The sequence below is a fragment of the Leiobunum rupestre genome, chromosome 2, assembly GCF_980474605.1.
Source record: "Leiobunum rupestre chromosome 2, qqLeiRupe1.1.hap1, whole genome shotgun sequence".
Lineage (NCBI taxonomy): Eukaryota > Metazoa > Arthropoda > Arachnida > Opiliones > Sclerosomatidae > Leiobunum > Leiobunum rupestre.
In genome coordinates, this window is record NC_143385.1 from 50943089 (window position 1) to 51087267 (window position 144179).

The 144179-nt window shown below is 34.2% G+C and overlaps 2 protein-coding genes across 4 annotated transcripts; both read left to right on the forward strand.

The window, feature by feature from the left end:
• The first annotated feature begins 13517 nt into the window (after nucleotides 1-13517).
• LOC149958304 (uncharacterized) lies at nucleotides 13518-78722 on the forward strand. 3 transcript variants are annotated; one of them, XM_090164922.1, is made up of 2 exons: nucleotides 13518-13732; nucleotides 77181-78722. In XM_090164922.1, the coding sequence occupies exon 2, from the start codon at nucleotides 77192-77194 to the stop codon at nucleotides 77822-77824; it is 633 nt and encodes a 210-aa protein (XP_090021048.1). In that variant the 5' UTR covers nucleotides 13518-13732; nucleotides 77181-77191; the 3' UTR covers nucleotides 77825-78722. The 3 variants fall into 3 exon arrangements, with proteins under 3 accessions (XP_090021048.1, XP_090021046.1, XP_090021049.1); XM_090164920.1 differs by lacking the exon at nucleotides 13518-13732 and adding an exon at nucleotides 40371-40652; XM_090164923.1 differs by lacking the exon at nucleotides 13518-13732 and adding an exon at nucleotides 74225-74275.
• A 51812-nt stretch (nucleotides 78723-130534) lies between these two features.
• LOC149958305 (uncharacterized) lies at nucleotides 130535-136211 on the forward strand. The gene is made up of 3 exons (XM_090164924.1): nucleotides 130535-130699; nucleotides 132595-132878; nucleotides 135955-136211. Exons 1-3 carry the CDS (start codon nucleotides 130689-130691, stop codon nucleotides 136092-136094), a joined length of 435 nt encoding a protein of 144 aa, XP_090021050.1. The 5' UTR covers nucleotides 130535-130688; the 3' UTR covers nucleotides 136095-136211.
• The last annotated feature ends 7968 nt before the right edge of the window (nucleotides 136212-144179 follow it).

Sequence of the window (144179 nt, forward strand, 5' to 3'; positions counted from 1 at the left end):
AAATTGGATCAAGTAAGGATAGATTTTATGAAATTTGAATGCCAATTGGATTGAATTTCGTAAATTGGGATCCAATATATATCACAATTTGATCCAATTTCCTAAGTTGGGATCCAATATAATTCACAATTTGATCCAATTTCCTAAGTTGGGATCCAATATAATTCACAATTTGATCCAATTTCCTAAGTTGGGATCCAATATATATCACAATTTTATACATATTGCGATCCAATGAGATTGGATCAAATTGGGATCCCATGAGATTGGATCAAATTGGGATCCAATGAGATTGGATCAAATTGGGATACAATGAGATTTGGAACCCGACTGGATCCAATGAGATTTGGAACCTGACTGGATATAATGATATTTGGATCCGGTCTTGATCCAATTAAATTTGGATCAGCTCTTAATTCAATGAGAATTGGATCCAGTTGGGATCCAATGAGATTTGGTCCAGTTGGCGTTCAAAGAGATTTGGATCGAGTTGGGATCCAAAGAAATTACAAGTACGGAATCTGGGCGGTAAGCAATACTTTGAAAAAGAGGTAATTTTGGTGGCATGGATTATATTTAAACTAGGAGGACACTTTTCCCTTGACCGTGAGAGTAACTCGCAGTGAAGCAAATTTGACAACTAACCATAGCCAAATGGACGAGAACAACGTCAAACTTTGCGGATAAATTCTTTATATACATAAAAAATCATGCCAAGAAACGGTAAGGTACTATAACGAAAAGCTAATTTTTAGACCAAAAACCTAGGAAACCTACGATATCTGCCGAAAGTCGTCTACTTTGGCCTAATATAAAGATACTAATCAAAAAACGGCACATGCTCCAAGTGCTCAAAACGCGGTAAACGAAAATAAATGAGGTAAATATAACATAAAAATTAACAATTTTAAACAACGAATTATATCCCCACCCAAATCCCTTGTTTTTACTCCTGGTTCCGCTTAGATGGTAGATTAAATAAAACAAAGAAATGTAATTGGCCAGAACCGAGTGACGTCACTGCAACTTTGAGAAGGCTAACTATTAGAGAATCGACTAGAGTGTAGAAGGCAGGGAACATACTTAAAATAAGACGACGCGTAAAGCAAAACCACCCAAACGAGGCTACCTTTTATAGCAATTTGTACTAACCTTGGGTGTTACTGACTAATCCACCAGTTTCAAATCGGCGCGTGGTCCATTGCAAAAATCGTTCTAGTTAAATTCTAATTTCTATGCTGTAGAGTTTTATCAAAATGTTGCCAGTTGTTCGATAAATTTAGCCATTGAAATAAAAATATATTTACTGAGATCGATATTGTTCTGGCGGTCTCGCCAGACATAAAAAGTAGTCATCTATCGCCTTCACCATTGAGTTAGCAATATATACTCTAGATTCTTGAACACTCAATTGATATCCGCTATGGTGTCTCGGTTGGGACCACTTTCTAGAAACACTTACGGCGGCTGTCATTTATCATTATACGGTGCCGTCATCTATTTTAGAAATAATATATTTAAGCCACCGTCTTAAGTTATTCTCAGTGTTTCTAACCGCTGGCGGTAGATGACAACACCGTACAAGATTCCATACACGATTCCAAGAAAGTATCCCGGCGAAATATCAATTGGATCCAAATATGATACAATTTCATTTGATCAAATTAATTTGAATGAAATTTGGATCCAATTCTTAGTCAAAAGATTTTTTCGATCCAAATTTGATACAATTTTATTTGATCAAATTAATTTGGATCCAAATTTGGATCCAATGCTATGGGATCAAACCAATTTTAATCAAACTTGGATCCAGTTCTTAGTTAAAAGATTTTTTTGGATCCAAATTTTATAAAGATTATTTGATCAAGAAATAGTTGATCCTTATTTGATCAAGAAATAGTTGATCCTTATTTGATCAACAAATAGTTGATCCTTATTTGATCAAGAAATAGTTGATCCTTATTTGATCAAGAAATAGTTGATCCTTATTTGATCTATTCAGGATATAGCATGATACAAATTAGATCCAATGTCCAAAATTGGATCAAGTCAATTTCGTAAGGGTTATTTGATCAAACCTATTTGGATAAAACTTGGATCCAATTCTTAGTTAAAAGATTTTTTTGAATCAAAATTTGATACAATTTTATTTGATCAAATTAATTTAGATCCTACTTGGATCCAATTCTTAGTTAAAAGATTTTTTGGATCCAATTTTGATACAATTTTATTTGATCAAATTAATTTAGATCCTACTTGGATCCAATTCTTAGTTAAAAGATTTTTTGATCCAAATTTTATACGATCTTATTTGATCAAATTAATTTGGATCCTACTTGGATCCAATGTTTAGTTAAGATTTGTTTGGATCTAAAATTGATAAAAAAAATTTTTGAACAAATTAATTTGATCAAATTAATTTGGATCCAAATTTTATCTAATGCTATTTGATCAAAACAATTTAGATCAAACTTGGATCCAGTTCCTAGTTAAAAGATTTTTTTGATCCAAATTTGATGCAGTTTTATTTGATAAAATAAATTTCGATCGAACTTGGATTCAATTTTTATTTAAAAGATTTTTTGGTTCTAAATTTGATACAATTTTATTGGATCAAATTAATTTGGATCCAAATTGGGATTCAATGCTATTGGATCCAACCAATTTGATCAAACTTGGATCCAGTTCTTAGTTAAAAGATTTTTTGGATCCAAATTTGATAAAGATGATTTGATCAAGAAATAGTTGATCCTTATTTGATCCCTTCAGGATATAGCTTGATACAAATTGGATCCAATGTCCAAAATTGGATCAAGTCATTTTCGTAAAGGAAGAGCAAAATTTAAACAAGAAAGCCACGTTACTTTTAAAAAAAGAACTATTGCCTTTGCTATTAGAAAAGGTTACCATGGAAACAAAACCTCGTGATCCAGTGGAACGAGTTGAACCATATATTTGACAAAACCAGAAACGCACGAGGGATTCTTCGCGTTTTCGAAATCGGCTTCACTAGTAACCGGTTGCGTTCAGTAACTCTCAACGAAGTATCTGAAAAATTATTTTCGTTGAAACCGTTGCTAACGTGACGTAGGATCTTGTTGAACGCTTTTTACGCTTGTTGTAAATTTTGTAAAATATCATCTGTTGCGGCGTTTGCAGCTAGCCTTACTCCGTGGTGCCAGGGCCGGCAGGTGGTGTTCGGCTTGTGTGGGTAGTTGGCCGGTAGGGGGGAGAGCCTCTCCAGAAAATATAATAGCTTAACAACTATTTTCAGTCGGATCAGTCCATTAACCGAAAGTTCCGAAACCGTTCACCGTTCTTAAACACATTAAAATTATAATAGTATGAAAAATTATAACACAAATCATTACCTGAATCTCTGAAGTTTTAAAATTTGTTAAACAAACTAACCGTTAAATTGTAAAACACGGTCCTCAGTTATTCCCTCAGTTAATAGAATTTGAGATACAAACGATAGCACGACGCGAGACGTAGCTATGTTTTTAAATAAACATTACTCGTAAAAATAATACAATAAATCTAGGAGGTTGACGAAACAGTTCCTTAGAACATGGAAGAAGAAAGCTAAGGAATAGAATTGAGGCGCGCGATTCACACCCCATGCGAGAACTCCGCCACCCCCAGGTGGGAGAATTAGAGGGGTGAAAAAGGGGGTTATCGTGGTAAAATATTTGTGACGTAGGATAGAAATAGAACTGTTTGGCGCCCTCTTTCCATACGAAAAATATATTTTCAAAATTACAGTGATATTAAACACAATACCTTCCCATTTTATAAAATTTATAGCTAAATTAGATTTAAAATCATCAGCAAAAACAGTTAAAATTTTGTCATTGTGGAGATGTTGTGGCTATGAAAATAACGGGTGCAACCGCAACGGCCAAAAATATATTAGTTATCTTGATGGCCGCATCATGGTGCGATGAAGCTAGTTTGCTGTCACGTGTCAATTTTACCTCGATGCGATCCCCATATTTTCAACCCCATTCACCCGTTTGTGGGAGTTGGCATCCAACCGTGGGTAGAACTTCGATACTCAATTCTATTCCTTAGCTTTCTTCTTCCATGCTTAGAAACTATGAATATATGCGTAGTGCGATACTCGAGAAGTCGGTTTCTAAACAAAATTTGACAACTAGAGTACTAAGTTGATGACGCGATTTTTGTCAGGAAGTTGGAACTGACGTATATAATTAACACGTCTAGGCAAGTTTCAAAACGTTTCCCATCAAAACAATTTACCGACGTCATAATAACTTGGCCCCTTAGAGCAGCGCTTCCCAATTTGTTTTGCTATGGAACCCTAAATTATCCACCTAATTCTGGCGGAACCCCAACAAATTTTATTTACTTATCTTAAAAGACTCTCGACAAAAACAAAGATGGCCGCGCTCGAATAATTGGAACCCCTGTGACCCTCCCAGGGTTCCACGGTACACCTTTAAGGAACAGCTGCCTTAGAGACTACTAAACGTCTAGCTTTGTCCGCAAGTGTTGAAGAGTAGTATTTCGTCCATGTATTGGAGATATAAAGCATCTTTAAGTTTTACTATGGTTGACATTCAATTTCGTTTCGTCTGGGATTCCATTATTGTGGTCAAAACCGATAGTTGACACCACAAAAGTGGCGTAGGACGCCACGGCGACGAACAGTCCGCCGACAAAACTCTGATCCACTACGCCACTTCTCAGCAGCGTGAAACGGAAATGGGCCGATCCAATTTTGTGTCTCAAGAAACATTCCCTCGTCTGTTCGTTGTTGGACATCCTCAGTTTGGCGGCTCGGAGGTGACACGCGCGTACCAGAGTCGACGTGCCGTCAGCCATTAACGCCAGAGTCTCCAGCACAACCCAGACGCTCACAATGGGCAAAATCAAACAGATAAACTTCAGCGAAAACAACTCCAAATCCTTGTACAACAGGATTAAAGTGAAGTAGAAAGTCCCAGTTGATTCGATCAACCACAAACAAACCACTGTTCGTAGGGATTCGTTCAAATTCAACACCATCTCAAACAAGTCCGTGTGTTTGGCTATAATTTCACCAATATAACTTTCAACGTCCGCGACCACTAGGGCGAAATTTCCAATTTCTAGCCTTAGCGTCTCCACGGCGAAGATGACCAACGAATGGTAGATGAAGGAGAGCACCGTGAAATGGTTGTACATTATCTGGTCCGACTCGGCGACGACGTACGCGAGCCAATTCTTCTGGTAGAAGTCCGAATCGTAAAAATTGGAGTAGGAGTAATGGGACATAAACTCGTCGTCGAGGAAAGTTTGAATGCAAGAGTAAATCATGGCTACTATGGACGTGACCGCGAATAGCACTTGATAGGTTAACAATAACGCCATACGACTGGCTGGTAATGGGTACAGATTCAACACTTCCATACAGATAGAAAGCAGTCTGCCGTTGAACAAACTGTTGTTAACTAAGTACGCCACCGAGATGAATTTCGTCAAAGTAAACACCTGGTCCAACACGTTAACGCGTTTCTCCAATCGGATGGTCACCGACATACACACGTAAATCGAACATAACGTGTATAAGTTCACCATCAGGAAAATAATTCGAGATTTCCAAGAAAACCTTTTAATTTGAACTCGATCCAGTAATCCTTGGTGCTCCAAACATTTGAACAGAAAAGCTAAACTTTTGCGATAAACATTAGTACCGTTAAAATAAATAATTTTACGTGACATTTTAATTGAATTAACTCTTAACGTAATTAGTATACTAATTTAATTAATAAATAGTAAAATGATAAATTATTATTTGTTAAATTAAACGGATGAAACAGCGAACCGCTTACTTTAAGAGTGTCACTGACCAACTGACCATATCTTTTGGGAAGGAACGAACAGCAGCTTCAGACAATACAGAGATTAAGCCGTTTTATGATCCTGAAACGTCTACTTCGTCTAGGTTTCCATAGTGTCTAACAAACGTTTCGTCAATCTATCTTGGCAGTGTTTAGAAAGCGTCTTCAAGTTCGCGAATACAGCACCGGAGCGCTTTGCTTAATTTCGGATAAATGTTGTCACGAATATTAAAAGGCTTGTTTCTCTTCAGCTGGGACAATGCAAACAGAACGAAATTTCTTTTGTATCAGAATATCACTTGTAATCATTGGGCGTTACCCATTGTTTAGCCATAGTAGCCGATGTTTGATAGCATACGTAACATAATCACTCGTAAGTATGCCATAAAGACGTTTTCTTTAATGAAACGGGATACGAAAAACGCGTCATCCAGCGGAAAATTCCTCGCGCGTTTCTGGATTTGACAATCTGTAGTTTATCTCGTGCCTCGCGATCACGAGATTTGGTTTCAATGGTGATCTTTTCAATTGCGCAAAGATTACAATAATTTTTCAGTTGCAGTTTACTATATAGTTGTATATTCAATGTGAAACAAGGTCTCATTGAAATATTTTCTATGGAAATATTATACAGAGGCATATACTTATTGATGATAATATTACAAATGATGATTGCAAAGTAATATAATATATATAATAATATATAAATCAAACATCGGCGTTTGTAAAAATATGTAGCACCTCGTTTTCGTGCTAGCAAATGCGATCAATTATATTCTGGCATTTCCGGATATAGAGGTATAATATCTCTAATTTAATAGAGGTATTTGTGTGGCAGTAGAGGTGTTTGTGTGGCAGAATAGGTATTTGTGTGACAATAGAGGTATTTGTGTGACAATATATGTAGTTGTGTGACTAGAGGTATTTGTGTGACAGTAGAGGTATTTTTTGTAGTTAGGTATTTTTGTGGTAGTAGAGGTATTTTGGTGGTAGAGGTATTTCTATGGTATTAGAGGTAATTTGGTCTTAGTAGATGTATTTTTTGTAATGTGGTATTTTTGTAGTAGAGGTATTTTGGTAGTAGTAAAGGTATTTTTGTGGTAGTAGAAGTATTTTGGTAGCAGTAAAGGTATTTTTGTAGTAGGTGTTTTTGTAGTAGAGGTATTTTTGTGGTAGAGGTATTCATATGGTATTAGAGGTAATTTGATCTTAGTAGAGGTATTTTAGTAGTAGGTGTTTTTGTAGTAGAGGTATTTTGGGGTAGTAGATGTTTTAGTGAGGAATTTTGGGTAGTAGATGTTTTTAGTGAGGTATTTTGGGGTAGTAGATGTTTTTAGTGAGGTATTTTGGGGTAGTAGATGTTTTAGTGAGGTATTTTTGTAGTAGATGTTTTGTACAAGAGGTATTTTTAGGTAGTAGAGGTATTTTTGTGGTAGAGGTATTTCTATGGTATTAGAGGTAATTTGGTCTTAGTAGAGGTATTTCTATGGTATTAGAGGTAATTTGGTCTTAGTAGAGGTATTTCTATGGTATTAGAGGTAATTTGGTCTTAGTAGAGGTATTTCTATGGTATTAGAGGTAATTTGGTCTTAGTAGAGGTATTTCTATGGTATTAGAGGTAATTTGGTCTTAGTAGAGGTATTTCTATGGTATTAGAGGTAATTTGGTCTTAGTAGAGGTATTTCTATGGTATTAGAGGTAATTTGGTCTTAGTAGAGGTATTTCTATGGTATTAGAGGTAATTTGGTCTTAGTAGAGGTATTTCTATGGTATTAGAGGTAATTTGGTCTTAGTAGAGGTATTTCCATGGTATTAGAGGTAATTTGGTCTTAGTAGAGGTATTTCTATGGTATTAGAGGTAATTTGGTCTTAGTAGAGGTATTTCTATGGTATTAGAGGTAATTTGGTCTTAGTAGAGGTATTTCTATGGTATTAGAGGTAATTTGGTCTTAGTAGAGGTATTTCTATGGTATTAGAGGTAATTTGGTCTTAGTAGAGGTATTTCTATGGTATTAGAGGTAATTTGGTCTTAGTAGAGGTATTTCTATGGTATTAGAGGTAATTTGGTCTTAGTAGAGGTATTTCTATGGTATTAGAGGTAATTTGGTCTTAGTAGAGGTATTTCTATGGTATTAGAGGTAATTTGGTCTTAGTAGAGGTATTTCTATGGTATTAGAGGTAATTTGGTCTTAGTAGAGGTATTTCTATGGTATTAGAGGTAATTTGGTCTTAGTAGAGGTATTTCTATGGTATTAGAGGTAATTTGGTCTTAGTAGAGGTATTTCCATGGTATTAGAGGTAATTTGGTCTTAGTAGAGGTATTTCTATGGTATTAGAGGTAATTTGGTCTTAGTAGAGGTATTTCTATGGTATTAGAGGTAATTTGGTCTTAGTAGAGGTATTTCTATGGTATTAGAGGTAATTTGGTCTTAGTAGAAGTATTTCTATGGTATTAGAGGTAATTTGGTCTTAGTAGAGGTATTTCTATGGTATTAGAGGTAATTTGGTCTTAGTAGAGGTATTTCTATGGTATTAGAGGTAATTTGGTCTTAGTAGAGGTATTTCTATGGTATTAGAGGTAATTTGGTCTTAGTAGAGGTATTTCTATGGTATTAGAGGTAATTTGGTCTTAGTAGAGGTATTTCTATGGTATTAGAGGTAATTTGGTCTTAGTAGAGGTATTTCTATGGTATTAGAGGTAATTTGGTCTTAGTAGAGGTATTTCTATGGTATTAGAGGTAATTTGGTCTTAGTAGAGGTATTTCCATGGTATTAGAGGTAATTTGGTCTTAGTAGAGGTATTTCTATGGTATTAGAGGTAATTTGGTCTTAGTAGAGGTATTTCTATGGTATTAGAGGTAATTTGGTCTTAGTAGAGGTATTTCTATGGTATTAGAGGTAATTTGGTCTTAGTAGAGGTATTTCTATGGTAGTAGAGGTAATTTTGTGGTAGTAGATTAGGAAATAAGAGTAAATGTCCGACCTTCAAAATTCTCATCTCGGAATTAAACTAAAATCTTATAATTTAAAATTACTATCATCAATAAGGCAAGCTCCCTTCAAAACTGAAATCTGTAAAATCAGCAATTTTGACTTTCTGCGTTGCCAGGGGGTGAACTCCCACAAAATATGAGTGATTTTTTTTATTTTTTATAGGTGTTCCTTTCTCTGAACCAAATTCCTGGCTACGCCACTTAAATTTATGTTTTGCGTCGCTTCATTTTACCGTGGCAAACCTTTTACTGAGAAGCCGTTGTAGATGGCACACTTGGCGAGTTATGTTACTTTTGATTATAAGTTTTTATAGATTATTTGAATACAAACGTAGACGGGTTAACACCATTTTTCTTTGTTCTTAAAGTGCACGCCATGTTTACTCTCTTTAGCTAATGGAACTAAGGCTTAAGTAAAAACTCTCACGAAATGCAAACAGTTATCATTTCTTTTTGTTAAAATAATAGAAAACGTTAGGTCAAATTACAAAACCAATACTTAAAAACCAATTCTCTAAATTTATATCATAAGTAACATACTTCAGAAGTACAGCCAACATTTACCCGTCAGAATTAAAATAGGAGTTTATTATCACTTGAGGTACATGACTTATTTGGACGATCACAATTTTTTTAAATGAAATGGAATTGATGAATTTATGATACGCCATATTTGCCATTATTTATGAATATTTAGGTACATTTTTCACTAGTCAACCCTGGCTACAGCCGTCACACTTATGCTTAATTGTGTTACTTATAGTAAAAAGAACTCATTCATTAAATCAACCGTGTAGAGTGTTACAAACATTGTTTGACAGATGCTCTGATACGTGCTGAAAAGAAGTTCATTAGCAATAACATATTACAGAGGTTAAGCATCCGTTCCGAACGTGAACATCGCGGCTTTCACTGTTATCTCCTGACGTATCGTCAAACTAACTTGTCAGTGCCGACAAAGCAGTCCGAATTTGCCTGTAAACCAACTTCGCTCTCATGTCAAAACCTAGTAAACGCCAGTTTTCAATTTTTCGAGTTACTAGTAAATTCCAATATAAATACGTATTGTACTGTGAAAATAATGATATACTACTAACAAGGAGACTACCCGAGGTGTTTATCCCCAATTTTGTTCAAACTCGGGTGGTAAGTAGACCTTCATGTAACTTGAAAATCCCTAAAAGGGTGGACAAGAATGGGATTTAGTTTTGCCATGGCAACCAAAAATGTTTTTCACAACTTAAAAACTGATTACTCGTATTTACCCAATATATGTATATTTACTCATTTTCACCAAAATTGACCTATATTGGTCCAAATGTACCAGATTTAGCCATGATCTGAATTATGTATCAAATTGATGAACCTTTTATAATTTTTGAAAAATATTGTTAGGGGGGACCCTTAAAATCTTCGATTTTCCCATGTTAATTTTCATAGATAAAATCAGTTTTTAAGTTGTGAAAAATGTTTTTGGTTGCCATAGCAAAACGAAAGCCCATTCTTGTCCAACCTTTTAGGGATATTCAAGTTACATGAAGGTCTACTTACCACCCGAGTTTGAACCAAATCGGAGATAACCACCTCAGGTAGTCTCCTTGTAAGAGTCATTTATTTTACGATAAGAAATAATGTAAATCAAGATAAAAAAACTTAAAAACTTGGCGTTTACTATAGGTTCTGTCATGGACAGGCGATTTTAATGTAAATGTTTCTATTTTTTATCCAATATTATTGTGTCTTCTGTACCTTTCATCTGAAACTTATTAATTTGTTTCTCGATAAAACCAAAAGTTGATAATAAGTCAATTTCGATACGTTTTCTTTGTAACATTCTATTGATTGGCTGTGACGTGCGTATTTGACAAGACCGAATAACAGACACTAAAATAGAGTATCAACAGAAGCAGAAGGTATAAATGGCGTGTTTTCCAGAATGGTAACAATAACAGTATTGATAAACGACTCTACTCCCATTAATTATTTCTTCTTGAATTTTTCCATTGTTGAAATATTTTGTACTATATAAAGTATTTTTAATACCTAAAGCCTGCTTTTACGGTTCGAAAACAAGCTCTCCGAAAAAAAACTAATGTCTGTTGTGTAAATATACGGCGTTTTGTAGTTTCCGCCTATTACCAGAAGTAAATGATACCTGAGAAGTAACAAAGTTTATGAAAAATAAACTTTTTTTAAAAAGTTATTTATTAATTACTAAATTATAATACTTTAAATTCTTATTAACATTATATAATTTTTGTAATTTAAATTAACAATTAATTTTAGCAGTAGTTAACACTCTCCGCCATAGATGGCACTATAATACAATTTTAAACTATCCAATCAGGGAAGATAATTTTGTATTTTAAATCTCGACAAAACCGTTCTCCACTAAAAACTGAAAACTTTCAACCAATCGTTGAAAATCAAAATTATGACGTCATGTTGCTATCAGAGCGCCATCTACTAACAAATAACGCCATCACCACGTTACCTCGAATGAATTTTACCCCTTTAAAGTTGTCTCTGCCTCTTAAAAATTGTAAATCGATCTATACAGGGTGTTTCAAGGGGTTAGGAAATTGTTTTTCCCCTTAATGTTCGCGTTTCCCTGCTGCTTGTTGCAGCCTACTTCCAGGGGCTAGTAGGCTACACTTTGAAGCTCTTTGGCGCTTTTGTAACTCATCGTAGGAAAATGTAAAAAAAAACAGGCATACTTCTCAACAAACCCCCTACAACTCCTTCAAATTTTTGCATAACCTTTTGAAACACCCTTTATACTCGCTCGATTCAATACACTCTTTTACGAAGTCGGCCATTTCATTACAGGCCTAATTTAAAATAGTACAGGCAAGGGCGCCTGCACGTGCTCATCAGCTCGAGACGTCGCGTGCACTTGACCGCGTGAAGCGGCCTTGCATGCACTATTTGAAATCAGACATGGCAGCTCTCACAAATAAGGATATAAAAGAGTGTATAGTTGTAACAGGCTTATTCGGTCTCAATGTAAAAATATGGAGCGTTATTTTTTTTAATAATTATTATATGGCCTTGAAAATTCATCGGGGAAGTTCTATATCGGTTTATTAGTTTTAGCGTAAGTGGATAAACATAAGTATGGCACTGAACGAATTCGGTTAATGATAGTTTGTCGTGGAGTGATTGAGAAATAGGAAGTTTCCAAACAGGAAACTCGTCCTTTCCTACTCTTTCTGTTGGCAAAATAGTTGGTTAGTTTGATGGCGAGAAATAAGAGCGTACAAGCGTTTAGGTTTATCGGTTTCTTAGTTTTAGCAAAAGTGACATAATTACCAAAAGTGTGTCAATCGGACCTATTTCTTAATGAATGTTACGAGCGAAATACAAGTTGGGAGGGGAGAGGGAAAGTATGCCTTGGGGAGGGAAGGAAGTTAAAACCCACAAATAACGCCTCGTAGTGAGGAACGGAGGAACTAAGTAGCACTGGTCAAAGTTAGTGTATTTTTTGATTTTTCGTCGTTCTGTGCAGATGCTATCGCCATCTACCTTCGATATAATACCATAGTCTAAAAAATGATCCAGAAAGGCGACAATAAATAGTCTTTGATGTGGTCGATCTCGAGTCGAGCATTCATTAAACCTTTAGCATACGAAAGTACAGGGATTGTCACACTTTTGGTTTTAGCGTAAGTGGATAATAAACATAAGTATGGCACTGAATGAATTCGGTTAATGATAGTCTGTCGTGGAGTGATTGAGAAATAGGAAGTTTCAGAATCAGAATCAGAATTTTATTATAAAACAGGAATCTCGTCCCTTCCTACTCTTTCCGTTGGCAAAATAGTTGGTTAGTTTGATGGCGAGAAATAGGAGCGTACACGCGTTTGGGTTGGAAATTCGAAAAACCTAACTTCTGAAATGGAGCCAGTGTTTATAATAGTTAATTTTATCTTCAGACTCAATAATTTATCATTATTTTCCAAAAGTAAACGTTATTTACACTTTTGAAAGAATTTCAATTTGAAATAGTCCCTGGCTGGTCCGCCGGCAGCATTGCCGGCGGACCGTCGCCGATTTTCCGGGCTTCCTCCAAATACTGTAATGCGAAATATCACAGTAATGATAAATATAACGACCCCTTCTCCTAAAATAATTGCTGGTCGAATATTTTGGCGATATATATATATATATATATATATATATATATATATATATTCTCAAAATTGAAGAGTTGGAAAATAATACGCGAGATAGATAAATAACGCGAGTTTTTAATAACGCGCGCTCGGACGCGAGCTAAAAAAAAGAAATAGCTCTTGATATAAAATACGAGAGGTCACGTGATTACGTTAGATTCATCGTGCAGTGAAAGTTCGAAAGCGCGCGCATATTTTGGTTTTTGTTGAGCTCGCGCGAAAACGCACGAGACCCTCTACACGGAAATATTAGGAAGCGCGCGCTCCAAAAAATAACACATTTTATACATGTATGCGTTTATATTATTTTATAGAAAGAGCTATTGTAACGGTTCCGGATTTGATTTGAAAAGGACTCCATATTTAAGACCGGACAATTTATAAGATCGATTCAACTAATTTTGGCAATAAGAGTCGTGTTTAATTTAACCTTCGAGCGGTATACGTGTGAACTTGAAGATAAAGGCAGCATCCATCTACATTGGCAAATTCGTGATGTCAAAGATATCATCGATTCTATGATTTGAAGCCACACCATCAACGGCTACTTTCAGCACATTGTACGAGATTTACCCTCGTCACCACTACAAATTCTGTGTCCCGCTGTCCCGAATACTTCAACAACGTCGCCCAGATTCTTCCACGGCTCCAACCGGACTCTGCCACTACGATAACGTTTCCGCAGTTCAACTGAACATTTCGTGATGAACTTTGTTAGGTAATGGTTGCAACCAATATTTTATTTTTCATTAATGTCGCGAGCACTGGCCAGTTGCTTAATTTGTTAATATTTAATTTAGTTAAATTAGTATTTAGGTAGTTTTAAGTTAGTTTAAATGTTTGGTTAGGATATTAAGGCTAAATTAAATGGTTTAGTGTTTGGCAATCTAACAACTGGCTGGATACGTTTCATTTAAAATTTCTCCTAGACACCAATTGGGGGATCTTAAAATTCATTTTGCGCGTGAAAATACGCCGCCATGTTAGGGTATAAAAGCAAGTAAATATGCCTGTTATACCTCACAATGTAAAGGTATTGTCACGCGCAAAAACGTAATTTTGAAATCGGGAAATTTATACTGAGGACCCTCGCTAACCCCACCATATAACGTTACGCGAGTAGTCCGGGCGTATTCATTCATATTATCTCCTTTGGTTTTTTTTTAAATTGTAGACGGGTACCTTACGGGCTCGCTTACGTTGATTGTCCCTAGGTTGAGATCTGATCTCCGACACCCGCCCGCGCTGCAATACTAGGAGCAGTTCGCGGAGAGTTGTCAGTCCGTCGGTACGTAATTGTTTACGTTGTCATTGGCAAAACAGACTATCATTAAAAAATTTGCATTGGGTTTACTATCCACTTATGGTTTTAGTGATATCAGCAGCTCTCCTATATTACCCATAATTCCAGTACTGATAAACTCTAAAAGGTCCTAGAGGTGCACTGTACAAATCTCTCACTGAAATTTTAATTTTGGTGATCAATAAGTAATTTTAGTTTAAAACAAATCTCATATTAACCCTTTTCGATTGGACTTTAGTAACTGCGAATAATAGTTCTTTTTATAAACTAACGTGGCCTTCTTGTTGAAAAGTTGCTCTTACGTCACAGTCTCTTACTTTCACAAGCCTACTAGCGCGCGCTACAGTCGCGAGGAATATAGGTTTTTTTAGCGCGCGTGAAAATCGCTCGTGCGAGGAATACACTAATAAAGCTGGGTCTTGTGACGTAAGAGCAACATTTTAACAAGTTGGGCAAGACCACTTTTTATTTTATAAAATCAACTATTCAAATTAAATGTACATTTCGTATTTACTATTCTCCACCACTCTCCCCCTATATTCGGCTTTCCGTTGCTACGCAACTCGTTTTGAAATTTTTAATGTTTAGGCTTAGTTTCTCTTTTCGGATTAATATTCGCAAGCCAGATTTCCTGCACGGTACTGATGAGTTGCAACTGGGACGGAAACGGTCTACCGTTGGAAATTCTGTCTATTTTATTTATTTTTTAATTTAGTTTTTCACTCGAAGATCTATTTGATCCGAGTTTCGCGTTTTTTTTTGTTTGCTCGAAGACCTATCGGTAAGTTTTTAAATTTTCTTCAAATTTGATTAGGGTTTAGCTTTTTTATCCCTTTTTATAATGGACTAATCTACTAATTCGCTAGTTTTATCATCCTTCAAATTAAATGTAGACCAAATCAAACCTCCTGTTTTCAGATTAAATTGAGACAAGAATAAATATAATCTACTTAAATGTAGTCTAAACGAAATATCTATAATCTTCTGACAGCTCTGATGAAGAATTGGAAACTATAGCCTTAGAATATTCTGCACCGAACATAGACCCTAAATTATTAATTATGTAAATGATATGCTTAGGAATTATGAGGATAACGAAGTAAGTAGTTAAGCCTTGTCTTTGTACTTCCGCCGTTTTAACTTTACAGGAAAGTTGATTAAAATTTCCACGCGTGTTCCACTGGAAAATATATCAGTGGCGCTCCAACGCAGATCTATGACGTCAGATACCATTTTAGAGCGCTCTGAGGTCTTACCTGTGGAACGCGCTATCAGAGATAGTGTTCGTACGGGGTCAAAATTAAGTCGGGGTCGGGGTTTTCGCGGTCGGGGTCGGCGTTAAGCCATGGACTGTTAATTAGTCCAGGGTTGAGCTATCCCCAAAAAAAAATAGTTTTTATCAGACCACCGTAAAAGAAAATACTGGCTATTTTATAACTAAAAGAACCAAATAATTTCGTGAAAGAAGGTTTATAGTAAAAACAAATGACCAAATAAATAAGCTCCTCTCCAATTCAAAGTTCAAAGTTCAAACATACATTTCCGAAAATTAACCCCGAAACATAACACCCCGACTTTATTTTCAAGTCCTGCCTCTCAAGATAATGACGAAACTACAGCCAAGCTCTCCTACTCAGGGGTACTATAATTTAACTAGCCCCCCCCCCCGGAGTAGCCGACTAACGTATACCAGAGTAACCTCTTCCCCCTGCTGTACCTGAGACAACATACCACCGATTCCAATTGCACTGGCATCCGTAGTAAAAAAGAATTTACCCTCTAGATCAGGAACCCAAAGTATAGTTGCTTGATCTGTTTCTTCAAGCCCTGGAACGCTCTTTCAGACACAGTTATAAGTCTCGAGTCGAGTACTCAACTCGAGAATCGACAACAAAAATTTTGGGTTTCGATAACGATTTCGTGTTCAGAAAAATCGGGGGGGGGGGCTACTCTGTAAGAAATTGAATGGGAATTCGATCTCGATGCCCTATACCATGTCGAGATCGATTTCGCAAATTTGCATTGATTTATGCTTATTCGAAATCGTTACAGAATATCATTCGTTGAGATTCCGAAGTTCGAAATCTATAGTTTTCGATCGAAAACTGGATTTCGAATATTTACAGCAGTGGTTCCCAAAAGGTGTTCCGCGGCCATCTTTGTTTGTGTCAAGAGTCATTAAAGATAAGTTAAAAAATGAGTTGTGGTTCCGATAGAATTAGGTGGATAATTTAGGGTTCCATAGCAAAAAAAAAAAAAATTGGGAACCGATTACTCGATTCCGTTTTTACCATGACTTCGGCAGTGGCGTCGCTAGGGTGTTTTAGGCGGCGCTTGAGCCACCTGTCAAATTTCTGAAGCGCCACCTAAAATTTCTGAGAAGCGCCACCTAAAATTCAAAATTTTTCCAATTCACTTGTCGAAAAGTTTCTTCGAACTTAAAAATGGGCATCAAAAATTTAATTTTTCATAGTCGGCCTCAATATTTCAACTTTAAAAACCTTTTTGGGAGCTCCCCCCTTCCCCCATATCACTCACTATAGGATGCCCCTGACCAGTGCTAATGGCTTAAGCGCCACCAGTTTTGAAATCCTGGTGACGCCACTGGACTTCGGTGCGCCCTATAGTGAGAGTTAGAACGTGCGCCTGTTTGGCGTTTCCCACGTGTATGCTTCGCACCCACAAGACTATTGGTTGTTCAAAATGTGACGTCAATCACGTCACCCAAAGCTGATATATCAAAACTAAAACTTAAAACCCAAGCTAAGGGTATACAGTTCTTGTTAAGAGTTGGGCTTGTGCTTGTTTACTCTAATTAATATTTGCGCTTGTTTACTCTAATTAATATTTGCGCTTGTTTACTCTAATTAATATTTGCGCTTGTTTACTCTAATTACGATTTGTGCTTGTTTACCCCAATTAATATTTGCGCTTGTTTACTCTAATTACAATTTGCGCTTGTTTACTCTAATTACGATTTGTGCTTGTTTACTCTAATTACGATTTGCGCTTGTTTACTCTAATTACGATTTGCGCTTGTTTACTCTAATTACGATTTGCGCTTGTTTACTCTAATTACGATTTGTGCTTGTTTACTCTAATTACGATTTGTGCTTGTTTACGCTAATTATGATTTGCGCTTGTTTACTCTAATTACGATTTGCGCTTGTTTACTCTAATTACAATTTGCGCTTGTTTACTTTAATTACGATTTGTGCTTGTTTACGCTAATTAAGATGGGCGCTTGTTTACTCTAATTATGATTATAAGTGATAACGTTTAGGTAAGTTTATCTTAGCTATAAGTTCTTTAAAGCTAAATACCCAAAACATTATATTCTCGAAAACGTATAATTATTTTATAAGTTACAATTTTTGGAGTGCCATGTTTTTGTAATGGATTCTATTAAAAGGATATTATCCAAGTTTTAATAAAAATGTTTAATTCATAAAATATGAATAGATTGGAGGGCATGCGTGTTTAGATTTAAATTAAAAGAGATTTGTATTATTAGTGGACTCGAAATAATTTTGAGGACTCGATTGGTGTCTATTTCCGTTTCAGATTCCTTGTTTGAACAGGGCGATTTCTTACTTCCACGGGAAAATTCTGTTCTACAAATCACTTGACGCGCTTTCGAGGGGCTGATCACTCCGCGTAATCGGTGTACAGAGCCGTACCTTTGACTGTACTAATGGGATTACGCGTATAATCTTTGAAGTCCCTGACTTTGGCAGTGCTAATCTAAGCGTAATCCGGTGAACAGACTTTCTAAGAGTGGTTAGCCCATCGCGCGCTTTGCAAGAACCACCACGCTGACCCTTTTTTTAGTTCCACCAACTAAATCTAATTTAGCGGCTATTGAGCACGTACTCTTACATTTACATGAAAAGTTGTTTTTTCCCCTAGAGCAACACTTGCTAAATCTATTGGAATTGATCGATTTACAATATTTAACGGGCAAAGACGACTTTAAAGGGGTAAAATTAATCCGAGGTAACGTAGTGGTGGCGTTATTTGTTAGTAGATGTCGCTCTGATAGCAACATGACGTCATAATTTTGATTTTCAACGATTGGTTGAAAGTTTTCAGTTTTTAGTGGAGAACGGTTTTGTCGAGATTTAAATTACCAAATTCTCTTCCCTGATTGGATAGTTTAAAATTGTATTATAGTGCCATCTATGGCGGAGAGTGTTAACTACTGTTAAAATTAATTGTTAATTTAAATTACAAAAATTATACATTTTTAATAAGAATTTAAAGTACTGTAATTTAGTTATTAATTAATAACTTTTTAAAGAAGTTTATTTTTCATAAACTTTATAGTGTCGCCATCTACCTCAAACATTATTAAATAGGAAGGTACCTCGGGTGGATTTCGCCCCTATATTTTTGCATATTTTCCTGTAGGCAATATGTGAATGCGTCTATTATATCTTCCAACCAAAAATACGTTTACGGTTCGCGGTACGAAAACAAAGTTCGAACTGATTTTTTTGTGGTCTAACGCAGACCGTCCCGATGGTAGTCTGCCTTCTAACATATTACTTGGTACCAGTAGGAAACTAATAATTAGTATAAACACTAGTTAGTATAAGACGGAGAAACGTGCTTTACACATACTACTAGGTTACTGCAGGTGGATAATTTTTTGTGAAACTAAAAGGAGTAAAACCTAAAAGACTGGTTTTTAGGATTTTACCCAAACTGTTTAGCGTCCAAAGAAGGGACATTGACTAATGGATTTATATACCCCGAAGAAGGGGTCGAAATTCAGCTGAGAGAGTTGTATTTATCTCAGAGGGCTTCCTCTCAATTTTTACTACGAAACCTTAGAGGAGAGAAGGGCGCCGGGTTAGAAGTTTCGGAAGCTATGACTGTGAGAGTTTTTGTATTCGACGAAGAGCTAGACGGATACCATAAACCTTTTTCTACCCATGGAACACAGATATCTACTTTCGAAAAATTTGTGAAGTTATTGAATCAATTTGATTTGGATTGGAATGCTTGTTGGAACTTACTGCAAACATTTTTTAACAATATTTTCATAGTAATACTCGTACTGCTCGTTATTGTCATAAATCCAATAGTCTACTCTCAAATAATTGTCAATATTTAACCAGTAAACAAAACAACTATTGTCAAAAATGTGGCTTGCTACGAAGGATTTTGTTGAAACGTGTGAAACGCCAAAAAAGAATGTGGTTTCTCCAAAACAAACAAATCTCAAAATCCTGAGTGTCAAGGAAATCCGAATTAGACATGCAGCTCTAAAATTAAAAATCAAAGCGCTTTACCGAAAAAATAAATCATTACTAAAGAAAATTCAAAGCTCAATTGAACAGGATGGTGTAGAACTAACTATGGAAAAGAATCCATTTGATGATTTGAAAATCCTGGAAAATGTCAAAGATTTTTTTTGCGGGAGCAGTTACGTTGGGCCAACTCCAAAGGCAGTAGACCTAAAAAATGGCACCCTTCTATCATTCATAGGTGCCTATATATTAAAAGTTAATCGGCTAGCACCTACGAAACCTTAAGACAATCGTTTACACTTCCGACACGAAGGACTTTGTACAATTATTCGAAAGATCTCAAAGCGGTTAGCGGATTTAAGAAGGAGACAATACAAGAAATGAGAGATGCTTGCAAATACGACACTCTAACATTGTTAGTGAACATCAGAAATATTTTTCAATCATGCTCGATGAAATGAGCATTAAACAAGATCTCATTTACAAAGTGAGTACTGGAGAGGTTGTAGGCTTAATAAATTCCAATGAAAGTCAAAATCAGATTAAGAAGCTGGTGGAAACTATAGAATCTGACTCGAATAAACATCCAAAATTAGCAACTCATGTTCTGCAACTAATGGTAAGAAGCCTAACTGGAAATTGTAAGTATCAATATGCGTACTTTCCATGTGAAAACATGAAAGCTGACGAGCTTTACAGTATTTTATGGGAAGCGATTGAAAATTTACAGCTCGGACTTGGAGGCTTTAAAATCTTGACTGTTGTTTGCGAACCAAAAATTAATTAAAATCTGTTGTAATGATGATGAGAATCCTACAAATGTTGGCTACAAGACCAGAAATTTATATTCCAATGGAGAGTATATATATTTTATCTCGGATGTGCCACACCTCTTAAAGACTTTGCGAAATGGCCTTGAGTCTATAGGGGGGGGGGGATTAATTTTGTGTTTACTCAATAGTGGTACAAGTAGATGGTTAGCTAGTAGTGCCCGTAAAGGCGGGAGAGAACCGTCGCACTTACAGTTTCAAATAACGCAGACCAGTATCGATTAACTTGAATTTGACGGCACGGAACGAGAGAGCCGAGAGAGCTTTAGCGCCTGCTGCCGTCGGAAGGGGAAAATTCGTAAATTGTCTTCCCTCTTTTTTGTAAAATGTTCAGCGTTAAGGCTCGTCCAATGAAATGTGTACGCAACACTGCGATAGCGTGTTTAAAGACCTGGTGTGGAACTTTCTTATGGTCAGTCTCTCCTGGGGCTAGCTCCTCCTTGGATTAATAATAGTAGTTCCTACCTGGATATATCACTTGAAAAAAAACCTGACCAGCAAATGGCTTTTGCGACCACAGCGCTGCTTCGGCGAAGTTAGCGGAGAATTTCCGAAACTCCCGTAACACGTAGCCTTCTACAAGGCAGAACAAACACTTAGCAAATGAACGCGGAACGCTAGAGTGATATATCCAGATAGGAACTATTATTATTTATCCAAGGTTCCTCTATGGTACCACTACTTCTAGCTCCGCATTATTACTCGTCAGCTGTTAAGTCTCTTTTGGCCAGATTATTGAGGCTTGGCTGGTTTTGCATTTTTCTAGAGCAGGAAAGTAAAACCGAAACTCTAAAACGAAGACCAAATGATTACTAAATACTTCAAATTATTTGGTATTCGAATTACTATTTGGAATTTGATCAGTTAACTGGCCGTGTACTTTCATTGAAAAATATTCGTCGTTTTAAATATTCGATTTGGTATTTGACATGGCTCGAAACAAATATTTGATATTCGATACCAGCCCCACACAATGGTATTTCCATAACCCATAGCTTTATAAATAAGTAAGTAATAATATTTACATTTTACTCCGTTAGGATAGCTGTACAACAAGTAAATTTTCAATCGCGATTTTCGGTTTGTCGGGAGACTACGTGTTCATATCCATTTGAAAAGTACATTAGAAATACAATAAAATCTTCCCTTTTAACGTTATTTCCTCTTTAATGGTCTGAGTTTATATTAGAGCATTGTTAAGTATTTTCTTAAGAATGTGTAAAAATAATAAATATTAGTTTTAGTTCTTTTCACTATACAAAGTTTGCGCAACCTGCCTCTCAGACTGACTTTTCAACCGCATTCAACAGGTACTAGAAGAATGAAGTAAGCTAAAAGGTCAAAACGGATTTCAATAAATTGATTAGGTTTGCATGCTACTAAACATAGTTTAAGAATGTACTTTATTCTACTTCGGGATAACTACTATGTCGAGACTATATGTAGCGTTGCTCCCAATGCACCTCACTCTCTAAGAGCAAGCTCCGGCTGCACTATAAAACCTCGGCCGGTATCTCATTGGCTCCTCAAAACTGAAGCCCTTGAAACGCACGTCGCTGACGTTTTCCCATTCCTCTCTCGTCGGACAGTCTTTCTCGTGGGACAGTCTCTATCGTGAGACAGTCTCTATCGTCGGACAGTCTTTCTCGTCATACAGTCTCTATCGTGAAACAGTCTTTCTCGTGGGACAGTCTCTATCGTGGGACAGTCTTTCTCGTGGGACAGTCTCTATCGTCGGACAGTCTTTCTCGTGGGACAGTCTCTATCGTCGGACAGTCTTTCTCGTCGTACAGTCTCTATCGTCGGACAGTCTTTCTCTTCGTACAGTCTCTATCGTGAGACAGTCTTTCTCGTGAGACAGTCTTTCTCGTGAGACAGTCTCTATCGTGGGACAGTCTTTATCGTGGGACAGTCTCTATCGTGGGACAGTCTCTATCGTCGGACAGTCTTTCTCGTCGTACAGTCTCTATCGTGAAACAGTCTTTCTCGTGGGACAGTCTTTATCGTGTGAGTCTTTCTCGTGGGACAGTCTCTATCGTGAGACAGTCTTTCTCGTCGTACAGTCTCTATCGTGGGACAGTCTCTATCGTGAGACAGTCTTTCTCATCGTACAGTCTCTATCGTGGGACAGTCTCTATCGGCGGACAGTCTTTCTCGTCGTACAGTCTCTATCGTGAAACAGTCTTTCTCGTGAGACAGTCTTTCTCGTCGTACAGTCTCTATCGTGGGACAGTCTCTATCGGCGGACAGTCTTTCTCGTCGTACAGTCTCTATCGTGAAACAGTCTTTCTCGTGGGACAGTCTTTATCGTGTGAGTCTTTCTCGTGGGACAGTCTCTATCGTGAGACAGTCTTTCTCGTCGTACAGTCTCTATCGTGGGACAGTCTCTATCGGCGGACAGTCTTTCTCGTCGTACAGTCTCTATCGTGAAACAGTCTTTCTCGTGGGACAGTCTTTATCGTGTGAGTCTTTCTCGTGGGACAGTCTCTATCGTGAGACAGTCTTTCTCGTCGTACAGTCTCTATCGTGGGACAGTCTCTATCGGCGGACAGTCTTTCTCTTCGTACAGTCTCTATCGTGAGACAGTCTTTCTCGTGGTACAGTCTCTAACGTGGGAAATTTTTCTCGTTAAATATAATTAAAAAATTATCAGTTCAACGTTAACCAGCCGGCGCTTGGAACGGTACTAATGCTGGAAGGAGGAGTCCATGTGAAAACCAGCATGAACATTCTCAAATCGCGCAATGTAACCCGCAGTGAAAGCTGGGTTTTAAATTTCTTCATAAAACTGTTGATGTATCACGGATTATTATGTCGAGTCACTGGAGAAAAGATGAAGCTTCGCGGTTACGTGGTGCTCATTCTCGTCAATTTTTACGTTATTCGCAAAATAGGATCGTCGATATATTTCAGTTTCAGCGAACTACGAAACCTGGAGAAATTTATTCTAGAATTGACTAATGCCTTTCAGTTCCTAAGCGTTGCCTATTTGATCAACGAATCTTTTCGGAATGGAAAAATTATCAAACTTTGTTTGAAAGATCTTAGCGGTGATAGATTGATCCAAAAAGATCAATTGTCTCGTTATAAATATTACCAAATGTCAATAATGGTCGCTTGCTGTGTCGTAACGCTATACAAAACCCTAGAAGTGGTTACGTACGACGTTGAGATCTTGAAACTGCACATAACGCGTTTTCTGTTCAACTTCGAACTGTTAAAAAGGTACGTTGTTCTCGGATACATAGTTGTTGGGTTAAATAAATTTTTCTTCTACTATATAATTTTTATTTTGAGTACTTTAATCGAATCTGTGGTTCTGTTTGCGGTGCAAATTCAACGGCTCAAAGTGTCGAAACTGGCGGATAAATTCATTAACGTTAACAACGACTTAGCGTACATTAGTCAACAGCACACGAAGTTGATGGAAACCGTCCACGAGATGAACTCCACGTTCAAGTATTTGCTTTGCTTCTTCTTATTCAACTGGGCAGGAAATGTATACTTTACAATGTTGTTACTGAAATACTTGACGAAATACGGTTACGGGGTGCTGTTATTTGACTTGTTATATTCTATAAAACTGTCGGCTCCAATCGCGGTTATGTGTTTTATGAACTATTCGAATTCAACGTTGTTACGAGCTTACCATTTGAGATGGGCCCATGGCGCCAGACAGACTTGTCGTAGGCAGTGGACGACTGGAATGTTTCTGCAGAAAAAGATTAGCACTGGCGTTTTACATTTTACCGTGTTAAAGTGCGCCATTTTGAACCAGAGTTTCGTGGGCAGTTTGGTGGCAGCAGTGCTTTCGTACGTTACCTTCGTGTGGTTCAATTTTGAAGACGACGTAACTGAACCAAAGAATTCGTTTTCGACAGCTTATAATTTATCCATTAACTCTAACAGTTAGGATCAAAGAACGTTTCCTTTTCTTAAGTCCATTATTTCCTTCTCCATTAGACTATACCTACCAGTGGCGCCATCTTTTGAGGAAGGTGGCAACCTATTTTTACCTCGCGAACCAACACATCAATATTCTTAGCACGGTCTTTTGAAAAGGGGGAACTGAAGAAACCGCGGGAAATACGTTAGCCAGTGAGAGAAAAACCCATTAACCAGTGTGGAGAAAACTTGAAAGAGTTATAACAAGTGGGTCAAGCGTGCCCTGAATAATAGTTTAACACGAGCGTACCTGGCGAAATATTTGACTTCCGTAAATAGCAATAAATTAGTCAGTCCCCTGTCTGTCGCATTTATTTTTTTTATTCTGAAGGTCATACCTACAATGACCGCAAATTCGAAAAATAAGAACGCCAAAATTGATTCTTTTTATTTAAAATGTCCCAACACGAGACTGGCAGACTATCTATACTGGTCACTCAGGAATCCATACCTTTACTTGGAATGCTTTTTCGGTCGTATCGCGTATGATAAGATCACTCTGACGGCTTTGGCCACGCCTACGAGAGAAAAATCCCCTCTGCGCGCGCTCCCCTCTCACGTTGTTGTTTGTTAAGTTCACATAGTGACGTCAAAAAAACCGTCAGCCACATCGAGACGAAAATCTGCCGCGATAAGCATTCCAAGTAGAGGTATGGATTCCTGAGTAACTATATAACACGCCTCGGTCAGAATTACCAGGTATAAGTAACGCCCCGCAGCCGAAACGGAAATTAAACTAACACAAAAATAGCCCACCGTCAAAAATGTTTTTTCGAAAATCCGCCCAAATTCTATCACATTTTATAGCCAAAACTTCAAGAAATAGAGTGGAAAATTTTATAAAAGCGATAATTTGAGTAAAACCCCAAAAACAAACTTAAAAGCCGGGGCTGGTGGCGTAATCCTGTCATGCGTCTGGGAGGCAGATAATGTGGCGGGCCTTGTGAGGACGACCACCAACGGGTGGTTGTCATACTTCCGCCATGAGTGTTCCGTCCCTATCCCCAAGTTGACGTGTCCTTGACAGATAGCTCACCCCTAAAAATATTTTTAGAAGAAAAAACAAATTATTTTTGAGGGAAAAAAATATTTTTTGAAGAAAAAACAAATTATTTTTGAGGAAAAAAAATATTTTTAGAAGAAAAAAACAATTATTTTTGAAGGAAAAATATTTTAGGAAGAAAATAAATATTTTAGGAAGAAAATAAATATTTTAGGAAGAAAATAAATATTTTAGGAAGAAAATAAATATTTTAGGAAGAAAATAAATATTTTAGGAAGAAAATAAATATTTTAGGAAGAAAATAAATATTTTAGGAAGAAAATAAATATTTTAGGAAGAAAATAAATATTTTAGGAAGAAAATAAATATTTTAGGAAGAAAATAAATATTTTAGGAAGAAAATAAATATTTTAGGAAGAAAATAAATATTTTAGGAAGAAAATAAATATTTTAGGAAGAAAATAAATATTTTAGGAAGAAAATAAATATTTTAGGAAGAAAATAAATATTTTAGGAAGAAAATAAATATTTTAGGAAGAAAATAAATATTTTAGGAAGAAAATAAATATTTTAGGAAGAAAATAAATATTTTAGGAAGAAAATAAATATTTTAGGAAGAAAATAAATATTTTAGGAAGAAAATAAATATTTTAGGAAGAAAATAAATATTTTAGGAAGAAAATAAATATTTTAGGAAGAAAATAAATATTTTAGGAAGAAAATAAATATTTTAGGAAGAAAATAAATATTTTAGGAAGAAAATAAATATTTTAGGAAGAAAATAAATATTTTAGGAAGAAAATAAATATTTTAGGAAGAAAATAAATATTTTAGGAAGAAAATAAATATTTTAGGAAGAAAATAAATATTTTAGGAAGAAAATAAATATTTTAGGAAGAAAATAAATATTTTAGGAAGAAAATAAATATTTTAGGAAGAAAATAAATATTTTAGGAAGAAAATAAATATTTTAGGAAGAAAATAAATATTTTAGGAAGAAAATAAATATTTTAGGAAGAAAATAAATATTTTAGGAAGAAAATAAATATTTTAGGAAGAAAATAAATATTTTAGGAAGAAAATAAATATTTTAGGAAGAAAATAAATATTTTAGGAAGAAAATAAATATTTTAGGAAGAAAATAAATATTTTAGGAAGAAAATAAATATTTTAGGAAGAAAATAAATATTTTAGGAAGAAAATAAATATTTTAGGAAGAAAATAAATATTTTAGGAAGAAAATAAATATTTTAGGAAGAAAATAAATATTTTAGGAAGAAAATAAATATTTTAGGGAGAAAATAAATATTTTAGGAAGAAAATAAATATTTTAGGAAGAAAATAAATATTTTAGGAAGAAAATAAATATTTTAGGGAGAAAATAAATATTTTAGGAAGAAAATAAATATTTTAGGAAGAAAATAAATATTTTAGGAAGAAAATAAATAGTTTTGGAAGAAAATAAATATTTTAGGAAGAAAATAAATATTTTAGGAAGAAAATAAATAGTTTTGGAAGAAAATAAATATTTTAGGAAGAAAATAAATAGTTTTGGAAGAAAATAAATATTTTAGGAAGAAAATAAATAGTTTTGGAAGAAAATAAATATTTTAGGGAGAAAATAAATAAATTTTATTTACTGTCGAATAACCTAATCGAAGACTCGCAAGGCTAAGGTAGTTTACCTTTTTGAAATTTCGAATTCACGTTGCATAAGTTTATTTTCATTAAATACGCTAAGAATAACCCCAGCTACAACTAATTAGATTATTAATTTAATTGTCAGTAATGTTAATCGAAATAATTACGTTCTATAAATAGTAAAACAAGGCCATTTTAAAACTCTTTAGTCATTAGTAGCTTGGCTACCGTGGCTCAAGGTAGGATTCAAATTTATTACATTTTTTATTTTGATGAACCCTCTAAACTACTAACCCTCTGCTGACATCGCCGTATTTTTGAAAAATAAATTGTATTCTTAAAATTACAAAACTGTATTGTTTAAATTTCGAATTACCTAGAAAATTCAATGTCTACCACCTGCACGATTTTACCAACCTTGAATGTCCACAAGCACATTTTCTTCGATAAAGAGGCGCCATTTTAAAATAAGTTCAAACTTCGCGCAATAGATAGCGATATATATATATATATATATATATATATATATATATATATATATATATATATATATATATATATATATATATATATTAGTTAGACGCTTAGCGCCTGCTGCCGTCGGAAAGGAAAAATTCGGAAATTGTCTTCCCCCTTTCCGTGAAACGTTCAGTGTAAGAGGCTCGTCCAATGAAATTAGTACACAACACTGCATTAGCGTGTTTAAAGGCTAGCTGCGTTCTCCTTGTGTTTGTTGCTCCTAGATGGCACCCCGCTCTCCAGTAAAGTCATTAAATTAAATTTAAATTAAAATTTTCCGCCTTCTTTTAATAACCTTGATAAGAGTAAAGGAGCTGACATTGACTACCTTCAGTCTTTTACCGCGAGCTAACTTGGCGAGTGAATAAAAAGTGAAAAATCAACAACTCTTAAGCCCCATTTTCATGCTCGCTGGTAGCGGGTAAAAATCGTCAAAATCCGCTTCAGCTACACACTTTTTCACTTTCCGCGTCGATCTGTTTCAAACAGATATTTTAGCTATATTTTCACGCTTGCGAGTGGCGGAAGCGAATTTTGACGATTTTTATCCGCTACCAGCGAGTAGAGTGAGAAAAGTGTGGGGGGAAATTACTCGCACAATCTAACTCCAAGTTTTGCCCAACTCTGCATGTAGATAGTTTCGGCTTTTTAGGGTACCTCACGCAAAGAATATAAAGCCCCAGGAATGGAAGGTGTAGCTCCGTCTAGTGGAGCTTTTGCGCCTCTCGTTTTTAAAGAGAGACCGGGTTGCTTTAACCGTTTCCGGTTACTCTGATTTGCTTTGCCGGAAGTTTCTATCGCAGCCAAAACGCGCGGCCAATAATATCAATCCTTCCATTCCTGGGGCTTTATATTCGGCCTCACCTCTGTAATGTTCATTGATCAAATTGATTTTCCACTGGTAAGTTATTTAGGATCGTTGTTTATGCACTATGAAGGTGTCATAGTGGTTCCAAGAATTTGTTTGCCATCTTTGTTTGTGTCAAGAGTCTTTTAAGATGAGTAAAAAAATTAGTTGGGGTTCCACCAGAATTAATTGGATAATGTAGGGTTCTAAACCCAAAACAAATTGGGAACCGCTGCACTAGTTTGTTGAGAAAGTGCTGCTTTTGGTTAAAATTCCTTTTAGGTTGCTATAGGGCAGAGTTTAGCAAAGCGCGGAGTGGATAGGTGAAACTATAAAGTAAATTTGGTCTTAATCAACTTGTTAAAATGGGAAAACAAAATCACGTGACTACCTTTTCACAGCCAACTTCGATTCGATAACTTGTGTTCATAGTCGGCCGTGCGACGTTAAAGAAAAATATTATTCCTTCCAAATACTGCAGACAGGTAATTAACTTCCACTTTGCTATTACTAGTTAAGTGTTTTAAATAATAATAATAAATAGATAATCTATCAAAACTTAAACCACCATTAGCAAAATAAAATGAATAATAGTTTGAATTTTTAATGATAGACGGTGCTGCAGTTCTCTACAAAGTCACGTGACTACCATCTTTTCAGCCTCCCTGGACTTTATAGTTTCGCCTATTTGAGCGACTAATTTTTACTAGTGAAGACTGCTGCGTTGTTCCAAAACAGTCCATCAACCTTTCACATTCCAGAGCAATTCTGTCTGATATTTAACGAATATATAAACATCACATTTTTTTGTACGCGTAAGAGGAAAACCTATTTGTCATACAGCTAAATTATCTTAAATATTACCAAAAAACCCTTGGAAATCTAACCTCAAATTAAGCGTTTTGTTCTTCAATATGTTCCTACGAATCTTAGCCGATAAAAATGGATATTTTTCTGGTTTAAATTTAGACTTTCTTTTCAAAGTTAGTCATCTGAATCCAAGCATGAAGTTGAATTGTCTGTTCATAGTTGAATCCCACGTATCGCATTTATTGCTTATGCTCCATATTAAATATAGAATTTTTAAAATGTTATGGTTTAATTGATTTTGATGATTGACAAAGTAATTTCGTAATATCACGCGAGACTAGGTTTTATTGTAGAAAGTGAAGAAAATTTTAAGTCAAGGTTTCGTAAAATGGTTTAATTTAATGTTATCATATGTTTCATGATATCATATTTAATGTTATCATATGTTTCATGATATCATATTTAATGTTATCATATGTTTCATGATATCATATTTAATGTTATCATATGTTTCGTGATATCATAATGTTATCATATGTTTCATGATATCATATTTAATGTTATCATATGTTTCATGATATCATAATGTTATCATATGTTTCATGATATCATAATGTTATCATATGTTTCATGATATCATATTTAATGTTATCATATGTTTCATGATATCATATTTAATGTTATCATATGTTTCATGATATCATATTTAATGTTATCATATGTTTCATGATATCATATTTAATGTTATCATATGTTTCATGATATCATATTTAATGTTATCATATGTTTCATGATATCATATTTAATGTTAACATGTTTCATGGTATCATATTAAATATTATCATGTTTCATTATATCATATTTAATATTATCATGTTTCATGATATCATATTTAATATTATCATGTTTCATGATATCATATTTAATATTATCATATGTTTCATTACATCATATTTAATATTATCATGTTTCATGATATCATATTTAATATTATCATGTTTCATGATATCATATTTAATATTATCATATGTTTCATGATATCATATTTAATAATATCATATGATACAAGGTTTTATTGTATTTTAAAAAGTGAAAATATTTTAAAAGACAGTTAATTTATTTAAATTGTTTCATGATATCATATTTAATATTATAAAATGATATAAGGTTTTATAGTAATTTTGAAAGTGATAAAATCTTAAAGTTTAGTCAAATTGTTTCTTTATAGCCTTTTTAATATTATCACATAGGTTGTATAGTAAGTTTTCAAAGTGAGAAATAATTGTTTATATACTGGATTTTCACCTGCTAAGCAGACGAGTTGTCGTAATAAGCAGACGAAAATTAAGCATCCAATGATTTATCACTTTAAAAAACGAAATTGCCTAGAAGTAATATTTCCGAAAGCCAGGACCTACAAATTACTGTTTATTTGGTGCTTGTTGAAATAATGACAGCTTTTCACCTGAAATCAGAACGTCGTGTTTTTGCTACTCTTTAATATGTCAAAAAAGCTACCTGGTTAAAGGGAAACACTTGTTGCATACTGTACAGGTGAAAAGTTTCCATTTTTTCAACAGTGTGTCAGAATTTATAGCCCGGTGTACCTAGTAACAGAGACCATACCACCGGAGGCCTATCATCATAGTGCCCTACGCCAGCGTCCCCCTAGCCCGGTCAGGTGACAAATCCAGCATGGGTAGCAGAACCCTACTACTGATGGTCGCACCTTTGACGCGAGCCACTCAACCCAGCAGTAGGTGCAGCAATGGGTGGACCAATCCCCACTTCGCACACAGCAGTGGGATTAAGAGTGGATGCTATAGCAACTCCAGCCGACACCCTACCTATGAAGGTAAAGAGTCAAACCCTTTGGAGAGAGCTCCTAAAGGGGAACGACGAGCACACAGCAGACCAAGTAACCCGGCACAGCTGGCACCGAAGATCCCGGTTTGGAGTCCAAAAGGCCGGGAGATGGGTCCGCCGTGCCTCATACGGAGGCCCGCCGCCCCACAGCAGGCTACCCAATCCGCCGAGGCGACCAGTTTGCCCGGACCCTCTCCGTTAGCCTGAACCGAAGTTCAGTATCCAGCCCAAACCTGACCGAAGTCGGAGGTGGAGATAGGACCATTTGATCAGAGCTAACATCTCCCACCATTTTTTCAACAGGCACCAAATTAACAGTAACTTGCAGGTCCTGGCTCTCAGATATATTACTTCTTGGCGGTTTCTTTAAAAATGTTTTATTGAAGGGCCAATAGATTATAAAAACAAATATTATTTTGTAAACATTTTACACTAATTTTGAACATTTTATTTTTTTTTATAATTTTAAGTTTCTTAACTTGATAGACATTAAATCTTATGATTGTATTATAATTAAAGCGTTTCTAAGACAACAAAAAAGAATCATTCATAGTTTAGTTAAAGTGCAAAATAATTTCTAAAAAAGCGGTGTTATCCACGAACGAACAAAAGAAAAAAACAAATCATTTCCTGATCTAACATTAATCTGAAGAATTTACGAGGATAAAGCATTTTTGTTAAGACAAAAAAAAACACACTATCTGATTATTTTTGAAAAATCGACGTTTTCTTTATAATAGATGGAAGATTTATAGTTTTCGGTTCGACAACCCTCTACGAGGGTAATTGGTAATACGCGGGCTTTTGAAATCCAAAATAGTCTTTCTCGTTAACCCTTGTTTTAACGGGGAAGCCATTGTTTGTTTATCCAGGCAGATGATTCAACACTTCCCTATTTATGCGGAGTACGAATGAGACGTCAATTTGTTGAAAAATCTTGGGATTTCGTACAAGAATGGTAAGAATTCCTAACTTCTGACCCTGATTTTTAAATAGAGGTATTGCCAGAATTTACGCGCCACAAAGATTATGTGTTCAGTGGCGAAGCTGATGGTCCACAGGGCCCGCGGCGCGGAGGGTTCCGAGCTTCAGCGGGCCCGGCTCACCATAAAAAAAACGAAAAATGGGCCCCCATTGAGATTTTCGCGAGGGGGGGGGGCTCTGAATTCTCAGCTACGCCACTGTATGTGTTCTATTCTTTTTGAACGTTGACCTTTTTATTTTTAAATATTCGCCTTGGTTTCGGAGTTGGTTGCTGAGACATTAAAGCGCGCATCAGATATATTAATAACAATTAATTGTTTTCTTATATCAAAAATGCATTAATTTATTTATTATTTATAATGTTTCTCACAATTCACCTGACACGGTCTGCTAGTAAGTTCCTCCCCTTAAAGTAAGTGTCAGTTCAACGTGAAAATGCACCTTTTTCCAACAGATGTCGCTAGCGTCGAAATAAAAAGATGATGTTTAAGCTACATTTTGACCCATAAGGTGGGACATAAACGTTCCTCGCGTTGATTGGTTCGTTTGTAATTTTGACGATTACTTAAATTATAATAATTTTTAACAAATTATTTTATATGGTATATATAATTATGGTTAAAGTCCACTAAATAGAATATAAGTTGTCTAATTATAATACTTTACAATGGTTCTCTGACGACGTTATTGTTTCGCTAATTTGAATTTTAGCTTCCTTTGCCATTAATAGATGGCCCCACGCTCTCCAGTAAAAATTGTTTTTCGAAGAATCGGATTAACTCATTGCCATCTATAATAACAAGGGCCTTTTCATAATACAGGTGGCAATGCTATAATGTTCAATCAAATCGGCCCGGTATCTCATTAGTTCAATTCAACTGACGTCTTTTCAATCAGGTGAAGTTTTTTCTTTCCCTTATACCGTTCTACGGGGGGTAAATTAGAACATGGTTCTCAACATTCTCCCTATGTAGAAATAAATACGTTTAGCAAAGCCTCGAGCAAAGCGCTCTCGAAGTTTTAACAACAACTTCGGGAGTACCTCGATGTTCGAATGGAACCATTCTTTAAAATCGGTTAGGCGCGCTATCAGTTTTCCGGCTAACGCTTGTAATCGAATTTTAACAAATTGCACAATTTTTGCTAACCTAGGGTACACGAAGAATTAAAAACGTCGTTTGAACCACACTAAAACATGCGTTATGTATGGGTATGCGTCGTCAAAATACAATTATTTGTTCCTTCGTGTGCCCGGGTGTACAACAAATGAATCTCTTTGTTTGCTCGTACTTATTTCGCCAAATTCTTCTTAATTGTACAAGGCGTATTTCAATTCAAACAAGTATTTACGCTTTTAAACTAGTACTACACGTTACGTCACGAAGTACAACCGTGAAAGTAGAACTTCCAAAATGTTCACGTAGTTGTTCAAACTTCTAGAGTGATCTGCTTAACCCCTCTATTCTTGATTTTATTTAAACTTCAAACTATTGTTTATACTAGGCAGCGTTGCCAGATGTAAAAACTAAAATTGTGGTATGCGAACTAAAAAAGTATTGAATTCTTGGCCAAATTATTTCATTAGCATTATGTAGGCTTGTTTCGAGAATTTCGCGAGTTTTTAAAAATTAAATTTTAATTTTAAAAATCAAACCACCAAAAATTTCCTTTGTCAACGTCTGCCTTTCAATTTAATTTAAACAAAGCCGACTAATAATCTTTTAGGCTGAACATAAGTGCAAAATGAATTATGGAAAATATGGTACGGTCTGTTAAAATTATTGCAAATAGGCGTACCATATGGCACACTGGTGAAATTATGGTACGTTCCAAATTCCTAGCTAGAATTATTGAATTGTACCATAAATATGGTACGTACGCTGATACTAGGTCGATTTGTTTTCGCGACCGATAGCTATCGCTACGCCCTCTTTTGGTTACCGTCGAAAACTGGTTGATAGCCTATTAGCAGCTAGTACCGTAAGAACCTTTGATGGTACGCAATTACGTGTATTATAGGGTTATCGTTTTACGATGCCCAGATTTAAGCATTTTACTCTAATTCGACAATAGCAGATACTAGATCACAGGCGATACCTCGGAAGAGCGTGGCGCCACCTAGACTCGTTTACGTGGAATCGTAACAAGAAATCGTGTTTATTATGTCTTTTTTGTGTTATTTAGACCAATATCAAATTATAAGCTAATTATTTTTTACTCCTTGAGTCGAAAAGTTCATTTAAATATAGTTTAATCGCGTAGGTTTAAATATTGTTCTTTATTTTTAAAGCGGATAAATGAAGAAGATATTTAGATTAGGGTATATAACTTCCAGAAGTACAAATAACACATGTACAATATTACCGGCGTGCGGCGCCGAAAATGTCAAAGACCGTCCATATTGGAAATACTAAACGTTATGTTCTCTTCAACTCGATTCGATTCAATTTAAAGGGCCACTTCTGCGTTGGGGAAAATCTGGGTGAAAATGGAGTAGCCCCCAACCTCGTGATAGCAGATCTGACTCGTCATATTTCCAGCCCAATTTCCGGAGACTGTAGCTTAATCTAGTGAAATTCAGATAGCGGTGTGGCTGTTCATGTTTCAGGTTTTGTCTTGGAATGAAAATTAAGTTTTGGGAAATTCATTATAATCTTATACTTTCTTAAGATCGCTAAATCTCTGGTCAGTTTGGTCAAATAGTATTTTATAAATATATAAGGAAATGTGAGGGTATTCTAGTCTGATTTCGTGATTTTAACAAATAAACATGCAAAAACTAGAGAATACTAGCCTAGCTGATTATTATACTACTTTGTGATTTCGTGATTTATTTAAATGTACGAGCAAAGTAGAGTATTCTAGTTTGAGATTTCGTGATTTAATTAAATGTACGAGCAAAGTAGAGTATTCTAGTTTGAGATTTCGTGATTTAATAAAATGTACGAGCAAAGGTAGAATATTCTAGTGTGTGATTTCGTGATTTAATAAAATGTACGAGCAAAGGAAGAATATTCTAATTTGTGATTTCGTGATTTAATTAAATGTACGAGCAAAGTAGAGTATTCTAGTTTGAGATTTCGTGATTTAATAAAATGTACGAGCAAAGGTAGAATATTCTAGTTTGAGATTTCGTGGTTTAATTAAATGTACGAGCAAAATAGATTTTTCTAGTTTGTGATTTCGTGATTTCATTAAATGTACGAGCAAAGGTAGAATATTCTAGTTTGAGATTTCGTGGTTTAATTAAATGTACGAGCAAAATAGATTTTTCTAGTTTGTGATTTCGTGATTTCATTAAATGTACGAGCAAAGGTAGAATATTCTAGTTTGAGATTTCGTGGTTTAATTAAATGTACGAGCAAAATAGATTTTTCTAGTTTGTGATTTCGTGATTTCATTAAATGTACGGGCAAAGGTAGAATATTCTAGTTTGAGATTTCGTATTTAATTAAATATACGAGCAAAGGTAGAATATTCTAATTTGTGATTTCGTGATTTAATTAAATGTACGGGCAAAGGTAGAATATTCTAATTTGTGATTTCGTATTTAATTAAATATACGAGCAAAGGTAGAATATTCTAATTTGTGATTTCGTGATTTCATTAAATGTACGGGCAAAGGTAGAATATTCTAATTTGTGATTTCGTATTTAATTAAATATACGAGCAAAGGTAGAATATTCTAATTTGTGATTTCGTGATTTAATTAAATGTACGGGCAAAGGTAGAATATTCTAATTTGTGATTTCGTATTTAATTAAATATACGAGCAAAGGTAGAATATTCTAATTTGTGATTTCGTGATTTCATTAAATGTACGGGCAAAGGTAGAATATTCTAATTTGTGATTTCGTATTTAATTAAATATACGAGCAAAGGTAGAATATTCTAATTTGTGATTTCGTATTTAATTAAATATACGAGCAAAGGTAGAATATTCTAATTTGTGATTTCGTGATTTCATTAAATGTACGGGCAAAGGTAGAATATTCTAATTTGTGATTTCGTATTTAATTAAATATACGAGCAAAGGTAGAATATTCTAATTTGTGATTTCGTGATTTAATTAAATGTACGGGCAAAGGTAGAATATTCTAATTTGTGATTTCGTATTTAATTAAATATACGAGCAAAGGTAGAATATTCTAATTTGTGATTTCGTGATTTCATTAAATGTACGGGCAAAGGTAGAATATTCTAATTTGTGATTTCGTATTTAATTAAATATACGAGCAAAGGTAGAATATTCTAATTTGTGATTTCGTGATTTAATTAAATGTACGGGCAAAGGTAGAATATTCTAATTTGTGATTTCGTATTTAATTAAATATACGAGCAAAGGTAGAATATTCTAATTTGTGATTTCGTGATTTAATTAAATGTACGAGCAAAGGTAGAATATTCTAGTTTGATATTTCGTATTTAATTAAATGTACGAGCAAATGTAGAATATTCTAATTTGTGATTTCGTGATTTCATTAAATGTACGGGCAAAGGTAGAATATTCTAATTTGTGATTTCGTATTTAATTAAATATACGAGCAAAGGTAGAATATTCTAATTTGTGATTTCGTATTTAATTAAATATACGAGCAAATGTAGAATATTCTAATTTGTGATTTCGTGATTTCATTAAATGTACGGGCAAAGGTAGAATATTCTAATTTGTGATTTCGTATTTAATTAAATATACGAGCAAAGGTAGAATATTCTAATTTGTGATTTCGTATTTAATTAAATATACGAGCAAATGTAGAATATTCTAATTTGTGATTTCGTGATTTCATTAAATGTACGGGCAAAGGTAGAATATTCTAATTTGTGATTTCGTATTTAATTAAATATACGAGCAAAGGTAGAATATTCTAATTTGTGATTTCGTGATTTCATTAAATGTACGGGCAAAGGTAGAATATTCTAATTTGTGATTTCGTATTTAATTAAATATACGAGCAAAGGTAGAATATTCTAATTTGTGATTTCGTGATTTCATTAAATGTACGGGCAAAGGTAGAATATTCTAATTTGTGATTTCGTATTTAATTAAATATACGAGCAAAGGTAGAATATTCTAATTTGTGATTTCGTATTTAATTAAATATACGAGCAAAGGTAGAATATTCTAATTTGTGATTTCGTGATTTCATTAAATGTACGGGCAAAGGTAGAATATTCTAATTTGTGATTTCGTATTTAATTAAATATACGAGCAAAGGTAGAATATTCTAATTTGTGATTTCGTGATTTAATTAAATGTACGGGCAAAGGTAGAATATTCTAATTTGTGATTTCGTATTTAATTAAATATACGAGCAAAGGTAGAATATTCTAATTTGTGATTTCGTGATTTCATTAAATGTACGGGCAAAGGTAGAATATTCTAATTTGTGATTTCGTATTTAATTAAATATACGAGCAAAGGTAGAATATTCTAATTTGTGATTTCGTGATTTAATTAAATGTACGGGCAAAGGTAGAATATTCTAATTTGTGATTTCGTATTTAATTAAATATACGAGCAAAGGTAGAATATTCTAATTTGTGATTTCGTGATTTAATTAAATGTACGAGCAAAGGTAGAATATTCTAGTTTGATATTTCGTATTTAATTAAATGTACGAGCAAATGTAGAATATTCTAGTTAGGGAAAACGACGATTTGACGTAGGGGAAGTAAGATTTCAAAAAATAGATATAAGCCAATTTTCACCCACTGACTTTCACTAATTCATATAGATGGCGCCAGAGTCTCGGGAAAAAAAATCACGGCGTTGAAAAGTAAAAAAAGTGAAAACGTTTCAAGGCCGGCGGCGCTTGCTTCGAAGCTAGATAGCATCGTTCGAGAGACAGAGAGTGTCTCGCGACGATTAATTCGGTTGCCGGAAATTGCCAATGAATTTTTAATCAAGGTTAAGCGGCTTCGTTAATACGCACTCGGGCTGCTGCTAATTGTAATTCGAAGCGGATTTCGACAAACTGCGGGATGTCAGCATGCTAATTAAGTTAGTCGGCTGCTAAATTGAAATCGAATCCGTACGATATCGCCGAAATAAATCTAGACTTTTTTTCATAAATAAACAGACGACCTAATCCTGTATGGAATTATTTGGCTCAATTCAATTTTTCACATTTAATTTATATAAATATGCAAGTGTGTTATTATATTAATATTAAACATAAATATAAAAATTATAATCATAATAATTTTTATATTAATACTATAATTGTTATATAAATATAAAAATTATAATCATAATAATGTTTATATTAATACTATAATTGTTATATAAATATAAAAATTATAATCATAATAATGTTTATATTAATACTATAATTGTTATATAAATATAAAAATTATAATCATAATAATGTTTATATTAATACTATAATTGTTATATAAATATAAAAATTATAATCATAATAATGTTTATATTAATACTATAATTGTTATATAAATATAAAAATTATAATCATAATAATGTTTATATTAATACTATAATTGTTATATAAATATAAAAATTATAATCATAATAATTTTTATATTAATACTATAATTGTTATATAAATATAAAAATTATAATCATAATAATTTTTATATTAATACTATAATTGTTATATAAATATGAAAATTATAATCATAATAATTTTTATATTAATACTATAATTGTTATATAAATATAAAAATTATAATCATAATAATTTTTATATTAATACTATATTTGTTATATAAATATAAAAATTATAAATTATAATCATAATAATTTTTATATTAATACTATAATTGTTAAATAAATATAAAATTTTTAAATTATAAGCATAATGTTATATTAATACTATAATTGTTAAATAAATAAATTATAATCATAATAATTTTTATATTAATACTATAATTGTTATATAAATATAAAAATTATAAATTATAATCATAATAATTTTTATATTAATACTATAATTGTTATATAAATATACAGTTGTTGAATAAATATAATAATTACCATAATTTTTATATTAATACTATAATTGTTATATAAATATACAGTTGTTGAATAAATATAATAATTACCATAATTTTTATATTAATACTATAATTGTTATATAAATATACAGTTGTTGAATAAATATAATAATTACCATAAATTTTATATTCATCTTAAAATTGTTTGAAAAATATAATAATTATTATATAAATTTCGGTAATTTTAAATTTGGTTTCGTTCTAACTCATTTCGTACCTCTTTATTTTAATTTAAAAATTGTAATTAGTTTTCGAATTTTTCATATTTCCAAAAACGTAATCAAGTTAGGAAAATATATATGTTTTTAGTAAATTTAACAAAATATTTCAAGCTTTCTTATCAAATTTAACAAAATATTTCAAGCTTTCTTATCAAATTTAACAAAATATTTCAAGCTTTTTTTATCAAATTTAACAAAATATTTCAAGCTTTTTTTTATCAAATTTCACAAAATATTTCAAGCTTTTTTAACAAATTTAACAAAATATTTCAAGCTTTTTTATCAAATTTAACAAAATATTTCAAGCTTTTTTATCAAATTTAACAAAATATTTCAATCTTTTTTTATCAAATTTAACAAAATATTTCAAGCTTTTTTATCAAATTTAAAGATTTTTAAGAATTGGAAAACCAAAGAATGAAACTTTAAAATTAATTGGAAAATTATAACGAATTAAAACAGTTCTCCGTTTTATTGAAATAGTTTATTATTTATTAATATATTAAACTACATTTGTGTGCTACTTTTAATTTCTAACATATTTACGATTAAAATACTTTTGTGTGAAAAATTGAGTAAATAGTCAAATTTCATTTTGAAAATATGATAATGTTCTGCCCCAAAAATGTCAAGTTTTTTGTTTAGTGTTTGAAAATAATTGGGCGCTTTAAATTAGTGACAGTACACTAATACGTTGCCAAAACAACTCGAAACAATATAAATAAAAAATACGTATTTTTCGCAGCGTTTCAATTCGACCAAACCGATCGTATTTGCGTAAAAGTATCGTTAAAATATCCACAGTGCGGCGAAAATTATATTTTACGGCCGCAAAATATCATAAAACCAGCGAAAAATACTCCTCAAAATACATAAAAAAGTATTCGTTTCTATAAATCAAAAAATATGTAACAAACACCGAGTTCACCTAACTCTACAATTCCCAAAACACAACACTCTAAAAATAATCAAGGTCCCTCCCCCTTTAGACTTTCGTCCAATCGGAACGGAGGAATAGAGAGTAACAACGCCCCCTATCGATATCGAAACGAAACGCAGTCACGGGGTTTTCAACACAAACAGGAAAAATAATTTTTTTCTGAACAGAACAATTCGTGAGCAATTATTTTTTTGTCTGTCGAAGCGGGTAGCTGTGAAACTAGGGCGCAGCGGACTCATCCGTTTTAAAATGGCTTTCAGTGGCTGGTGCTGTGACAGAATGTGAAGTGGGCTCGATGCAAACGGTGCACAGCGCTTTGACGAACGCGCAATTTCGTGCCGGGTTTTCTTCTCAAAAGAAAGTGCTTTTTTCACGTCTAATGCTCCAGGGGTGATTTTGCGCGGGTTGCTTGAGCTACTGGATTCTGTTTATTGTCAGATTTTATTTCGTGTTAAAGGTGAGAAGTTTTTTGCTACTTATTTATTTGATATTCAAATAATTTATTTTTTATTTGTTACTTATTAGTTATGTTCAAAGATTTACTTCATATTTATTTAAATTTTTTATTTAGAAGTTAATAAATATTTTTATTGATACGTTAGTAAATATTTTTATTGATACGTTAGTAAATATTTTTATTGATACGTTAGTAAATATTTTTATTGATACGTTAGTAAATATTTTTATTGTTACGTTAGTAAATATTTTTATTGATACGTTAGTAAATATTTTTATTGATACGTTAGTAAATATTTTTATTGATACGTTAGTAAATATTTTTATTGATACGTTAGTAAATATTTTTATTGATACGTTAGTAAATATTTTTATTGATACGTTAGTAAATATTTTTATTGATACGTTAGTAAATATTTTTATTGATATGTTAGTAAATATTTTTATTGATATGTTAGTAAATATTTTTATTGATACGTTAGTAAATATTTTTATTGATACGTTAGTAAATATTTTTCATTTAGAAGCTAGTAAATATTTTTCAGTTAGAAGCTAGTAAATATTTTTATTTAGAAGTTCGTAAATATTTTTATTTAGAAGTTCGTAAATATTTTTTTATTTATAAGCTAGTAAATATTTTTTATTTATAAGCTAGTAAATATTTTTTTATTTATAAGCTAGTAAATATTTTTAATTTATAAGTTAGTATTTTTACTTAGAAATGAGAATATATTGTTTATATTTTTAAACTAGTAACTATTTTTAATAATAATTTTTATGTATTTTAATTTCATACATTTATTAGTCCAAAATATTATGCAATATAACCTTTTTTTTATTAAAATCTGCCCCAAATCAAACATTTCAAAATATTTAGCAGTTTTAGAAATATTGCTTTAATATCCTGTCAATTTTGTATTTTAATATAAATGTGGTTAATTTTAAATATTATACTTAAATTTATCATTTCTAATTTTAATTAAATAATTTCGAAGTCCTATTTGAAATGAAGAATTTGAAACATTTTACGCGTAATAAGTGAAATAAACTAACTGTTAATTTTTTGTTGGCAATTTTGGGAAACAAAATTTATTAATCAAATTTGCCATATCGTACATTGAATTTATGTTACAACATTTCGAAATTCTCTATATCTTAAATTTTATTCATTTCCACTTTCCCGAAACGGATAAAGTTTGAATTGTAAAGTAGCCTTCAAAACGTCTGCATTACGAACAATGGGATAAAAAATCCTTATTAATAAAATGTTGTTTTAATCCAAGGACATGATGTAACAGCGCTGTCTAAATGTAGCCGTAGTCGTGTGTCCAAATTTCCCAGTGGCCCACAGCTTAAACAAAAGATTCGCGCCAATGAAAGTTGCGATTCTTCAAGCATAAATTGACGGAAATTTAGCAGATTCGCGTTTTCAAAGAGAAGTCAATTTGGATGCTTAGTACTGAGTCGCCTTATACCGGCGCTTAGATTTTACCCATTCACAAGGAAATTACTAATAGGCATAAACAAACTTGGAGTATTGACCTTTTTTCCACGCCGATAGACAAAAAAGAACATTGCGTAATATAATAAATTATAATTTATAATTATACACGTATATTTGTATTTAAGAATTTTAGTATTGTTGACCTTTTAACTTGGAATTTTTACATTTATTTGGTTTTAAATTTTAGTTGGGTCCCTTAGAAGGTTTATTTTAAGTATTATAATTATTCATGTAATAATAAACCAAATTTATAACTGGTTTGTAAATTTATATAGTTTATGTGTTTTATATAAAATTTAGTCCTTGAATGTGATATAGTTCGTTTATGGGTTATATGGTTGACTTTTGGGTTTCATAATTGATCTTTGAGTATTTGTGGAACTACTATAAGAAAACGTGAGATAAACTATAAGGCACCAAAAAATAACTTGGTTTCTTGGTTTTTTAGTTAGTTTTTAGGTATTATAGTTGAGCTTTGAAGTTGTAATTTAATCTTGAGGTTTTATATTTGGTTTTGGTCTCTAGTTGGTTTCTAAGTTATTTAATTTCTCTATGGCTTACGTCTTTAAGCCTGCGTTCACTTTTTTGAGGGGTTTTAGCATTTCTTTTAGTTAGTTTTGGGTTGGTAAGTACTAAATAACGAATGTTTCGACCTGGATTTGAATATTACCCGTATTTTGTTATTATCGATTTTGGCGTGTAATCCCAGCAATCTAATCGCTCTCAGTGTGGATTTAAAAGCCATGAAATACTTCTCTTTTTTCAAGTTGTGGGTGAACGCTACCCTATATAAATAATTCTGTTACTTCATTTTTATCTTTGAAAATAAAGTGGAAGATGTTTTCTATTAACCCAAATCATTAATCATTTTAAATTACCTTTTTTTGGTTTATTAAACGCGACCCAGAAATTAGGCGCTCGAAATTCTTATTTCTGGAAAGGTTAAGTTCCACTTATGGTCTAATAATTTTCCACAATGAAAACACTTTTAATTTTGGTTTTTTTTCTGCCGTTTTTTACTCAATGGATTAATATTTTTTGCAGCGCTTTTGGAACTAGATAATAAGTTTTGTATGGTTTTAGGGAAAATAGCCCTTATTCAATGGTTATTATAATTTCATTGTTTTTCGCGTAAAACCTTTGTAACGTCGTTTTGTTTTAAATTTAGATAATTATAATTTTTCCCAAACAAGTTAGTCAAGCCACAATATATTTTGAAATCCAACATCAACGTAAATCTTTTATTTTTACTTTTTATTATTAATTATTAATTTAATTATTTTTAATAATTTAATAAGATTAGTTACCAAAAAATGTGGTAAAGTTGAAATATACTTTGAAACACAAATTTAGGTTAAATTTCTTATTATTATTATGAATAATTATTAATTTAATTATATTTAATAATTTAATAAAATTTATTCCTAAAATATGGTAGACAAATCACAAAATAGACTATAAAAACTACTGTGATAAATTCGACCGCTGTAAGGCTAACGGTGTGGACGCCTATAGCAAGACAGACAGACAGACAGACAGACAGACATAAACTTTCGAAAATACATCGAGGATAATTTTTAAATAATTATGTTAAAATCTAGTTAAAATTCTTATATAAATGTAATTGTTTTAATATCATTCTATGATACACAAATTTCACTCCAAGTTATTAGAATAACTAAATTATTATTATTAATATTCATTTTTAAATTTATTTTATTTTATTTGCTATAATTAATATGATTTTTAAATAATTATATTTAAACTAGTGAACACCATTAATTAAATTTAATCTATTTTATATCATAAATAATATTTTTCCTAAAAATAAGATGTGAAATATACTTAAATAATAACTAAAAATAGTACTTTTTAAATAATTTTATTTCATATAATTTTCAAATAAATATGGTAAAAATTAGTGAAAACTAACTAAGGTAAAATCATTTAAGATTGCATAATATTTATTAAAGTTTCTGTGACGGACCAAAACAATCCAAATTGCCATAAGCCAGTCGCGAAGGTCACTTTCAGCGAACGTCTGAAAAAATAACGAGGCAAGTTCCCGTAAATCGTGAAACGCCGATAATTTGAGATGCGACTTCTCTGACACGATGTCCCTTATTAGGGACGACTGTGTCTTGACAAGGTGTCCTGTATCTACTATTAAGGTACCTCGTAATTCCCTGAAATCCACGCAAAACGAACTTGCTTTTGATTTTTGGTTTGTTAGGGCGTTTTCCCATCTCGCTGCCAAAATGCACTAACTCAAATATGGTTAAACTTAAATGAACGCTCCTTTTTGCTTTGTAAAAATCATTATGAAAGCCAGTTATTCTGAGGTTTTACTATTTTTACTAATATAATCGATTTTTGATCGATTATTACTAAATATGGGGTACGTTCAAATCCAATCAAAACCAAATTCGTTGGATTTGATTAAATATAAATTTTATTGGTTTTTGAGGTTTCATTAAAAATCTACAAATATTGACAAATAAGACTGCGGAAAAATCCAGATATTTATAAAACTAGGGGAGAAAAAATAAAAATTATATAAATTATTTAAATCCCAGAATTTAATAAAAAAATTATTTTGATATTTATTTTTTTGGTTGGGATCTTAAGCGAAACAAACAACTCGTGTTCAAATAAATAGAAATACAGAAAATTTTACCAAATTAATTAACGTTTTTAAAATTTCTGAGGTCTCTTTTTAATATATTATTTTGTATTTGTTTTTACAAATTTTCAGCTTTTTAAAGGGAGTATGAACTAGAGTTGTAAGTCGGAAAATTTTCCTTATTTTTCGCAAATATAAATTTTTGCCTCATTTTGTCGAATCCCAAAGTAAAACTAAACTTCTAAACTAGTCTAGAATAAAGCCATTTAAAGTAATATATGTTTCAATTTCTTATTTTTCCGATTTGCGGAAAAGTGTCCGCATTTAATTTTTCCGAAAAATTAACAACTCTACGAAATCGAAAAATCTTTTTGCCAGAGTAAAAGTAATTATCTGCAAAAAAAATTGTAATGGAAAATTTGGTGTTGCGACTAATATAGTTTTAATTATACAATTTAAAAAAAATTGTACTGATAATTTTTGTAATTTTAATTATACAAATTAATCATTTTGTACTGAAGCTTACATAACTTTAATTATACAAACTTATTAATCTTGTACTGATACTTTTATAATTTTAATTATACATCTTTAATTTTTTTTACTCAGACTTATTATATAACTTTAATTACACAAACATATTAATTTTATACTTATACTTTTAAACTTTTAATTATTCAGCTAAATAATTTTGTACTGAGACTTATATAATTTTAACTATACAACTTATTAATTTGGTACTAATACTTATATTGTTTTAATTATTCAGTGTAATAATTTTGTACTGATACTTTTATCATTTTAATTATTCAGTTTAATAATTTTGTACTGAGCCTTTAAATAATTTAAATTAAGGTAACTCACGCATTAAATTTTAATTAATTATCTATAATCAGCTCGTTTTCTTATCGAATAGTAAAATTTTCTATCTCAATTTTTGTAAAATCTCAGTTAGCTTGTTTTAGCATCGGGAGTAGAGAGGAGTTTTCAGTTGAGCCGGCCGCCGTCACGAGAATTTCGACTTAAGCTATTTGAAAAGCTATTATTTTGACAATCACGTATTTGTGGCATTTTCTTTTCTGGCAGAGTTTAAAAGAGGCTAAATGAGGGCTTTCGTCACTTGAATTTCTCTTCTCGGGTCCCTGTTGACGTAAACATTCTTGTCTTCGGCGGGTTTTTTCCTCAAATATTTTAAGAGTCACTGTTTTGGAGAGGAGGGTCATTTCGGAATTTCACAAAAATTTCTTTTTAAAGAAAAATGTGCGCGAGAAGATTGCCTAACGAAGAAACCTTGGATTGAAAACCTGGAAAAGTTTGGCATTTAAAAAATAATGGATCATTTTGACGAAAGTTAAAAAATTTCTGGTTTTTGGAATAAAATCAAAAAAATGTTATGCTCTTTAGAACAGAAAATTAAGAAAAATAACCAAAATCAATGAAACCTTACTAAATCAAATATTTTAATGTTATTTAAAACATAAAATTAATAACAAATTACGAAAATCAACGGAAATTTAATAAATTAAATATTTCATTGTTATTTGAACCAAAAATTCACGAAATCCAATATTTATATTTTCTTTTGAACAAAAAATTCACTAAATCAAGTATTTTTATGTTCTCTAGAATATTAAATTAGAAAAAATGTATCACAATTGTGATTAATTAAAAAAACTTCTTCCGCAAATTATGTACCTTAGATTAATCAAAAGGGAGGGATGGTTTCCACATGGATTAATCCGTGTCTGTACCCACTAGTTTAAGGGGTTTTCCCCCGAGTTCTTCTTCCCACAAAATTAACGTTTTTGAAAAACCAATTACCTTTTCCCCACAGAGCCAAAATGGACCCCAAAAATTCCCACAAAATTAACGTTTTTGAAAAACAAATAACCTTTTCCCCACAGAGCCAAAATGGACCCCAAAAATTCCCACAAAATTAACGTTTTTGAAAAACAAATTACCTTTTCCCCACAGAGCCAAAATGGACCCCAAAAATTCCCACAAAATTAACGTTTTTGAAAAACAAATTACCTTTTCCCCACAGAGCCAAAATGGACCCCAAAAATTCCCACAAAATTAACGTTTTTGAAAAACAAATTACCTTTTCCCCACAGAGCCAAAATGGACCCCAAAAATTCCCCACCATATGGAAAATTTCCCAGAATCTGGCAACACTGAACGAAGGAAATATTACGCGCGGAAAGTCGGAGGGGCGTGGCTTATATTCCGGGGAATCACAAGGCGAACATTTTGCTACCCACATTAAATATTCTTCGTCCACTTGAGTACATTCTTGCTCCCCATAAATTGAATTTACGCCGATTTAAGGTCCTGGTTTTTGGAAAGTAACTATTTAAGAACAGGATACCGTCGACGCGTTAGTTCAACAGTGGCGCCTCCAGACGGAGGTTTCGAGGTGAAATACTATTTCGCTACTTTACAGAACGTTGACTTGGCGCGAAAACGAAGGCGCGAAATCAATTCCGACGCCGCCCCCCAGAGGGAGCCCCCGTGTTTGTTTAATTTTTACGCGCGCTTTCTACCGGCGCGACACACCTCAAATCGCTTCTGCAAGAATTCCCAAATAACGCGCCCAGAAACCACCCTCGCGTCCAAATAACTTTAAGAGATTTTCGAGACGTTTAAGCATAGAAAAAAGCGCATTCTACTGACAGAGATTATAACAAGGATTATTAAGTTATTTAATTTTATCCGTGTTGTTATTTGGCAAAAAAAGGGGAAAAATTGTAAATTAGTTTCGTATTAACATAAGTTTATTAGCGCGCGACACATAAGTTATAATAATAAAATAAGAATAATAATCAGCTAGGCTAATCACCAAAGGCACCGCCTATCAAGCGACTTTTAAAGCCATTAATTTAGGTGGCCGGGTTACAATGCGTAGGAGGGTAGTGGCAAGCCCTTGTTAATTTTTACTACGAGTCATTTCTAGAATTACCACACATTTTTGACGGACTTCATACTAAATTATTAGTCCAGGTGATCGGATGAGTATTTGTCTCGCTAGAGAGGCCTTTCGTTTTGGTATGACGTGAATTCTACGCCACTCTAAAATTTTATAAAATTTAATACATTTTATCAAGTTTGATCAAAAGCAGGGATTCTGATAAAAATCATACAATTTCTATAAAAATTTATTAGTCGATCTTTATTAATTGTGAAATATTCGTACATTTTCTCTAAAATTTTTAAAATTCTGTTCATTTTGAGCATCTTTTTCTAATTTGATCCAGTTGATAATTGATCAAAATTTATCGAATAATTTTCTAGACATTACACCGAACGATTTCACACAGTAAATCAAGTTTAATAAAAATTTATCATTTTTAATCAAAATTAGTAATTTTGATCAAAATTGGTCAAATGTATTCACATTTATTACTTTTGAAAAAATTCACACATTTAGAGATATTATGTCAATTTTTGCAATTTTATTCATTTTCTCTTACATTTTTGAAACCTTAGCCATTTTCGTTCATTTTCACCCATATTGATCGCATCGATCAAAATTAATCAAATTTGGATCAATTTCAAACTTTGGTTTTTTTTTGTTTTTTTTTTAGCATTTTCAAAATTTTTAAATTTGTTAACATTTTTAAAATCTATCAGATTCCCATGTTATTTTCCGTAGGAAAAATTCCATTTTGTGTTGTCAAAAACATTTTTGGTTGCCATGATAAAACGGTTGCCTATGGAGACATTTCCCTTTTACTTTGGGGTTTTTCAAGTTACATGAAAGTCTACCAAACACCCGAGTTTAAACAAAATAGATGTGTTACAACTCAGGTAGGTCTCCTTGTAAGTTTCTATACGATTATAGACTTATGGTGTCAATCAATAGTTTCCAAATAAAACTAAATATAAAATTAGTTAATTAATAATAAGTTTTATCCCGTTATTTTGCAATTTAATTTAATTCTTTGAAATAAAAGGTTGATTTTAAACTGTAACATATTTGGCTACAGCTGAACTAATAACAAAGAATATTAATTGTAAACTATAAAATTGTTGATCACAACGTGGCGTTTACGTTGGTGAATAAAATGGAGAATGAAAGTGTCATTCGAACTAGCCTTTACAATTTACATAGAGCCACGAAGCGGCCAACGTGAGAAATTTCGAAACTGCTGTATTTTCGTCTGCTAAGCAAGTGATTTGCCATTATAAAACGCAAAGCGAATGCTTAGCAGACGAAAATCAAGCGTTGGCCGCTACGAGGCTCTATAGCTAGGGCCACACTAGAGCTTAAAAGCCAGTTTAGGTCGGTTTGAATGTCAGTTTAGACCACCGACGATAATTCGTGGTTCACACGTGCGAAATCGCTTCACCCCGGTTACGTCATTTCAAATTATGACCAGAATTTGGAAAATACTAAAATATATCCCAAGACAATTAGTTAATCATGTTTACTATACATACAGTAATATTATTTGACATTATTTAAAATTTTATTCCCATTGTTTTTGAAAATACGAGCAATTTTAGTTCCCCGCCTTGTCGTTTTGAAGCGATTCTAAGCGAACCGACTTGGACGGGTTGCTTTTGCTTCCCGAACCAACACGAAGCGATTTCTCACGCTGTTTTTGAAAACTAGTTCTCTAAAACGAAGCGATTTTAGGGTTAAGTGTGAACCTGGATTAAGTAAATTGTATATAAAGGCTAATTGAAAGAGTTTTGTATTTTCCCACATAATTTTTTTTAAATCTATTATTTTTTTTGGTATAAATTTCGCCTTTATATAATTGTATTACTTTCTAATGCTTTGACGAATAAGTCAATTTTTTATATTATTAACAGTGACATTTTCTAAAGTAATGGGCTCGTTTTAGGACGAAATACTACATCAATTTCGTGTATAAATTTATTTTTACGTCACTTTAAAATCTTCGCGTGAAGTCGTACTGGCGCCAAACTCTTTTTACTTAATATTATCATGTTTTAATGGCATAAAAGTGTTACGTCAGAAGATAATCTGTTTGTCGATGCGTTTAGGAAAGACCACGATTGGGCCCGAAGCCAAAATATTAATCACAGTTTTTAAAATCCGGCGTACAGGCGTGATTTCAAAAATACGGTTATCAAGTTTTCTCAATGGAGAGGTTAAGCACGACAAATACGTCCCGATAGTACTCTAGAACAAGAATATATTCAGGCAATTTATTTATTTGTTCTCTTAGAGAATGACAATGTTGAGAAGATTTTTAGCGTAGCTTCCAGTCCCTCTGGTGCTCTAACAGTAAGCTCCGCCCCCTAAAATGTCTCATTTGTTTCCTGTGACGTACGTACCCCCCCCCCCCGCCGTGACGTTTGCAACATGGTCATTCTGTCAAAGTGGAAATAAATTCAAAGAATTCGCTCCGTGATTCCTGGAAGAAAAACCACGCCTCTTCGCCTTTCTTAGCGCAGTCTGGACCTCCGTTTTCTTGGGGTAAAGACACGTCGTTACTAACTCAGGATATCTCTCCGTGTAGGCGGAGAATAATACTTGGGTATCATGAAACCAGAATCTATTTAGTTGCAGTCACGTATTCTCTCTCCAACTTGATTGCATTCTTGACCCAGTCTATTCAATTTCTAGTTCTAAGGCCTGATTGTCACTTTAACGAAGTGTATTAAGTATCATTTCGAAGTGGAAATATTTGCAAAGTGATTTTTAACGAGGATAGAGGTAATGATGATTTATGGTTGGAAAGGAAAAGTGATTTTGAGATTTTAAAGTCAGGATTGTCGTGTTTATTACTGGATTTTTATGGTGATTTAGAGATTTTAAGGCTGATTTTCGTACTGATTTTATGATTTTTGAAGGGGTTTTAGATTTAATAAATATTTTTTTTCTTTGGATTAACTGGTTATTTTGATAAAGGTCCGACCTCTCGTGATTTGCAGTGAACGGTGGTCGATATTGGTTTTACGGTTGAGTAGTTCTTAAAAGAAGTAAAAAGTGTTTTGGAAAGTGGGTAAATAATTGTGAGAGTAGTAATTTCATTGCAAACTGACAAATCTGAACTTCGGTAGACTAGGATGGGAGTTATCCCCCAGATTACACACTGAGTTGTTTTACTAGAATATTCTTTGAACCAATCGCTACAATTTAGGAACTATTGGCGCCATCTCTCGATTGAAAGAAGCTAAACAAATCCGAGTTTTTGCTTACCCCTGTAAAGCAAACTCGGCGTCGAACGAACTGTAAACCGACCTTAATGTAGAGTTGACTAAATCAATGATTTCCCTTCCCCGAATTTCTCCCCTTTGGTACGACCCTGACAGAAGCAAGGGGTGATTGGCACTAGTTACGTTAACAACAACTCCTAACGTGAGTTCCATTTATAACATATTCTTTTGAATGCATTCAAGCATTTTATTCCACCAGACCAAAGGTTCTTACACCCCTGACATCAAAAATTTAAAAATTCATCTTCTAGAGCTTTCAGGGAAAATGCAAATTAAGACACCCTGTGTAGGAGACAACTGTGAATCACTAAAATATGCTCGGAATTATAAAGAACGTATAAATTTAGGGATAGTTCCTAGAGCTATTAGCAATTTCCCTCACGCACTAACTCGTGACGGGGTAAAGTCGACCATGATCATAATTATGGTCCCTAACAATAAATATATTCTTGGTCCTTATTAAAGCAAAAATTAATTTGACATCTAAATATATTAATGAATACTGATTTTGAATCTAATTATATTTGAAATTTACTAAACTCTACCCTATTTTATTGTAAATTTTCACCTTTAAGCACGGGTGACCAGAATTTGCTATCCTAAATATCACATTTTTAAAGTCGAGATATCCATTCTCAAGGTCATGATTGCCGACTTTTGACCAGCAATTTTTATTATAATATTTTAGTATATAGTCGAGATAAACATTTTGAAGGTCAAAAAAGTCATTTACTAAAGATTACGCGTGTGGGCATCCCTGTGTTAAAGGTAGTAATGACATTCCATTTACATGGTGGATCAACGAAATGAATACAAGTTAAGGGTTTTAGCAGATCACTTAAATGACTCCAACGTTCCAACACCCAAAAATTAATAATTCTAACTTTTATAGTTTTGTAGAGAAATACAAATTGAGACACTTTGTGTAGAGAGTTCCGAAGTATGAAAGTCTTAAAAATTATCGGAATTATCAAGAAATTGTCTATTTAAATTATAAAAAATTTATTAGTAATGGACTATGTTAAAACGATTTTTAGCCTTGCTAAAATAGTCATTCTCAAGCAATATAAATAAATACCCGCTATTTGTATTCAATTTGAGAGTGAAGTTGAACATTCTTGTCAGATAATCTGGTTTTATCGTACATCGTGATTTATTGGCGCGTACGGAGAGAAATTTAAAGTACTGTTTTTCCTCCAAATGGGATTTCAAATCGAAGACGCGTCAAAAACTTTCTAGTTTTTTTGCCCCCTTTGGAAATTCGGTGGCCAACTCGGCATTCTCGACTCAAATGTATCTCAGGGAAAAGCACAGGTTGATAGAGAGATTAAGGCCAGCTTTGGAATTTATCGGCGTACTTTGATTATTCCGATTACGTTGGAAATATATTAATAGGAGGCTTATGCGAGGTTGGAATATTTGTATGGCTGTATTCCTATGTGAAATTACCAAATAAAGCTACGTCTACATTCTTACAAGATTTTACTCCACGTATTCCAGCGCTGGATTCACCTGATTATTAAAGCAGGGTTTTCATGGTAGCTTGTAGCGTATAAACGAAAAGATTGAGATATTTTTATTTTTTGCGCTGAAGCCGCCATCCTCTCACTTTCTGTTTTCGTAGCCGTGGACAGGAATCCATACCTATACTTGGAATGCTTATCTTGGCAGATTTTCGTCTCGATGTGGCTGACGGTTTTTTTGACGTCACTATGTTAGCTTTAATAACAAACAACAACGTGAGAGGGGATTTTATCTCTCGTAGGCGGGGCAAAAGTCGTCAGAGTGATCTTACCATACGCGATACGCCAGGATAAGCACTCCAAGTAGAGGTATGGATTCCTGGATTTCCTGCCGTGGATTTGTAGCGTGTTGCTTTCACAGCGACCACTACATTTTACCGTGTTTGCAAACAAATAAGATCGCGATCAGGGCTGGACAGAAGGATATTTTTTTAGTAGTCAGCCTGACTAGTGAGCCTCCTATCTTAATTTATTTTAGTAGTCGCTGACTAGTGGGGGTAAAATGGGGGTGTTAAAACAAGAAGGACAGCCAACATTTGGGGGGTAGGTACATTTGTTCGAATTTCAATCGTCCGAACCGCTGAAATAACAAATGTTTCAATTGTTCGAATTGGACAACTTGTTTGTTTCATTCGTCCGAATTATGTCGCTAAATTAGTATTTCTTATTGCTGTTTTTTTTTTGGTCCGGATTTTTTTTAGTGCAAGAATTAAATTTTTTTTCCCTTAGGCCGATATAGTAAGTGGGAATTGCGTTGAATGTTGTGGATATTTTAGGTTAGGTTAGGTTAGGTTCACGTTAATGTTACTATTTTCTTATATTAACAATATTTAAAAAAAACCAACCAATTCCTAATGTTCGTAAAAACGGACAAACGATTATTCGAACAAATGAAATTCGTCAGTAAAGTTAACATAAATTGAACGACTAAATCACCAAAAAAAGTTGTGATACATTTTTCGGGCAAATGAAATACGTTTTCGGACATACGATCCTGTTTTCCGGCATTCGGACAAATGATCATTCGGACATTTGTACCACCGTTCGGATGAATGAAATTCGAACAAATGTACCCAAATCACATTTTGCTTTACCCGTCAGATTGACTAGTGAGCCCCCAGATTTCGTTAATTTTTCTTAATCAGAGTATATACTTCAGTAGTCAAATTCCGTGACTAGTGCCTTATGTCCAACCCTGGTGCCGATGCTCTTGCAAAATGACGATTCCAAATAATTGGCTTCTCTCTTATAAATCCCTTCGATTTCTTTTTTCTTGTTTTCCATTTTATTTTATTTGTTTATTTGTCAATTTCGCGGTGGTTTCCATTGTGGGCTACTGGTAATACTGGTAAATATTACCAATAAACTTTGTCTGGTTCTCCTTGTGTGGGCTGCTGTGTTTGTTGCTCCTAGCTAGAAGCGAATCCCGATCTAGTTTCGCAGATGCACGCAACTAGCGCAAATCACAAGCGTGGATGAAAACTAAAATGCTAGTAGCGATAACGTGTATTTTGAACTATTTCTAGCTCACGCCATATTTTTACACGCTAAAAGCTTCGATGAAAAACCAGCTAATAGACTATATTATATTGGTAATTTTTTTTATTTTAACAAACTATTTTTAAAATTCCATTCACTTTTATAAAAAGCAATATTTTTTATTATAAATTGAAACCAAAATTTTAAATAATTTTTCAATTTTTTGTAAAATTTTACGTTTTTTTTTTTTAAGATTTCGGGTCCCGTTTGAAATATACAAGTTGGTTGTAGCTTTCTGAGCCTACCGCTCGACTGCACTACTGCTTTTCAATTTGTCATATTTATTGTTTAATGCAGCGCATTTCACTTACGTGAATAGTTCATTGATCCGAAAACTTTAGTGAAATTATAACCAAGGCTTAAAGTTTTATTTTTGCCTAATTTAACTTAAAAATATTGTGAAAAAATTGGGCTTAGACTAAAACTAACTACTACTTTGCAGTTTTTTTATAATCTAGATTTAACGTTTAACACTGGCATTTGAATTGCCCTAGTTTCCCGAGCTATCTTCGCAAATATGGCTGTAAAAAGCTCACGGTATGATTATTACGAAGGAGGAGAGGCTAATCGATTTTTACCAAGATTTTTCAATCACCGGTGTGGCCCTTGAAATTAGTTTTCAATCCAAAGAAACACGTCAGTACAAATTCTTCCACAGAGTTCCAATGCTGGTAATGTTTGTGTAAAATTTTACTTCATTTTACACGCAACATTGATCACTGAAAGTGTGCATCCAATAATTTCCACTCACGCTTATCATTTGGTTCTGTTAATTTGAGACACTTTCGAGAAATAAAATTCTCATTAAAATGAAGTGCAAACCGTAAAACCATTTCCGAGAGTATTGCCATAAGTATATAAGCTTTATCTTACGAGGTAAGCATCTATCCAACTAGTAGGTAAAAGTGATACATGAAACTTGGCATACTGGAGGCAACGACACTAAATTTCCCGCCAGATGGCAGTTTAATATTTACTGACAGTGTAACTTAAATTATAGTAACAGTAAAAATTAATTTTCGTAAGGATATGTGTTTAATTCTAATCAATATTTTCGAGATTTAACATTTATTTTTTCTTCCGAAAAGTATTTTGAAAAATCAGCTGAATAATATTGGTAATATGGGGAGATAATAATAATAATAATAATAATAATAATAATCAGTTAAGCACCACCATAAGCCCAAGTCATCTAACGACTATTAATGTCATAAATTCTGGTAGCCTCCTAAAATACGTAGGAGGGTGGTGGCAAGCCCTTCGTGTCACGCGAGCCAACAGCTCCCTACACTAACTACTACCGTTAACCACAATAAGTTTTTATGGAAGGGGAAACCAAAGAACCCGGGGGATAATTAACGCCTTTAACCAGTGGGTACATAATTGGCTCCGAGTTTTAACTTTACGTTATATGCTTTCGGTAATATTTATCGCGCTGTTTAGTTATTCAACTCTCGCTTAAGCCCGGAGAGAAACGAGTACCAAATTATGCAAAACAGCAACCACAAATATAATGAAGTACTTCATCACAAGCCGAAAACGAGCTGGGAGTGGGTATCCGCGAGGCGTACAGAACTACAAATTACTTGAAATGAATCCTTTTCATTGATAAATGTCGACGTAAATTCGTTTAGACGGTAACAGGAAAATTTCACTTTTAAAAAAAGCGAGTCAGTGGAACTAAATTGAAATCTTCGGGAATTTCCAAAACCAATTTCGCTCCCTGTCGCGGGTAAAAAAAATGTCCTTGTGGGACCTTGTCGTGGAAGGAGGATTTCGCCGCTAGGTGGCTCTAAAAATAATCGTTGATACACGTCAATGAACTTGAAAAACGAAGTGACAAAAATGATGCTCCAGTTCCGGATCTGAAATAACTGATCATTTATTTACTTTACGTCATTTATTTTTGACGTCTGGGATTTTGCTATATTCTGAGGTTAATATCCGCTTTCAGGTTAAGACGGTATATTTCGTATAAGCCATTCTAATTTACTTGACAGTGAAGCTTGGTAATCTGGGCGTTAATATTTTTGGGAGAATTAGGGTACGTCAAGATTATAAGAATTCAAGATTTTTTCGAGCGCTTTAATCAAATTATTTAACGTACTTACTTCTGCTTAGGGATAGTGTTTATAGATTGAGACAACTTTAAGCGTTAGCCAGGGAGGAGTGGCACAGGGGGCACGTGCCCCACCCCCGAAAAGTATGATTGTACGAACCAATATTTTTTTATTTTTTTTTAATAAATTTTCCGTTTCACTTTTAACCTACCCTGAAAATCCCACCGTTTATATTTACTGATCGGGCAATTTTAGAAATTTTTTGAAAAATATTTTCCCTGAATTTTAACGCCTTATCATAAGGTAAGATCTTAAGTGTTATGGTTTTGGGCGCCATCTGGTCGTGGAAATCCTTGCTAAAATCTCCCGAGACGTGCATACGTTATTAAATAGAATATTTGGTAGTAATTCATAAATATCTTCCATATCTGATTCAAAAACCAGTTTCTTATTCTAAGGAAATGTTTTCTTTTTATTTGTTGTTATTTAATTGTAATGGATGGACTGAGGTAACTACAGATTCAATATGTAATATATACTATAGTAAAATGTTAAATTTATGTTGCGATCTTTTTACTCTGAGAATGCGCCAGTTTTATGTATTTAGAAAGTATATAGTGTGCCCAAATGACAAGGTTTTCGCTCTCAAGTAACTACATAATAAATAAATAATGTAGTAAAATACCAATTTTGAGTTACGTTCATTTTGCTCTGAAGTAACTACATAATAAATACGTAATATATAATAGAGTAAAATGAAAAGTTTGAGTTACGTTCTTTATGCTCTGAAGTAACTACATAATTTATAGTAAAATGTCAAGTTTGAGTTACGGTCTTTCTGCTCTGAAGTAACTAAATAATTTTTAGTGAAATGTCAAGTTTGAGTTACGGTCTTTCTGCTCTGAAGTTTAATATACAGTAAAATTGAATGGTAAAATTTCTAATTTAAATTTGAAACGCCAGTTGAATATTTTGTTTTTAGAATATAAACAAATATTTAAAAATATTCGTCCCAAAAAGTCAGACCACCCAAATAGTACCCGCAGTACTTATACGGTCAATTATTTTATTTATTTACTTTTAATACTCTGAAGCTTTTGTTACGGGTCGAGTATTTCCCAGGCTGATTTTGATTGAAAGATATTTTAATTATATTTATATTTTAACATAAATTTCTCCTTAACAATAGTTTTTCGTGAGATTTACGGCTGTTAAACCGGCTGATCCGAATTCGATGACAAGCTTTATAAATCTTTCTTGTTTTACCGCCGATTTTAACAGCTTAACTGGAACGATCGAGGTTAATTTTTTCAAAATAAGTGTTGAAGATTTATAATGTTGAGTTAATCAACTGTCGAAGAGAAGAATCTGGTGTTGTTGAAGAAAATAAGAAAAATTCTACGGGTAATGGAGTTTTCATTGAACAAACAAAATGGGTTTTGTTTGTGTAGTTCCGAGATTTCTATGAACAGTTTTTGGAACGCCTATTTATAGAAAAAATATGTTCATTAAAAAACATTTAATTTAAAAAAAAATTGAGCTGTCCTAATTGTTTGAAATGGGATATCATGCGTGTTCGGAATTGTTTATTCATTATCCACAAATTTTCCGATTTATTTAAAAAACGTTGGTAAAAAGAATATCATTTTAACTTATTTAATTATATTTTTTACGCAACCAAGCATTTATTTGAATAAAAGTGGCATTTATTTAAATAATTGTTTGTTTTATTTAAATATTAGGCTTATTCACTTTCGATTATTTAAACATTTTACAATTTTTATTCAACAATTGGTTATTTAAATAAATATTATTTAAATATCGCCGAGCTTATTTTAATCATGGATAAAAATTAATTGAAATCCGAGCAGTAGCTGCAGCCGAAGCTTAGTTTCGAACTTTTTCATTGAATGTTAACTTAAATAAATGAAATTAATTGAAAACTATTAAATGACTTAAATTAATGATTGAATTAACTTATATTTATTAAATGACTTAAATTAATGATTGAATTAACTTGTATATTTATTAAATTAATGATTGAATTAACTTATATTTATAACATTAATTATTGAATTAACTTATATTTATAACATTAATTATTGAATTAACTTATATTTATAACATTAATTATTGAATTAACTTATATTTATAACATTAATTATTGAATTAACTTATATTTATAACATTAATTATTGAATTAACTTATATTTATAACATTAATTATTGAATTAACTTATATTTATAACATTAATTATTGAATTAACTTATATTTATAACATTAATTATTGAATTAACTTATATTTATAACATTAATGATTGAATTAACTTATATTTATAACATTAATGATTGAATTAACTTATATTTATAACATTAATTATTGAATTAACTTATATTTATAACATTAATTATTGAATTAACTTATATTTATAACATTAATTATTGAATTAACTTATATTTATAACATTAATTATTGAATTAACTTATATTTATAACATTAATGATTGAATTAACTTATATTTATAACATTAATTATTGAATTAACTTATATTTATAACATTAATTATTGAATTAACTTATATTTATAACATTAATTATTGAATTAACTTATATTTATAACATTAATTATTGAATTAACTTATATTTATAACATTAATTATTGAATTAACTTATATTTATAACATTAATTATTGAATTAACTTATATTTATAACATTAATTATTGAATTAACTTATATTTATAACATTAATTATTGAATTAACTTATATTTATAACATTAATTATTGAATTAACTTATATTTATAACATTAATTATTGAATTAACTTATATTTATAACATTAATTATTGAATTAACTTATATTTATAACATTAATTATTGAATTAACTTATATTTATAACATTAATTATTGAATTAACTTATTTCTATTAAATTAACTAATATTTATTAAAATAATGGTTGAATCAATTTATAGTTATTAAATTAATGAATGAATTTGAATTTATTAAGTGAATTTGAATTTATTAAGTGAATTTGAATTTATTAAGTGAATTTGAATTTATTAAGTGAATTTGAATTTATTAAGTGAATTTGAATTTATTAAGTGAATTTGAATTTATTAAGTGAATTTGAATTTATTAAGTGAATTTGAATTTATTAAGTGAATTTGAATTTATTAAGATAATTTGAATTTATTAAGATAATTTGAATTTATTAAGTGAATTTGAATTTATTAAGATAATTTGAATTTATTAAGTGAATTAGAATTTATTAAGTGAATTTGAATTTATTAAGAGAATTAGAATTTATTAAGAGAATTAGAATTTATTAAGTGAATTAGAATTTATTAAGTGAATTTGAATTTATTAAGTGAATTTGAATTTATTAAGATAATTTGAATTTATTAGGTGAATTTGAATTTATTAAGTGAATTTGAATTTATTAAGTGAATTTGAATTTATTAAGTGAATTTGAATTTATTAAGATAATTAGAATTAAGTGAATTAAATTTATTAAGTGAATTTGAATTTATTAAGATAATTTGAATTTATTAAGATAATTTGAATTTATTAAGAGAATTAGAATTTACTAAGAGAATTAGAATTTATTAAGTGAATTAGAATTTATTAAGTGAATTAGAATTTATTAAGTGAATTAGAATTTATTAAGTGAATTAGAATTTATTAAGTGAATTGGAATTTATTAAGTGAATTTGAATTTATTAAGTGAATTTGAATTTATTAAGTGAATTTGAATTTATTAAGATAATTTGAATTTATTAAGATAATTTGAATTTATTAAGTGAATTTGAATTTATTAAGTGAATTTGAATTTATTAAGTGAATTAGAATTTATTAAGTGAATTTGAATTTATTAAGAGAATTAGAATTTATTAAGAGAATTAGAATTTATTAAGTGAATTAGAATTTATTAAGTGAATTTGAATTTATTAAGTGAATTTGAATTTATTAAGATAATTTGAATTTATTAGGTGAATTTGAATTTATTAAGTGAATTTGAATTTATTAAGTGAATTTGAATTTATTAAGTGAATTTGAATTTATTAAGATAATTAGAATTAAGTGAATTAAATTTATTAAGTGAATTTGAATTTATTAAGATAATTTGAATTTATTAAGATAATTTGAATTTATTAAGAGAATTAGAATTTACTAAGAGAATTAGAATTTATTAAGTGAATTAGAATTTATTAAGTGAATTAGAATTTATTAAGTGAATTAGAATTTATTAAGTGAATTAGAATTTATTAAGTGAATTTGAATTTATTAAGAGAATTAGAATTTATTAAGTGAATTTGAATTTATTAAGAGAATTAGAATTTATTAAGTGAATTTGAATTTATTCAGTGAATTTGAATTTATTAAGTTAATTTGAATTTATTAAGTGAATTAGAATTTATTAAGTGAATTTGAATTTATTAAGAGAATTATAATTTATTAGGTGAATTTGAATTTATTAAGTGAATTTGAATTAATTAAGAGAATTAGAATTAATTAAGTGAATTAGAATTTATTAAGATAATTTGAATTTATTAAGATAATTTGAATTTATTAAGATAATTTGAATTTATTAAGAGAATTAGAATTTACTAAGAGAATTAGAATTTATTAAGTGAATTAGAATTTATTAAGTGAATTTGAATTTATTAAGAGAATTAGAATTAATTAAGTGAATTAAATTTATTAAGTGAATTTGAATTTATTAAGATAATTTGAATTTATTAAGATAATTTGAATTTATTAAGAGAATTAGAATTTACTAAGAGAATTATAATTTATTAAGTGAATTAGAATTTATTAAGTGAATTTGAATTTATTAAGAGAATTAGAATTTATTAAGCGAATTTGAATTTATTAAGTGAATTTGAATTTATTAAGTGAATTTGAATTTATTAAGTGAATTTGAATTTATTAAGTGAATTTGAATTTATTAAGTGAATTTGAATTTATTAAGTGAATTTGAATTTATTAAGTGAATTTGAATTTATTTAATTAATTTGAATTTATTTAATTAATTTGAATTTATTTAATCAATTTGAATTTATTTTATTAATTTGAATTTATTTAATTAATTTGAATTTATTAAGTGAATTAGAATTTATTAAGTGAATTTGAATTTATTAAGATAATTTGAATTTATTAAGAGAATTAGAATTAATTAAGTGAATTAAATTTATTAAGTGAATTTGAATTTATTAAGATAATTTGAATTTATTAAGATAATTTGAATTTATTAAGATAATTTGAATTTATTAAGAGAATTAGAATTTACTAAGAGAATTAGAATTTATTAAGTGAATTAGAATTTATTATGTGAATTTGAATTTATTAAGATAATTTGAATTTATTAAGAGAATTAGAATTTACTAAGAGAATTAGAATTTATTAAGTGAATTTGAATTTATTAAGCGAATTAGAATTTATTAAGCGAATTTGAATTTATTAAGTGAATTTGAATTTTATTAAGTGAATTTGAATTTATTAAGTGAATTTGAATTTATTAAGTGAATTTGAATTTATTAAGTGAATTTGAATTTATTTAATTAATTTGAATTTATTTAATTAATTTGAATTTATTTAATCAATTTGAATTTATTTTATTAATTTGAATTTATTTAATTAATTTGAATTTATTAAGTGAATTAGAATTTATTAAGTGAATTAGAATTTATTAAGTGAATTAGAATTTATTAAGTGAATTAGAATTTATTAAGTGTATTGGTATTTATTTATTTAATTAATTAGAACTTATTTAATAAATATAAATTTATTAAGAGTAAAAAAATTGAAGGTTACTTTTGATATGATAAAATAGGGTATCTAGAAATTCTAAAAAAAATTAACTGATTTACGTGACGCTTTAAATTGGTTCGTATCAATTTTAAATTTAAATGTACCGTTGACTGATTATTTAAAATCTTCCGAAAAATGAATGCCCCACTTTTGCCATTTATAAACAGTTAATCATTAAAAGCATTCTGGTCACTTAAATCTAATCACAATCGAGCATTGCCGTGTTTACTTACGATCACATCAAAACAAATAACTAACGCAAAACAAACTAAATGTTAGTAAAATAAATTTTATTTCGTACCAAACAATGAGGATGTAAATTACAACTCTTCGAAGGTTGTTTATCGAAGAATTAAAAATATTGGCTCCGTTATCATTTACTTCTAATTTTAAACCCGTATCTCAAATCTTTGCTGATTGGATATTTTACGGGAAAATCTTTTAAAGCTCCTATCAGAAGCTCGGTCAGTTTTTTTAAATCGATATTTAATTATAGCTTAAGCTATTTATAATTGATAATGCCGATTGAGCTAGATTTTTTTCTTATCTTTATTTAAAATTCCGTTTCTATAGTTTGAATTTTTTTTTGACTTGGTAGTTAAAGAAATCGTAACTGAATTATCATGTTTAAAAAAACAAGGGGCAGGTCACTTCCATTTTGGGTGCGTCTTAATCATAGTCAAATAATTAAATCAGGGTAATCGTGATTAAATCAAGGTAATCAAATTTTAAAAAATCTAATCAAGATTAGAAAATCTAATCACGATTTAAACGAGATTTAATCATTCTAATCATGATCTAATCTTCTTAATCAGGATTTAATCATTTAAACGATATCTAATCAATCTAATCATGATCTAATCTTTTTAATTAGATTTAATCATTTTAATTAGATTTAATCATCTTAATCACGATTTAATCAATATAATCGGCCGAATCGATAATTTATCATTAAAATCAAAACTAAAATACGATTTAATCATACTAATCACGATATAATTTTGAATCAGGATTAAATCAATTTAATCATTTAATCATGATTAAATCAGATTTAAACATTCTAATCATGATTAAATCAGTTTTAAACATTCTAATCATGATTAAATCAGATTTAAACATTCTAATCATGATTAAATCAGATTTAAACATTCTAATCATGATTAAATCAGATTTAAACATTCTAATCATGATTAAATCAGATTTAAACATTCTAATCATGATTAAATCAGATTTAAACATTCTAATCATGATTAAATCAGATTTAAACATTCTAATCATGATTAAACGTGATTTAAACATTCTAGTCATGATTAAACGTGATTTAAACAACTTAATCATGATTAAACCTGATTTAATCAACTTAATCGTGATTAAATTGAATTAATAATCACGATTAAATCGGATTTAATCTTTTGAGGGGTGCGTCGTTAATCAAGGAAGTGACCTGCCCCTCGAAAAAAACGATTTTATAATTTTTAAATATTTAAATATTAAAGAAAATGTAGAATAACGAATTTTCTTGATATCTGTTGTTTTTCTTAACGAAATTAGATATGTTACGATAGGGATCAACCCAAAATACTTTAGGAAATGTTCGAATTAGAATTACGATAAAATTAGAGTTACTTTGTTTTTTTAAATCAGGTACCGATATGGTTGTATACTATTGGACCGAATCCTGTTTGACCGAATCCCATTGAACCGAAAAGTATTTTCGTTTATTACCCAACATGGCGGGATTCAGTTGAATGGGAAATTTAAATCTGGTTCGTTTTCACTTCGGGTAGGTTAGTTCAGGTTGGGTTAGGTTGGATTAGGTTAGTTCAGGTTGGGTTAGGTTGGATTAGGTTAGTTCAGGTTGGGTTAGGTTATGTTAGGTTAGTTCAGGTTGGGTTAGGTTGGATTAGATTAGTTCAGGTTGGGTTAGATATGGTAGGCAACTATTTCACGTCGGGTCTTATCAAGGTTATTTTCCAAAATTAAACCCGGAAAATATCAAAATTCAAGGGAAAACGGTCTAAAAATACACGTCGGTACGAAATAATAAATATTTAAGACATAGTTTAGTCCAAATTAGATATACTATCGTCACGTAGCCTACGATATATAAATATGTATCACTAACGGTATATTGAATGAAAACCGCGCAAAACGCGGTTTTCGGTCGAATGGAATTCGGTTGAATGGTACATTCGGACGAATGGGATTTCGGTCCAATGGTCTACAATCAACGATATCTGTGCTCCAATTTTAAAAAAATCATCAAAATTAATCAATTTTTTTTTATTTTAGCCTAAATTTAAAATTATAAAAATGTCGATTTAAAATTATTTTAATTTTAAGTTACCATAGAAAACAAAATATTTCATTTTTTTTTCGAATATAAAAATATTTGTATTAACTTAAAGATAAATTGTTTTATTTTTTTTTCATTGGTAAAAATTGTAAATCATGGTATATTTTTGTATAGAACATATTTAATTAATAAATACCTGGGCCTATAGTAAAAATAAAGTTAATGAGGCTTTAATCATAATTTTTATTATTTATTGCAGGGCTGACACGTTTTTGGTTATTTTTTTAATAAAAATCAAATAAATCGTTTTTTTATTTAATTGAATTTAATGATTTTTATACAACTAATAGCTCTTTTCCTGTATAATTAACGAATATTTTACTTTTATTAGTTAGTTAATCTTTAATTTAATGAAATCCTAATTAAATTAAATTTCTATTTCATATTTTAGTTTGCTTAGATTTTCTGCACATTCTAAATTCTTAAGAACCTATTTTTGACAATTTTTTATTCCTCCATTGAATTACATTATGTAATTTAAATCAATGATTTTTTAAATAACTTGATTTAATCTTGGTTTTGATTTAAATCAAATTGATTTAAATAAGCCAACTCTGACTTAAAGACTGGCTAAAATTAAAGTCTAAAAATCCTATTAAGGTTAGCAAACCCGACAAGGGAAAAAAATAAGCTCGCAAATTCCACGAAAAAAAATTATAAACTTTATTTTGATCTGAAAACTTTCTAAACTTCAAAAGTAATAAAAAGGTAAGCCCCTCTCGACAATAAAATTCAATTGTTGCGGGCGAAAAAAAGCGATCTCCTGGGTGGGAGGGGCGAGTCCCTAATGACACGCTGGCAGACATATTTCACACTACATTAAAGACACATTACAAGCCTAGTTGGCGTTCACGCTCACCCGCTAGTTTCCGCCATCTCATAAAGCGCTGTCTGCGCTCGCAAACTGCCTTACGTTGAGCTTCCAAGTCGGCTGTTTACGAGTTTGACTTTGATCTTGGTCGTGACTTTGGAGGAATACTTAGCAGTTAATAAAAAGAGATTTTTTGTACAATGACATACTGGTGCTACGCTTTCTGAGAAGACACTTCCCCTAAATGAATGTGTTGCAGTGTGTTAATAGGTTCATTATTTCGAATGTATTTTTATATTTTTAAATTTTTGTATTATCAAATTTTAATAATTGTATATTTACCTGATGATGCCTCTGAGCATATGGCGAAACTAGTCATTATGTACTAGAATTACTACTCTTAATTTTTATTATATTTTAGAAAACAAATAGTTTTTACTGTGTAGTCAAAGTAGTCTCGGTATGTTTGTTATTTTTATGTATTTAAATATTTTTATATATTGAAATTTTTATATTATTATATATTGAAATTTTTATATTTTTATATATTTAAATTTTTATATTTTTATATATTTATATATTAAAATTTTTATATTTTTATATTTTTATTTTTATTTTTATATATTTATATATTCAAATTTTTATATTTTTATTTTTATTTTTATATTTTTACATATTTAAATTTTTATATATTTATATATGCATTTTATATATACATAGTTAATGTTTTTTGGAATTATTTAAAGTAATTTAAATTCTACTTCCGTTTTAAGATATTTAAATTTTACCTAACTAAACAATATTTATATTTTACTTTAGTTTTAAGAGATTTAAAACTATTTATATTTTACCTTAGTTTTAAGAGATTTAAAACTATTTATATTTTACCTTAGTTTTAAGAGATATAAAACTATTTATATTTTACCTTAGTTTTAAGAGATTTAAAACAATATTTATATTTTATCTTAGTTTTAAGAGATTAATATAATTAAAAGCCACTATTGTACAATTAAAAGGTTTTATTACAAAAACACAGCTACGGCCGTTTCGACGCCAACACCAGCGTCGTCGTCAGGCTAATATATTACCTGACGACGATGCTGGTGTTGGCGTCGAAACGGCCGTAGCTGTGTTTTTGTAATAAAACCTTTTAATTGTACAATAGTTGCTTTTAATTATTTTAATCTCTTAATTATGTACAAGAACTGTCCTTTATTAGTGGCCCTAAATGGGTCGGAGTGTGCAATAACTGGTGGCTTTACCGGGGAGTCGGGGTCCGGCTCTTGTAACCCATAAGGGCGGTGGTGCACTGGGATATGTTAGCTTCGATCAAATGGTCCTATATCCACCTCCGACTTCGGGTTTGGGCTGGATACTGAGCTTCGGCTTAGGCTAACAGAGAGGGTCCGTGCAAACTGGCCGCCTCGGCGGATTGGGTAGCCTGCTGTGGGGCAGCGAGCCTCCATATGAGGGCACGGCGGTCCTGTTTCCCGGCCTTTTGGAACAACGCCGGGATCTCCGATGCCGGCTGTGCCGGGTTACTTGGACTGCTGTCGTTCCCCTTTAGGAGCTCTCTCCAAAGGGTTTGACTCTTACTTACGTAAGTAGGGTGTCAGCTGGAGTTGCTACAGCATCCACTCTTAATCCCACTGCTGTGTGCGAAGTGGGAATTGGTCCGCCCATTGCTGCACCTTCTGCTGGGTTGAGTGGCTTGCGTCAAAGGTGCGACCATCAGTAGTAGGGTTCTACTACCCATGCTGGATTTGTCACCTTTCCGGGCTAGGTGGACGCTGGCGTAGGGCACTATGATGATAGGCCTCCGGTGGTATGGTCACCGGGCTATAAATTCTGACACACTGTCCTTTATTAGTTTAGTTAGTTTTAAGAGATTTAAAACAATTTTTTATATTTTACCTTAGTTTTAACATATTTAAATCATGATTTAAATTTTATCTTAGTTTTAAGAAATTTAAAACAAGATTTAAATTCTACCTTAGTTTTAAGAGATTTGAAACCAGATTTAAATTTTATCTTGGTTTTAAGAGATTTGAAACCAGATTTAAATTTTATCTAAAATACAATTAATTTTTAAAAATCAACAAAATGAATTAAAATAAAAAACAAAACCAAGTAATGGTTTTAGTTAAAAATATTTCTTTAGGAAAGCCGTGCTTAAATAAAACATCCTTAAAGATAATCACCAAGAAGCAATATTTCCCAGAGCCTGCAAGTTACTGTTTACATAGTGCTTGTTGAAATAATGGAAACGTTTCACCTGTAAACAGAACGTCGTGTTTTTTCTAAGCCTTAATATGTCAAAAAAGCTAGAGATCGGCGGAGCAGATAAATTAACTGGCAAAATTTCAATTAATCATAAAAATTGCGGTTAACCGTTTATCCATGGATATTATCCATGGACAAAAACGATTTAATATGGAAAAAAACTAAAAATAACTGATTATTTTTTGGATAATTTTTGTTGATGGATATTATCCAAACAAACGGTTAATTGTTATCCAAACGCCGACCTCTAAAAAGCTACCTCGTTGAAAGGGAATGCTTGTTGTATACCATACAGGTGAAAAGTTTTCATTATTTTAACAAGCACTGCCTCACGGAAATATTACTTGGCGATTTAATTTAAGATGTTTAATTGAAACTTCTATTTGACCACGCCTGGTCAATTATATTAAAATTAATTCCATTTAATATAAAAAGTGATTCAATAAATTTTGATAAAAACGAATATTTTTCCTCGACCGAATTAAAATAAATCTTCAATTTGAAACTGGTCACAAAAAGTTTTGTTAAACACGTTTCTACAAATATCTTGTTACCTCGAAACGTCGTTTAAAAGTAATCAGTAATCACCGACTTTATGACCCTTAGTGCATTTTAAATAAATTATATTCTTTGACAATTACCACCGTTTAAAATTTCAATCCTGCTACTGTCCCCTAAATGAAGGAATTTTATTGCGAGGGGATTTGTACATTCCTCGAACTAATGGGGAATTTTTTCAACTGTTCACTGGAGGCCCTGCTAAAAACGTGCCTCGAATACCAAATTACGAAATAAGGAAATTTAATATCATTCTTTTTTTACCTTATCTTTGTGAGAAATTTATTTTTAAAACTTAAATCCATTATAAAGGAAAAGTAGATAATTATTGGTTAACCGACAGATAATATTGTGTCTAGAATTAAATTTGATAGGATTTTTTATTGCCTAATTATTTTTCGGTTTCTAATTATTTTCAATTAATTAAGCAATAGAGCCGAAGTTCGATGGCTTTAAACAATTATATTTAAATCAGATATTTAAATCGTGCTTTAAATATCTTTGATCATAATATAAGTATGACTCTTCCTATTGTTAAAATGCCAATTTACTTATGGACTTGAACTCGCAACCGAAGATAGTAGTATATTATCGTTCTTAGGCGTATTTGTACACTAGGTGGCTCTGCACAGAACTATATCTTGATTGCCGAATATATTTAGTGGAAATTTTTGCTTTTTGCCAAACTTATTTCTATTATGTTACTTATGCTTTGAGCTTCAATGGATTTATTAAAATTTATACTACTTAATTGCTGTAGAAATCTGGGCCGGATTAACACTATTGGGGGCCCTGGGCAAAATAAAATTGGGGACCCTAAAAATGCAGACCTTACTTTTTGACTCTAATAACTCCAATGTGGTTGTAAAGCAAAAAATAATGCCAATAGAATTATTATAGGTCCTGGTAGCAATGCCTATTCAAAATAACCCAAGTAACTATTGGTAATTAAATATTATTTAGATTAAACTTCATTTTAATTTACGATACGTATACATCCAAAAAATCAATTAGAAAAGAATAGGTTATAAAATTTGCACAAATAAATATTAAAAATTATTTTTTGAAAAGTACATTTTTATCATTTAAAACTCACACTTTAAAATATATTTATAAAGCAATATGTATTCAGTGTGAAAATCAAATGTATGGATTTGTAATTCTTTGTTATTTCCATTTGCGAGCGAAGCGATTCTAGATGGCGCTGCGGTACCACTCATATGTTCTGGTGTCTGCTATTGTCAGATTAATGAAAAATTGCTAAATCTGGGAGTTGTAATTTCTCTGTGTTACTATGGAATAAACGCAAAACAGCGTAAAATGCAAGTTTTAATCCTTAATTGCGATTATTTCATCCATTATAACTCTCTTACAAGCTAATAATGTTGACTAATAAGCTACCTACATGTATCTAGTTTTCGAAATCCACCGAAAGAGAGCCTATATGTGTTCAGCTCCCAGCCAGGTGACCAAAATGGTCAACACCCGAGTGAGGTTATGCAGGGTGACCACACTTACTATATTTAAAAATAACAAACTATATTTTCAATGTCTTCCTTAAACTTATTAATATAATTAAAGTGCTTCCCTATATTTTTCTAAATAACGTCAGTTGTGATGTAACAGATTCAAGCCAAATGTTTTTCGACCCTATTAAAAATCCTCGCTTGCTTGACCAATTATTAAGCTAAACTCCATTTAAAAAGCCTTGTGTTTTAACTTCATAGATATTTGAAACCTATATTTTAATGTAATTGACACAGAAATTATCCTACATTTTCCTTATTTTCCAAAAATGCGTCCTATAAATAAGTTAAAATTTCTTATAAGCGTTTGCAATTTGTTTTGCATCTGTAAAAAGGTAATTCTAGTCGACATAAAGTATGGCAGTCTCGTTTGTTGCGTCGTCTGCAATTGGTTATCCATCGTTAAAAATTAAGGGAATACGAGTCGACATAAAGTATGGCAGCCTCGTTTGTTGCGTCGTATGTTGGTTTTGGATTGGTAACAATGGAATAAGAGTCGACATATGGCAGCCTCGTTTGTTGTAATGTTCGCAAATGATTTGGGAAAACATGTTATTGGTTTTATTCGATTCGACCAAATCATTTGGCTTAATTTCAGGTTTACTATTCGCACCGATGAATAGAACTTTTGTTATTAATATTCGAGAATACCAAATAATGAATTTGAAAAATCTGAGTATTCTATTTATAAATTTTGACTATTTGATTTTGTTAAATTTGAACCCAATTTATCAAACTATTTGGTATTCGTATAAAATTGTCGGCTGTGAGGGCTGCAACTTTTTCCGTGTTGGCGAGAGGTCACTTAATTGTTTCAAGTACCATTCTCTCACGTGTTGTCAAGTTGTCAACAATGAGAAGTTGGCATGACGTTTCCGAGACGTTTCTAACTAATGAATGAATGTTTATTGCCATATTTTGGGGTTATACATATAAATGAAATATACTAAACACAATGTTAAACCAACCTTAAAAATTAAGTAATGAGTCAGTCTAATGTAAACATTCTTAAAGAAGATTCCTATTTCGAATAAAGGACATCGCACTTCTTCTATGGGATTTGGCTTTGGACAGATTTCTTTCAAATTGAAATATGTTGTTAAACTTGATCAAAGGAGCAAAATTGTCTATTGCCAATTTTCCCTAGCTCCTATAGTTTGTCCAGTATCAGCGGTCAAAAGTGGACAAAACTTAGTATAGTCAATTTGCTAAAAGGAGTCAGCGCTCATCGGTTAGCGTTCTACGTTCGCGCGTCGCTAGTCCGGGCTCACTATAAATAAATTGTTTTGTCAAGATTTTTACACCTCTACTTCATTATTTCTTTTCTCGCAAATTATTATTCGATGAATTTTCGTACGTGGAATGATTTATTGTTCAATATTTTATGAGCAATAATAAAGAAAACATAACATAAAATAAATTCTTAAGAAATCAGAATATATATGATTAACCGTTTCGTTGAATCCCCCATTCAACACTCGCTGATAGGAAAGAAACAGTCACACCACAAAATATTAAACACTTATTTATCGATTTTAGTCACACAATCGTCTAAAGTCACGGTCAAACGACATTTAAAACTCAATATTTAATTATTTATTTACTGAGTTCCGTTCATCGCGCGATCAGAAAGTAACCAAATCCGACGCTCTGTTTTGGGAAGCTAGAAAATTCTATTGATAGTGAGCCCGGACTAGCGAAGGTAGAACGCTAACCGATCGGTCGTGACCATTTCTCTACAAAACTTGGGTCGTGACATCTTTTAACAAATAGACTATACTAAGTTTTGTCCACTTTTGACCGCTGATACTGGACAAACTATAGGAGCTAGGCAAAAATGGCAAAGAACAATTTTGCTCCTTTGATCAAGCTTAACAACATATTTCAATTTCAGAAAAATCTGTCGAAAGCCAAATCCCATAGAAGAAGTGCGATGTCCTTTCAAAGCTCACTTCTTTTTATTCTTGCTCACAGGTAGTGATCGGTAAAAAATTAAATTAAATGTCGACATAAATCTGGCAGCCACCACTTTTCCACTCCTTTACTTTTTCAAAAGTCTAATTTCCCTGGTCAAACTCAGCTAGATAATTATTGAACACTTTTGGGCCTTTTTCTCAATTTCTGCGTCCATCCAAGCCCGCAATTTCGTTAATTTGATCGAAAATAAATAATACTACGTTTAGAAGACACAGATATACGTACAAAGGCAATGGCGGAAAGTCCTAACTATAAATTTGTTCTCCCGCATGGAAGCGAAAAATACAGTGTGAATTGAGAAATGATAGGCCTTGGTGTCTCGAGATGCGTGAAGCACTGGGGGTAATTGGAAGCAACCACCCTGCAGACATTTTGGCGACGAAAGGTGAAATTATACCAATTTTGGCCTTTTGGTATACCTTTAGAACAGGGGTGCCCATCTGTCTAATTTAAAATACAACCATTTTCAGGTCAGGATCACCATTTTAGAAGCCGACATAACCATGTTTTTCTAGTGGTAATTTTTTTAAGTAAAAGTTTAGCATATTTTGTAGATAAACATTTTGAAGGTCGAGAGCAATGTTTGGCAGTGGCTTTAACGCCCTGCTTTAGTCGCACCCTAACGGATGAAATTAGAACTCGGGAGAAAATTAACGGTTTGATGGTATGGTTACGTACTATATTTAGTCTTAGCATAAGTCTATAAATATGTTAGTAGGTAGTTTAAATAATTACTGATAGGTCTGCGTTAAGTGTTTTAGATTTGACGTCATACCCAAATAAGTAAGCGCCATAATAGCGTGAAAAATTCGCCACTAAATATTGAATTATCACAAGTCCTGCGCCTTCTATTTTCTTCATGCACGCGCTCGCCATGATGTGTTAGGCCTAAGGACTTTGTTTGAATTATAGGGAGCGAGCGATTGACGTGCAGCGCCTCTCGTGGCGAGCTCGCGCGTAACTTGGTTAAAAGTTTTTCCCCGCCCCCATTGAAATTAATGTAAAGTTGGCGATAATTAAACGTTAATTAACCTACCAAATGATATCAGAAATATTCCACGTTAATATGAACTTAAATGTAATATAAAATCGTCTTGAAAAATCGTTTATCGCTTTATAACATTCAAAAATATTATTTTTCCCGCGTCATGTAGATAATCGAACATCTGCTCGTCTAGGTAAAGTTTGCGTGGTCAACCCGCGTATTAGAAAGCAAATGAAAGGCAGTGAATCTTGCCCAGTACTAAGCCTCAGTTTATTCTGCCGCGTATTTTTAAACGGAAAAACCCAAACGCTCCTTGTAATAAGAAACAAATAACGAAATACGTTCTAAGTTATTTGTTTCGTATTACAATTAGCGTTCGCCATCATTTAAAGATAGTACTCGGGTTTTTGAGTTTCAAAATACGCGGTAGATTAAACCGAGGCTTAAGGCTGGGCAAGAGTCACCGCCTTCAAATTTTCGTTTACTTTAAAGATACATTGTGAACGAACCAATGGATGAAAAGTTATGAAACTAGCTTTTAAATAAACCTGGAAACTTATTTCAAGTCATATTTATAATTAACTGATGACAAAATTCGCGAAAAGTATTAATATCGTTCCGAATTACAACCTACTTTCTAAAATCTCATTTTGCTTTCTAATACGCGCGTTGACAACGCAAACTTTACCTAAACGAGCAGATGTTCGATTATCTACATGACGCGTTAAAAATATTATTTTTGAACGTAAAGAGATAAACGATTTTTCAAGACGATTTTATATTACATTTAAGTTCATATTAACGGGAAAAATTGTCAGTGGAATATTTCATATACCATTTGGTAGGTTAATTAACGTTTAATTATCACCAACTTTACATTAATTTCCATGGGGGCGGGTAAAAACTTTTAACCAAGTTACGCGTGATCTCACCACGAGAGGCACTGCGTGTCATTTTCGTTTGAAACCGACAAAGCGTATTACACGAAAAATGTGTGGTCAATCTACAAAAGGCTCTCAGTAAAAATTAAATACGTGGAAGATTGGAAACTGTCAAGTGTCACACTAGTACGTTGAACATAATTATTTTCTTAGATTATACTTCAAAATAAACACCAATAGGCGCTTAATTAAAATGTCTTCAAGGAAATCGCCAAGAAGTAATATTTCCGAGAGTCAGGACCTGCAAATTACTGCCTATATGGTGCTTTTTAAAATAATGGAAACTTTTCACTTGTAAACAGAACAGCGTGTTTTACAAGCTTTAATGTGAAAAAAAAGCTACCACATGTGTTAAAAGGAAACACAAGTTTCCATTATATCAACAAGCGCTGTATAAACAGTAACTTGCAGGTCCTGGTTCTCGGAAATATTACTTTTTGGCGATTTTCTTGAATAGGTTTTATTGAAGCGCCTATTATCTAGGGAAAACGTTTGGCTGTGCAAAAGTGAGCCAGTTTCAGTGTGTAGAAACAGTATTGCCATATTTAAACTATATTGTTCGTTTTCCCGCTATAGCATAGACAAATTAAAGATTTCCCAAGACAGCTTTTCCTGTATTATAACTTTCGTCTCCTCAACGTGAATCTCCACTAAATTTGGGGGGTTGCGAAGTGGACGAACCGTAATTTTTTAAATCGGTTTTTAAAAGTTTAAGTAATGGTAATAAACCATTGTATTAAGTAAAAATAACTAGTAAGCCGCATATGGCTGAGGTTTTTTAATCAAATTAACTGGAATCCATTTCGTTTCTAAACTAAATTTTATAAACTAAGCCTATTTATTATATTGATTTATCTGTTTGAAATTCTTTAGGATCCAGATACAGAGTCTCGTTTGCAATACAATCAAAGAACATCAAAAGTTAATTACAAAGTAAACACAAGAAAAACTTAAGTAAAGAATAAAATGTTATTAAGTACCTTTCTCGCACGCACTGTCACTTTAGCCCCGACTAAGCCACATAGTAGTGATAGTTGAACACAGTGCCGTATTTCCGCCTAGGTCAACCTAGGCCGTGGCCTAGGGGCCCATCTTTGGAAGGGGCCCTCCAGTGACCGTAATTACTATATTCGAAGGCATAAATCTATAAAATCCATCGTAATTTATACTGGAAAAATTTCTATGTAGAAAAGTTTGTTTTAAAATTACGGACGCAGCCTTAAATCGCAATGTTGCATAATTATCGCATATTTAGTCGACGATTGTTAAGAGCTTTTATTTAGTAATATCATAGAGAAAGAAGGAAGAGGAGAGATATTTAGAAAGGGGGCGACGTAAACTGGGAGAGTTTCGTTTGGCCGACTTCTCATTTGGCCGACCACAAAATACACGTTACGCCGACTGTCCATTTGGCCGACTGCACATTTGTCCGACTGAGAAGTCGGTCATATGGAAAGTCGGCCAAATGGACTGCTCATTTGACCGACTGAACATTTGTCCGACTGTCCATTTGGCCGACTGAGAATTCGGCCAAATGGGCAGTCGACCAAATGGACAGTGCATTAGACTTACTGCTCATTTTTCCGACTACTCATTTAGCCGACTACTCGTTTGGCCGACTGCTCGTTTGGCCGACTACTCATTTGGCCGACTACTCATTTCGCCGACTGCTCATTTTTCCGACTACTCATTTAGCCGACTGCTCGTTTGGCCGACTGCTCGTTTGGCCGACTACTCATTTGGCCGACTACTCATTTCGCCGACTGCTCATAAGTCATTTAGACGATACTAGGTGCGTTTGGCTAGGTACTGTCCTCTAGGTCGCGTTTTAGAAGGCCCAGCTTGGTTATAAAGAACGGGGCTGGGGGGGCGCCGGTCCGGCCCCCCAGCGCTTGAGCGAAGTGAGTGCGCGGCGCCGTCAGGCGCCAATACTTAGAATACATTGCCCGTTCTATAAGTCAACCTAACACTAAAGACATAGATAAGGATAGGCTATAGTATAAGAGTCAGTGAAATGAGCAGTCGTTCAAATGAGCAGTCGGCCAAATGAGCAGTCGGTCAAATGAGTAGTCGGCCATATGGTCTGCTCATTTGGCCGACCGAAAAGTCGACCAAATGAGCTGTCGGCCAAATAGGCATTCGGACATATGAGCAGTCGGCCAAATGAAAAGTCGGTCAAATGAGGAGTCGGCCAAATGCGGAGTCGGCCAAATGCACCCCACCCAGTGAAAGCTTGGATTAACAATAGTAGTGCCTACCTGGATATATCACTCTAGCTTTCCTAAGTGTTTGTTACGGGCTCTGCCTTGTAAAAGGCTTCGTGTTACGGGAATTTCGGAAATTATCCGTTAACTTCGCCAAAGCGGCGCTGCTGTCGCAAAAGTCATTTACTTGTCAGGATTTTTCCAAGTCATATATCCAGGTAGGCACTACTATTGTTAATCCAAGGTGAAAGTGACAGCTGTGGTTCTGCCACGTGCAGTGACGTGTTTATAGGTAGTGAGTTTTTAATTAAAATGGTTTACCACACAAAGTGCTGCTATAAAAATTGCAATAGCAACACTAGATATACTAGTCAAGAAATGTAAATTATGCCATATAAAATTATAACTTACTTTACTATATTAAATTTTTACCGATTCTACCGAACTTTGGTAAGCCTTTGCCAAAAAACGCAAACGAACAGAGAAAGCTCTCTCTTGACTATGTCGTAGTTGCGCACAACGATGCGCGTTATTGTACAAGATTCCGTCGGTAACCATGGTAGCCATATGACGCGAAGAGCCGCTTCGTGAAAAGGGGAAATACATTGAAATGCGCCTTCACCATCTCTCCTCTCCCCTTCCTTCTCTATGGTAATATAACCGTAGAGCTCAGACTTCTACGCTGAATCAGAGAAATTCACGCACAGCCTAGTTCCAGGGATAAGAGTAAATGCAGCGCGTGAAAAGGGGGCCCAGACTCCTTATCTGAATATGGGCCCAGGATCTGGCCCTGGTTGAATTCTTGTGGCGCTTCAAAACGGCTGGCGTACGTCAGTAAGCCTTCGGGCTGGTCGAAATATCGGGAACGGTGAGTCCCCTTAGATTCTTGGTCCATGGTTGGGGAATCTTTTATTATTTATGCTCATAGCAAAAGTAAGGTACCATAAACCAATTGTTCAATTTAAAAGATAACCAGTTTGTCGAGCAATCACCCATTTGGGCACATTTGCCATAAACATTTTTATTTTATTTATATACGGATAAATCAAGTAAATCAATTTTTTTTTGTCTTCAAATTCAAACTAGCTTCCAGTAATTAAAGATTTCAAACTTATTTGTAATAATTGAAAAATTCACCTTTCATATAAATCTTTTCTATTCGCGACCTAAACGATCTAGGTGTCGTAACGGCGCTAGCTTCTCCGAGGTAGCGCCTATGATCTAGCGTCTGCTACAGACAAATTAAAAAGTCATAAGAACGTTTTTCTTAAATAAACTTTGTTAGCGAAATATAAGCAAACGATGCAAAAACTATATGAAAGTGCAAGTATCAATATTTATAAAGTCTAATTTACGAATAACGATGAGGAAAAACTAATAGCGTCTGCGTTATCCGCTACCTATCTAGGTTTAAATGGCTAACCAAAGGGGGCGTAGCGATAGTTTTCGGTCGCGAATAATAATATAAAATTGAATTATGATAATGATATACAAAGTTTTAAAACTAAAATTTAAAAGAGGTAAAACACTATAATTGATGTCTATTCCTAATAAATGCTTTGAAAATATGTTTGATTAATATTTTAAAATCTGCATAATTAACTCCCACTAATCCTTCCAATTTGTTTCCTCAGCCAGGAACGTCATGGCACGTGTCAACAGCGGACCAATCACGTTGCTTCTAGTCACTCTGGCCTTTCTTCACAGCCAGCCCGCTACATCATCCAAAGCCACCACTACCGTGTCGTTCCTCACGCACTTGCGCACCCTAGCGGATATAAGTGATACTATGACCCGGACTATGAAGTCATCCCCCATTTTCTACGTCAAAAAACTACTATCAACTAGTAGCAAACTACCGAGCTACAATAGCCCCATCTACAAACTGCCGCTGAAACTACTTTCGAACGCGAAACCGACGGGCATCGTCCAAGGCATCCTCAACGGCGCCTCCGCCTACAAACCCGCCTCTTCCAACATCTTCAAGCTGCCGTTGCAATTCGTGTCCAACGCGAAACCAACGGGTCTAACGGTGCACAACGCCCACAGTTTTATGAACCACGCGGTCAACAGTGTTAGCAACGTGCACAAGTATCCGGCGATGTCCAACATTATCCGGTTGCCGTTGCAGTTCATGTCCAACGCGAAACCTATGGGTATTTCCGTCTTGCAGAATCAAATCATGTCCATGCCGTCGTCTAACATCATCAATTTGCCGTTGCAGTTCATGTCCAACGCGAAACCGTACGGGGTTAGTTTCAATCCGTTTATGTTTTAAACTTGAACAACCTGCGAAATTGGACACTAGTAACTGTTGAAAGATGTTTAAACAATGGCGTGCTGAAAAAGACTTAATTTTGAATAGAAATTTAAATTCTTCAGTTTTTGGCGCCTCCATGACAGTGGACCCGTTCCAAACTGACCCCCGCCCCTGTGTCTAAATATTGGTAAAACATAAGGGTATCATTACTCATTAGCATTCAAATAACTCCAGTAAAACAATGGTTAATTTTTTATTAAATTTTTATAGGTTTAATTATATTATTTTTTTTTTTGCCACACCAATATGGCAACCACTAGGTATTGGGATAAATAATTTTTTAATAAATTTTGCCAACTTAGTCCGGTGGTCGGCGCTAAAATGCTTTGTTTGCCCCTATGTAAAGCAGAATAGGTGACGACAAAATGAGTGTTTTGGACAACACTATCTACAAAAATAGTCAATAAGTGGTCAGGGTTTGTTTGCTTGGTTTTACGTTAGACTATTATTATTTCTACCGTAGTAGCGTTTAAACCACCATTTAATCGTCGGGTACCCTGCTTTACACGGAACATACGCCAAGAACTCCCCATTTTTTTAAACTGGACAATATATTCTGACAGCATCAGTATGTCAATTTTAAATTTTGATTTTGCGCGCCATCTAGACTAACTCAATGGAATTTTATATTTTTTGTACATAATTTGTTTTTAAAAATTTAGCTTTGCCAACATAACTAGAAGCGTTAAAATTCTTTTACATTGTATATAATCCTCATTATCTAAATCAAGCTTTATATTTTTCTAAACCTTTGAAAATGACCAAGTATAGATCATTGTATAATAATTTCATTTCAATTTCATTTTAACGTGTAAATTTTATCGAGCGGGAATTTCTTGTAAGGTTTGCAAAATAATATATTATTAAAGAAGATCATTGACTAATTGATCTAATTATTTTAATTTTATAGACATAAAAGACTTTCGTTACAAATTCTGGTATTGCAATCAACATTAGATATTTTGAATATATTAACAATTCAGGATATTTGGATTTTAGATAAGGTTTTGGACACGTTAGCGTTCTTCAACGATAAAATAAAGTGCAACAAACCGATCTATCTATTTATATTTATTTTCCTTTTGGGGTACAAATCCGTTTTATATCACGGAGGAAACCATTATATATATATTTTTTTTTTGCTCGTTATGAGCCATTGTGACGGGTGGGACAATACAGTCCGCTCTTCCACTTGATTAATCAGGTGCGAGATATGTGTTACGGCCACTGGCCAACGGGGGGATACTTGGGGATAGGGTTGGGACACCCGTGGCGGAAGTATGAAAACCACCCGTTGGGGGATTAGTGGTCGTCCTCACATGGCCTTCCACAAACTCTGCCTCCCGGACGCCTGGGATTACAGGAGTGAGCCACTACTCCCGGCGAAACCATTATATAATGGATTCGCAGGAATTAAATTTGACAAGGGTGAAGATCCTTTCACAGGGGTAACGCTATCATTAGAGTCTTACCAAATGGCGCCCATTCGTCGTAGAAATTTTAAATTAGCTGTATTTCATGTTATATTTATGCCGAATTTTTATTGAGATGGAGATAGAAGTGTTTTGGTAAAAAATTATTAAGCCTTCTATCCATAGATTTATTTTGGTGCCATCTAGTGTGAATAAAAGCATTCAAATCGAACCTCAAATGACTTCGCTTTACATGTGGATTTCAGAGTATGAAATCTGTTAATTGATCTATTTTTATATAGTCAATCTAAAAGGGAACAAAACCTTTGTCACCGCCAAAGGTTATGTAATAATAATAATAATAATCAGCTACGCTAATATCCAAGTCATCTAGCAACTTACAATGCCATTACTTCGGTGGCCGAGTTAATAGGAGGATCCTGGCCAGTGGCGTAGACAAGGGGGTTTCCGGGTACAGACCCCCCTTGGGCCTACCTTTGAATGTACTAAATTTCCACCCCCTTCTCGACCCCCACTTAACATTCACATATTTCGACTCCCCTTGAGGAATTTCTGGCTACGCCACTGATCGTGGCCAGCCCCTTAATTCCACGTGAGCCAAGAGTTCCCTACACTTACTATTACCGTTAACCTTCACAAGTATTTGTAGAAAAGGAAAACCAAGGACCTCCGGCGAAAACCCTTTTATCCAGTAGGGAGAGAACTTGCAAACCCAACGCGGAATGAATAGTTTTGAGTTTTCACCTAATGCCACTAGTTGGGATCGAACCGGCTCTTCTTGCTACGAGGTTAGAGTGCTAGCCACTCCACCACCCCACCTTTAAGACTGACTATATAAAAAATTCCTATATTGGTCGCTCTCGCTTCTGATTTTTGAAGTGTTTTGTTGAGTAGTTAATCTTTAAACTTGTTGGGTTTTCCGTAAAGAAAGCAATGAAGGTTATATTCGCTTTAAGTAAATATAATACGGGTAACGAACGGATTCTGATACTTCGTGGGGAAAATGGGCAAACTTTTGGTAATCGAAATGCGGGGATCAAATAAAAGATGAACAATTAGATGTGCAGTTACTCGTGGCATTAGCAACGGAAACGGGGCTTATTGGTCGTCCTTGGTCCATGGCGTAAATGATAAAAGTAGCGTAGGAAAAAACGAAAATAAGCAAACTACCGACGAAACTCTGATTCAAGATGGCACTCTTCCACACGGTAAAATTCAAAATGGCAGTTGCCATCTTTTGCTGTAGAAAAGATTGCGTCGCCTGCTCTTGCCGGGTGATACCATGCTTCCGATTGGTCGCTCTTAAGTGACAAGCTTGTAGCAACTTCGAATTGGAATCGTTCAACAGAGACATGGTCGCGAAGACGGTAAACGGACCAGCAATCGCCGGCCATTGCAACACCTCCAGCCACCCGAGTCCCTCTTGGTACAGCCTAATCACTAAAATGCAGCAGCTATGAAGCCAATCGAACAGCCACAAGCACAGAATGTACTTCAAAAGCTCGTCCAACTGCCGAATCATTTCGAACAATCGCGTGTGACAGCGGGCATATTCGAACGCGGCTGGACTAATGCCTCGGACGCTAATATCAGACTCGATGGTGATATGGTCAGCAGCACCTTGACTATTATCGGACAGATCACCAGCCAAAACGGACACTTTAGCGCGTAGAGATTCAACCGCGAAACAGAGCACCGCCTGGAACAAGAAACTCAGAAAACGAAATCCGTACGAGAACCAAATCAAATCCAAGAGCATAACGACTAGACTAAGATTAACGTGGGACTTCCAGAAATGAAAGTTGTAAAAGAATTCGTCCACGTAATTTAAGACGTCCATTTTGTCCGATTGTATAGATCGAACTAATCCCAAAATTAGCGACACGAAACCCGTGATTAGGAACGATATTTGCAAACATTTCAACACCGTTGAGACAGCCCGATTCGATGCGACCGTCGCCTTATCCTCCGACAGCGCTGTTAAGCACGCGCGCAAGAGATTCCCGTTCAACAACGTCGAGTTGACCAAACAAGGAACGCTGGACAATTTGAAAGAGAAGAGACATACCGCCAAAAGGTTTCGAGTTCCATTTCGGGACATTTTAACGATGTTGAGGCAGATCTGATGTACGGCGTAAACGTTGACCACCGTGAACACGACCCAGGCTCGTCCGCTTAACTTGTTCTTGATGACCCGATCTAGTAATCCTTGACGCAACAGACACTTCAGGAAGATATTGACAATCCGGTTGTCGCTGGTGATGAACTGCGTGTCACTGGATGCTTTGGAACAACGCGACTTGATTCGTTCCATGAGTGACATGTTTCTAAGGATCGGACATTGGTCAAAATCCAGTACACCTATCACCGTAGAAAATTGACTTTAAAAATCTTCTAATTAAAGGGACCGTCAAGCTTGTTCCGATACTCACTCGTGGCGCGACAGTCTAGGAAGTAGCAGGATTTTCTACTGTGTTCTGGATTGTCGCGCCAACCACGAATATTGACGTAAGCTTGATCTTGGATTAATAATAGTAGTGCCTACCTGGATATATCACTCTAGTGTTCCGCGTGCATTTCCTAAGTGTTTGTTACGGGTTCTGCCTTGTAGAAGGCTACGTGTTACGGGAGTTTCGGAAATTATCCGTTAACTTCGCCGAAGTGGCGCTGCTGTCGCAAAAGTCAATTTGCTGGTCAGGTTTTTATCCAAGTGATATATCCCGGTAGGCTATTGTTAATCCCAGGCTTGATCTTCTCTAATAAGGTTATACTCCCTTTAATAAAAAAATCTCAAATACAATGGATGAAAATCGTTAATTTAGAAATTCAGTGTTAAACTCTCGATGACCAATCCAAATATTTCAAAATACCGGTTTTAAAATCGTTGTATAGAATCTAAAAATCTTGAACATTGATCTGTAATGTTTAAAAGCGTCTTAGGGTGTAAAGATCCGTGCACAGTACATCCGATTAAATAAATATGTACTAAACGAGTGTTTGTCAGGGCGTGTATGTATTACGTTTTTATTTTAATATTGATAATATTGACGCTATCCCATGTACACTAAAAATAAAATCATTAATTTAGTCGACAGCGTTTTCAATTCTTCTTATTGTCAGGTATAAACACCATTATCGATTGAACCAGCATTTCACTTTGTTTCTGCACCTTCTTTTTATTATCGTTTGGATTTAGGTCAAAATTTACAAAATGAATAAAAACTTAACGGAAAAAATTAACTTTGCGAAAAATTTAACTTTACGGAAAAATTAACTTTGCGTAAAAATTACTTTATTCCTGTAACATCTCAGTAATCGTCCTGTTATCTCTCCGTAATCATCCTGTAATATATTCCTAATCATCCTGTTATATCTCCGTAATCATCTTTTAATCTCTCCGTAATCATCCTAAATATCTCCGTAATCATCTTTTAATCTCTCCGTAATCATCTTTTAATCTCTCCGTAATCATCTTTTAATCTCTCCGTAATCATCTTTTAATCTCTCCGTAATCATCTTTTAATCTCTCCGTAATCATCCTAAATATCTCCGTAATCATCTTTTAATCTCTCCGTAATCATCCTAAATATCTCCGTAATCATCTTTTAATCTCTCCGTAATCATCTTTTAATCTCTCCGTAATCATCTTTTAATCTCTCCGTAATCATCCTAAATATCTCCGTAATCATCTTTTAATCTCTCCGTAATCATCTTTTAATATCTCCGTAATCATCCTAAATATCTCCGTAATCATCTTTTAATCTCTCCGTAATCATCTTTTAATCTCTCCGTAATCATCTTTTAATCTCTCCGTAATCATCCTAAATATCTCCGTAATCATCTTTTAATCTCTCCGTAATCATCCCAAATATCTCCGTAATAATCTTTTAATCTCTCCGTAATCATCCCAAATATCTCCGTAATCATCTTTTAATCTCTCCGTAATCATCTTTTAATCTCTCCGTAATCATCCTAAATATCTCCGTAATCATCTTTTAATCTCTCTGTAATCATCTTTTAATCTCTCCGTAATCATCCTAAATATCTCCGTAATCATCTTTTAATCTCTCCGTAATCATCTTTTAATCTCTCCGTAATCATCTTTTAATCTCTCTGTAATCATCCTAAATATCTCCGTAATCATCCTAAATATCTCCGTAATCATCCTAAATATCTCCGTAATCATCCTAAATATCTCCGTAATCATCTTTTAATCTCTCCGTAATCATCCCAAATATCTCCGTAATCATGTTTTAATCTCTCCGAAATCATCTTTTAATCTCTCCGTAATCATCTTTTAATCTCTCCGTAATCATCCTAAATATCTCCGTAATCATCTTTTAATCTCTCCGTAATCATCCTAAATATCTCCGTAATCATCTTTTAATCTCTCCGTAATCATCTTTTAATCTCTCCGTAATCATCTTTTAATATCTCCGTAATCATCTTTTAATCTCTCCGTAATCATCTTTTAATCTCTCCGTAATCATCCCAAATATCTCCGTAATCATCTTTTAATCTCTCCGTAGTCATCTTTTAATATCTCCGTAATCATCTTTTAATCTCTCCGTAATCATCTTTTAATCTCTCCGTAATCATCCTAAATATCTCCGTAATCATCTTTTAATCTCTCCGTAATCATCCCAAATATCTCCGTAATCATCTTTTAATATCTCCGTAATCATATTTTAATCTCTCCGTAATCATCTTTTAATCTCTTCGTAATCATCTTTTAATATCTCCGTAATCATCCTAAATATCTCCGTAATCATCTTTTAATCTCTCCGTAATCATCTTTTAATATCTCCGTAATCATCCCATATATCTCCGTAATCATCCTAAATATCTCCGTAATCATCTTTTAATCTCTCCGTAATCATCTTTTAATCTCTCCGTAATCATCTTTTAATCTCTCCGTAATCATCCTAAATATCTTCGTAATCATCTTTTAATCTCTCCGTAATCATCCTAAATATCTCCGTAATCATCTTTTAATCTCTCCGTAATCATCTTTTAATCTCTCCGTAATCATCCTAAATATCTCCGTAATCATCTTTTAATCTCTCTGTAATCATCTTTTAATCTCTCCGTAATCATCCTAAATATCTCCGTAATCATCTTTTAATCTCTCCGTAATCATCTTTTAATCTCTCCGTAATCATCTTTTAATCTCTCTGTAATCATCCTAAATATCTCCGTAATCATCCTAAATATCTCCGTAATCATCCTAAATATCTCCGTAATCATCCTAAATATCTCCGTAATCATCTTTTAATCTCTCCGTAATCATCCCAAATATCTCCGTAATCATGTTTTAATCTCTCCGTAATCATCCTAAATATCTCCGTAATCATCTTTTAATCTCTCCGTAATCATCCTAAATATCTCCGTAATCATCTTTTAATCTCTCCGTAATCATCCCAAATATCTCCGTAATCATCTTTTAATATCTCCGTAATCATCTTTTAATCTCTCCGTAATCATCTTTTAATCTCTCCGTAATCATCCCAAATATCTCCGTAATCATCTTTTAATCTCTCCGTAGTCATCTTTTAATATCTCCGTAATCATCTTTTAATCTCTCCGTAATCATCTTTTAATCTCTCCGTAATCATCCTAAATATCTCCGTAATCATCTTTTAATATCTCCGTAATCATCCCAAATATCTCCGTAATCATCTTTTAATATCTCCGTAATCATCTTTTAATATCTGCGTAATCATCTTTTAATATCTCCGTAATCATCTTTTAATCTCTCCGTAATCATCCCAAATATCTCCGTAATCATCTTTTAATCTCTCCGTAATCATCTTTTAATCTCTCCGTAATCATCCTAAATATCTCCGTAATCATCTTTTAATATCTCCGTAATCATCCCAAATATCTCCGTAATCATCCTAAATATCTCCGTAATCATCTTTTAATCTCTCCGTAATCATCCTAAATATCTCCGTAATCATCTTTTAATCTCTCCGTAATCATCTTTTAATCTCTCCGTAATCATCTTTTAATCTCTCCGTAATCATCTTTTAATCTCTCCGTAATCATCTTTTAATCTCTCCGTAATCATCCTAAATATCTCCGTAATCATCTTTTAATCTCTCCGTAATCATCCTAAATATCTCCGTAATCATCTTTTAATCTCTCCGTAATCATCCCAAATATCTCCGTAATCATCCTAAATATCTCCGTAATCATCTTTTAATCTCTCCGTAATCATCCTAAATATCTCCGTAATCATCTTTTAATCTCTCCGTAATCATCTTTTAATCTCTCCGTAATCATCTTTTAATCTCTCCGTAATCATCTTTTAATCTCTCCGTAATCATCTTTTAATCTCTCCGTAATCATCCTAAATATCTCCGTAATCATCTTTTAATCTCTCCGTAATCATCCTAAATATCTCCGTAATCATCTTTTAATCTCTCCGTAATCATCTTTTAATCTCTCCGTAATCATCTTTTAATCTCTCCGTAATCATCCTAAATATCTCCGTAATCATCTTTTAATCTCTCCGTAATCATCTTTTAATATCTCCGTAATCATCCTAAATATCTCCGTAATCATCTTTTAATCTCTCCGTAATCATCTTTTAATCTCTCCGTAATCATCTTTTAATCTCTCCGTAATCATCCTAAATATCTCCGTAATCATCTTTTAATCTCTCCGTAATCATCACAAATATCTCCGTAATAATCTTTTAATCTCTCCGTAATCATCCCAAATATCTCCGTAATCATCTTTTAATCTCTCCGTAATCATCTTTTAATCTCTCCGTAATCATCCTAAATATCTCCGTAATCATCTTTTAATCTCTCTGTAATCATCTTTTAATCTCTCCGTAATCATCCTAAATATCTCCGTAATCATCTTTTAATCTCTCCGTAATCATCTTTTAATCTCTCCGTAATCATCTTTTAATCTCTCTGTAATCATCCTAAATATCTCCGTAATCATCCTAAATATCTCCGTAATCATCCTAAATATCTCCGTAATCATCCTAAATATCTCCGTAATCATCCTAAATATCTCCGTAATCATCTTTTAATCTCTCCGTAATCATCCCAAATATCTCCGTAATCATGTTTTAATCTCTCCGAAATCATCTTTTAATCTCTCCGTAATCATCTTTTAATCTCTCCGTAATCATCCTAAATATCTCCGTAATCATCTTTTAATCTCTCCGTAATCATCCTAAATATCTCCGTAATCATCTTTTAATCTCTCCGTAATCATCTTTTAATCTCTCCGTAATCATCTTTTAATATCTCCGTAATCATCTTTTAATCTCTCCGTAATCATCTTTTAATCTCTCCGTAATCATCCCAAATATCTCCGTAATCATCTTTTAATCTCTCCGTAGTCATCTTTTAATATCTCCGTAATCATCTTTTAATCTCTCCGTAATCATCTTTTAATCTCTCCGTAATCATCCTAAATATCTCCGTAATCATCTTTTAATCTCTCCGTAATCATCCCAAATATCTCCGTAATCATCTTTTAATATCTCCGTAATCATATTTTAATCTCTCCGTAATCATCTTTTAATCTCTTCGTAATCATCTTTTAATATCTCCGTAATCATCCTAAATATCTCCGTAATCATCTTTTAATCTCTCCGTAATCATCTTTTAATATCTCCGTAATCATCCCATATATCTCCGTAATCATCCTAAATATCTCCGTAATCATCTTTTAATCTCTCCGTAATCATCTTTTAATCTCTCCGTAATCATCTTTTAATCTCTCCGTAATCATCCTAAATATCTTCGTAATCATCTTTTAATCTCTCCGTAATCATCCTAAATATCTCCGTAATCATCTTTTAATCTCTCCGTAATCATCTTTTAATCTCTCCGTAATCATCCTAAATATCTCCGTAATCATCTTTTAATCTCTCTGTAATCATCTTTTAATCTCTCCGTAATCATCCTAAATATCTCCGTAATCATCTTTTAATCTCTCCGTAATCATCTTTTAATCTCTCCGTAATCATCTTTTAATCTCTCTGTAATCATCCTAAATATCTCCGTAATCATCCTAAATATCTCCGTAATCATCCTAAATATCTCCGTAATCATCCTAAATATCTCCGTAATCATCTTTTAATCTCTCCGTAATCATCCCAAATATCTCCGTAATCATGTTTTAATCTCTCCGAAATCATCTTTTAATCTCTCCGTAATCATCCTAAATATCTCCGTAATCATCTTTTAATCTCTCCGTAATCATCCTAAATATCTCCGTAATCATCTTTTAATCTCTCCGTAATCATCCCAAATATCTCCGTAATCATCTTTTAATATCTCCGTAATCATCTTTTAATCTCTCCGTAATCATCTTTTAATCTCTCCGTAATCATCCCAAATATCTCCGTAATCATCTTTTAATCTCTCCGTAGTCATCTTTTAATATCTCCGTAATCATCTTTTAATCTCTCCGTAATCATCTTTTAATCTCTCCGTAATCATCCTAAATATCTCCGTAATCATCTTTTAATATCTCCGTAATCATCCCAAATATCTCCGTAATCATCTTTTAATATCTCCGTAATCATCTTTTAATATCTGCGTAATCATCTTTTAATATCTCCGTAATCATCTTTTAATCTCTCCGTAATCATCCCAAATATCTCCGTAATCATCTTTTAATCTCTCCGTAATCATCTTTTAATCTCTCCGTAATCATCCTAAATATCTCCGTAATCATCTTTTAATATCTCCGTAATCATCCCAAATATCTCCGTAATCATCCTAAATATCTCCGTAATCATCTTTTAATCTCTCCGTAATCATCCTAAATATCTCCGTAATCATCTTTTAATCTCTCCGTAATCATCTTTTAATCTCTCCGTAATCATCTTTTAATCTCTCCGTAATCATCTTTTAATCTCTCCGTAATCATCTTTTAATCTCTCCGTAATCATCCTAAATATCTCCGTAATCATCTTTTAATCTCTCCGTAATCATCCTAAATATCTCCGTAATCATCTTTTAATCTCTCCGTAATCATCCCAAATATCTCCGTAATCATCCTAAATATCTCCGTAATCATCTTTTAATCTCTCCGTAATCATCCTAAATATCTCCGTAATCATCTTTTAATCTCTCCGTAATCATCCTAAATATCTCCGTAATCATCTTTTAATCTCTCCGTAATCATCTTTTAATCTCTCCGTAATCATCTTTTAATCTCTCCGTAATCATCTTTTAATCTCTCCGTAATCATCTTTTAATCTCTCCGTAATCATCTTTTAATCTCTCCGTAATCATCTTTTAATCTCTCCGTAATCATCCTAAATATCTCCGTAATCATCTTTTAATCTCTCCGTAATCATCTTTTAATATCTCCGTAACCATCTTTTCATCTCTCCGTAATCATCTTTTAATCTCTCCGTAATCATCCTAAATATCTTCGTAATCATCTTTTAATCTCTCCGTAATCATCCTAAATATCTCCGTAATCATCTTTTAATCTCTCCGTAATCATATTTAATCTCTCCGTAATCATCCTAAATATCTCCGTAATCATCTTTTAATCTCTCCGTAATCATCTTTTAATATCTCCGTAATCATCCCAAATATCTCCGTAATCATCCTAAATATCTCCGTAATCATCTTTTAATCTCTCCGTAATCATCTTTTAATCTCTCCGTAATCATCTTTTAATCTCTCCGTAATCATCCTAAATATCTTCGTAATCATCTTTTAATCTCTCCGTAATCATCTTTTAATCTCTTCGTAATCATCTTTTAATCTCTCCGTAATCATCCTAAATATCTCCGTAATCATCTTTTAATCTCTCCGTAATCATCTTTTAATATCTCCGTAATCATCCCATATATCTCCGTAATCATCCTAAATATCTCCGTAATCATCTTTTAATCTCTCCGTAATCATCTTTTAATCTCTCCGTAAACATATTTAATCTCTCCGTAATCATCCTAAATATCTCCGTAATCCTCTTTTAATCTCTCCGTAATCATCCTAAATATCTCCGTAATCATCTTTTAATATCTCCGTAATCATCCCAAATATCTCCGTAATCATCCTAAATATCTCCGTAATCATCTTTTAATCTCTCCGTAATCATCCTAAATATCTCCGTAATCATCTTTTAATCTCTCCGTAATCATCTTTTAATCTCTCCGTAATCATCTTTTAATATCTCCGTAATCATCTTTTAATCTCTCCGTAATCATCCTAAATATCTCCGCAATCATCTTTTAATCTCTCCGTAATCATCCTAAATATCTCCGTAATCATCTTTTAATCTCTCCGTAATCATCTTTTAATCTCTCCGTAATCATCTTTTAATCTCTCCGTAATCATCTTTTAATCTCTCCGTAATCATCCTAAATATCTCCGTAATCATCTTTTAATCTCTCCGTAATCATCCTAAATATCTCCGTAATCATCTTTTAATCTCTCCGTAATCATCCTAAATATCTCCGTAATCATCTTTTAATCTCTCCGTAATCATCTTTTAATATCTCCGTAATCATCTTTTAATCTCTCCGTAATCATCCTAAATATCTCCGTAATCATCTTTAAATCTCTCCGTAATCATCCTAAATATTTCCGTAATCATCTTTTAATCTCTCCGTAATCATCTTTTAATCTCTCCGTAATCATCTTTTAATATCTCCGTAATCATCTTTTAATCTCTCCGTAATCATCCTAAATATCTCCGCAATCATCTTTTAATCTCTCCGTAATCATCTTTTAATCTCTCCGTAATCATCTTTTAATCTCTCCGTAATCATCCTAAATATCTCCGTAATCATCTTTTAATCTCTCCGTAATCATCTTTTAATCTCTCCGTAATCATCTTTTAATCTCTCCGTAATCATCCTAAATATCTCCGTAATCATCTTTTAATCTCTCCGTAATCATCTTTTAATCTCTCCGTAATCATCTTTTAATCTCTCCGTAATCATCTTTTAATCTCTCCGTAATCATCTTTTAATCTCTCCGTAATCATCTTTTAATCTCTCCGTAATCATCTTTTAATCTCTCCGTAATCATCTTTTAATCTCTCCGTAATCATCCCAAATATCTCCGTAATCATCTTTTAATCTCTCCGTAATCATCTTTTAATCTCTCCGTAATCATCCTAAATATCTCCGTAATCATCCTAAATATCTCCGTAATCATCCTAAATATCTCCGTAATCATCCTAAATATCTCTGTAATCATCTTTTAATCTCTCCGTAATCATCTTTTAATCTCTCCGTAATCATCCTTAAATATCTCGGTAATCATCCTGTAATTATCCTGTATTCTTGCTGTAATCATCCTGTAATATATCCAATCACTCAGTAATCACTTCGTCATCGCTTTGTAATATCTCCGTAATTACTAAAAAGTAATCCTGTAATTACTTGAAAATAATACTGTAATTACTCCGAATTTAGGTCTAGCCTAGACATTCTAAGTGTTTACGTATATAATTTTAATTTTTAAAGCTGTTTTCTAGTTGTTCCTGTCCACACTGTGATATGAATTAAATCATTATTAAGATAATACCAATAAATATAAAAAATAAAGTTTAGTTAGAGCCCCCCAGGGTTTAAAATATGGTCAATCGGTAACTAGCGAGGTTTCCCAAACGGCATACTCTTTACAAATAATTGCCTAAAACGATCGGCACTTTTTTCCATAACCCAAAACGGCACACTTTCTTAACAGAGATTTCGTTGGGGCTTTTTAGACATAGCGTAAAAAGACATACTTGTTTATAATATAATATTCAATTTGGTTGTAAGTTCAAGTCGGAGCTTACGGGAGTGTCATTGTAGAAAAAAAGTTCTGTAAAAATTTAGCATTAAAACAACAGGAAGTGTCGTACTAATTGTTATTATGTTACTTATGACGTAATCCATTTCACTTCCAAGAAATATAGATTCGTAGCTTGCTCGTGGTTGTTTCTTGGGTTCGTTACCACGGTAATGCGTCTCGGTCGGCCATGACATTAAGACGCCCATGGCGGTCACGTTATTATTTCGCAGGATCGTGTGACGTGTTTCCTCGTAATCTGTGACGTCAAATTAATGTCATAGCGGCCGTTTCAAGGCGTGGCTTAGCTACGACGTACGTTTACGACGCTACGAGCAAGCACCCAATATGACCAGAAGCCTATAATAAGAGAAGCCTCTAACTCCCTATACCGCAACGTAAAACTTTTGAAACGTCTTGTTTTCGACACGGAGCAAAGAAGAAATTAACAAATTTAGTGAGCGCTATATTTAGTCTTTGTAGCGAAAAAGTAGTTTGCTCTCCAAAACGTCGGTTAGCAAACCTGAAACGTAGGTTTAAAACTTTAAACGCGAAAGGCGGGCAAGGCTTAAGGTTTTGCTTAAGGTTTTTCAAAGCGTATTGAGAAAATTATACGGAGATATCGCCTTCAGAATCACGATTATTGTTCATTAGTATGTATATTTATGATAGTAAATAATCCTATGGGAATTCTACGTGCTAAAATGTAAAGAATCGTCTGCATTTTTCATATGTATTCTCCGCTACTGCTCGCGTATGAATCGAGGGGCTATCCAATCATTCCGTTGTTAGAAAATTTGTACATCTGATTTAAGATTTCAAGTGATTTCAATATTTAATTGATTAAAGCTACTAAATTTACGTGATTTCAAGTGATTTCACTGCTGATTTGTACACCTGAAGTCCCTCGGTATGGATATATCGAGAGGACTATATTTTCTGCCCACATATCGCCTTAACAAAATTGTATCCTTCCGAATACTTCTAGTTCGAAAACGAGGCGTTTCACGATTTTGGGCGAGTTAGATGCTTCTCTTATTAATAGGCTTCTGATAGGAGTGTGCAAAATATTTGGTTAGACCAAATAATTCGATCGAATACCAAATCGATATTCGATTCGTCGAATCGAATAGCACTTGGGAAAGTTCGCCTATATTCGTTTTTCTTGATCAAATAGTCGAATATTCGAGAAGATAGGAAAAAAGTATTTGGTATTTTCAAATAGTTTGCAAACTGGTCGAATAACCGCGGGCCTTTTTCTAATTTGTTGAGTTTCAAGGCCATCAGAGGAGAACGCTGGGGTAGTTAAACTTTAAAAATGTGTATTTTAAATATTGTTTGTAAAAGTTTTATTTGAAAAAGTTTAGTTTTATAGTTTAAATTTCTTAAATAAAATAAAATATGTATTATACATTTGGTTTAGTATTTTACTATTGCAAGTAAAATGAACAGTGATTTCAATTACAAATATGCAAACTATTTGGTTATTTCAAAACCAAATACATCGAATTATTTGGTATTCGAAATACTATTTGGTATTTGATCAGTTAACTGGCTTAAAATTTTGCTCTAAAAATATTCGACCAAATTATTTGACGTTATAAATATTCGATTTGGTATTTGACGTGCCTTGAAAAAATATTTGACATTCGATTCGATCCCCAAAAAATTGTATCTGCACACCTCTAGCTTCTGATATTAATAGGCTTCTAATATTACAGAATATTAACGATTTCATTCCGTGAGAGGCATAATTGGCCAAATATAATATTTTCTACAATCCGAATAAAACTTTTAATTTGTCGTCTCCCGAAACTAGCGGGAGCTTCAATTTATTACCTTTCCTGAAATCTTAAGGGACTTTGGAACTCATTAATTCCGTCGAGGGCCGCGCAATTAACCGTACTTAATGATGCCTCGCCCACGTGCCGCTGGGACACGACTAAGCTGACTAGGCCTTAAGACCGAAGGAAGATCGATCAAGTTTCGGGTTTGGCGTCTGTTGCTTCCCTATATCCAAAGGACATTTTTGGGAGGTTACGTAAGAGATGAAGATTTTGACAGCTTATGTCCTAACAATAAGATAGCAGTTAGTTAGAAAAGGCTGAGCGAATAGCACTTTTAGCCTATCGATACGGATATCGAATACTCAAAAACTTACTATTCGAATACCGAATAGTTAGGCTTAATGAAAATACTACCTTATCGAATATTCGTCGAATAATATGCCGAATATTAGTCGAATATAGGCTCAAATATTAGTCGAATAACGGGTTAAATAGTCGAGATATTTTAAAATATCTAAATTTTAGAAGTTAATTATTTAATGACGCCATAGGTGGCTAAGGTGACCTATGATGTAAATTAAAATCTAAAACTACCTGTACACTTTGGGTCAGAAATTTATATACCGGTGCTCCAAGCGAATCAAAAGCCTACTACACCGGTGGTCTCATCATAAAGCCGTACGCCAGCGTCCACAAGCCCGAACCGGTGACCAAAAAAAAATCATGGGTAGTAGTACCCTACTACTGATGGTCTCACCCTCGACGTGAGCCACTCATCCCCACAAAAGGCGCAGCAATGGGTGGACCAATTCCCACTTCGTGCACAGCTGTGGGATTAAGAGTGGATGCTGTAGCAACTCCAGCCGACACCCTACCTACGTAGGTAGAGAGCCACACCCTTCAGAAGGAGCTCATAAAGGGGAACGACGGGCACACAGCGGTTCACATAACCCGGCACAGTTGGCACCGGAGATCCCGGTGGGCTCCAAAAGGCCGGGAAACAGGACCACTGCGCCTCATACGGAGAACCGCCGGCCCACAGCAGGCTACCCAATCCTCCGAGGTGGCCAGTTTGCCCGGACACGCCCCCGTTAGCCGAAGTTCAGTTTCCAGCCCTTACCTGACCGAAGTCGGAAGTGGAGATAGGACCATTTGATCAGAGCTAACATCTCCCAGTGCGCCACCGCCCTTATGGGTTACAAGAGCCGCACCCCGACTCCCCGGTAAAGCCACCAGTTTTTGCACACTTTGACCCATTAAGGGCCAACTTCCTGTACACACCGAGAGCCGACTGACCAATGACGTACGTTCTTTTATATAGAATTGCCCTATAGATTATTTTATTTGGACTGCCAAGTGAGATAATTTCTTCCCCCAAAACAGGCTTTGGCTTCACCCTCTCCATAGACAGCTATGCGGTGGTACCGGCCCAAAGGGGAGGCGGGAATAAGAGTATATTTACGGAGTATTTTCCGAATATTGACCGAATAATAAAAACCGAATAATAGAAATGTTATTCGATATTCGATCAAATACCAAAAGAGACGTGAAGCGAATATCGAGACGGTTATTCGTCTCAATATTCGATCGAATTAGTCGGTTAATTCGGTTATTCGCCCAGCCTTATGGACAAGGAAAGATAGGCAATTGTCCACGAAAGGGAAGGGTTCGGAATCGGGCTTTCATTTACCTTGCTTTAAAATAATCGGCGATTTTTTAAAGAATGTCAGTGATAAAAGTCTCGGTTTCAACTAAAATATGACCACACGGTTTAAAATCGCTTAAATGGTTTGTGTAAGGACCCATTTGTAGGTTTTGACCTGGAGCCCGAGATTCTTCCAACATGGACCTGAAAATGGACCACAGTCTAATAGGGAAAGGGAAGACACTAGCTATAGAAATGATGACGTCTCGAGAACAGTAGCGGCGCCAGCAACAGGCCGGGGTAGGCCTGGGCCTACTTGAAATTTTGGTAGGGGCCTCCAAAAGTCGTCTTAAGGGGCCTCCAAATTAATTAATATCCGAAAATTCTGTAATTTGTTTGCGAAATAATGTATTTATTTATTAATTTTTCAATATTCAATGCGAGTGATTCGCTTAACGACACTGCTGTTTTTATTCCTTTCAAAGGTACGAGTCACTTTTCGTTGACAGTAGTTTATTTTTTAGTTTGAATTTTTCGCGATCGCTACTATATCCAAATTGTATCTTTAATTTTATCTTTACAAATAAATGGTTCTTAAACTTACTTTACTTAGTGTACCTACGTACATTCATTTTCGTAAAGTTGTAAGTTTTGATGTAAGGGATGTACACGCGAAGTACCGAAGGAATGAATGTTAATTGATAGACTTGAATTCAGTCGTAGTAAGAAGTAAATAACCACTCATTTGTTATCGGTACACAAAAAAGGATCAACACACACTCTGTTTTAATTAATGTTTAAATTAATAATTAGTTTTAATTTTTTCGTCGCGTACCCATTTTACTCAAAAATTGCACCAGTTGCTTAAAAAAATTAAATAATCCACGTGAACGGATTTGAAAAAATTGTGGTGGGGGGGGGTCCATAATTTTGGTGGGGCCTCCAAATGGTTGGCCTACCTCCCCAACAATCCTGGCGCCGCTACTGTTCGAGAATACTGACTAAAAGCACTGACTATTCAGGGGCGTAGGAACGTTCTAGAAGTTGGAGGGGGCAAAGATAAACGAAAAGGGGTCTTGAGAATGGTTTTGAATTTTTAATTGAGTGTAGCGTCTCCGAGTGTGTACATTTCACTGCTATGTGAGGTTCTATAAACTGTATATGCTTTTAAAATGAGAATTTGAGCCTTTTGAAGATTTCAACTGACCAAAAAGTTGGAGTTAGTTTCCCCTCCCAACAAAATTCTTGTTAGGGGCATTGCCCCCCCGGTTCCTACGCCCCTGGTGCTTGCTGCACCCTGTTCACCTCCTGTTTGTCTAGAGAAAAACCACGCCCCTACGCATTTGCTAGTGTTATATTTCTAGCGGTAGGGGCGCAGACAATTCGGTACGATCGCACGCATAATAAATAATAATAATAATAATAATAATAATCAGCTAGGCTAATACCCAGGGCACCAACTTAAGGTACTAAATACCGAGGCCCGTGCAGCCTGGGGGCAATGGCGGATTTAGGTGTTCGTAGGCCCTAGTCACTTAGCTTTAGATCTCTAATAGTTTAGTAGGCCCTAGGCACTGTGCCTAAAGTGCCTAATGGGAAATCCTGGGAGTCCCCGGATTTTTAATCCTTGGACCAAGTTTAACTCCATAAACGTATCTTCAGTAATGACGTATGCTTTCTTGGGGCCCGAAATTATTTTTTATCGGGATCCGGGCCCATTCTCGAAGCGTCTGCTCATTTCCATCGCTAGGAATCGTTCCCAAAAATAATCTAAAAATCACAAGCATATCCTTTCATAATAATAATCATCATCATCATCATAATCAGCTAGGCTAATACCATAAGTAACATAATAATCTTAAGTATGAAAATTAACGAGATTTACAACTAAACGGATTTTCATAGTTATTGCGTAATCAAGATGTTTTCTCAGCACAGAGCCCTCTAGTGTCTAAAATATGCGAGACTTCCGCTATGCCGAAATATCTGGTTTCCGATAGATAGGCGGAATATTTGGTTAAAATGATAAAAATTAAAAACGTTTTTCTCGGCGCCACAAGATGTTTTCTTAGCACAGAGCCCTCTAGTGTCTAAAATATGCGAGACTTCCGCTAAGCCGAAAAATCTGGTTTCCGTTAGATAGGCGGAATATTTGGTTAAAATGATAAAAATTAAAAACGTTTTTCTCGGCGCCACAAGATGTTTTCTCAGCACAGAGACCTCTAGTGTCTAAAATATGCGAGACTTCCGCTAAGCCGAAATATCTGGTTTCCGATAGATAGGCGGAATATTCGGTTAAAATGATAAAAATTAAAAACGTTTTTCTCGGCGCCACAAGATGTTTTCTCAGCACAGAGCCCTCTAGTGTCTAAAATATGCGAGACTTCCGCTAAGACGAAATATCTTGTTTCCGATAGATAGGCGGGATATTTGGTTAAAATGATAAAAATTAAAAACGTTTTTCTCGGCGCCACGAGCTTAGTCACAGCTTGAAGAGAGTATCAGTGCCGAAAAAAGGTTCGGTTAGAAAATTAGCATTAAAGCAATAGGAAGTGTCATACTTATTGTTACTTATGCTAAAATTGTTACATTAACTTATCGTGGGTTTATTCCGTCGACTTATAAACTATAATATTAAGGACTCAAGTTAAGATTAAGAAAAAGAACTCATTTATTTCCGAAAAGCACAGTCCCTCAAAACTTCACTACAAATCTAGCCTTCCGCTCTCTCGCGCGTTCACCAAAACAACCAACTCAATCCCTCTCTCTTTCCTCCCTTCTCCCCCTTTTTGCCGCGTTACCCCCTTGACCAGGTCCCGCAGGGGTCCTCCCTTTCGTCCCACTCGCGGAACATCGTCCGAGCCTGTCAATCAGAGCGTTTAACAAAAGTCAGGTGTTTCTTGGCGTCGGAATGGAAATTCCCCAAAATACCAAGAATTCGAGAGAGTTTTAGGCTTACTAAAAATAACAGCTAACATCACCTGGGCTTTGCCCCTAAAATACAGATAATAACATAACCAGGCCTTGGCCCTCATACCACTGTAACAATACCCAAGGCCCAACCTTACGCCTAAGTCATCAAGCTACTTTTAAAGCCAGGTGGCCTGGTTACAATGCATAGGAGGGTGGTGGAAAGCCCTTCACACCACGCGAGCCAACAGCTCCTTACACTCACTATTACCGTTAAGCGGGCCATACACGATGCGATTTTTCGAGCGACCGCGACTCGCGGTCGTTTGTCCTTGAAAAAATCTTACCGTGTGTAGCGTTGTTGGGAGACCAAAGACGGCGATAGCGACCGTCGCTGGTCTTCCGACCAGGGCGGGAAATTTCAGCGATTTTGACGAGTCGCAAACAAAAATCTTCTCGTGTATGGGCTAGTCGGCAGACCAGCTAATGAAATTTTCTATTTTTTTTAAATATCTATTATTTATTTATTTATTTTATTTATTTATTTATTTATTTATTAATCTAAGTAATATAAAATTATGTTTATATAATGTAAGTAATATAAAATTATGTTTATATAATGTGAGTAATATAAAATTATGTTTATATAATGTAAGTAATATAAAATTATGTTTATATAATGTAAGTAATATGAAATTATGTTTATATAATGTGAGTAATATAAAATTATGTTTATATAATGTGAGTAATATAAAATTATTTTTATATAATGTAAGTAATATAAAATTATGTTTATATAAATTAAATGTAAGTAATATAAAATTATGTTTATATAAATTAAATGTAAGTAATATAAAATTATGTTTATATAAATTAAATGTAAGTAATATAAAATTATGTTTATATAAATTAAATGTAAGTAATATAAAATTATGTTTATATAAATTAAATGTAAGTAATTGTTTCGACCATTTTCGTTTTCCTTTTTTTTTTCATCTGTAGTAATAATCACGGCAAGCGCAATACAAGCTTTTCTTTTTTTGAATAAAATTGGTGCTGTAAAACACTGTAGTCCGTGCTCTACGTCGATTTTAGGAATCTGCCTAGGCTTTGTGTTTGGTAAAATTTTTCCATTTTCGAAACATCGGGGTTTTGCCGTGTGTGGCAAAAACCGACGAGCGATCGCGATCTCCCGGATCGTAGCGACAAGTCGCCCCCCAAAAAATCGCATCGTGTATAGGGCGCTTTAACCTCTACAAGTTTTTATCGATGATCCTTTAATACCCAAACGTGTGACCCAGATACTTTTGGCGGTATTATTTAAAAACCTAAATATAATCCTTGAATATAACTCTTAATTATTTCAGCACGAACGAGACATTGACATTAAATTCCTTGATGGCTGTTCGCCGCATCTGATATGTAACTGGAATACTGGATTAAACGCAGCCGAGGCAATAACAAGCAGAACACTGGTTGCGGTAGAAAAGGCGCTATCTTGACTTCTCGCTTTCTCCGTAATTGATTCGGAGGCCCACCGCGAGGGGCGCTGCCATCTCGAAACCAGGGTAACGGTTTTTTCCTCCAGTTTGCATTGTTTCCCCAACCATTAGCCCGACTTTAATGAAGCGAAATAACAGGTTTTTGTCGTGACCTCTTCTTGACCTTCACGCTTCGAATTACTTTACCGAACAGCGTTTATTGTAATATTACATCTTTAAATTCTATTAATGAATTATTAATGATATTGACTTTTTTATTTTTGTTGGGAAGTGGAAGGGGTTAACAAACCCACCGCGATTTGTTCGTGACACTTTCACCGTTTCATTATTTTAATATTTTCGTTTTGAAATGGCGAAATCTTTGTGATATTTTCATTCTGACCGGGTGCAGACTCTGGTGTCAGCTGTAGGAGTGCATTTATAATTTCGATTATCTTTCGGCGGCTCCAACTCTGGCTTGTAATTCAGTGGCGGAATCAGGTGGTAGGCAAGGTATTCTATGGCCCAGTGGCGTAAATAGGGCCCCACAAACCCCACCCTTTAATTCCGATCGATCTATGGGCTAGATATCCACTGTACTATAAACGTCACTGATTATAAGGGCCCCAAACCAGTTTTGTGGTGGGGGCCCCAGATATCTTAGCTACGTCATTGCTACTGCCTACCTTGAAATATTAAACGGGCCACCGAGAGGGCCCGAAAAAATTAAAATCATTGAAAATAGTGTTGTTAATTTTCCAGCAACACTAATTGAAAACATTTAAGGTTTAACTTTAAAATTGCTTAAAAAAATTTTGTCTAAGGGGCCCATTAACTAATATTAACGATCCCGATCCTAATACTTGGCCTTCCTAGCCCAAAAATCCTGACCCCGCCCTGGCTCGGATCAAATAAGGTCTTACGCGTTAAGTAATCGTTCCGCTCACAAATAGCCGATTTTTAGTAAATCGTGGTCATCTTGACCTTGAAAATGGTTATTTGACCTTCAAAAACCAATTAACCAGTATTTGCTGGCTAAAAAATAAATACAAGTTCTAGCAAGGTTTTAAAACATTTCCCTAACCACAGAACAAGATATAACAGCAATTAACTACAGTTTCTATAAATCCATTAATTTAAAAATTGGAAAACTCCCAAACATTTTGACTCCGAATTGTCAGAGTGATTAAGCAAATTTCAATATAAAACATATCTTTATGCCTGTTATCACTGTAAATATCTTTAAATAGTAGTTGTATATTCTTTGTGTAAATAAATATTTTAAAACATTAATAATTATATATTCTTCTTCCCGGAAAACTTAAATTTCATCTAAAAAATGTATGATATTTTTAAATATAACATAATACAAAAACAACATAATCAGGAAAACCGTTAAAAATATTTATCTTAAAAATGCATCCTGTAAAAATTTATATTTTTATTACAAGATAATGCAATCATATGTTAACAGTTTTTCTTTCAAATTAAGATTCTTAGAAAAGCTAAGAAATTTATTTCATTTTTTTGAAAACTATTCGTAATCGAAAAAAATTCTTAAAGGTGTTTATTTTTCCCTTAAATAACCAGTATCAGAAATAAATGCAGTATCTCCTACGAGAGCCATGAACATGAAACATGGTCCTTTGCAGGCTCGAAACCATTTCCAATGCGAAAGCATACAAAGCATTAGGCCTAAAAAATTACTGCTTTTATTTCCTTAACGATGTAAAATATAACAATTACAGTAATTACTTGTTCTTCGTGAGAAGGACTAACAAGGAGACATCCCGAGGTGTTTCTCCCCGATTTTGTTCAAACTCGGGGGTTAAGTAGAGCTTCCTGTACCTTGAAAGCTCCTAAAGGGAAAAGTTTCAACAGCCATTCGTCTTGCCATGGCAAACAAAAATGTTTTTCACAACTCCAGTTTAAATTTTATCTACCTACAATAACATGGGAAAATCACGGTTTTTAAGGGTCCCCCCCACTTGCCATTTTCCCAAAATTAAAATTTTGAAAAAATAATTGGGTAAAAGCGACATTTCAACAAGATGGCCAAGGTTATTTTATAAAAAGAACTAAAGAACTATTGCCTACGTTAATTTAATTTTTAAGTGAAACAAAGCAAGCGTGAAAGTAGTATTTAAAATAATATCGCTATTTGGGGTGAAGCAAAAAATATTATAGTCCAGAGCGATATTATTTTAAATACTACTTTCACGCTTGCTTTGTTTCACTTAAAAATTAAATTAGGGTTAATTTTCATGTATTCCGCCATCACTATTTCTTCAATAACTTTACAACCACAAATCCGATTTGAAAAATGAAACCATATTATATTTCCGAATATTATGACGCTTCGAACAAGTGTAAACACGACAAATGATATTTATTTTTTCATGACGTAATTTTAGAGGGGTATTGCTATTTCCCTAATGGTGGCAGGGCATAAATTTTCGCCTATTTTATTTTCGTGAGGGTTTGCTTTCATAGAAGCCCTCATTCGGCTCTTTACCTAAAATAGAAACAAAATGGCTTCGAAGAGAAAACGGCCAGAAACTTTTGATCAGGACTGTAAATACTTGTCTCGTAAGATACATATTATATACTTTTGTTACACGTTATAAAAATATCTAAAATTATATACTTTAATCCTTTTGAGCAATAAATAACAAATGCAACGCAACAAACATTTTTTAACATCGGAACAGAGGCCACCTCAGTATTAAAAAAGTATTTGTTTCGGTTTTAATATATTGAGAGTAATTATAGTGTTCCTTTACTTAGGCCCCACATTTTAGCATACTTTCAATAATGTTGGAAATAAAAAAGAACACATTTTAAGATGAGTGAGGTTCGATAAGGAGAGCGTACATAAGCCCAGATCGAAATCTTTTCTTGAAACCAGTCAGAAACAATTAATTTGGGTTGAATAATATTCTTCGGCCAAGATATGATATTGTATTCCTTATAAGATGACTTATCTATAGGCGTTAAATAGAACGCTTTTAAAAGATCTGTAATTTCCCCGATTTTGAAGGGTTCACTGACAGTTGGTCTACTCGTGGACGATGAAATGTGTAAAGGGACTCTATCACGTTCATTTTGAACCAATCCGCAAAATCCTCGAGAAAAATCCATAAATCCATAAAGTTCTCCACACCATCTAAAAACCTCCACAAGATCCATCAGAAAAATCCACAAATTCACCAAATTATCGAAACCAATCGACAAATTCACCAAATTATCGAAACTAATCCACAAATTCACCAAATTATCGAAACTAATCCACAAATCCACCCAAAATACCAAACCGTTGATTTCTTTTAAATATACAGATGGATTTTTGAAAATTTTACAAATCCAGTGATAAATCATAAAGAAAATTACGAAATCCCTAAGAAACACAAATCGTTTTTTTAAATATAGCTGGATTTTGGAAAAATCCACAAATCTACAAAAACTTATCAATCTGTAGATTTTTAAAAATTCACCAATCCAGTTAAAAATCTACTGGCTTGGCAAATTAAGCACATTTTAATCTAAATGTCCAACCCCTCGACAGCGTTCCTTAAAAATACGGGGGCAATTCGTTTGGTCACTGAAGAAATTTAAAGGGACACACCGGTATTTGAAAACACTGAGTGACTCTCCTCCTCTTCAGTACCTTTTGATATAGACAAGAATATTCTGGCTATTTCCAGCCCTATTTCCGGAAGTCGAGCTGGAAAGTAGTAAAATTTTAACGCCAGAGTGTCCTTTGTTCGAAAAGATGCTCAAATTTCAAAATTACAAGATCACCTTTTTGAAGGTCAAGATCACCATTTTGAAGGTCAATATCACCTTTTTGAAGGTCAAGATCACCATTTTGAAGGTCGTATTCGTCCAATTTATAGAGGTTATTTTCTATTATTAAATTTAAGTGTATTATCGAGAAACATTTTGAAGGTCAAGATAACCATTTTGAAGGTCGAAATCGGAAGCTATCCGTCTAAAGATTTGTTGGTCCATGGTGAAAATAACTAATCAGTCCTGTAATTATCGAGGTTAAACAAAGTCTTTACACTTACAAGTTATCTTGACGATATATACATTTTAGTTTTCGATCAATCTTTTCCGTTAAAAATCGTGCTAGTTCCAATTTCCACCACCAGGGAGGAACACGCTACCCGTGTTCGACACCTTCACCCGGGCCTCCTAATGTAACGACTATCAATCTAGTTGGCCCCAGCGTTTAATCAAAATATCTCCAGAAAGAAAAATAAATTCGTGGGGCCTCTCCAAGAACGGTTTGTCTTTGCAGCGTCATCTGGGAAGGCTTCACGGCGTTTACCGGAGCGCTTTATCCACTGACAGACACTGACCAGTTACGTTGAACGTAATTACGTAAAATGTTATTTTGAAAAACGTATTAGTTGATTGGAACGGTATTGTTGTCCGAAAAAGGTGTTGGCTTCTTAAAGATTGCTTTTGTGTGAGGTCTGTCTTTGCATTTCTGTATTCGTACGGCGCCCCTGGTGGTCATTATACGCGATCTACATTTATATTAAGAGCATAAATAAGGTAACTCGAAAAATGTAGTAAATTCAAACTACCGACATTTTTAATGCCTTTAAATCAGGTGGCCGGGTTAAGTTGCGTAGGAGGGTGGAGGCAAGCCCTTCGTGCCACGCGAGCCAACAGCTCCCTACACTCACGTCTTAAAGTTTTTATGGAAAGGGTAAAAATGCTACGAAATAAGGTATAAAATCGAAGGTAACTCCAGTTTCTTACCAACCACCCACAGACGTCTAATGACAGCTTTTCTCAAGGCCACTTTCGGTGTATGGAGTGGTATAAAATGTATTAAGCAAACTCAAAGCAGAAAGAGGTGTTTCGAGTTTTCACGCAGTACCACAAGCTGGTATCGAACGCGGCTCCTTGTTGAGGTTAACGTAATAGTTAGTGTAGGGAGCTGTTGGCTCGATCGAGTGGCATGCAGGGCTTGTCAAAACCCTTCTACTCATTGTAACCCGGCCACCTGAATTAATGGCTTCAAAAGTCGCTCGATGACTTAGGCCTAAGGTGGTGCCTTGGGTTATTATTATCCTCTTGCTGCGAGCCGAAAGTGCTAGCCACTGTGACTCTGCCACCACAATTTTAGAAATATGACGTTACTCTTTCTACCGTCCGGGGATAGGATGGGCGGTGCTTTTCTATGTTTTACGTCATCACTTCAGCCAATCAGAAGATCGGCGTTTGTCGCTGACTCGATGCAGAAATCTTTTCAGTGATTGAGCGATTTAACCGTTCAATGAAACTTCTAATAACTCTTGGAAAAATACCTACAACAAAGTTAATTATCATAATTAAAGGTATTTACTATTAATTATTTTACCTATTTTCATTCAATCGAAAATATTAGTGGCAAATATTTACGAAATACATGCTGCGTTAAGCCTTGGAATGAAATTAACCAAGTTTTAAAACGTTGCCCATCGAACAGAGTTTTGCGTTACAGAATTTATTAAATCTATAGATGGAAAAATTCAAAAAGGTCGGTCAACCATCTCTCTAAAATCTACTATTTTTTCATATTTAACTTTAGTTTTATCTCCCTGACATCCACCCCCCCCCCAAAAAAAAGACCTGGGTGCGCCACTGTAACTATTTAAACGTAATATCAATTGCAGTTCTTCAATGATTTTGAGAAAATTTAACGCCATTTATACGTGTTTTTGCATTAATTGGATTGAAATTAGTTTATTATGGTGCTCTGATCAAATAAATCATTTCGTGGCGCGTGCTAGACGACGTTTAAGTTTCAATTTCCCTTTAAAGGAAACAACATTAAGAATTACACTCGTAATAAACCAATAAATAAAGTTGTAAAAGTCAAAATCCAGTAGAGAGAGCAGCCAATATGGGGACCCTTTGGATGTGGCGATAAAAATACTAGAGGTTACATTCCCTTTAAACGGAACATTACGCCAATTCTTTACGCAAAACCCAGACAATTTCAGTGATTACCTCAGCAACAAACCACTAAACCATAGGAGGGAACGGCCAATATTGGGACCATTTGGGCAGGGTGACAGAAATACTATCTGTTACATTCCCTTTAAGTATCGACCAAAGGCTTACCGTTTTAGATTAAAGGATGAAGTGGACAATATTGGAACCCATTGGTAGGAAAGGCACCAAAAATTCTAGTGGATATATTCCCTTTAAGCAAAGAATTACAGTTTTAGATTAAATAGGGCTGACAAACTAAACAATATATCTAATTTTTCTTAGTCGGCGCCATAAAATAAAAAGGATTCTTATGGTCAATTGTTTATCCCTTAAGTAACGAGCTTCTTTAAATCAAAGGAGCGCCTACTAATTAGTCGAAAAAGGGTGTGATTGGGTAGCGACCTATATTTTAAGTAAATTGCCACAATGAGAGAAGGTGTTGGAAAATTCTAGTGATGGGCGCACTCCACTCGTTTTAGAGAAGGTCGGAGCGTTTTTAGTCGGAATGAGCGCTAACGTTCAAATAATAAACAACGTACCCTACCTAGCGCACACAAGGGAACTATTCTTAAAAGAAGCAATTTTAACTATATATCAATTATACGATTACTTATCAATGTTGTTCTTGTATAAAGATTATCATGGTGAACAAAAAATTATAAAAATTAAAAAATACCCTATCAACTTAAGAAATAATTATATGTTTGAAATTCCACACTGTGCCACGAATAAAAAATTTACATCTATTTACTATAGTGGAATAAAACTCCTAGACTACTTGACAAACAAAATAGACATAAATAAAAAATATAATGAATTTAAACGTGATCTTAAGTCTGTCCTAATGGAAAGAGATGTATAAATTTTATTAAATCAATTCTTTTTGTAACCTTTTTCAACGCGGTATTTTCTGTTTTAATATTTTCATTTTGTTATTTATATTTTATGTATTACATTTGTTAACATTAAAAAAAAAAATTTGTTACTATTGCCATCAAATTATAAAAAAAATATTATTTAAAACAAACAAGGGCTTACAAGTCAAACAATGACTTAGCCCTACACCACATTTGTATCTTCATAAAAAAATTCAATAAACTTGAAACTTGAAACTTGAACTTGAAGAGTTATTAATGAGAGCCTAAATTTGAGCTTGATTAAATGAGCGCAAGAGAGGAGTGTCTATTTCGGCCGGAAGGTGAGCGGACCTTAGAGAGCGCTGCACCTAACCATACATTGAGCAAAAAACGAGTCGAGCTATCTTTGTCACTCTTAAAATCTCAACAAACTGAGACGAGCAAATGAGAATAAGCCAAAAAAAACAAGTAAATATTTGGCTATTAAATCTACGCTTTTACGTCGAGGGGCAGGTCACTTCCATTCTGGGTGCGTCTTAATCATAGTAAATTGATTAAATCAGGGTAATCGTGATTAAATCAGGGTAATAAAGATTAATAAATCTAATTACGATTTAAACGAGATTTAATCATTCTAATCATGAACTAATCTTTTTAATCATGATTTAATCATTTAATTGAGATTTAATCATTCTAGTCATGATCTAATCTTTTTAATTAGATTTAATCATTTTAATTATATTTAATAATTTTAATTACATTTAATCATTTTAATTAAATTTAATCATTTTAATTATATTTAATCATTTTAATTATATTTAATCATTTTAAATAAATTTAATCATTTTAATTATATTTAATCATTTTAATCACGATTTAATCAATATAATCGGTCGAATAGAGAATTTATCATTAAAATCAAAACTAAAGTACGATTGAATCATACTAATCACGATTTAATTTTTTTAATCAGGATTTAATCATTTGAAACAGATTTAATCATTTTAATCAGATTTAATCATTTAATCACGATTAAATCGGATTTAATCTTTTGAGGGGTGCGTCGTTAATCAAGAAGTGACCTGCCCCTCGTTTTACGTTGTTTTTTTACAATTTTGTGTTATTTTAGAATTATTAGAGTTTATTAAGTTGATTATACAGGGTGTTTCATAAAGTGATGCAAAAAATTTAAGAAGTGGTAGGGGGTGAGTTGGGGTGAGTTGAGAAGTATGCCTGTTTTTCCCCATTATCCTACGATGAGTTAAAAGAGCGCCAGAGAGCTTCAAAGTGTGGCCTACTAGCCCCTGGAAGTAGGCTGCAACGAGCGCAAAACCAACCACTTAAAATACTGTTTAAATTAACTTTTTTACGCTGGTTACCTCGATTTGTTTACAAAGTCCTTTTTTACCTATCACACGAACCCAAACCTGAATGTTCGCGTTTCCCTGCTGCTTGGTTATGCGCTTGTTGCAGCCTACTTCCAGGGGCTAGTAGGCCACACTTTGAAGCTCTCTGGCGCTCTTTTAACTCATCGTAGGATAATGGGGAAAAACAGGCATACTTCTCAACTCTACCCATACATCTCCTTAACATTTTTGCATAACCTTTTGAAACACCCTGTATAGGTAACATGATGGCTTTGGTTTAGGTTCTCAGCTGTTTTTATAGAACTGATTCAGTTTTCTATGTTCTTTGACCTTTTTAATAAGACAAGCGGTATTTATTATATTTTGAGCTATCTGTGAACGCGTTTGATATGAGCGTACATAAGAGTGAAACTTATCTAAATAGCGTGATATAAAAATATGTCAGTTTAGCATGAGCGGCTTGTGAGCTGAGATTAAATTTTCAAAAAATGCCCATCGCTGGAAAATGCAAAGCGACTTCGAGGAAGCCGTAGCGATTGTATGGTTCCCAAAGGAGGTCTAAGTGAATTAATTGGGCCCACTTTAATTTGCATAGCTAACGAATGGTGATTCGAGGCTTAGCGATAAATGGCCAAGGCCTCGAATCTTCCGTGCAGCCGATACAAACTTTCTTCTTAATTCGGCCGTTGACCAACTGATTGTCTTTGATGACTGAATGGGCGAGACCGTTTTCAAACAATTGGACCTTTCAAACTATATCCGCCATGAATAAGCGCTTTCCAATTTGGCTCGATAAATCGTGAACTAACTTGTAAGTGTCGTAAGACCGCTTAAAGGTAATATACATTTCCTTATTTTCTTGGTGGTTCGACGAAGTTCAAGTTGCTTCTACTGGGTTTAACACGGGCTAGTTACGTTAAAAACAGGTGCGTGTTCGAGGACGATTTTTCTATCTAGTTCCAATTTCGTTTATCCATAGTCATTATTGTACAAACAGATCATTTTCTGTCGCACTTCCAAAAGGTTTTATTTTTTTTAATTTTGATACGCTTCGACTATTTCTGAACTTTGACCCGCTTCGACTATTTCTGAACTTTGACCCGCTTCGACTATTTCTGAACTTTGACCCGCTTCGACTATTTCTGAACTTTGACCCGCTTCGACTATTTCTGAATTTTGAGAAGTTTCGACTATTACTGAATTTTCAGAAGACTCGACTATTACTGAATTTTGAAAAGTTTCGAATTTTTCTGAACTTTGAGAAGCTTCGACTATTTCTGAACTTTGACCCGCTTCGACTATTTCTGAACTTTGACCCGCTTCGACTATTTCTGAACTTTGACGCGCTTCGACTATTTCTGAATTTTGAGAAGTTTCGACTATTACTGAATTTTCAGAAGACTCGACTATTACTGAATTTTGAAAAGTTTCGAATTTTTCTGAACTTTGAGAAGCTTCGACTATTTCTGAACTTTGACCCGCTTCGACTATTTCTGAACTTTGACCCGCTTCGACTATTTCTGAACTTTGACGCGCTTCGACTATTTCTGAATTTTGAGAAGTTTCGACTATTACTGAATTTTCAGAAGACTCGACTATTACTGAATTTTGAAAGGTTTCGAATTTTTCTGAACTTTGAGAAGCTTCGACTATTTCTGAACATTAATTGGGGAAATGAAAAGAGACTTAAAACGGTTTTAAAATTCACAATTTATTTATTTAAAAATCCAACGTTTCGGAGGAACTGTTCCTCTTTCTTCGGGGATTTTTACAAGTCTGAAGAAGGAGGAACATTTCCTCCGAAACGTTGGATTTTTAAATAAATTAATTGGGAATTTTAAAACCGTTTTAAGTCTCTTTTCATTTAGTTTTTCACAATGAGCTTCTCTTCACTTCTAATTAATTGGGGAGTTTTGTCAATTTCTGAATTTTTAGAAGATTTGACAATTTCTGAACTTTGATATGATTAAACTACTTCTGAACTTTGATATGATTAAACTATTTCTGAACTTTGAAAAGCTTCGACTATTTCTGAATTTTGCGAAGTTTTGCCTATTTATTTCTTTTGTCGATTTCTGAATTTGGAACAGCTTTCACGATTTTCTGAGCATTGAGCAATTTTGAGTGGTTTCCACGAGTTTCGAATTTTCGGGCAGGTGTGTAATAAATATATAAAATGGGTAATTCTGGCTTACCACAATAGAAAATAAAAGAGTATCTGGAACTAGAAATGAGCTGAAAAGTTGATATAGTGCATTTCACGCCCGTTGTCACACTGTTTGTCACCTTCAAACCTTTCTGGTCGAATTCATTACTTAAGGTAGTTTTGGATCAAATTTTGAGAGAGGTATAAATACTCAACGCGGTAACAAAGGGTTTGTGTTCATATTTGATGTCAAGGAAACGAACACCAAGACGTCTGCCATTTCTACAGCGCTGCGAGGAGAGCTAGTAATGAAGTGACGTCATCACAAGAAGAAAATCTCCCCCTAGCGAGGCGCTGTCAAAGGCTACGTGTGACGCGTTAGCAAGCGGACGCAAAACGGTGACGAAGCCCGTAATGTGTTTGTCTTTTGTGAATAGCTCTCAGTAAAACTTTTCCATGTGAAGTATAGGAAGCGTCACTCTTATGTAACAATATTATAGACTTATGTTTCTACTTATACTCGAAATCAATTTTACCTAAGACAAACTAAAGCGGTCGGCATTCAACATTATAAACATCAGAGTGACTTCAGTATCTTTTTATTAGTGCTCAAAATTTTCAAATAAGATCTGAGCGCCGCGGATAAAACATTAGGCCAAAACTATTCGCTCGCTTTGGGAGGAAAATAATACACCTTTTACCGCAAACTACCAACTTCTTCCATACAATAACAGCCAAACTGTATTTTGAAGTTGCTCGATATTTCTAAAAAAAATTACTCCAAAACTAGCGAATAGTTTTCGCCTAGTATCTCACAACTTACGAACTTTGCACTCAAACTCGCGCGTTAATTTACGTAAAAAAATTATCCGGCTTCTGCTCAATCGTTAGTCCTTATTTGTAAAATCTTTGAATACAGAATGTAGAAGCGGATGTTATTACGGTGGTTGAGTTACTTTAAATTCAATTATTAAATGGGAAAATATTTTTATGAAAATACAAGTCCTTTCAAGCTCTTGCTTCGTATTAGTGGCAGACAATAAATTTCTCCTAACTCTAGTTTGATTATATTTCACATAAATAGCTTTCTTTAGCGCACTATTTTTCCGGTGAAGGCCGAAAAATTCCCACCTTTGGTAGTGGTCGAAGGTAACAGCTAGGAGCAACAAACACAAATTTTACGTCTATTTTCCAGGTGTTTTAAGGTCTCTTTAGGATATTTTAAGTTCATTTTAGGATATTTTAAGTTCATTTTAGAATATTTTAAGTTCATTTTAGAATATTTTAAGTTCATTTTAGAATATTTTAAGTTCATTTTAGAATATTTTAAGTATATTTGAGGATATTTAAAAGAATATTTAGGATATTTTAAGTTTATTTTAGGATATTTCGAAGTATTTTTAGGAAATTTTGAAGTATTTTTAGGATATTTTAAGTTCATTTTAGGATAATTTAAGTTCATTTTAGGATATTTGAAAGAATATTTAGGATATTTTAAGTTTATTTTAGGATATTTCGAAGTATTTTTAGGAAATTTTGAAGTATTTTTAGGATATGTTAAGTTCATTTTAGGATAATTTAAGTTCATTTTAGGATATTTTAAGTTCATTTTAGAATATTTTAAGCGCATTTTAGGATAATTTAAGTTTCTATTTAGGATATTTCTTTTTATTATATTTTAAGTTCTTTTTATTATATTTTAAGTTCTTTTTAGTATATTATAATTTCATTTTAGGATATTTTAAGTTCATTTTAGAATATTTTAAGTTTCTTTTTAGGATATTTTAGGTTCATTTTAGGATATTTTAAGTTCATTTTATGAAATTTTAAAGTTTCTTACGGGAGTAATTTGAGTCCCTCGAAATCACAACATAGGATACGCTACATAGGGTATTGTGTTACTTTCGATAAATCCATTTTGCGCTTATGTTAGCGTTGATAAAAATGAAGCCATTAAGCATGAATGTGGGCTGACCGCTAAGAGCGCCATCAAGTCGTAAGCCGTCGTAAAAGCCCCATTTCGGGGCCAAATGAATATCATCGAGACTCCCTCGACGGTCCCTCCCCGCGAAAGGGTTAAGTGACATCATTTGGAATATCTACTTTTTAGGGAAGAATATATAATATAATATAAGGGTTAATGTTCTGCCATCACAACAACATTTTCTTATAGCGATTAAGCATTTACGCTGAAACGCGTAGATTTAGTCTATAAACCGGTTAAACTACCCCTCGAATACGCGTGGAGAAAACTTGTGGGAGTTGAGATTGAATTCAAGGAAGCTACATGTACACGTTTTCGTGGGGTAGCTTAATGCAACAGTCGGCTCTATCATTGCCCCATGTATTATCGTAAGAGATGGCAATGAAAACAGGACTTTACTGGAGAGCATGGTGCAAAAGGAAGCTAAAGTTCAAAATAGCGAAACAATAACGTTGTCAGAGAACGATTGTTGAGTATTATAATTGGTATATTCCCATTTATCCCAATTTTACCTTCTCCCAAAGCTATCAGTTCTCCCAAAAACATGGTGTCCCATTTGTCCCACTTCCATTTCTCCAAACCGGAGTTCATTTAACCCAAAAATATGTATTCCCATTTTTCCCAACGATCAAGTTCCCCAAAAAAATTGATTCCCATTTCTCTCAACGATCAATATTCCCAAAAATATGGATTCCCCTTTCTCCCAATCATTATTTTCCAAATATATGGTAATTGCGCGGTTTTAGATCTCATCGGTACGAGTCGATATGTCGAAAAAAATACAGCGTAACATTTTGACGGCATTATATTTTTTGACGACATTGTCTAATAAAATAGGAAGGGGCCCATATGTGAATTGACTTGGCGTTAGGTTAGGTTAGGTTAGGTTAGGTTAGGTTAGGTTAGGTCAGATTAGGTTAGATTAAGTTTACCATATTCATATGGGCAAAATTTGATGTACTTGCATATTAAAATAAAACTTAGATTCATGTTTATACCAAGTGTAATTTTGGGACAAATGGGATTTGGGATAACTATTTTGGGATAAATGGGATTTGGGATAACTATTTTGGGACAAATGGGATTTGGGATAACTATTTTGGGACAAATGGGATTTGGGATAACTATTTTGGGACAAATGGGATTGGGACGAATAGGATTGGTGGAAATGGGAATTGGGAGAACTATTTTGGGCGAAATGGGGTAATCCTTATAATTAGACAACTTATACTCTACTTAGTAGACTTTAACCTCAATTATATATAACATAAATATATTGTAAAAAATTACTATCATTTAAGTTATTGACAAATTTCCAAACGAGCCAATCAACGCGAGGGGTACTTTTATGTCCCGCCTTTTGGGTCAAAATGTAGCTTAAGTATCTTGTTTTGATTTCGACGCTAGCACCATCGGTTGAAAAAAGAGCTCCTTCAAGTCGAGCTGACACTCGCTTTAAATTGTTAATTTTCACCAAGCATTTGTTCGTGGTTTCACACCTATCACGAACTTCGTGACTCGTTTTACCAGAAATTTATTATCACGTTCTATAAGCGTGTCGGTTAGTCGAAATTATAGACAGGTTAAGGAAACGCTAAGAAACGTGAGGCGATATTTAAGGCTGTATGCCACAATGGTGAGAGTCGACGCAAAAATATTGCATTAGGCCTAACGATAATTTTTCGCGTCGACGTTCACTGTCGTGGCGTTTTTGCCAGAGTGAAAACCAGCCTTTAGCGTTGCTCCCAATCCACCTCAAATTAATAATAAATAATAAATAATAAATAATAAATTAATAATAGGACTACTGGATATGGCACTTGCGCGTTTATGCGTATCTCAATTATCCCCAGCGCTCCGTGTCAACATGGGACAAACTTTAGTTGGCGCTAGTGTTTCGTTTTTCTTGTGATTGTGGCGTGCGCGTTAGGCTTAAGGATTTTAAACCGTATTTTTTAAAAACTAGCGTCGCGAATAGGCCGATAACAATATTTCGCCTAAGTTGTTCTCTTTCCCTCACTACTAGAGGATTTCGGAAAGGGGGTAAGATGGGGAAGTAAGTCTGTGACGTATGTTCAACAGCAGCGCCATCTATGTACAGATATAAAAACTATAAAAAACGTTAAAAACAAATTTCGTCTGCTGCAGTATTTCTGTGGGAAACATAAGCCTTAGCAAGAATCGTGGCCTTACGCGAACGTTTCTTAGGATTAACACGTAAATTATACGTTAAAAATATAAAATGAATCGTCTAATTGGAATTGGAGGATCTGTTTGCTGTTTTACTTAAATGCTATTTAATTTACATTTATCAAAAACATTAACAAACCTTTTCTTTGGAGAATCCATCGCTTCAAACTTGCCGATTCGCGAATTGCGAATTCGTTAGACTGCAAAAAAAATCGTCGAAGTTGGCCGTAAATTCCGACCAGTCAGAGAAATCCTCTTTTTCGCGGGTTTACGCGGGGCAAGTACTGATGGGAAGTCTCCTCGTAGGATAATATTTTTATCGGCCTATTGCGCATGCGCGAAAAAATTTGTCCCACCGCGAGCCTTTTTATTTTCCGTTTCGAGTGGGAAGGTAGAAGTGCTATATCCAGGAGTCTTATTATTAATCTAAGCTCTAAGAGTAAGTTCGTCCCCCCTTAATAAATCAAATCCTTCCGTATCTCACTAGCTCCCTTAAAATGAAGAACATGCTGGTGACAGTTTTCCTTCACCCCTTCCGACCGTGTTGGCTACGACTTACAGTTTTGGACTTCATATCTGGCTAACGCGTAAAGCGTTATTGATTCTGTTGTAGTAGTAAACAAGATGGTGACGTCACGCGCAAGATACTTAGGCAACGCAACCAGGCGTTAAATAACGCACGATCTTGGCCTATTCGCAACAACTGTCGAGGAACTAGACGTTTCATTGTCGGAGCGATTAAAAAAGATTGGCCCAACTTCACGGTTTGTTTCGCGTCCCAGATCATTCTTCCCGGCAGAATGTTGGTGGCGGAATCAGGGCGGATGATATCGCCGATTCCCGAATCTAATACCGTATGATCATCATCTTTCATTGAACGACGAACAGTAAGAATCGGAAACGTACCATTATCACTCTTTGCCACGATTTTTCGTGATTCTTAATTTGCAGCGCGACTGTTTTAGGAGGAAATGTCCAGATCCTATTTCGATGTTTTTGAACAGGTCGAGAGCGGAGCTATTTCGGATTCTAAGGTCACCCAATTATTTCTGATTTCGCAAACGCTACAAGTATAATAATAATAATAATAATAATAATCAGCCAGGCTAATACCCTTGGCACCACCTTAGGCCTAAGTCATCAAGCGACTTTTAAAGCCATTGATTCAGGTGGCCGGTTTACAATGCGTAGGAGGGTGGTGGAAAGCCCTGCATGACACGCGAGCCAACAGCTCCCTACACTATCTATTAACGTTAACCTCTACAAGTTTTTATGAAGGGGAAACCGATGAACTCGGGGGAAAACTCCTTAAAAAAGTGGGGGAAAGAACTTGCAAACTCAACGCGGAAGGAGTTGTTCCGAGTTTTCACCCAGTGCCACAAGCTGGGATCGAACCCGGCTCCTCTTGTTGCTAACCACTCCGCCACGCCACATAATCAGCTAGGCATCACCTTAGGCACATGCTTAAATACCAACCAAGATTATTCAGTAATAATTTCATTGGAATAAAAATGAAAGGGTAATGATTTAATTAATTTAAATAGGAAGTTCGCTTTAATTTTCTTGCATATATAGTTTGTGTTAAGGTTTAAATGGATTATAAATTTAAAAATGACTAGTCAAAATGGAAATAAAGGTGTAAGCTTTGACGACAGTGACGAGCTAAGAACGCTAGGCCTAACGTCGTCCGCTAATATTGGGCACGTGTTTTGTGTTTGGATAGAAATCTTTCCAATACTTGACACTACGGCGCTACAAGCGGCGCTGCCGTAAAAGCACCAAGAGCGCCATTTGGTTTCGGGATTAGTAATTATTCGTCCCTGTGTAGACCCACTATTAGTGAGAGCGCATGGTTACAAAATAAACCCGAATTGTTCGAAATTGGTATACAGCTCTGAAAATTGATATACACGTGAATTGAACTATACCCTTGACTACCTAAATTTTATTTTCCAAAAAAAACCGACTGGAAAAACTTTTATAAGCAAAAAACCTCCCTTGTTGCCGAGGCCGCGCGCATCTTAGTTTAATCGTGGTTTAAAATGACAAGCTCTAAGTTGCACCCCATCTCCGCAACTTTAGGAATAAAAAATGGTAAATCGCGTGTAGCTCGCGTGGTAAAGGTGGTAAAGTTATGAAATTTTTTATGGTAATACGTGTCACAGTGCTACTTAAAACCTGATATGGAACCACATCGAGGTATTTTTTTACTTGACGTTTTTTACCATTTTTCATTTTTCTCCATAGGGAAAAATGGTAAATCACGTGTATCTCGGGTGGTAAAGGTGGAAAAGTTTTGAAATTTTTTATGGTGATACGTGTCACAGTACTACTTAAAACCTGATATGGAACCACATCGAGATATTTTTTCTACTTGACGTTTTACCGATTTTTCGTTTTTCTCCATAGGGAAAAATGGCATATCAGGCTTTAAGTAGTACTATGACACGTATCACCATAAAAATTTTCATAACTTTTCCACCTTTACCACCCGAGATACACGCGATTTACCATTTTTTATTCCTAAAGTTGCGGAGATGCGGTGTAACTTAGAAGATATTTTAAAAACACAAATAAACTAAGATGCGCTCGTCCTCGGCAACAAGAGCGTTTTTTGCTTATAAACGTTTTTCCAGTCGGTTTTTTTGGAAAATAAAATTTAGGTAGTCGAGAGTATAGTTCAAGCCACGTGTATATCAATTTTCAGAGCTGTATACCAATTTCGAACAATTTATCAAAATGCGCTCTCACTGTATTACCGTTAACCTCAACAAGGTTATATGGAAGGGGGAAACCGTGGAAAGCTCCTTTAAGGGGGAAGACTATTGTGGCCGTTGTCTACTTTCGCTCTATTTCAAGCTGAACTCTTTTAATTTTGTATTTTAACTTATAAAATTAATATTTAAGTGTAGAACAGCCTCTTGTTTAGTGCTTAAAATAATTTTGACAATTTTAAATTTAAAAATAATGAAGTTATTACGTTTTAATTCGGACCCCCGGAGCTAAACAAGTTGGGCAAGTGCCCAAACTACTCTTTAGTTAGGACCTTATATCTCGTTAACTATTAATATTAGAATTATCAAAATTATTTTAAGCACTTGAGGAAGGTACAGCCTAATAATAAAAATATAATTCAATTATGTAATTGTTAAAACAGAAACGTTCAGCTTGAACGAAAAAGAGTCTTTTACTGTATTCTTCCCCCTTTAAAATCCGTACTAGTGACTAGACACAACTTCTAAAGGCCTATTAGTTTGGCCATGGAATTTGTGCAACTAATTGGCAGTTAATGAAGTAGTGTGAACGGCAAACGTTGGTTCACTTTTTGATGGACCAGCACGCAACATATTTCGGTTAGGTAACAGATTTTTGCGTCTACAATTTGTGGGCGATAGCCAACTATTTGAAATTCCACCAATGAAATTAAGCTATTCCTTGACGACTTGACGTCACGCGCGAACATTGAAACTTTTGACCCGTCGTGTGTTTACTATTTAATATTGCTATTGTCGAAATAGCAGACATAAATAATTTTAAAATAGCAGACAGTAAAAAAAATGCGAGAAATATGGAGGAAGTCAAATCGTTTGCCCTTGTGTTAGGTGAAAAGGACGTATATAAGGGGGGGGGTTAGGGGGTTTAAACCCCCCCCCCTTAGGACTCGATTCCTTTTTTACGAAAGGAGCGCAACAATAAGAAATAAACCGTAAGACATAAAATGAATTGAAATATCCGCAACGCAGAACACTAAAATATATTAATATATTAATAGGATCATTAATATTATCATTTTCTCGCAAATTTATTAAAAAACTTCGTTTGATACCCGTGCGGAAATGTCATTGTCACTCGTCCCGAGTCTAGCCAGAACTCTAAATATGCGTTATTGCTAACGAAAAATTTCGCTTATTTCACGCCTTGAAAACTATATACAATAATATAAATTATATTGATAAAAAAGTAAGTTTAAACTCTAAAATACGTAAAAACACTATATTAATTCACGCCTCGAAAACAAGGTGGCCCGTTAGGATTAATGTTTCACGCTCTTCCATAGGGCCTTCCACTCTATGCGAGTGGTTACTCTATGGTAGATCTGTTTAAAATTTCTTTCAGGAAACCTTTGAGCACCATCAGACGGTAGAAGCCTTTAAAAATAGTCACGTGGTTATAACATTGCTTTAAAGTTTATCGTTTAACGGCAAACTTCTAGCTTCATTAAATAAATCTTTAAAAGTTTAACTTTTAAAGAAAGTCATACTTCAAATTTTGTGGTAAGTTATGTATTTATAATATTTATACTTTTTTAATAGAAAAAAGATTAATTTGTCAAACTTAATTTAACGACAACTTGGACATTAGTATTATTATTGTGATAGTGATGTTACGTCTCTGACTACAAAATTGTAAAAGACGTTTTTAAACTAGGCTTAGTGAAGCAGCCCCTATGTTTGGACCACGGCCAACCCCGATCGCGGAAGCGCGTTATAGAAGTTGGCAGTGCTATGATGAATATCTGAGAACATTTTATCAAGTTAGCCATTGCGACCAAAACAATTGCGACCTAAAAACCGGGGCGGATTAACACTATTGGGGGCCCTGTGCCAAGTATAATTTGGGGTGGATAAAAAAAAATTTAGAATAAACTTATAAAAATATTAAAATAATAATATTACAAGAAAGGAAAAAAACCTTTATTTCGAAGACGGGGGCCCATTAACCTCGGGGGCCCATTAACCTCGGGGGCCCATTAACCTCGGGGGCCCATTAACCTCGGGGGCCCATTAACCTCGGGGGCCCATTAACCTCGGGGGCCCATTAACCTCGGGGGCCCATTAACCTCGGGGGCCCATTAACCTCGGGGGCCCATTAACCTCGGGGGCCCATTAACCTCGGGGGCCCATTAACCTCGGGGGCCCATTAACCTCGGGGGCCCATTAACCTCGGGGGCCCATTAACCTCGGGGGCCCATTAACCTCGGGGGCCCATTAACCTCGGGGGGCCCATTAACCTCGGGGGCCCCTGTGACATGGCACACTTGGCCCATGCCTTATTACGGTCCTGCCCACTAATATTTTAAATAAATACATTGTTTGGTGGAAAAGTTTGGACAGCGTAAAGTGAGCAATTAATTAGTAAATAGCACATGAAAAACTCATTTGGCACCAATAAAATTACTTCGTTCTCATCAAGTCAAAATGTGTCACATGAATAAATAATATTCCTAGAAAATTTAATTTTTACGATTTACTTTGGTAAGTAATGAAAGTGGTAAATTTTGACCCGTAATGCCTTAAAATTGAAAATGATTCAAAATTTGTAATTTTATAATATCAAGAATGAATTTATTTGTACTTAGGGTGAGAAATTCAACATCATCATCTCCTTCAATATAAAAAAAAATACATTCTTTTTAAATATTGAGCATAATAACTTAAATCCTAAAGAGATACTTATCTCGTATATACTTCTGTTGATACGTATCGCGTCAATTTAAATCGTCCTGGTAATATTTCTAATGGTTTTTTAAATCGTTATTAACCCTAAATCATCAAAGCAAAGAACGCTGTAATTTTACCTACCAAGATATTTTTTCCGTGTTATTAGTTTTTTTATCTATAAGCATCCAAGATACAAAATAATCGTGATAAAATGATATCGCGCACGAAAGAAAGACCACAAAACGAATCAAGATAAATTGCTCCGTTCCTCCGCGCCACCTAGCGGCTTGGAAATGAAAATATCGCTCGCTTTACCTCTTTAACCGAGGCGGGCGTGGTTTGGAAGGCAATGCGTCATCCTTAGCTGGTTAGGCCTAACTTGCCGAGAATCGTAACGATCATCTTAGCTTAACGTCCGCAACATCGATAATATCATTTTTTAATAGTTCCGTTTTTTCGGGGTGGCTTACGCGATGTGTACTGATGTTTGGATTATTTAAGGATCTTACAAAATACTACTTTAATCATCTACAAATAATTATGTATCCGTCATCAGCTTTGCTTTATACAAAATACTAGTCTAATCAACTACAATTGATTGTTTCTCCGTCATCGGTTCAGCTTTATACAAATTATTAGTCTAATCAACTACAATTGATTGTTTCTCCGTCATTGGTTCAGCTTTATACAAAATATTAGTCTAATCAAATACAATTGATGGTTTCATCAGCACCAGCTCAGTTTTATACAAATTATTAGTCTAATCAACTACAATTGATTGTTTCTCCGTCATTGGTTCAGCATTATCGAAAATGTTCCCTCTTCGCATTCGATTATTGATAATTGCCGTATTCACGGATTATTCAGTATACTAGCTTAATCTCCTAAACTTCATCAGTCAACCTTTCCATTTTTAATTATTCCTTTTAACTAGTTTTAAAGGTTTTTTATGGTGGACTTGTAGCAAAGGTTTTCGCCGTTATCAGTTCAGCTGTACCGAAAATTTTTATCTCATCGCCAAAAATTTTAAATTAAAAAAATCAAACCTTACTATTTTTATTTTTTTTAAATAGAGCTAATACCCAAGGCACCACCTACGACCACATAAACAATGTTGCTTGTGCGTGATCAAGTAACAGGTGGCCGGGTTACAATGCGTAGGAAGGTGGTGGCAAGCCCTTCAACCGTCAGCTACCTACACTTACTATTACCGTTAACCTCAGCAAGTTTTTATGGGAAGGGGAAACCGAAGATCTCGAGGGAAAACGCCTTTAGCCAGTGGGAAGAGAACTTACAAACTCTACGCAGGAGTGGTTCCGGATTATCACCCAGTGCCACTAGCTGGGATCGAACCCGGCTCCTCTTGCTGCGAGGCGAAAGTGCTAACCACTCTGCCACCCCACTAAATTCTATATTTATTTATTTTTATTTTTGGGAGTTTAAACAATTATAATTAATTGTTTTTTTGGCAGGTGTTAAAGGTGGAATTGTAGAAAAGGCTTTCGCCGTCATCAGTTCAGCTGTATTGAAAGTTTTTATTTCATCATAAACCTTTTTAAAATATAGAAATATAATTAGGGTGTTTTAAAAAAAAATGCAAATATCGAAATGTTTTGTTGCACATGGGTTTTCTTGTTCATTTTTATGAGAACATGACACTCGAAAAATTTAAGTAAATTCATTAATATTTAGGACTTAAGTAAGTAATAAATAGTAAATATTTCGTTCAGTTAAAGTATTTCAGTGACATAATTATTTTTTGCTTATAAATGGGTTTGTTTATAATGGTAAAACTTTAGCTCGTTGAAATATTAATGAATTTACGTAAAATTTTTCCTGGGTCATTTTCCGACCAAAATGAACAAGAAAATCAATGTGCACCAAAACATTTCGATATTTGCATTTTTTTTTAAAAACCCTAAAATATATATTCTTCACTATTTAATTCTTTGTTTAAAAGTTTTAATTTTTATATTTCATTCTTTCCTCGGCTGCTGTTAAAGGTGTTCTTAAGCCACGGTCACACTAAACCCAGTTTAGGTCGGTTTGAATGCCAGTTTTGATCGCCGACGATAATTCCTGGTTCACTGTTCACACGCGCGAAATCGCTTCACCCCGGTTCGCTTATAGCCAAGGCTTAACGTCTTTTCAAATTATGACCATAATTTTTAAAATACTAAAATTTATCCCAAAACAATTAGTTAATCGTATTTACTATACATTCAGTAATATTATTTGACATTATTTAGAATTTTAATCCCATTGTTTTTGAAAATACGAGCAATTTGACTTCCCCGTCTTGACGTTTTGAAAGCGATTCTAAGCGAACCGACTTGGACGAGTTGCTTCCCGAACCAACACGAAGCGATTTCTCACGTTGGTTTTGAACGAAGCGATTTTAGGAGTAAGTGTGAACGTGGCTTTAGAGTAGACTTTGCTCAAGGTGTCGCTATAAAGAAAGCATATTTCGAGCGACAACTTGTTCGAGAACGTTTTAATAAAAGCTTGATGCGGCTTAAGATTTGTTCGGTGGCACGACTCTCTTAATGGGATCTTTCGCTGGATTAAACGCGAAAGAAAGTTTTCCCTTCGAAGCTATAATTAAATTCGCTCGAATTCTCTCCGTTGCGATTTGCCGACACCTAGAATTTATTTCCACAAAATACTCCACAAGATTTATTTTATGCGTTTTTAAACTAAATAAGTCCGCTTTACATTTTAATTGCGTTTACGAATTTGATATAATATTTTTCACGTCGCCGCTTTGGAAAACATTTGTCGTAACATATCGAGCACGTGCTCGTAACTCATTGGTCAAATCTGTGGAAGTGATTACACCTTGACATCATTTGGAGCCGTGCCCATTTCTCATTGGTCAAATCCTTAGAAGCTATCACAGCTTGACGTCATTTTGAGCAGTGCTCGTTTCGTATTGGTAAAAAATATTGAACATCTTGATTCGTATTGGTAAAAAATATTGAAGTGATCACATCTTGATTCGTATTGGTAAAAAATATTGAACATCTTGATTCGTATTGGTAAAAAATATTGAACATCTTGATTCGTATTGGTAAAAAATATTGAACATCTTGATTCGTATTGGTAAAAAATATTGAACATCTTGATTCGTATTGGTAAAAAATATTGAAGTGATCACATCTTGATTCGTATTGGTAAAAAATATTGAAGTGATCACATCTTGATTCGTATTGGTAAAAAATATTGAAGTGATCACATCTTGATTCGTATTGGTAAAAAATATTGAAGTGATCACATCTTGATTCGTATTGGTAAAAAATATTGAAGTGATCACATCTTGATTCGTATTGGTCAAAAATATTGAAGTGATCACATCTTGATTCGTATTGGTCAAAAATATTGAACTGATCACATCTTGATTCGTATTGGTAAAAAATATTGAAGTGATCACATCTTGACGTCATATGGAGCTGTGCTTGTTTCTCATTGGTCAAATCTGTGGAAGTGATTACACCTTGACCTCATTTGGAGTAGTACTCGTCAGAGGCGTACCAACCCGGGCTGGGGGTTAACATTTAAACGGGCGCCAAGCTGGCCATCATATAGCGGGGCGCCAGAACACTCCTATCTTTAATGTTCAATTGTTAATTCTGATTCTTCGTTCAATAGAATTTTAATTTTTCAGTTGTTCAGATATCTAAATAAAATGATTTCTAGTTTTTACAAAATTTATCACAACATCTCATATCTATGATATATATAGAACAAAATCTAACTTACGAAGGACGGACTAATGTTGTGGTTGGTAAATTAATCGGTAGGTTATATAAAATTTTAAGTAAGACCGTACCAACGACGATACTAAACTAACGGTGAAAGGTAGACTAAAATCACGGTCTTTAATTAAACAAATACAAAGCTATTTTTAATTTTTGGGTATTTAGGGGGGGGTTTTGAAACTTTTTAACCGGGCGCCCTATACCGTCGGTACGCCACTGTTACTCGTAATTCATTGGTCACATCTGTGGAAGTCATTACACCTTGACGTCATTTTTCATTGGTTAAAAATGAAGAAGTTGTCACAGCTTAACGTCATTTGGAGTTGTGTCCGTTTCTCATTGGTCAAAAAAATAAAAATGATCGAACCTTGACGTCATTTAGAGCCGTGATTGCAATTAATTGGTCAAATCTGTAAATGTGATTGAACCTTTACATCATATGGAGCTGTGCCCGTTTCTCATTGGTCAAATCTGTAAATGTGATTGAACCTTTACATCATATGGAGCTGTGCCCGTTTCTCATTGGTCAAATCTGTAGAAGCTATCACAGCTTCTCGTAATTTTGGGCAGTGCTAGTTTCGTATTGGTCAAAAATGTTAAAGTGATCACAACTTGAGGTCATATGGACCTGTTCTCGTTTCTCATTGGTCAAATCGGTAGAAGTGATCAAAACTTGACGTAATTTGATGTATGAAAATATACCAGTTAATCAAATTAATTTTAATACTAAAATATAAAAATAACGAAATTAATTAAATTATTAGTAAGTTATTTATTTTAATTTCATTTCAAGTTAGGGAACTAAATATTTTTGAGAATATATTTGAAGTAAGTTTTGAACTGTACGTGTTGGCATTTTTTATATATAATTACTTTGATTTTTTTAAATATTCGCAAAATATTATGATTAATTACTGTTAATTTAAAACTAAATATATTTTGGTTCTTTGATTTCGCCGACGTAATAGTTTCGGGTTCATTTAACTTTAAGACTCGTTTTCTTACAAATATCGATGTGAAAAAAAACGCCGTTTTGAATTTTCTCAAATATATTAGGCGGCAATGGTGCAGAAAATTCTCCAAATGACGTCTGGGCTATCAATTGGCAGCAGAAAAAAAACAGAGGCTAGCTTCTAGGCAATTGTGTCAATCATATACATCGTCGTGGGATTTACACTTTTTTCGTTAAATTTTAAATATTTACTTTTTTCTTTTTATCCCGATCGCTTTTTAATGAAAAAATATTTCTAGAAATATTTAAAACCGATTTTAGCAAAATTTTGGTTTTCAATTTAACGTTTGAAACAAAATTTGGTTTATTGGTATCAAGGCCACCAACACGTATTTGTCAACTTAGAAGCAATAATTAAGTTATTTATTGATCCTTAGGGAGAATGAAAGACTTGTAGAGGTTAATGGTTTTAGTGAGTGTAGGGAGGTGTTGGCTCGCGTGGCATGCAGGGCTTGCCACCTCCCTCCTACGCATTGTAAACTGGCCACTTGAATCAATGGCTTTAAAAGTCGCTTGATGACTTGGGCCTAAGGTGGTGCCAAGGGTATTAGCCTCGATTATTATTATTATGACTATGTTGAGACTATCCGTGGCCATCATGGTCTACAGTTTGCCTTTTTGAAGGTCAAGATCACCATTTTCAAGGTAAAGATCGCCGTGTTTATACTGCCAAAGTTTTTATTCTAATATCTTAGAATATTTTCAAAATAAAAATATTTCGAAGGTCGAGATTACTATTTTGAAGGTCGAGATAATCATTGTGAAGGTTGAGATTACTATTTTGAAGGTCGAGATAATCATTGTGAAGGTTGAGATTACTATTTTGAAGGTCGAGATTAACATTTTTCATGTCGAGATTAACATTTTTCATGTCGAGATTAACATTTTTCATGTCGAGATAAACACTTTGATGTCGAGATAAACACTTTGATGTCGAGATAAACACTTTGATGTCGAGATAAACATTTTGATGTCGAGATAAACACTTTGATGTCGAGATAAACACTATGATGTCGAGATAAACACTTTGATGTCGAGATAAACACTTTGATGTCGAGATAAACACTTTGATGTCGAGATAAACACTTTGATGTCGAGATAAACACTTTGATGTCGAGATAAACACTATGATGTCGAGATAAACACTTTGATGTCGAGATAAACACTTTGATGTCGAGATAAACACTATGATGTCGAGATAAACACTTTGATGTCGAGATAAACACTTTGATGTCGAGATAAACACTTTGATGTCGAGATAAACACTTTGATGTCGAGATAAACACTTTGATGTCGAGATAAACACTTTGATGTCGAGATAAACACTTTGATGTCGAGATAAACACTTTGATGTCGAGATAAACACTTTGATGTCGAGATAAACACTTTGATGTCGAGATAAACACTTTGATGTCGAGATAAACACTTTGATGTCGAGATAAACACTATGATGTCGAGATAAACACTTTGATGTCGAGATAAACACTTTGATGTCGAGATAAACACTTTGATGTCGAGATAAACCCTTTGATGTCGAGATAAACACTTTGATGTCGAGATAAACACTTTGATGTCGAGATAAACACTTTGATGTCGAGATAAACACTATGATGTCGAGATAAACACTTTGATGTCGAGATAAACACTTTGATGTCGAGATCACTATTTTGAAGGTCAGGAGCACTATTTTCAAGGCCGAGATAAACATTTTAAATTCCAAAATCACGGCACGATAATGAAAATAATGAAAACCGCCACCTGGAGGCGCTACAATCGGATCAGTTTTAGGGAACCAATGAGATACCGGGATGATTAGATTTGTTCTAGGGGGCGGAGTTTACTGTTCGAGCGTGAGGTGGATTGGAAGCAACGCTAAAAATCATCTCAACATACAGGAATTATTCCTAAGTTGAAATAAATATATTTTTGATAGAACGGAAGTTTAAGTTTCATAATACACTTATCCAAACTCACTAAAAGGAATATAACCTTTAGAATTGTTGTCGACCTACCACAAGCTTCTAATTTCGTCCGCTCAATCTTATTGCTTTTGACATTTTGTGCGGAGGTAGTCACTAAAATAGTTAGTCTTCCGTGAAGAACGCTTTGCGCGTTATATATTCCCTTTAAAGCCCGAGCCACTTAAAGGTCTGGTAACTTCATTATCTCCAAATTCTTCAAAAGGACATAAACTTAATTTGGTCCATATTTTTTAGAGTTGCTAATTTCATTTCTTCATTTTATTTAAAAGACTTCATATTAAAGGAATTAAATTAAGTATACATTTTTTTAAAATTGGGGCGGACAAGTTGCTTCGAGAACGTATTCAGGGCACAGAGAACGTGTGCGTAGCACCCCGCTCGTCTCGTGATCTCCGGAAGTAAAGCCACATTCCTCGCGTAATCTATCCCCTTTTCTGTTGGTTGGAGGCTGGAGACAGTCTAGTACGATCGTGGCCTCATCAAAACCGATGGGCTATATTTTCTACATCATATCCCGTGTAAACCAGAACGTGTAATAATAATAACTAGCTATACTAATACCCATGCACCACTTTAGGCCCTAGTAATCTATCGACTTTTAATGCCATTAATTAATAAATGGTATTAATTGAGGGATTTAAGGTGGCCTGGTTACAAAGGAAAGTGGTGGCGAGCCTTTCGTGCGACGCGAACCAACAGCACCGGATCTCTACAATTACGTTTCTGCAGAAGGAATAATTCCAAGGTTCCGAAGCGGTATTTAACAGTTGGTAAATAATTATACAAAACGAAAAAGTGGTAAATAATGATATATATATATATATATATATATATATATATATATATATATATATATATATATATATAATAATTAATGGAGATTTATTATTTAAATGTATAAATGTATTATTAATATAAATAATGGTATATATATATATATATATATATATATATACCATTATTTATATTAATAATATATTTATACATTTAAATAATATATTTAAATAATAAATCTCCATTAATTATTTATAGTGTTTAAAATTTAAATATCTATTTAAGGAGATAAAACCTTAAACATTTAGAACAGACTTCTAGAGTAATGAAAATAACGTTTAAGATTTCTAAAGTTGATGTATTCCCTTTCTTAATGATTTTCTCGATCTCACATCTTATTATAAAATTTAAGCCAATATTACCATTACTTACATCTATTTACCATTATTTTCCAGTGGCATGCACAATATTCGACAAAAGTGTTCCAGAAAATAAAATGCGGAAAATGTTCCTCAAATCGGAAAAAATAAAAAATTGAAACATAAATTTCTTTTTAAGGGTTTTTAAAGTTTTAACCTTTTTATCGATATAAAATGTCTAATAACAGTAAACATACTACAAAACATTAATAGTTTAACATTTTTAATCAGTTTAAAGCTAATCTGTTGGTTTAGGTTTACTTTTAGATTCGAAAAAATGAGGCGAAATTATTATTTAAATTTTCAAACAATGTTAGACTTATCATGGAATGAAAACTTTTTTTTATTTTTTCGGAAATATACGGAAAATGTTCCGGAAAAAAGGCCTCGGTCATTTTCCGGAAAATTTTCTGACTTACAACACTATTTAAAACTGAAACTCAGTCTTGTAGCTACAATAGACTATTTGGCTAGTGGCTGGTTAACCTTAGTAAGTTAGAAAGGCCAGCGGAAACGTGGGTTGAATATACGCACTTTTACTTCCTAGGTCGATCGCAGCGCCGATAGCGTCGGAAACACGAAACTGTAAGTTCAGCCTTTAATGGATTGTGAGTGTATTTATAATTTACAACCCACGCCGCGTTTCACATTAAAGAAGCTAATTGGTTTCGGACTGGGCACGCGGCTACAATCCATTTTGATATAGCCTCAGCGAGCCAACAGCCAAGCTCATCAACCGTCTACGCCACTAACCAGATGGTCTTCGCTAAACACCAAAGTATAACATTATTCTTACTAGAGAAGTAACTGCTAAATGTTTTACGCTTGAAACCTTTCAAGGCTCCCACGGATTTCCAAAAATAGGTTTAGGAAGGGAAAATATTATTATTAATTAATACAATCTAGAGTTACTTTTTACAACCTATTCTTGTCCATGGTAATTCAAATCTTTTAATGTGGGTGTAAATATCTCGCTTTTAATTATAATCCTTTAATGCTGCTGTAAATAGCCGGCTTGTAACTATAATCTTTTAATGCGGTGTAAATAGCCCGAGGGGTAAGACACTCTGCGAACTCGGTGTACACTGCCGTACCTTTGACAGTGCTAAATGGAACTCGCGAACTCTTGAAAATATGTACCTTTAACAGTGCTAAATGCACGAACTCGGTGTACAGATTATCTGAGACTGTCTTACCCCTCGAAATAGCCCGCTAGTAATTATAACCTTTTAATGCGGTGTAAATATCCCGCTAGTAATTATAACCTTTTAATGCGGTGTAAATAGCCCGCTAGTAATTATAACCATTTAATGCGGTGTAAATAGCCCGCTAGTAATTATAACCATTTAATGCGGTGTAAATAGCCCGCTAGTAATTATAACCATTTAATGCGGTGTAAATAGCCCGCTAGTAATTATAACCATTTAATGCGGTGTAAATAGCCCGCTAGTAATTATAACCTTTAAATGCAGTGTAAATAGTTCCCTTGTAATTTTAATTTTTCAATGCGGGTGTAAATTTCCCTCTTGTAATTATAATCCTTTAATGCGGCTGTAAAGATCCCGCTTTTAATTATAATCTTTTAATGCGGGTGTAAATAGCCCGCTAGTAATTATAACCTTTTAATGCGCTGTAAATAGTCCCCTTGTAGTTTAAATCTTTTAATGCGGGTGTAAATTTCCCTCTTAGAATTATAATCTTTTAATGCGGGTGTAAATTTCCCTCTTAGAATTATAATCTTTTAATGCGGGTGTAAATTTCCCTCTTAGAATTATAATCTTTTAATGCGGGTGTAAATTTCCCTCTTAGAATTATAATCTTTTAATGCGGGTGTAAATATCCGCTTGTAATGTAAATCTTAACCTTACTCTTCGAGCATGAGGCGACTGGCAGCAACGCTACGAATGGACTCCCGAAGCTTAAATAAATACATTATTGGTATGAAGTTTCTACAGTAAACATTTCAATACAATAAATGTACCGTAAACTGAAAATCTTTACATTCCTGGATCTATTCAGAAGGTAACCATGGAAACAGAATCTCCCGATGGCGAGGCACGAGCTACTGCCAAAACCAAAAACGCGCGAGGAATTCTGAGCGTGTTTTCAAAATCAGCTTCGGGTATTTTGTCACGGAGTTGGAAATGACGTAATTTACGTCATATCCCGTGATCAAAGTTTCATTAAAGAAAATGCTTTTATGGCATACTTATGATTATTTTACGTATGAAGTTTCATTTAAACCAAGGATTACCTCTGCGTGTGGTCCCATACAAGAGTGATTGAGAATACTAATATGATTTTTCTCAATCACTCTGGTATTGCACCACACGCGGAGGTATTCCTTGGTTTAAATGAAACTTCTAATTAAAATTCCTGCGAAATAACCAAAATAATTTATCATGTTACGTATGGTTGAGACAAGAGGATAAAATGTCCAAGCAAGGAAAGTCAAAACTCACTCGTGGGGCGACAGTCTAATTGAAAATTTTCATTTCCAAGACTGTCGCGCCACTAGTGAGCATTTACGGAAACTTAACTTTCCGTGCTAGAGTTATATTCCCTTCAAGCCGGCATGAGAAGGTGAAAAACGAAGGTACGGGCTTCATTTTAACGTCCTATATGGATAATTGTATTGGAATGAAAATGAAAGGTTAATGATTTAATTAATTCGCTTAAAGCTCCATTTTCATGCTCGCTGGTAGCGGATAAAAATCGTCAAAATTCGCTTCCGCGACTCGCAAGCGTGAAAATAAAGCTAAAATATCTGTTTGAAACAGATCAACGCGGAAAGTGAAAAAGTGTATAGCTGAAGCGGATTTGGTCGATTTTTACCCGCTACCAGCGAGCATGAAAATGGGGCTTTAATGTTTTTGAATATATTAGATATATAGAGGTTAACGGTAATAGTGATTGTAGTGAGCTGTTGGCTCGCGTGGCACGAAGCGCTCGCCACCACCCTCCTACGCATTGTAACCCGGCCACCTGAATTAATGGCTTTAAAAGTCGCATGATGACTTAGGCCTATGGTGGTGCCTTGGGTATTAGCCTAGCTGATTATTATAGTCTGTATGAAAGTTTAAATAGACTATAAATTTAAAAATGCCAAGTCAAAATGGAAATAAAGGTGTAAGCTTTGCCGAGAGTGACGAGCTAAGAACGCTAGGCCTAACGTCGTCCGCTAATATTGGGCACGTGTTTTGTGTTTGGATAGAAATCTTTCCAATTCTTGACACTACGGCGCTACAAGCGGCGCTGCCGTAAAAGCACCAAGCGCCATTTGGTTTCGGGTCCAGTAATTATTCGTCCAAGGTTATACACTTCTGGTATCAGCCGAAGTACATAAACGCGCCGGCATACCATTAAAATGCGGAGACACCTCTGTTTTCGGGGTTTAATCCACCAGATGGCGCCTTCGTATTCCATTCTCGTTCGTCGTTAATTATCAAACAAGGAAAATTCGACGTCGTTAAGAGATAACTTTCGATTCGTTATCATTTCGCGAATGGGCGTCTTTTACGGCTCCCAGTCGTCACTAGTAGCGTGCTAACGTCCCTCCATTCGGCGCTCTACAGGTAGGCCCACGTCCCGGGGGAAAACTGTGGAACGCGGTTGCCATGACGACGCGAAAGGCCCCAAAAGCGACAATCTCGAGTTGGCGGGATTGTTCCGAGAAGAGCGCGCAATTTCCTATTTGACGTTGGCCCTCCAACCGGACACAAGTCGCGAAAGGTCGCACCAACAATTTTTGAAGGGACAATTTCAAACGAGATTGTTTTAAAAGGTCAAAACAGTCGCTAAACGTTTCCTCTCCTAGATAGTCTTAGATTTATCGAAGTATAGGTTGTTTTATCAAATTTTCGCCATGGAATTTAAGTAAGTTGAACAACTGAGATTTCTGATTGTACTCTTTTAAGTGGAATTATTTGATAGCTGTTGTCTATTGTTCGTTAGATGTAGTTGCTATTGTTATCGGTATCTATAAGCGATTTTCATAAGGTTTCTTATATAAATGTTTGAATGGTCAATTGTCTCGCAACTTTGTGTTTTTATGATTTTATTATCGATCTTACTCTGTTTTTATGATTTTATTATCGATCTTACTCTGTTTTTATGATTTTATTATCGATCTTACTGTGTTTTTATGATTTTATTATCGATCTTACTGTGTTTTTATGATTTTATTATCGATCTTACTGTGTTTTTATGATTTTATTATCGATCTTACTGTGTTTTTATGATTTTATTATCGATCTTACTGTGTTTTTATGATTTTATTATCGATCTTACTGTGTTTTTATGATTTTATTATCGATCTTACTCTGTTTTTATGATTTTATTATCGATCTTACTGTGTTTTTATGATTTTATTATCGATCTTTGTGTTTTTATGATCTTATTATCGATCTTTGTGTTTTTATGATTTTATTATCGATCTTTGTGTTTTTATGATTTTATTATCGATCTGTGTTTTTATGATTTTATTATCGATCTTTGTGTTTTTATGATTTTATTATCGATCTTTGTGTTTTTATGATTTTATAATCGATATTATTGTGTTTTTATGATTTTATTATCGTTTTTTTATGATTTATTATCGATCTTTATGTGTTTTTATGATTTTATTATAGATCTTTTGTGTTTTTATGATTTTATTATCGATCTTTATGTTTTTATGATTTTATTATCGATATTTATGTGATTCTATGATTTTATTATGGATCTTTATGTCTTATTATGATTTATTATCCATCTTTGTGTTTTGATGATTTTATTATCGAACTTTATTTGTTTTTCTTTCGTTTGTAAAAATAAAAAGTATTAATGTAAAAAAGTTAGATTATCTCAACTACTTTTATCAGAAGTCTATAGGGAAACCTGAATATTTCTCATGTTTTAGCAATAAATCGATTTCGAAAATGTTGGCCACAGAATTATTTGAAAAGCTTAGTCCTTTTTCATAGCTCGTAATAGGAGATCCGATTAATCATATTATGGCAATTCTGTAACCCAATTTCCGGAAACTGGCTCGGGAAACCTGTGATTCTGCGACTCTTAAAGGGAAGACGTTAGAATAGAGGATGTTATGACGTAGAGGAAGTGACTCATCACAAGATAGGAGAGAAGGAAATTTTGACCCACTGACTTTTTGAAATAACCTATAAGGTGGGGTGGCGAAACGGGTTAGCACTTTTTCCTCGCAGCACGAGGAACCGGGTTCGATCCCAGCTTGTGGCGCTGGGTGTAAATTCGGAGCTACTCCTTCCAATTTGAGTTTGCAAGTTCTCTCCTAACTGGTTTAAGGGGTTTTCCCCCGAGCTCCTCGGTTTCCCATTCCATAAAAACTTGTTGAGGTTAACGGTAATAGTTAGTGTAGGGAGCTGTTGGCTCGCGTGGCATGAAGGGCTGGCCACCACCCTCCTACGCATTGTAACCCGGCCACCTGAATTACTGGCTTTAAAAGTCGCTTGATGACTTAGGCCTAAGGTGGGGCCTTGGGTATTAGCCTAGCTGATGGTTAAAGTAACATAATATCTATAAGCATGAAACTTCCTATTTAAGTTACTTCAACCATCAGCTAGGAAGTTTCATACTTATAGATATTATGTTACTTATGATAAATAGGAAGTTTCATACTTATACATTCTATGTTACTATTGATAAATAGGAAGTTTCATGCTTATAGGTTTTATGTTACTTACGATAAATAGGAAGTTTCATACTTATATATTTTATGTTACTTATGATAAAACGTCCATTTCGTTCAACAGAGCCAATTTGAACGTGTTGGCCTACCTATTAACGACCCTGTTGGCCTTGGGGACTCTGGACTTGTCTAGCGGGGCTCCTTATTCTCCGGACTGGTCGAAGGACGCGCCCTGGAAGCCCAACTGGCCCTCCAGGTCCATCTACTCCCGACATAATTTCGTGGACAATCACGTCTTGGCGCCCACGGGCTACAGGCACCCCTGGGCCACCAGGACCTTCCAGTGGGAGCCCGAACGCCAACTCTATCCTCTCTCCGGAGCCACCTACGCCGAAACCAGTCTTAGAGGTAAACATTTCGACGTATTTGTAGGTCTATCGAATACACATTTGCCAAAGGAGAAGATTAATTCGCGGGGATAACGACATTAGTGGTCCATTTTTAAATACGCAAAGCCTCACCAGATGGCGTCAATATTCACAGAGGTAAAGCCATTAGAGATCCATTTTTATATACGGAAAGCCTTACTAAATAGGCTCAATATTCGCAGAAGTAAAGCCATGAGAGGTAGATTTTTAAACACGCAAAGCCTCACCAGATGGCGTCAATATTCGCAGAGGTAAAGCCATGAGAGGTAGATTTTTAAATACGCAAAGCCTCACCAGATGGCGTCAATATTCGCAGAGGTAAAGCCATGAGAGGTAGATTTTTAAATACGCAAAGCCTCACCAGATGGCGTCAATATTCGCAGAGGTAAAGCCATTAGAGGTAGATTTTTAAGTACGCAAAATCTCAGCAAGATGTCGCCAATATTCGTAAATGTAAAGCCACGATAGGTAGATTTTGAAGTATGTGAAGCCTCACCAGATGGCGTCAATATTCGCTGAGGTAAAGCCAATAGAGGTAGATTTTTAAATACGCAAAGTCTTAACAAGATTGCGCCAACGTTCTCAAAGATAAAGCCAACTGTTTGAAACGTAAAAAATTTAATTTATATATCTTTATGTAAATCGAAAAATAAATGTTTGTCAATATTCATCTTTATCTAAACCTAAAAATCGTCTGCTAAACACAGCTTATAACTAGTTCCAATCAGTTATATCTGAGTTTAGTTGAACCTAGTGGCTGAAATGTTGAAATCGTTGATCCAGCGAAAAAACTAATAAAATTTTGCCGATTTTCTATATTATGGCGAATTTTTCCTGACTTGTTTATAGTTTTTACATAAATCATCTCTAAAAATAACGCTCGTAGTTTATTTTCGTAATAAATCGGTAAATATTTATGTCCTGCCCACTAGCTCCATCTAGTATGAATGGATACGTTAAAATCGAACCTCGAAGGGATTTGCCCTAAATGTTTTTTTCCCTGTAGGCAGTTTGTGAATGGGTCTATAAACGATAAAATAAATAAAACACTTTGAAATCGTGGAAAGGAAGCTATTTTTAAACTGAAAACCTTTCCGTCGCACATTAATTAAATCTTTTAGATTTTAAAATCGAGCCAATTGTTATTCAACTACAAATGGAATATAACCTCAGACATTTTGGTTCTTAATTTTTCTGCCGCTCGCTTTATCTCTATAGAATGATATAAAAGCGAATTTTCGTAGTCATGTGGGACACCCGACGTAATACAAATTCCTTTAGACTCTACTAAACGATTTATTTAAAATTAGATTTAAAGTGCATTTAAAAAACGGGTATTTTTGAAATCGGATAAACTGTTTTCCAAACTAGAAATACAAACGAACAATCTAATTTAAGTCACCGTTAGTAATTCTACGAAACCTAATTTCTTCGAAAAAATCTAAGCAGAACATTTTCGTCTGCACTCCTTTGACAAAACGCGTCGTAAGTCCGTCTGTAGGAAACTCCTACGCTATGGTATGTTTCTACCATAGATATAAGAAATGTATATAAAGGTCTAGATAAATTTCGGAGCGTCTAAGCCTAACATAAAATACGGAATTGACACCTAGCAGACACCGAGGAAGGCACGTGACCAAGAGCGCGAGCTCTCTTAGCATTTTAGTACTAAGCGCTTGACCTTTCCGCAGGCCGTAGTCTTTAGACACCATCTGTCGGTGACCTTTAGTTTTATTTTTAAGCAGGAGACAATGGCTCTCGCGACGATAGCACGAGCTTTCTTACCGATAGATAGCGCCTTATAAGGATAGCCTGCAGAAATTACGCGTTTCTGCTAGCTGTCACCTCCGTATTCACTCCCTTTGAAATATTTTATCTAGACCTTTATATACGTTTCCTATATATATGGTTTCTACTAAATTATCAGCGGCCGGGAGTAGTGGCGTACTCCTGTAATCCCAAGCGTCTGGGAGACAGAGTTTGTGGATGGCCGTGTGAGGACAACTACCAATCACCCAACGGGTGGTCGGAATACTTCCACCACGGGTGTCTCCACCCCTGTCCCCACGTATCCCCCCGTTGGCCAGTGGCCGTTACACATATCTCGCCCTGATTAATCAGGTGGACGAGCGGATTGTAGTTGTCCCACACGTTACAATCACGAATAAAAAACAAAAAATAATCGGCGATGGCTAAGCTTATAGGTGCTATTGTTACTATAACTCCGACCTGACTGGGGAAATGAAATTATTTCCCTCTTAATGTATTTTAAAATGAATTATGTAATGCATTTGTTTTCTCAAAAGGGAGAGTAAACGATTTAAAAAATGGAAAAATCGCTTAAAGCAAGAACTAATTTATGTATACACTAGGGCGTCACAAAACCCCCAACGGGTATTTTTGACAAAAACCTGAGCGGAACGAGCTAGCGACAATATAAATAATTCAAATATTGAATACACATTTAAAGAAATTAAGGTAATAACTTTTATTATTTCCTATTAATTTATAAATAATTTCAAATATTTCGAAACAATTTACTAACTACAAATTGCAATTTATCCTCGAAGGGATTCCCCTCATCAATTACTGTTTTCGAGATATTGCGAAATTTCTGCGAATTATCAGAGCCCCCATCCCCCTCTACTTCTCTACAAAACGTTCCCGTACAACTCGCTCCTATCCCCGCCGAGCGCCCCCCCCCCCCCTACCCTCTCGCTTTCTCTCTCTCTCGCAACCCGTGGCTCGATCATACCATGCCTTTTTATCTTGCGCCCCCCCTCCTTTGAAACTTACTAACGGACGGACGGACGGACGGACGGACAAAACTTTCCCATAGAACTCGCTGCTAAGAGAGCTACGCTCGCTTCGCTCGCTCCGCTCAATAAATTAGTTCTTGTTTAAAGTGATTGTAAGTACATTTTTGCGAATGTTTTTAAGTGATTATGACCAAATATTAGGAGATAGGTTTCCACAAACATTATCCTATTCGAAATAATTAAGGAAACCTGTCACGCCTGAATAACAAATTCGTGGAATTTGGTTTCATTTCGTAGGCCAAGGCCCGATGTTGAACACGAGAAGCGTCGATTCGAAGGCGAGAAGGCCGACCAGCTACGACCCTTGGAGTCTGGACAAGGGTTCTCGCAACAACGGCATCTTCGGCATGACCAAGTACTTCCCAACCGAAGACTAATCTCAAATCTGAGTGTTGTCATTATTCTTCCAATGTTTCAAATCGCGCCAATATTTTTAACGGAGGTTTCGAGGGATTGTGTCATCGTCAGCAGTGTCACCTACGTTCTTTCCATCTCTGTCAAAATGTTGTACAATATTGTTCGCTTATTAAATATTTTCGAATTTCAAGAAACGTTTAATATAATTCCCAATCTAAATCTATTTAGAACGGTGGTTCCCAAAATGTTTTTGAAAGTTAAGATCACCATTTTGTGGGTCAATTTGTTATTTTTAAGTCTTTTTTCAGGTTTTTTATGTTAACAATTTAGGCGGGAAATCACTAAACAGCGCCAAAAATATCTGGAAGCCATAGGAGGGAGCGGGAAATGGTCGAAGTGTTGGTGTTCCACACCAAAAAACCTGAGGTTATATTCCCTTTAAAATATAATATTTTATTTTCGACAAAAACCCATCGAAGGTAACGATCACCACGTAGAAGGTCGAGATCATTGAATTGGGACAGTACTGCAAGAATTACATAGGCGCGTTCGGGAGTCGTGGTTTCGCGAAACAAATTCTGAAATTTTGATTCGGCGGACTCAGCCGTCAACTCTATCATTACCGTGGCGCCATCTATCACTTTCAAGGTGGAATATTGGGAAAAGTCATTTTCATAGGATAAATGATAGTGTACCCTATTTTTAAAAATTTGTTTTGGTGGAAGGCAGATTGAAATTGTAATTCTAGCGGTACTATTCCCAATTCAATGGTCGAGATCGCCCATTTCCATCAAAGCTTCAAAGTCGTCAATTCGTTATTTATTGTTTAATAAAAGAATGGGTAGTAAAGAACTCGCGAAGCACAGAATAAAGGTTTAGACTAAACTAAGCATCTAAAACGCGATTCCTTACGGGACAGCGGGTGAAAGGTCACTCTTTTTCATTGCACATTAGAAAAGAAGCGGAAATGACAATAACCTTTATCCCGCTTTGCCATTGGTGGATTTAGCTTAACTAAAATAATACTTGTAAGTGGCGCCATCTTAAATTTTTCCTCATTGCGAAAATTGGTATTTTTTAAAGTTACCATTATTAATACAAAAACAAATAAAAAAATTGGTAGAGGTACATGCTACTTGCCCTAAGTCTAAATAAATACATTCTTAGCGAAGGTCAATCGTTTTATTATGAATATCTAGACTGAATAATTTCCGCCTGACGATATATGTATGGAAAAATTACAAGTCCGGTGAATTTATTTATAACACATAATTTCCCTCTGCTATTGCATAAGTCTATATTTATTTACATAAGTGTGTTAGTTAATCGAAATTTCAACTCATAGCTATGTGGTGACTGAGGTGGAATTGACGTCATACCCTATAAAATATGAGACTCTGGTGAGGGAAATGTGGTCAATCTAGAAATATTTGATACGCAAAAAAATAATGAAGTGGAACACTAACATGAAAAATAATTTTAAACTTATGGTTTTAGGCAGTCATTTTAGGCATTTTTATCTAATTTTACAATAGCAGACGATAGATCATAGGCGTAACCTCGGAAAAGCGTGGCAACCGCAGCGCCACCTGGATTTGTTTCGGTCGCGAATTTTAGATAAAGCAGTTAAGTTAGATGTTTCAATCGAATAACTTTATTTGTAGTAGCCTAAGAGGAGTTTCTACTAAGAGATTTATGATACACTTCTAATAATAGCTCTGGTCGCAGGTGCTGCAAAAAACGTTTTATCAATCACGTATGGCCGATAAATCTTCCAAAATGCTTTGCCAATTACCGAAGTTCCTTCCGGTTTCGGACCGGAACTTCCTTATTACCTCAATAGTCGGGGCTCTCCGCGTCGAGATAATCGTAGCGAATCGCGTGTCGGCCACGCCACCTACCGGCGCCATTAAGAATCTATTTTCGCGTCTCCACTTGACAAAAGAGAGAGCAGAAGGGTTACGAGTGCACGCCCCCCCTGGTGGCTAAAATTGAAAGCGTTGAGGATTGAGTTATGAAGTTGAGAGAATTGCGGAACAAATAACCATAATTTAGACAAAGGAATACAATGCCGTGGTTATCGGACAAATTACTCCAACAAAGTTCTTTTTTTATTTGACTACTTTATTAAGCCCATTAGACCGTGCATAGTCATTTTAAACTTTTATTGTATTTATTTACTCAAACGAGGATGATGTAAGACCGTTCGTGAACGATAATTCGGTTTATTTTCTTTTCATAAGCGGTTTAAGAAACATCTAGACGGAATGTTAAAAAAATAACCTATTTTTTCCTTGCATTTAGCAAAAATATTCTACTAAAACCACTATTACACCATAAGCCTATCATAATTCATAAGGTCCCCATAAGCAAAAGTCTACCATAGGGACCCATGTTAACGGCGTTGTCCTGTAAATAAGAAAATGAACGCACGACGATAGGGCAGTAGCGCCATCTTCGTTTTAAAAATGTCTACATCTAAAATATTATCTTACTTGGCAGAGCAGCCACGCTCGGGTTGATAAATGCCACAAAAACGCGTCTAAATCTCAAATTTGAAAAATAAATACCTTCAGAAACAAGTTCTCTTATTTCTAAAAGCCACTTTTAGGTTCTGATGAATCATTTTGCAACGATAAGTGTTCATTTTAAATTTGAAAGTGATAAAATTGTGAATAAGCCTCGGCCACGGTGCTAAGGGCTGGCAGCGGAGATTTCTCCCGCCGGGTTTTAAGTTTAAAAACGTTTGCGCACGCCTTCTGCGCATTCAACATGCAATGCGCGAAATTCATTTGGGGAAATGCCTAGTTGAGAAAATTACCACTAGGAGGGGCAGATTTTGAATTCCTACGTCTTAACGGGTATGTGATCGTCAAAAATTTGGCCTAGACCTTTGCTTATTTGGACCTTTTGATAGGCTTATGATTACACCTATAACATGCGACAATAGTTAAATCTTGGATTAATTAACGCACTGGGTTATTCCGGTTTAGCAAAAAACCTGAAAATCTACGCTAATAGCGCTCTAGCGGCGAGAAAATGCAAAACTATATCTGCGCAAGCGTGAAAAACAGGGCACAGAATAGATTTAGAAAGTTGGGACACCTGGCGTTTAGTTTTCGAACTAATTTTCGCGTACAACATGAAAGTAGATATATGAACGGGTGATGGCGTAATTTACGTTGAAAAATGTGTGCTCCGTTTTACGCGCTTGCGCAAACGTTATTACGCCTACCTATCCCGACAGAGCGCCATTAGCACTCGATTTTCCGATAGCGAGGTAAATTTCTGCGAGAGCGGAATATCCTTATGCGTTAATTAATCCAAGGTGAGATTAAGCAAAGCGCTCCAAACATTTAAACCGTTGCCTAAGTTATTATAAAGGCCCCTGTATGGGAAATTTCTTTAGTTCATTTATAACATTTTTAATTCGACAATTCCGATCATTTGGTCCCCTCTTAAGTGGACCCCGTTGCCTGGGCAACGACACAGTTTTAACTTTCGAGAATCAATACCATAATAAAATATGGCAGTGTAGAGGTTAACGGTTATAGTTAGTGTAGGGAGCTGTTGGCTCGCGTGGCATGCAGGGCTCGCCACCACCCTCCTACGCATTGTAACCCGGCCACCTGAATTAATGGCTTTAAAAATCACTTGATGACTTAGGCCTATGGTGGTGCCTTGGGTATTAGCCTAGCTGATTATTGTTATTATTATTATTAAATTATTAAACTGTTGCGTTATAAGAAATTTGGGATGTTATTTACTTTTTTAGAACCAATATTTCATTAATTTAAATGGTTTTAATATATATTGTTTTGTTGTCTCGTTGGAAAAGCCAAATTTTTAAAAAATCTCTTGTTAGGTTCAGATCAAAGAGCCATCTTTCGTGAATCAGATCCAAAGAAAAAAGTCATTAGGCCTATGTCTTTAATATTTACCTCGTTGAATATTCTATAACATCAAGAAGACGCAATATTTCTGTCGACCGTATATGTGACACGTCGTTTTAAATTTATAGTGTTTAAATAAAAATACTGCCTATTTCCATTTTCATACGACACAAATCGATAGATAATTATTATGGTACATTTGTTCTTTTTTTAGCACCGTGCTTGATAAATTGGTACGAAGTGGTTTAAATTTCAACTCCCCTAAGCCTCGTACAACCTAAGTGAAATCGTTATTGGGAGATCTTAAAATTCATTTTGCAGGTGAAAATACGCTGCCATGTTAGGGTATTAAAGCGGGTAAATAAGCCTACTATACCTCAGAGTGTAAAGGTACTGTCACGCGCAAAAACGTAATTTTGAAATCGGTCAATAATTTGAAAAAGAGTTTCGGTAAACCCGGGTACTCGAAGAAAATATTGTTGTTTGGGCAATACCAAAGATAATTTAAACTCGTACCCTAGATTCGAATACTGAGAGCTTTCCCATTGACGTTTTTGTTACGAAGCGTTTACCCTCTTCCGGCACGTGACCTCAGAAAAATCGGGCTCCATCGGTTGCGGCACGGCCAACTTCGATCACGCGCTGCCGGGCTATATAGCGCGGGATCCAAGTTGGCCGTGGTCAAGGTTAGTAAATTTTAGGCTATAAAAGGTTGCCTCGATACGCTGTGGTTGCTAAGGGCTAAGGTTGGTAACTTCGTTGCTAACGAACATCGTGACGTCACTAAGATGAGATCCTATTGGGCCGTTTTTGCGGTAAGGCGCAAACCATGGAGCGAATTTTTTCTGAGTTCCGGCGGGAAGTGGGTAAACGCTATCGGCAACGCGCGAGAGAGTGATTTCGAATCTAGGGTACGAGTTTAAATTATCTTTGGCAATACTAACAACATTACAAGTGGAGCGTTTAAAGGAAAAGTCCAGGTTGGGTAAAACTTGGGTCTATTTGAAAGATCATGTTTAAATATACTCAAAAATATCAGTCGCAAAATTGTATCTTTTTTTTAAAGACGAGAAATTAATTTTTAAACGAGGGAAATTTAACCGCCAAGCGAGCTGCCATTTTCTTTCGCCTTCCCTCCGCAGACCGCACGCGGAGCAAGCGCGCGCGGGGAACAGAGCGCTGTTAAAGCCTGTTATAGCGCGAACAGCGCGTGATTAAAGTCCTAAAACCTCAACCCGAAACAAAAAATGGCAGATCGCTTGGCGGTAAATTTCGCTCGTTTAAAAATTAATTTATTGTCATTTAAAAAAGATACCATTTTACGACTGATATTTTTGAGTTTATTTAAACATGATCTTTCAAATAGATCCAAGTTTTACCAAACCTGGACTTTTCCTTTAAGTATTGTACAAATTTGTATTTTGCTTATCGTGTACCCTGGTTTAGCAAGAACATATAAAATCTATAAATATTCTTATTGTAAGTTCGTCAACATATTTTAAAATAATTTAATTTTGCGAACGTCTAGGTACTCTCGACGTTGTCGTTCAAACTTCTAGAAATTTATGGTTAATCTCTTTAAAAAAAACGGGTAGGGACAAAGTAGATGAGGTCTAATTTCCCAACATTTTGTATGCTTTTGTAATTCAAATAACCTCAACTAGGTCACCGTGAGTGTCACTGACACTGTGTGAGAATCATATTGAGTACGGAACGTAATCCAGCTGCAGATTCTAAATTTTTTGTTAACATTTTCAAAAATATGATCCAAGGAAATTAATTAACCATTCAATAATTGAATCAACTATTTAATAATAATTATCCAAATAATCTCAATATTTTTTTGGTATCGAATTGACGCTTTTTCAAACCGAAAAAAGGTGCGAATTCTTGCTGTTATTGAAAGATTAGTAAGAATTCTTCCGACAAAAATTAAAATCGTCAAGTTAGACTATAAATTAACTAAAATGTATATTACATTACAGATATTTGCTTGGCATTTATTAAATGAAATTAGAAAATGAGAGGCTTACCATTTCAGATTATAAAGAATATGTTATTTCTCGTATTCTTTTGAAGTATTGTTGCATTCTACTCACAAATTAATATTTTTTTCCATAATTTCAAACAATTTATTCCAAGCCCCAGCGAGAATAGTGACCTCACATTAACCTTATAAAATTCAAGTGCTATTCTTAAATTTATTAAATTAAAACCCCTATGAATTTAATTATTTCTGCCCAACCAGCATAACATAATTTAATTTGTATCTAATTCGTGAAAACGCCATAAAAACGATGAAAAAAATGACCCTTAAAATGAAAATTATTGACCTAAATTTCACATTTACAAGCGTTACTAAAATAGTTCCAAACACTTTTTATTACCAAAAATATTACTCCGTAGAAGAGACTATAGAAAATATTATTTCTAGCCGCCACACCTAGAGGGCGCTTACGCGATTTAGCTCGGCTTGTCTCGGCGGTAATAGTGATTTTTATTGACAGATGAGAGCCCCAGGCGGCGCTCGCGTTCGGAACACTCTCACTGGCGACGCGCGATCTCACGAGTCGCCGCCGATCAAATCTTATTAAATGATGGGTTTTCGAGCTTCTAATGATGGATTTTTGCTAGTGACCGCTGAACCGGAAAAATCAGCGGCGCGAAAGACGATGGATGCGTTAGGCCTAATATGATGAAAACGAAACATTGGCGATGGTGGCGCCATCTAGAAAGCTTTTCGGATATATCGAAATTGTGTAATACGCCTTTGGAGCTTTTTTAGGATATCCAAATTCGGAAAACTTTTAACATAAACCACTTCCGTTATAATTTTTAAAAAGTCTGCATTCGTTTCTGATAAAATTTTCTATTTATTTAACAACCACTTGTCAATTTAAGGTCCAGTCACTCAAACTCGCAAAGAAAAATCTGTAAAATTTACAATTTTTGAGTTGTTATTGCAGTATGTAAAATGTAGATAAATAAAATATAGATTCGCCGGCTCTAAACCGCAGAGTCAGAAATACCGACTAAAGTTTTACCTATAATAAAAGGTAAAAATCACCAGCTAAGTACTAAATTAACGCGCACATTACTTCAAATCTGAAATTCGGGCCTAATTTTTCATATTATTCTGTGGCCCTTTAAATGTATTGAAAAAATACACTGTGGGTTACTTAAAAGCAGTTCGCTATGAACTTCCATATTTATGATGGATCAAAGAATTTATCATTTCTGCCACTAGGGTTGCGTAAAAATTCTAAGAATTCTGCCCTTGAAGTGACGTAATCTCTTCTCACGAGTTCTGTCAAAAGAAAGGGGGGGGGGTAATTATAAATAACAATGGCAGCTGAAGAAAATAAACAGTATGATATTTATTTTCAAATAATACAGAATGGTAAATTAATGAAATATTTCCTTTAAAATTATAAATAAAATGTTTTCTCCCTTTATATATTGTCGTGAAATCATGTAAAAATAATATTTTTGTCAACGTTGTGGGATTCTCGTAAGCCGCCATCTTTAAAAGAATCTTTTTACATTTGAATAGCTACAGAATCTGTCATAAGTTTGAATTTGCATAATTAATACTTATCTCGTAAAATATCTACATAGACTTCTGATAATATTTATTCTAGAGGCGTTAAATTCCTAGCAGCGACAGTCTCTTTAGACTTAGAACGAAGCAGAAGAGAGTATGATTTGTAAAACAACTTTGGGGCGTCAAGGCCTATTTCCAGTCTCTCCAAAGCCAAAGATAGTCGCGGAAAACGCTAAATGAGCCTAAATCAACAATCAATTGAGGCGTAAAATCAATAAAACGGAGGAAATTGGGTAAATAAAGCAAAAAATACCTCTGGTTAAGCTCATCTGATAACGGGATAAATTTGATTAGGCCTAATTACGGTTAATAAAAGGAGGGCGCGTAACTAATTGGTGACATAATAAAATGCTGCGGGGATCACTGGAGCGCGACAAATCTAATATTTTCAAAGTCAAGGACCTCGTCAAAGGCAGCCATGCGCGCCATCTATAGCGTAATGGAGTTATTTGTAGAGATATCGTGCGGTACGCGCGTTAAGCGCCGTTTTTACCTATGTAGGAAACAGATATGTCCTACCTAAGTTCAAATACAAAGTAACTCCTACTTTTGTAAAATTTACTCGTTTTCTCAATGTAACAATTGTCAACCGGTGGGCAATTAGTCAT

Coding starts and splice junctions, on each gene's coding strand:
- LOC149958304 (XM_090164922.1), top strand. CDS start 77,192: ATGGCACGTGTCAACAGCGGACCAATCACGTTGCTTCTAGTCACTCTG.
- LOC149958305 (XM_090164924.1), top strand. Junction 132,879..135,954: donor CGCCGAAACCAGTCTTAGAG/GTAAACATTTCG, acceptor TTCATTTCGTAG/GCCAAGGCCCGATGTTGAAC.